Source organism: Talpa occidentalis, unplaced genomic scaffold (assembly GCF_014898055.3).
Source record: "Talpa occidentalis isolate TD23 unplaced genomic scaffold, MPIMG_talOcc4v2.1 talOcc4.12, whole genome shotgun sequence".
In the NCBI taxonomy this organism is placed as follows: Eukaryota; Metazoa; Chordata; class Mammalia; order Eulipotyphla; family Talpidae; genus Talpa; species Talpa occidentalis.
This window is the reverse complement of record NW_023601212.1, coordinates 9205401-9346806: the sequence shown is the minus strand read 5'-3', so window position 1 is coordinate 9346806 and position 141406 is coordinate 9205401. Positions and strand designations below refer to the sequence as shown.

General features: G+C 53.3%; 1 protein-coding gene and 1 long non-coding RNA gene across 2 annotated transcripts; one reads left to right on the top strand and one right to left on the bottom strand.

Moving 5' to 3' along the window:
* Positions 1 to 19514: 19514 nt before the first annotated feature.
* LOC129145455 (uncharacterized) lies at positions 19515 to 22174 on the bottom strand. The gene is made up of 3 exons (XR_008551009.1): positions 21887 to 22174; positions 19772 to 19876; positions 19515 to 19683 (listed from the first exon to the last, which is right to left on the bottom strand). It is a non-coding gene; the product is annotated as an uncharacterized LOC129145455 (long non-coding RNA).
* A 44603-nt stretch (positions 22175 to 66777) lies between these two features.
* Positions 66778 to 136425, top strand: PTPRS (protein tyrosine phosphatase receptor type S). The gene is made up of 34 exons (XM_037505142.2): positions 66778 to 66876; positions 73720 to 73910; positions 79737 to 79882; positions 80430 to 80571; positions 85668 to 85856; positions 91691 to 91801; positions 102703 to 102972; positions 105020 to 105601; positions 106697 to 106830; positions 107257 to 107401; positions 112959 to 113264; positions 114452 to 114645; positions 117023 to 117140; positions 118222 to 118830; positions 119276 to 119373; positions 119877 to 120130; positions 120742 to 120835; positions 120940 to 121155; positions 121682 to 121839; positions 122293 to 122304; positions 122531 to 122643; positions 124367 to 124414; positions 125513 to 125610; positions 125681 to 125804; positions 126335 to 126510; positions 126605 to 126724; positions 127493 to 127647; positions 127856 to 128141; positions 128326 to 128504; positions 129287 to 129413; positions 129501 to 129626; positions 131005 to 131159; positions 131327 to 131462; positions 131974 to 136425. The coding sequence occupies exons 2-34, from the start codon at positions 73820 to 73822 to the stop codon at positions 132040 to 132042; spliced, it is 5781 nt and encodes a 1926-aa protein (XP_037361039.1). The 5' UTR covers positions 66778 to 66876; positions 73720 to 73819; the 3' UTR covers positions 132043 to 136425.
* Positions 136426 to 141406: the final 4981 nt, after the last annotated feature.

Genomic DNA, 141406 nt, shown 5'->3' with positions numbered 1-141406 from the left:
GGATAGGACTCACTGGCCCTGTGGCAGTCAGTTCCTCCCAAGGAACTGATGAGGCACCTTAACTCCTCACAGACTGTTGGGTGCAGGTCACCTGCAGCTCTTGCCAAGTGAGCCTCGCTGCGTGGCCGGTTGCTTCATCAGAGTGAGCCAGTCAGTGGGCATCTTCCAGCAAGATACAAGCCACAGTCATTTATAAGTCAGCCGTGAAGGTGCCCCGCGGTTGTGCTGTGTTCTAGTCATTAGGTGGGTGAGAGGACCCGGAGGCAGAGGTCCACGGGAAGGTCATTATAAGCTGACCCCCCGCAGTGCGCGCTGAGCCTCAGTTTCCTCATCTGTAACAAAGACAGAGTCTCTACTGGGGAGGGGTCAAGGGGAAGATGCCGTGCAATGGGGCACAGAACGGTGGGTCATCTTCGACTCTTTCTCCTCCTGGAGACACAAGCGCAAAGTGTGGCCCCTCAATGGGTGGGTTCTGGTATTCTTGCCTCCACTCAGAAGTGGGGTTGGCCTGAGCAGATGGCGAGCTTCGCAAAACAGTTGCTGGCTTCCCAAACGCGGTCATTTGTCACCTGCTTGGCTCACTCCCTGGACAGTAGGCATCACTTCACGGTGGGGATGCGGTCTGAGAAATGCGTTGTTGGGGGATTTTGTCCTTGCAGGGATGAGGCATGAGGGTGGATTTAGTACGCTCGGGGGCCATGGAGATCAGCCACGGGAAACTGAGATGAAATCAAGCGCAAGGGAAAATGATGCTATCAAGAGACTCGATAATCACTAATCACGCCATGCATGAGGCTGCGGCCCATGTGAAATGCTGCCACGTCACCATGGCGAAGTCACTAGGCGATGGGAATTTCGGGGCCACCATCTCGCCGGCTGTGCATCATTGCAGAGTCATTATGCAGCACGTAACTATTGGTTTCCGGAGGCTCGGGTAGCAAAACACCATAAATTGGCCGGCTTAAGCCGCAGAACTATGTTCTGTCACATTGTGGAGGCTGCAAGTCTGAGATTTCGGTGTTGACTGGGCTGGTTCTGGGTGAAGGCTGGGGCAGGCGCGTCTGCTCCTCGGTCTCTCCTCGGCGGGTCTATGGCCATCTGCGGGTTTACGAGGTCTTCTTGCTCCGTGCCCACCTGTGTCCAGATTTCCTGCTTTTATAAGGACGCCAGTCCGTTTGGGTTAGGGACGCATCCAACCCAGTGTGGCCTCTGGACGAATTACATTAGCAGTGGCTATTTTTTTCTAAATATAAGGTTATATTCTGAGGCCTTGGGGGTTAGAACTTCAACACAGAATGGGGTGAGGAGGGAAATGAACACAGTCCACCCCATAAGACCTACAAATGAGTGTCACTATAGATCTATACCTCTATCTATACCTATGCTGGTGTGGATGTTTCTTTCTCTCTGTGTCTCTTTGTCTCTGCGTGTCTCTCTGTCTTTGTCTCACAGTCTCTGTCTCTGATTCTCTGTGTGTATGTGTCTTTCTGTCTCTCTCTCTCCATGCTCATCTCCTGCCCCAGGACTCTTGCATGTGCCGGTCCCTCTCCTTGGAAACCCCCTGGCTTTTTGCAGGGCTGGTTCCATCTCAGCTCAGATGGCACCTCCTCACTGGGCCTTTTCATTCTACCTCACGTGACCCCCTTTCTGTCATCTTCTTGCTGTTCTTCAAACATGCCAGGCATGTTTCTGCTTCTGGGCCTGGGACTGTTTCCTCTGCCTGGAACACCCTTCACTCAATGGCTCCTTCCTTCACTGTTCTTCAGGTCTCAGCTCAAGTGTCACCATATTAGCTAAAGAGTCTCCCTCCCCCATCTCTTCTGCTGTGTTTCCCCAGCAGATAGATTATATATGTTAACTGTTTCTTGTCTGCCTCTAGTCCAGACTGTCAGTCCCTCCGGGCAGGTATTGTCTGTTTTGGTACCTGCTGTGTCTCCAATTTCTAGAACAGGGCCAGGCTCACAGCACGGGGTCAGTAAGTGTTTGTGGAAGTGATGAATCAGATGACTAACCAGAAGATCTTAGAATTCCTGCCCAGGCCTCTAGCATTGTGGGAACTTTGAGTCTGCTGCTGAATCCCAGGCATCACATTTTAGAATTGTCACCAAATCTTAGAATCAGAAAATGAGGACTGTTGGGATCCTCCCACTCCAATTTCCCCCATAGCCTTCTGGCCATCCTTTACAGTTTTCTGGGTTGCCTTGATTACTCCTGTTATGGGGGCCTCACTATCACATTTGGGATTTGGATAGTTCCATGGGTGCAAACATCCTTTCTTAAGAACTGAGTCCCCATTTTTCACCTTGCCATTTTTTCTGGACTTAGGACCTCTCCTCTCCCTTCCTGCTCTCTCTTCTACCCCTCTGGGAACCTGTGGGGTGAGGAGGAAGGGATATGAGAGCAAGAATCTTGCTTTCAGAGGCTCAGCCCCTAATTCTTTAGCCTTTCTTGAGCATTTCTGACAAAGATGATAACTGAGGCTTAGCTGATAACCAAGGTGTTAGCTGGTGATTAAGGTGTTAACTGATAACGGAAGTGCTAGCTGATAGCCAGGAGGTTAACTGATAAGGGATGTGCTGGCTGATAAGCAAAGTGCTGAAGATAATAAGAGTGTTAAGTAAGAACCAAAGAGCCTCGGCTGACTATCCCTCCCTCCCTCTCTCCTGCTCTCTCCTTTCCTCTCTTCTCACCCACTTGAGTCCCTACTGTGCGCCAGAATGGGGGTGGGGTGGAGAGGTATGGGGAGAAGGGGTTCTAACAACCAATCAGATGCCATCTCTGGGTGGGGGGGGGGCACTCAGCCTAACAGCTCTGAGATCCCTGTTCTCTTGGAAACCCAGAGGCCGCAGTCTTTAAGACACCAAGGCGTACAGCTGTAATGGTGGAACAGCGGGCAGTTATTTTCCCCCAGCTCCTGCATGCTGGTGGGTTAAGTAAAACCCCGAGCCTGGCCCTGCTGGTGGCACTTCTAGGCCAGCTCTTCTCTCTCTGGCGTGGGTGGCAAGTGACTTCATCTGGCCCCAACGGCTGTCAGTCAGCCCTAGTCAGACGGGAGACAACATGGTTGCCATGGAAATGAATATGCTTCCCCCTGGGGGGGTGGTGAGCCAAGGGAGACAGAAAGTGTGTGTGGATGTGTGAATGTGGCACAAAGTGACCCAGGCCTGGTGACTCAAGTGGCAGGGGGGTGGGGTGGGAGGTGGGGGGTTAGCTCCTTCCCCTCCTCTGTTCACAAGGCATCCTCGGGACCAGAGCTTCAGCATCCAAGTTGAGAGCATGAGTCCAGAGAATGTCAAGATGGCCTCTCACTCCAGGCAACGGTCTCTGCCTCAGTTTCCTCATCCAGAGTGTGGGCTTGAGAAGATGCTCGCATTTACAAAGTGTGTGGCTTAACAGCAGGGACCTGTTTGAGAAACGTGTCCTTGGGCAATTTCTTTCTCTCTCTCTTTCTTTCTCTCTCTCTTTCTTTCTCTCTCTCTCTCTTTCTCTTTCTTTCTTTCTTTTTCTCTCTCTCTTTCTCTCTCTCTTACATTTATTTATTTATGCATGCAAGAACTGGGTTGTAGGCCAGAGGTGCAGGGGTGAGAGGATTCACCAGAGACAGAGCAGGGAACAGAACAGGCAGACTGACTGAAACACACTGCTGAGGGGAGCAGCGGGCAAGACAGGAGAGGTCTGCTGCACCATGTGCGTAGCTCCCTGGCCAGGGATTGAACTCGTGCTGCAGTGGCTGATGACAGCTTCATAGTGCTGAGCTTAACCCCTTGCGCCACCAGGGAGGCCCTCCTTGGGCAATTTCTTTGTGCAAATACCAGAGCATGATGACACAAACCTGGGCAGTACAACCCGCTACACACCTTGTGGAACCACGGTCCTATGTGTGGTCTGCCAGTAACGGGAACTGTTACATGTGTCGTGACTGTGTCCGTTCACTGAATGAACACTCATTGGATGCTTGTCATGTGCCAGGCACTGTTCTAGCTCCCCTGGGGCCTCCAGACCAGTGGGGGAGAGCCAGACAACAGCAAAAATAAATGAATTAAAGAAAAAGCATCAGAAAGTGCTGTGTGGGAAGAGAAGAAAATGAAGGCATGGGAAGGGAGGAAAGCAGGAAAGAGGACATTTAGCTATAGGGGCTGGGGAGGAGCCTGAAAGGAGACGACATTTGAACTGAGGCATCAGGGATGAGAACACACCCGTCATGGGGATGTCTTGGGGAAGGGTGTTCCAACTGGAGGGCACAGCATGTGCAAAGGTCCTGGGGCAGGACTGTGCCTGCATGTTGGAGGAAGCGTGAGGAGGCCGAGTGGTTGGAGCAGAGAGAGCCAGAAGGCGAGAGGAGAGTAAGCACAGGACAGGGATGGGAGCAAGTAGTTCAGTGTCATGTGAGTGTGGGGAGGACTTGGGCTTTTATCCCAAGGAAGGTGGGAACCCTGAAGTGCTGGGGGCAGAGGAGGGGCAGAACCTGACTCAGGGACTTACAGGCGCCCTCTGGTTGCTGTGGCGGGACTGACTGTGGGGGAGAGGGCAGGAGCAAGGGGACAGGTCCAGCTGAGCAACGACCGGGCCTGCTGGACAGAGGTGCCCCTGCCAGCTCTGTGTCTTCTGGCGTGGTTGTGCTGGAGCATGTACAGTATAGAAAATGTATTTCTATTTTATTGTGAAGCTTTTTCTATTGCTCCTTTATGAGTAGCAAGTCGTGGTTTTTTTTTTTTTTTTAATTACACATGTAGGTGGGTTATGTTGTCTATGAATTTTACTCTAGAACAGGCTGAGACTTGTATCCCTAGAGCAGACCCTGGTGTGGATCCTGGTGTTGGGCCTGGAATATGTGAATGTTTGGTAATCAGGGTTGTGGTTCATGGGTCACAGGACAGAGGTGGGAGGGAAATAGGAAGCTCTCCAGGCTCCTGGGTACTCCAACTATGCTGCAGTCTCCTGTTGCAAGGACCCAGCCATGCAGTTCTTCAGTTCTTAATTTTACAGATGAAGAAACAGAGAGGGAAAGTCATTTTTCCAGTGTGACACAGCCTGTCATGGTGAGCCTAAGATTTAATCCCTGCTTGTTTAGGTTGGTTCCAATGCCTTGAGATGACAAATGTTGGCTCTGCCTTTGCAGGATCCTCCTGCTACCCAGCTCCCAGTCCAACTCCAGCATACTTCTGACTCAAGGATGACCCTGAGTTGGTTAATGAGATCATCATATCCCTTGGCTACAGTGATTGATTCAGAGGTGGCATGTGACTCAAGAATCAGCTACTGAAACCAATAGTCACGAGGGCTTACATTTCTGCTTGAGTTATTGGTAGGAAGAGAGAAATAAGCAATCCCTTGTCACAAGAGACAAGATTTAAACCGTGCTTGGGGTCTCTGAATGGGGAGTCTAACCGTGCTTGGGGTCTCTATGAATGAGGTCTATCCAGGAAAAAAAAAACACCAAGATGACACACTGAAAGAGACAGAAACTTTCAATCCTCTCACTTCTACTCCTGGATTCAGCTATGCCTGAAGCTGGTTCAAGCCAGGACTTTGCAGTTACTTGACTCTGTTTATAGGTTTTCTTTTGTTCAAAGCTTTTTAAGCCCCATTGGTCACAACTGAAAACAGAGCCCTGGCCAATGCACCAGGTTTCATGCCTGGGAAAAGTCCGTGCCCTGTCTCCGTGCCTGTCTTTCCTTGTGTGTTGGGGAGGCGTTATCAAGGGACAGAAGGAAAGCTTGGGGATTGATATACAGTCATGAGCTGCTTAATGACAGGGATCCATTTTGAGAAATACATTGTTAGGGGATTCTGTTGTGTAAATGTCATAAAAAGTAATTATACAAACCTAGATGGGACCGCTTACGACACACCTAGGCTAAATGGTAGAGTCTATTGAGACCACAGTTGTAGATGTGATCCCCACAGAAACTTCGTTAAGTGATACAAACTGTATCATCTTGTTGTGGTGATGGTTTCATGGAAATATACATATGTGAAAACCTACAAATTGTACACAAATGCTTATTTATATGCCAAAGGTGCCTCAATAAAGGCACGTTTTAAAAATAGCATCATTTAGGTATCTGGATCTAGCCATACCTGAAGCAGATCCTTTGGACTCTTCAGACATCTAAGCCAGTAAATGTCCTTTTGTGGAAAGAATAATTATTACCATTAATTTTTATTTGTTATATGTCTTGTTAACCCTTCTCTGTCTCTCACGTCATAGTCTAGATATAAGAGGAGACCAAGAAAAGCTACATGTGATTTGATGCCTCCAAACATGTGTCTAGGAAACTGCCGTGTGTAAAAAATGCCCCAGCTCACCTGGGAAACTTCAGCAGGTGTCTTTTCTGCAGAACTTGTGAGTCTTTAATTATACAAATATGAGTCTCCAAGATGGAGAAGGAGGAGGCACCTTCCCAAACTGATCTGAGCTCAGAATCCTTTGTTTTTGGATACTTTTCAAGGGAGCAGATTCAGCTACTGTGGGGAAATGGGAATAGTAGAGCATCTGGTATCAGAGGAAACTGGGTTCAAAACCTTGCTCTTCTAGGTGACCTTGGACATGCATTTATAAAAGGGGCTGAGGCAGATGCCATCCGTGTCCCTTCTGTATTCCCTCGGTGGTTGCCAGCTCCTGTAACCCTGTTACCATGACCGCTCCGGACCCTCATGCCTGGCAGGCTGGTACAGCTGCTGGGGCCTGACTTCCCCAGGAGCTACTCTCATTTGGGGATTGATAGGTGTTGGCAGACGCATGGCCCGGCTGCCTTGCTTCTCTACTGTGTGAGGCCTCTTCTACGGTCTCCCAGAGGCTGACCGAGGGCTAAACCCCACATGCCATAATAGTCACCTGCTCACCAGCACCCCCATACTGGCTTCTTCCCTTGCCATTCTCCATCTTTCCTCCCTTCTTCTGCTTCCTGACATCACCGACTGGAATCACATCTCCTCCCAGACAGCTTCCACCGGAGCCCTTTCAGCCCGAGGCCCTCCCACTTGGGCCACATTGCTCATTTGTTTCCAGATCCTTGTTGGAAAATACCAGAAAAGGTCCTCCCTGATGGTGCAAGGGGTTAAGATACAACCTATGAAGCTGTCCGCAGCCACTGCTGCACGAGTTCAATCCCCCAGCTAGAGATCTCTCCTGTCTCGCCCGCTGCTCCCCTCAGCAGTGTACTTCCATCAATCTGCCTGTACTGTTCCCCACTCTGTCTCTGGTGAATCCTCTCACCCCCCACACCTCTGGCCTGTACCCCAGCTCTTGTGAGCATAAATAAATAAATCTTAAAAAAAAAAAAAAAGAAAACACCAGAAAAAACAGAAGACCCAATACCTTCTAGCCTGGGGAGGAGGCTCCTATGGTTGCACCATCTCCTTGTCAGTCTCCCTCTGTGCTTGGCTTGTGCTGTTCCCTCTGCTTGCAATGCCCTTCCAGCCCACCTGAACAAATGCTCACTTTGTAGGTCGGGGTCCCCTCCAACCCGGGGCCCAAACTGATTCTCAATTATTAAACAAATAACATTAACTTGCCTGCTGCCGAAAAAGTCCCTTTCCAATCCTCTTTTATTCTTTCTGCTGATGTGAGGGAGACAGTCTCCACTGGGGACTCCGGGATATTTAACCCTTTCCTACTGTTTGCTAATCCTCTGTGAGCAAAGCGAGCGCAGGCGTGGACTGCGGGTTCTGAGTCGTAAGCAGGCAGCGACACCTCCCTAGATGGAATAACCATGTTTTGTTTCCATCATGTGCATTTTGCCACCCACCTTCTATTTGTGGCAGGTGCAACCAGGCTCTCCAGGAGAGAAGCAGAGACTCTGTTTTTAAATACACTTACTTGAGAAGACATGAGTCAGTTGAAAGGCAGCTATTAAATAAGTCATGGAACAGTTGGGGCAACAACGTAGTGACAGCCATTATGGATGAAGCCTGGGAAGTGCTCACCTCTTTCAGGAAGCCCCCCCAGATTTCCCTGGTCAAGCCTGCAGGGTCTCTACTATGGCATCCTTCCCCTCGAGGGCTTTCCACGCTGGCACACGTAGGGCACATTTTCATTTAGAAGGGCAGCCAGGGCAAATGACCAGGATCTCTCTGAGTCTCAGTCTCCCTGTCTGTGACAGGAGGAGAACCCCAGGGGGCAGTGGCAGTTCTGAGATGGGGGGGAGGGTCAGGCTCCTTCATGCCAGCTGGGCTTGCCTCCTGCAGCTGCTATCGTTGCCATGGTTACCGAGCAAGCACCCCCCACACACACACACACCCGCCAGCCCCTCACCCTCAGACCAGACCCTTCCAGGGACCAGGCTCCTCGGCGTCATGGAAACGGTTTCTAGGCACCCACAGCGGGCTTCCTCATTGGCTGGTTGAGACTGCAGGCAAAGGTCACCCCCGGGGTCACCTCTAGGGGCGCGAGCAGGGTTTCTTGAATGTTCCAGAGCACATGAAGTGGGATGTCCACTGTGGAATCTTGATTTTTAACTCACTTGCCCCCGGGGCTGCTGAGAGCCTGAGAGTCACCTGGGTAGGGTGGGAACTTTAGCTACTCCCTACCTCCCCCGAACTCCCAGAACCCACCCCCACAAATATGCCTGCTCTAAGTAAACCCAATGGATTTGTTCTGCAAATGAGCCCCTGAGAGGATCCACCAGGCAGCCTCTCCCTCTTCCTCTAGAACCTTCTCTCAGCCGTGGTGTCTGCAGTCATAGGGCAGGGCTTGGGGCCTATGTTCCGGAGCAGGAGAGAACGCAGCCGGGCCTGCACTCTGGAGGAGTGAAAAATAATGGCAGAAACTAACATTTGTTGGGTAATCCCTGTGTGTTGGGCCCTGTATTAGAAATAAACACACAGTAACTCATTTAATCTTTATAACAAGGTGAAGCAGTGGGTACCATTGTCCCCATTTTGGAGATGGGGAAACTGAGGCCCAGAGAGGTCAGCTGCTTTGTTCAAATGGAATTGAACCCAGACTCTCGCTTCAATAGTTTCCACCACCAGGCCGTCCTGGGCCTCTGATGATGTGATTGAATGTGCTGAGGCGACATCTGCCATTGGAGAGCTGCCAGGGCCTAGGGCTAAGAGGGAGATAGCATGAGTGGATTGAGACCTGGGTAGCCAGACGGACACTACCACAGAGTGATCCCGGGGGTGTCAAACCCTTCCAAAATCTGCAATACGGATGGGGAAGCTCACCCAAAGAAACTGACAACCCAAGTTTAAGAAGTGAGCCCACTGCACAAACCCAGCCTCGGAACAGTCTCCTCAGGCCCTTAGCTGCCTTCCAAACTGATGCTGCAGCTGACCCCCTGACCTGTGAAAATTCTGGAAGAACACCCAGGCAGGAAGGTCTGAGAAGGAAAAGTGTTTTCAGGGCAGCAAAAGTTTTCATGGCAGCTGTTGAATATCCAGCCCTGAGTTGAGAGGTGCCCCGTGGCCCTACCATGTTGGGAAGTGCTGGATATTGGAAGAGCTAGAAACTGACACACCCTCGTGTGTCAGAGGCTCGTGGGGTCAGAGGATCCAGGGAAGGGACTTGGGGGGGTCAGGCAAAGAGGGGAGATTAGAAGAGGGTGCATTGAAGTTGGGGCTAAGAGAATGAGCAGGGTTTTGCCAGGCAAAAGAGCAGAGGGTTGTGGGCAGAGGGAATAGCCAGTGCAAAGGCCCTGGGGCAGGACAGTGAGTGGAAGACACATGTGGTAGGAGAGAGTGAGTAAGGGGGGGTGTCGGAAGAGATGGGGTCAGGGAGGACATGGAGGTTGCTACAGACTGAATATCTGTGTTCCCCACCAAAGTCATATTGAAACTTAACCCCCAGTGCCAGGGCATTTGAAGATGGGGACTTTGGAGATGACCAGGTTGGGAGAAAAAGCCCTTGTGAATGGAATTAGTTCCATATTATACAAGGTACCCCAGAGAGTTGCTTTTCTCCTTCCACCATGTGGAGACACAGCGTGAAGGTCATCATGAACCCATGGTAGGCCCTCACTGGACACCAAACCTGCTAGTGCCTTGATCTAGGACTTCCAACTTCCAGAACTGTGAGAAAGAAACGTCAGTTGTTTATAAGCCAGCCAGTCTATGGTATTCTGTTACTTTGATCCAAACAGTCTAAGACAAATAGTCCGAGCAGGAGATGCCAGGGGGGCTTCTTGGAGGAGGGGTTGAGTACAGACTTGGAGGACGAGGGGGTGGCTTCCTGGGGAGGTGTGGGAGGAAGAACATTCCAAGCAGAGGGGACAGCGTGGGCAAAGGTTCTGAGGTTGAACCATGTCTGGAAAGAAAACAAGGAGACTGATGTGGCTGGAACAGAATGAAGAGGGGAGAGAGGGAAGAGGCGAGGGATATAGCTGGGATGAACCCTAAGATGTGCTGCTGTCCTAGTCCAGATGGACTCAGGGTGTAATTTAGAGTTGAAGCTCCAGGCCTTACTGGTGGGAAGAAGTGGGGAGGAAGGGAGAGAAATCAGAGATGATAGCCAAGTTGGGGGGCCTTTCCTTTTTAGCCCAGAGAAATCATCAGGCAAGTTTTGGCCACAAACAGATGGTGAGACCAGGAGGGAGCTCAGGGCCACCCAGCCTGCAGGGGTGTCACCATGCTTCGCGTGTCCCACTTCCACCAGCTGCTGGCAGCACGCGGCCCAGATGTTCCATCCCGGGGACATCTGTGCTGGGCCGTCCCCGGCATCGAGCAGGTTCTGTCTGTGGCAGGGACGTCTGCTCCTCCTAAGCTGGGAAGGCGGCGGTGGGGCCGGGCTCAGAGGCGGCCCCTTGCGCTGGGCCAGGGGTTTATTGTCCGCTGTCACGGGGAGTAACCAGCACGGTGCTCACAATGGGGCCACCAGTCATCATCCAGGGACCCCCCTTGAAGAAAGGGAGAAGGCTGGGGGTCCCACACCAGAATCTTGCTGTTTGCAGTTTCCAGCCACAGATCTCCACCTCTAGGATGTTGCTCAACTCACTCCCCCGCCCCAGCCTCAGCCTGCTCACTCCCCTTTTTGTTCATTCTGCCAGCAAATCTGGGTAGTCATGTGTCCCTTGACAACGGGGCCATGTCCTGAGAAAGGCGTCATTAGATGGTTTCGTCATCGTGTGAGCGTCATAGTGTCATGACATCAACCTAGGCAGTCTGCCAGCGTGCACCCCACCTCCTCCTGGAACCCCCGTCATGCAGGCTGTCGGTGACCAAGAGAGTGACACGCGACTGTCCTGAGCATCTGCCGTGTGCAAGCAGCGTTCCGGGCACCAGTGAGGCAACTGATCAGAATAGGCCAATAATAAGGAAACAGCCCCTGACCTTGCGGGGTTGGGTCTAGTGCAAGAGCGGGAGTAGTCACAAATGGATGAAGAATATACAGCAGATAGTTTGTGACTATATGTCAGGGGTGGAAACAACATAACTCAGTGTGAAAGGAAGGACCAAGGAAGCTTCTTTAGCTGGGAGCAGTCAGGGAGCGGCTCCCAGTGGAGGTGATATTTGCGCTGAGAGCGGAAACAAGAAGAGGCAGCTGTGGGAAGGGGGACATACCAGACAGAGGGAAAGGTCTGTGCAAAGGTCCTGGGGCAGAACCATGCCTGGCATGGCATCAGAACAGCGAGGAGGCCCATGTGGCTGAGGCAAAGTGAGCAGAGGGGGTGAGGGCCGGGAAGTGAGCAGAAGCTGAGCTGTTGTTGGTAGTGGTTGAACGAGGAGACTCCTACAGGAATATGGATTTCATCATTCTGGGAGAGGACTCTGCACTGGCAGGAGCTGAGAGGGGCAGGTGTGTGTAGGGTCTCAGAGAGGGTAAGATATTCGCAGACACACAACATTGAAAGACACCAGCCTGGCCTTTCTCCACAGTCCCGAGATCTGGAGACCCCAGAACCCAATAGAAAATTTCCTCTAAGCAAAAAGAAAAGAAAAGGATGAAAATGCAAAAAGACCTTTGATGCCAGCCCTGTAAGGTCTCCCGCTACTGAGGGAGGCGGTGGAGGAAGAAGAGGGAGAAGAAAGCAAGGGAGAAAAGTGCAATATTTCTATTGTCCTTATCCAAATAAATTGAGATGTATTTGTGAATGTGTCAGAGAAACCTCCAGGAGCGAAACTATAAAATCACACAGCTGCTCTGAGGGCCCGTGACAGACAGCTCAGATTAATGTAGCTGTATTTTTATGGTCTGTTAACAACTGATATGGGTTTTAAATATATTATCTTCCATTGTATTGTCTGTCATTTTAAAAACTGCTCATGTCTCCTGTGTTTGCTTTTAAAAGGTTCTTATAGAACATTCTGCCGCTGAGCTCCCAGATCTTTTTTTTCCTCCTGTAGATATATCATTGTGGATCTTCTCCCCCCGAGCTAGGTTTTCCCTGGTACTGTCATGGGTAATTTACCACAGAACCTATTGGAACCCCTTGAGTTTCTTAATTCAGGGAGCATCTGCAGGAGGCCGGATTCCTATCTAGTTGGAGATGTAGGGAGCAGAGATGGAGGTGTTAAGGATGGGACTGCCAGCGCGCAGTAGGCCTTGGGTCTGTTTCCATGTCTATCAAAAGTAGCCTGACCTCCCCACACTCAGTCTGTTGACTCTGGAGACTTGTAGCAGTCAGTGGACGCGGAATAACGCTGCGTAACAAGACACGCTGAGTCTCAGTAGTGTGTAACAACAAACACTGGCTTCTTGCTAACAGCTCCCTGCCTGCTCCCTCTGGGTGAGCTCATCCGCTCCCGCCGCTGTAGCGATTCCTGCCAAGTCTAATCCCAACCCTGAACTGCTTTCTCTGCTCAGACAGGGTGGATGGTATCTGTCCCCTTAGGCCAGACTCAAATAGGACTTAGACTCTTCATTACAAACCTTCATGTCCACTTCTTGGGAAGGGCCCATCACCCACCTGGGCACCTGCTGCCCCTCCTCCCGCATCCTCACCTACATGTCAACATCTCCTGAATCTCTCTCCTCGATCCCTTCTTTTTCACCACAGACTCTGGCCCATTCAATCTACCTTAATCTTATCTCTGTACAACAGAAATCACCTCCCTCTTGGTCTCATGGCCTCTATTCTCTTCCCCTCCAATTTATTTTCTCTAGCAACTAGACTGATTATTTCTTCTTCTTCTTCTTTTTTTAAATTTCACTGATTAAGTCTCTTTCCTGTTCAACCTCTCTGCTGAATCGCCAGAGAATAAAAATCCAAGCCCTGAATCCCTAGAGGATAATGCAAGGTCCTCGATCTTGTCTCCAATGTTCATACATGCATGCACATGCATTCACACACCTGTGCAAACATGACCCCTATTAGCCCTTCCTCTCCCTAAAATTTCCCACCATAATTAGACAGTCCAGACACACTGCATCATTACCTCCCCATCCAAACACCCAGCCCTTTCCAACATCTCAACCTCTGCACATTCTGTTCCCCCTACTTAGAATGCTCTTCTAACTCACAGACTCCTGTGCGTCTTGCACAGCCCAGCCTCCATCGCCCCCTCCCAGAAGATGCACCCTGTCCTGTGCACCACTCATCAATAGCATTTGTGGCTCCCAGGAACATGACATGGATCCCACATTTGCTTGTGGTCTTCTCAGCTACATGAAGACGTCCTCCCTGGAGGCAGGGCCAGCATTTTCCTCCTCTGAGCACTGCCAGCCCCCACCTCAGGAGTGAGCGTGACTCTTAACTACACAGAACAGAGAGGATGCCGTAGCACGAGGCATTAATTACAGAGTCCAGACAATTAGAAGAGAGGCTGGTAGACTATAGAAGTGCAGGCAACCACAGAGCCATATATAACGAGGTACTAATTGTGCAGGGAAGACAATTAGGAAGGGAGTTTTTGAGTCACCAGTTCCATGTCTGGACAATTAGACATCGGGCCATATATAAAGGATGCTAATCGCTTGGTTCGGACGATTAACGGGGTGCCCAGGAAATCATAAAGCAAAATGCCACCACGCAGCCAGGCACAGAGCCAGGTGGCTCAGCCTTGGAACTGAAGTCTGGCTGCTGGGACTTGAATCTTACAGCAGGGCCATGAATAAGAGACTTCTGCAGCTGAGCCTCATTCTTGTCATCTGTAAAATGGGGATGCCCTGGCACCTGCCCCAAAGGGTTAAATCAGGTCACATGGGCACATTAACACACACCATTATCATTACAAGTGGCAACAGGGCGCCCTCTAGGGGGCACTCGTTGCTCATTGTGGGATGGTGCAAGATGCTGATTACACAGCCCAGACCATGTGAGAATGTGGCGCCTGTGCATGGACAGCACATGTGATAAGAGAAAGTAAAACGATGGACACAGAAACCAGGGGGACCTAACAAGGTGCAAACTACTCGTTGTGAGCAGTACAAAGGCCAGTGGGATATAGGACACCGTCACCTCATCCTAGCCCTTATAATCCACCCTATGTGATTTGACCTCAGTTGTGTTCCCTGGGGACTAGGGACCTAGGCACTATGGGGCAGGCAAACCTACACTTGATTCCTAGGTTTGCCACTTTGGACAGGCTGCTGAGCCTCAGTTTCCTCATCTGTAAAATGGTTTCAGTCACCATCGCTCTCTCTGTCTGGATTTTAGTCACACGCAAAGCATTTATTAACATGCCAGACACAAAGTTGAAATGTTATAAAACTGAGGTTGTTTTTTTCTCATTGTTAACATCAATGCAGTCATTTCATTTATTGGCATCACTCTCGTGATGCCAATCGTGAAACATTTCTCACAATTCTCCCATGGCTGCGTCTGGGTTCTAAGGCAGGGATAAAGGTAGGATTCAAGGGCAAGCACAGAGAGGCTTGGAGAAGTAGGGGTAAGATGTGTGGTGATGTGGGAGTGACACAGAAGTCTGGGGTCCTGGTGGGCAGCTGTGGTTGAGTCAGTGTGAGGCTGCTGAGGTCAGGTGAAAAGAGCCAGCTGTGGAGAAATCTGGGGAATGGCACTTCAGGCAGAGGGTATAGCCTGTGTAAAGGCCCTGAGGCAGGTCACACCTGCCATGTCCAAAGAGTAGTAAGGGTGTGTACCCAAAAGAAATGAAAGCAGATCCAGCTCCTGAAATCTTCATTTTGCAAAACTGAAACTCTGTCCCCATCAAACACTAACACCCAATCCCCTCCCCCAGCCTCTGGCACCCCACCCTCTTCTTTCTGTCTCTGTGGATGTGACCCTCTAGGGACCACCTGTTAGTGGAATCATGTTCGTCCTTTGGTGTCTGGCTTATTTCACTGAACATAATGTCTTTGAGGTCCATTCATGTTGAAGCAGGAGTGGTTGAGCATGAAGGTTGAGTACTACTCCGCCGTGCAGCTGGACTACATTTTGTTTTTTTCACCCATCGATGGACGCTTGCATTGTCTGCACCTTTTAGCGACTGTGAATTCTACTGCTATGGATATGGGTGCATGAACACCTGTTTGAGTTCCTGCTTTCAATTATTTTGGGGTGATACACACAAATGGAATCACTGAATCAAATGAAATGGTAATTCTAGTTTAGTTTTTGAATGTCCATCATAGTATTTTTTCATTCGTTTTTAATTTGGCTTCTGCTGTATTTTAATGCATAAACATTTCCTCTATCATATGGTCAAATTTCTCACTCTGAGCCAAGGGAGGCTAGGAAGGGCAGCGAGACCTCTTGTGTGGGCTAGTGACTGTTTAAGGACCTAGTCAGTTAAGCCTCTCTCTGACCCTAGAGAAACCCCCCAGGAGTGGAGCATGAGAGTTCCTCTCAGTGGACCCCTGAGAGGAACTGATATTAGAAAGGGTTTCTAAATCAGAAATTTAACTGAGTTATAGGAAACAAAGCAACTCGCCCCTTGAAGCTGGAAAGCAGCCATAGACAACATGCAAATGAATGGACATGGCTATGTTTTAATAAAACTTTATTTATAAAAACAGTCAGGGGGCCAGATTTGCCCACAGCTGTATTGACTGAGCCCTGCCATAGATGCTTGGGAAGCAGTTGTTCACTGGTGGGAAGGATTCCTGGAGAGGATGAGCTGCCTCTGCACTCTAAGTGGAAGTTCTCCAGGTGATTGAGGAAGGATATTCTGGGAAGAGAAAACTGTGTGCAGTCATGCTTTGCTTAATGTCCTTTCAGTCCACAATGGGTCACATATACAACAGTGGTCCCAAAAGTCTTCACCATCGAGCCTAGGTGTGTAATAAGCTATACCAGCTAGGTTTGTGTCATTACACGCTAGAAAGAGGGTGCATATCTCATGCAGTTTTCCTATGATACTAAGGTGATCAACCAGGAGCTCCCTGGTTTCAGTGCTAACACCAGGAAAGTTTTGGCGAACCAGTTAAAACACACACACACACACACACTCACACACTCACACACACACACACACACACACACACACACACCCCATCTCAAAGAGACCAAACAGCAGACTTTTCACACCCAGTAGCCCATAAGCCTGAGACCACTCGCTGAAAGGAATCATTTAGATATCACGGCAGCAGCTGGGCCAAGTGTCTTTTTTGCTGAGCACTTGTTAAAAAAATCAATAGAAATAATATCAGTAAACAAACTGCTAATCGTTGCCCCAGGAAGAGGGGGTGAGCGCAGCTGAGTCAGCAGGGATGGCACAGGGGGCCCGAGGCCTGACTTGCAACTGGCTCATGTGTGACCTCAGGAACAGGCGGGGGGAATCTCTGGGTCTCAAGGGCCACAGCGGACTGAGAGGGTCTGGTAGTTGCAGCTGACGATGGGAATTCTTTGGCGGTGGTGCTTGGGAAGGGAGGATGAGCAACTTAAGGTGGTGAAAGATGGTAGAATGTTCACATCTTTCTCTTCTGCATCCACCCAGGTCTAGCCCATCCTCTCCTGCCTGGACCAGTGCAGTCGCCTCTGACCTATTCCCCCAACTCACACCCAGCCCCCTACAGCCTGTCCTCCCTGCTGTCAGAGGGGGAACCTGTGAGCACCTGAAGCAGGTCCTGCCTCACCTCAGCCCACAGGTGAAAGCCCAACTCCTCCCCACAGCCTACAAGGTGCACAACCTGCCTGGGTCCTCTCCTTGCCTCACCTCCCCTCTCTCTCCCCTTCCCTCAGCCTGCTGCAGTCACATGCACCTCTTTGCTGTTCTTCCAATTTGTCAGGCATAGTATTGCCCCAGGACCTTTGCACAGGCTGTTCCCTGTTTGGGACAGACTTCCTCCACCTGTTCCCATGACATCTCCTCATCATTTAAGTCTCAGCTCAAATGTAACCTCAGAGAGTGCCTCCCCCACCACCCCAGCTAAACTTACATCCCCTGACCTCATCACGTTTCCCATATCACCCTGTTTCAATTCTGCCTATCACTTATTGTTTGAAATGATCATTTTTGTTTATTTGCTTACTTGAGTACCGTCTGTCCCTCTTCAGCTTACAATAGCTCCAGGGAGGTAGGACACATTGTCCCTTCTGTTCTCTGTTGGGTCTGTAATGTCTAGGACAAGGCTGGGCACACAGTAATCAAAGTTTGTCGAATGAACAAATGAGCAAACAGAGGCAGAGAAGGCAAGAATGCAGATGTTGGGCATCAAAGCACGTGTATTTAAGTCCCAGCTCTGCTATACATTGACTGTGTGAACTTGAGTCAGTAGCTTAACCTCTCTATACCTCCATTTCTTCACATGTAAAAATGGGAGTGTCTAATGAAATAATTCACACACAAAAAAAACTGCACAGTGCCAATTGCTCCTTATCCCTCACTAAATAAGAAACTAGGAATAGAAAAGACAGTGTCCCATTCATGGGACCAAATAACCTTCATCTCAGGGACCTAACTTGGTCAGCACATGCAGACTGGCACTTTCCTTTTTGATGGCAGTGTATGTTTCCATAAGATGTACATTCCATGGCTTATCTTCCCTGACCCCACCTAAGGGACACACATCACCAACTCCTCAGGGCTCTTCCGTGACTGACCTCTTTGTACACACATGAGGATGTTTCTCTGGGTTACAGTCAAGGGCTGGACTGGCGAAGGATGATTCTCTTACATCAAGCATCCTTGAGCATTAACACACACCAGTGATGGACCAGATATGTAGCAGGGGCCCCAATGCACTCCGCCCTATAGCTGGGGTTGTAGTGGGCTGTACCATCTCGGTTTGTGCACTTAATACCCTCTGATGTTAGCCCCACCACGAAATCACCTAATGATGCATTTCTCAGCATGGCCCCCACTGCTACGCCAGGCGTGACTGCACTTGATTCTGGGTACACACAGCAGCCACACTCACCAGTTTCCCTTACCCTTGTCAATCCTTGATTTCATCTGATTTCTCCTCCAGTCTGATCAAACTGAGATCTCATCTGCTTCGATTTTACATTTCCTTGGCCAGAGTGACTCCCTCCCCCCCTTGGGAGGAGGGGCATGCCCACAAGACATGGTCATTGCCACCCACAGACACAGCAGGTGTAACTAACTGCGTGCCAGCAGCAGCTTGGCAGCCCCCAGACCCTCTCAACCAGAGGGTCGGGAAGGAAGAACTGAGAGGCAAATCAACTGGGCTTGAACCCTAATCTGCCACTGCCCTCCCGGGGCCTGAGGTGGGCGATGTCCTCTCTCTGAACTGCTGGGAATGGTGCACTAACAGCATCCACATGTGTGTGCAAAGAGGTGAGTTCACGGATGAGCTCTGAGGGGTTGTTGGTCATATGAGTCCATGAACAACCTCACTCATTCATTCAAGTATCTACTGAGCACCTACTGTGTGCCAAGTCCTGTTCTAGGCCTTGGAATTTACAAACAAAATCACTGTTGAAATGGTGACAATCAGAGGAAGACACAGGCAGTAATTACTGTGGAAAATAACAAAAAGGCTATGGTTTTGCAAAGGCTCTGAAGAAAAATGAAGCAAGGTGAGTAGCGAATGATGCTGACGTGGTTTCTCCAGGTGGGGGACAGGGAAAGCTTCTCTGAGGAGGTGGGCATTTGAGCAAAGATTTAAAGAGGAGAAGGTCTCTAGGGGAAAGCATTTCAAACAGAGGGTACAGCCTGTGCAAAGGTCCTGGAGCAGGGCGGCTTGGCAGTTTGGAGGAGCAAAGAGGACACCTATGTGACCGGAACAGAGTGAGCAACAGGGAGAGAAGGAGGAGGTAAGGGCAGAGAGGGAGGACTTGAGGTTTCATGCAAAGAGATGTGAGAGTCATGGGAGGGTTCAGACGAGTGAATGAACGAGTGAGTGGATCGGGAAAGCAGAGGGCACTCTCGCTTCTGATTCACAGGTGGGAACTGAGACCCAGAGAGGCCAAGTCACCGGCCCAGGTCCAGCTAGCAAGTCACAGGCAGAGCTGGGACTTAAGTCCAGACACCTCCAACTTCTTTCGTTGCCACCCATTGCTGCTCAGCTGAGCTGACATGTCCAGGCTGTGTGCTACATGGTCAGGCACACGGCCTTGGGAGCTAGGCCATTTGGGACTCAAATCCTGCTTCTGCTCCCCATAGTTGGGTGACATTTGGACCAAAAAGACCCAGACACAGAGCTTAGCACCCCCATGCCTCAGTTTCCTTCTTTGCCCAATGAGTGAATGGCAAGGAATCGATTTCTTTTATCAGACTTTCTTGGGGGCAGGGATGGAGGCGAGGAGCCCAGAGGAGGCTGTGCTGGCCTCTAGACACGAGCCACCCGTTTTTTGTGAGCTTCTTCAATCCTCTGCACAGCAGGGCCTGTCACGTCCTCACCGTGATCCTTCTGCTCATGTCGATCTCACTGGTCCCGCTCTGCAGGGAGACAAGCAAGGTCACCGCTAGTGCCTCAGCTGGGAGGATGAAGTTAGGGAGCTGCCTCCCCTCCCCAGCCCGCCTTTACCCAGGCTTCATTTCCCCCTCTCTCTCCTTTCTTTAAAACTAAGCATTTATTGATATTGTTCATTCCGCTCTGACTTTAGAAGCAATGCCTTTTGCAGCAGAAAATCTACAGAAAAAGAGAAATAAGTTAGCTATCATCTCACCCGAGAATGCCAACACGTAAATGTGATTCTTTTTCCCCTTCTTTTCTTGATGATTATAAATATTGTAATTAATTTAATGGCAATATACATATTGAAAATGGATTCTCTGTTGTTAAACATGAGGTTGTGCCTGATGTGTGGCTATTACAGACCAGGAGTTAACACCCCTGTAGCTAGTGGGTGTTCGAATCCACACTTATGTGGGGGGGAGGCATGTGCCCCAGTGACTAATCAGAAAGCAGCCGTGGCTATGGGCTCTCGTTTTCTTTCTCTGTCCGTCTCTCCTTTTTCTTTTTAATTTTTTACGATTTTAAAACAACTTCATCAGAAATTTTGACATAAACCTCATTAATATCAGCTCCGCAATTTCACACGCAGACACACACACACACGCACACACACACACACAGAAATTGGCATGTGTCCTTTCAGCAAAAAGGGATGAGCAAGGCTTTTGATGCAGAATCTTGTGTGATGAAGCTCTTTTTTGAGTGACCCACTGATGAGGTCACCCTAATTCCAGCTTGTCTTTAGAAATACAGCGCTCGTTTATGGATTCTTGATTCTGAGAACATTTGGCCAAGATGTTCCTCTGTGACAGATAACTCATAGTCCGAGATTTTTATCTGTGCTATCAACTTCACCATCATCATTAGCTTCTGGGATCTACTCTCTCTTTGCATTCATTTTAAGGTTTTTATTGTGATGAGATTCCGTAATGATTAGAAGGCTGTTGATGGGGCCTTCTACCGACAAGTACCCAGTTCTCAGTCATCAAGATAACACCCTTACTGTTTTGATGCATTTTCTTCCAGTCTTTTTTCCATGCTTCTGAGCACATTCTTTCTACGTCTGCTCTGTTTTCCCCTTCGTTATAGATGTAATTCAATTAATTGCTGTTGTGACGGCAAGAGTCTTGTCCGTCCTTGTTGCTGCTGTGTCCCTGGTGCCTGCACCACAGTAGGGGCTCAGTAGATACATGTTGGGTGAATTCATGAGCGGTATATCAAGGCTGGTTTTATTTTTCAACCCAGCATGTTGATCTCACAGGATGTGTGTGTGTGAGCGTGTGCCTGTGGGCGTGCAATGACCCTAAAGGCCTGAGAGTGGGTGTCCCCTGGTTCAAGTGGGGATTTAAAGGGCTGCTGTCCCCACCCCCCAATGTCTCTGCCTGTCCCACTCCATTGGTGGACAACCAGGGTGTCACCAAAATCCCTCTGGAACCATCCAGTCTACCTTTCTCTGTGACAGTTGGAGAAACTGAAGCCCAGAAAGGGGAAATGTCCTGCCCAAGCAGAATCAACATCATAACGAGAGGGTCCCTTTTGTTTTTAAAGGCTGGTAACTGAGGGGTGACATTTGTCTGCAGCTTTGCAATTTGCAGTCATGTGTTTTCAATGCTTTGTCACTCACCTTCTGCCTTCCTCAGCTTGTGTCCACTCTGACTAGAAGCCCAGGCCCTGCAGCTCCATGGGATCGAGAATAACAATCTCCCTTATTTAGAGAGCCTTTATTAAGCACTTATTATGTGACCGGCATATACACTGCTCGATACACGTGATCTCTCTTAGCTGTCACTATATTGTAGTGAGGCTGGCCCTAGTATTACCAGGTCCATTTCACCGAGCAGGCCAACTGAGGCCAGAGAGGGGAAGTCATTCATCCAGGGGGTGAGAAGACAGAGAAGGCAACCAAGTAGGACACACAGCTCAGGCAAGGCTGGGAGGTGGGCCTAGTACAACACAATATGAGAAAAGCCCTGGGAGTTAACTCCACGCCTGACCCTGGACCTGGTCCTATAATCATAAAAGGGCCACAGGAAGAAGGTTTGATGAGGAGGAAATAGGGGCTTGGCTTGGTCCAGGGAGGTGGCTCGCCCGCGCAGAGAGATGGAGACTGGAGATGGGGCAGAGGGAGGGGCCAGGGAGAGGCCTGCAACCTGGCCTGGCTGGGTGGGACACTCTTTGACTCACTGTCAAAACTGCAGAAAGATGAGGGGAAGCGATGATGAGACTCCGACTTGGAAAATTAGTATCTCAGTGGTACCTGGAAGAGTCTCTGCCTTTCCCAAGCCACACACAAATTCCCCCAAGTAGGGGAATTTGAGAGTGGGGGGCAGAACCAGAAGACCAGGTGCAACAGGGTATGGGATGTTCCCACTGGAGGGGGCAAAGAGAATACAGTCCCCATGTAAGGAGGGGAAACTGAGGCCCAGAGAGGCGGGCACAGACTCTTTCACCCTCCCCCACCTGCTGCTCTTCTCCCACAGCGTCTCCCCAGACTGAATCCAGACCCCAGCCCAGTCCCCTCTCCAGCTTAGCACATAATCAGCATTCAGTCCACACACACACATGTGCACACACACACAGCGATTGACATGGAAAGAAACTGTGACCTCAGAAGCTTGTGCAGGTGACAAGCCCAAGGTCACTCCACTAGGGGTAGTTGAAGCTCAGGTCCCATAATTTTTCAACTGCAGGCAACTCTTCTCTCTCCATCTCTCTCCCTCCCTTCCTCCTTCCCTCAGAACCATTTAAACGATTACAAAGATGCTATTTTTATCTCGGGGAAAATTCAATTATAGACATTGACCTTTCGGGTTTTTTTCCAGCCTCACGTGCTGCTGGCCCAGGGTGCGAAAGGCTCCGTGAACATTCTCAGGAGAGAAACTTCCCCAAAGTCACTCGTGGGCCTAAGCGGAGAGCAGAGGTCAAGGGTGAAGGTTCAAGTCTGTGGAAAGGGAGGCAGAGCTCAGTCCTCTGGAAGAACTAGCAGGGACGGGAATTCCCTTTTTTGTTGCTATATTTCGGGGCCTGATGGGGAGAGCCTGTCCCGCGTATGGGAGTGGCCGTTTCCTGAGTTACTCCCCAGCCTCTAATTGTACTTTCATGGACAAATCTCCCAGGATCTGCTAATAGGAGGTGCTCATTCAATGGGTTGGAACTCCCCTTAAGTATTTAATTATTCAACAAACATTAAGTGTGTGTCAGATGCTGTTCAAGGTGCTGGGAGGAAATGGTGAGCGGAACAGAATGAGCAGCTCTATTTTCAAGAGTGGATGTTGTACATTAAAAAATAAGCAGGTAAAATAGACAGTAGGTCAGATGGTGGTGAGAGCTAAGGAAACGATCAAAGCAGCACAGGAGGATGAAGATTTGCAGGGAGGTAAATCTTCAACAGGGTGGGCGGAGGGTTCCTCAGTGAGAGGGTGGGTTTGAGCAGAGATTTAAGGGGGGGCACAGCACATGGAAGGTGCTGGAGAAACATGGAGGAGGCCTGTGTAACGGGAGCAGAGTGAGAGGGAACAAGGGAGGGGTGGAGGGCAGGGAGGCTACATGGGCAGGCTGTACAGGGCCAGGGAAGATGTGGGTTTTATCCTGAGGGAGGTGGGAGCCGCAGAGGACTGTAGGTAGAGGGATGGGACCCTACTCAGTGCTCACAGGTGCCCTCTGGTGGTGGACCCAGGGAGGACAGACTATGGGGCAGACAGGCGTCAGTCATCAGGCTACTGCACTGGTCCAGGCTGGTGGTGATGGACTTGGACTGAAGGTATAGAAAATGGGGGAGAAGTGAGCATTTTCTGGATAGATTGTGTGTGGGGGGAACCAATGGACTTCTCTAAAGGGGTATGGGGAGAAGAGTTGAGGGTGGTGCTTTGATCTGAGCCCCTGGAAGGGTGAGCTGCCATTAACTGAGATGGGGCGGGGAGGCGTGATGCGGAAGATGTGACTGTGGCATGTTATTGGACACCCACGTGGAGCCGTTGAGATGTCAAAGCAGTTGGATATTAGGGTCTGGAATTGTGGGGAAAGATGCCTTCTGAAGACACATCTGGTACCAATAATGGAAAAGGATTGGAGTCCTTGTGGATGGTTGAGGGTCAGGGGAGAGAGATGTGTAAGGGCTGTCCTGTGCTTGGAAACTGGGCAGAGGAGAGAGCCTGTGAGACTGAGGCCCAGCCGAGAGGACAGGGGAGCCCAGGTGGGTGCTGGCTTCCGGGGACTAAGGAGGCAGGGGTTGGAATTCCCAGGAGGAGAAGGGATGGACTAGAGGGAGGAGGGTGGAGACTGAGAAATGACCCCCCGGTGCAGACACTGGGAGGTCATCTCACCCAGTTCAAGCTCAGAACAGCGGTGGGGAGGGCTCACCACTGAGACGCTCAGGAAGTGTTTTAACTTCCGGTGCTTCAGATATTCAACTCCGGAGCAAAGTGTCAGTTGCATCACTGCCCTGCCCTCAAAGACAAGATTTAGTGATGTCATGTTTTCAGTGCATCACTGGGCTATTATTGTTTCAGTCAGGGGTGCTATCTGTCCATCTACCCACCCATCCACCCACTTACTCATTCCTCCATGCATCCACCCATGCATCTATTCATCCCTGCATCTATCTGTCCACCTACTCACACATCCACTCATCTTTGCATCTACCTATCCATTCCTCTATCCACTCATCCATGCATTGATGCATGCATGCATGCATCCATCCATGAATCAATACATGCATTCATTCATTCATTCATCCTCTATCTATCCATCCACTGTCCACTCACTTATGTATTCTTCCACCCATCCATTCTTCTACCCATCCCCTCAGTGTGCAGAGCATACTGGAGCTGCTCATCTGGGTACAAATCCCAGTTTTGCCATGGCTTACTGTGGGTAAGCTACCTTCTCTGTCTGAACCTCAATTTCCTGATCTGTACCATGAGGTTACAGTCAACCCCTCCTCAGAGTCATTGGAAATCTAAAGAGCTGTGTCTCTAAAGCGCTTTAAATGTAGTAGCGCTGAATGAGTGCCAGCTGTTATTGTTATTATTAGTGTTTTCATTATTATAGACAACCACTACCAACAGTGTGATATGTGTTCTTCAGACTTGTTTAGAAACCCATGCATTGAGATGGCTTGGGATCATAAATAGGATCTATTTAAAATCCCTTTCTCCAAGTGAAATACCTACTATAATCGTCAGGTCTCCTAACCCAGAGCTCTGCGTGTTATCTCATTAAATTTTCCCTTCAGCCCAGGGAAGGAGAGCTTTTCTGTTAGTTGTAACTCACAAAGGAGGAAAAGGGTCACTCAGTGAGAAGAAAGGCTGGATGCCAACCCAGATCAGCCTGAGTTCAGAGTCTGAGTAGGTTGACTAAGCCAGCCACCAGGAGGTGGGAGAATGGGGTCCCTCCTGGGCACCCCGGCCAAGCTCCACCCCAGCCAACAACTTCCTCTTGATGTCATGGCAACCGGCTCCTTTGAGATGCTAATTAAGGTAAATAGGAGCTGATTCCCACCCTCAACGCTCCCCTGAGAACACGGCCAGAAGGGCCTTCCCGCCCCCATCCCCAAGCGAGCAAGGTGCTGCGGGAGCACCCGGCCAGAGGGACTCGGTTTCCCCAGGTTGCGTCACTTGTTCTGAGCCGGGGCCCCTGGGGGGGATGGGAACAAGGAGGAGAAGGGGTGAGCTCACCAGCTTGGAGATTGCAGATGCCATCTGTGGGCCGGGTGCCAGGTGCTGAGCACTCTCCACGCATCATCCACTCAAAATTCAACAAATTTAATCTTAGAGATCTTTTGTTGGGATAGGTAAGGCAGTACAGGGCACGTAATCAAGAGCAATGCTTAGCGGTTCTGTTTTCAGCCCCTCAGAGGTGTTAACTCATATGTCCTCATTCCAGCTGCCCTCTGAGGGGGGCGGCACCGTCCTTGTTGAGTAGATGAGGACTCTAAGGCACAGAGAGGTTCTATGACTTGTCCAAGATCTCACAGCTAGTCAAAGGCAGAGCTGAGCTTTTAATTACCATGTTCACACATAAGGCCCTGTGTATGCGTGTTCTTCTTCCCTTCCTGCTTTTTTCTCACACATACACATGTGTACTCAAATGCCATCCTTTGCTGTCTTTGCTGCTGCTGAACAATACAGCTTCGAGATCATTTCTTATTGGTACACGGAGTTTCACTTTTTATAAGCTGCTTGGCACTTCACTCAGGGAATAAGCCACACTATTTTTCCTTTTATCATGGTGAAATACACATGGTATTGACCATTTTACCCATTTAAAAATGTACAATTCAGTGGCAGTAAGTACATTCACACGGTTGCACAAACATTACTGCTGTTTAGTTCCAGAACATTCCATCACCCCAAAAAGAGACATATCTATATTAACAGTCACCCCACCACCTCCTAATCATGAACCCACTTCTTGTCCCTATGTCTGTGCCTGTTCTGGAAGTTTCTCCTCAGTGGACTCACATCTCGTGTGGTCTTGTGTGTCTGGCTTCTCCCCCCCTAGCATCATGTGTTCAAGGTCTGTCCGAGTGGTAGTAAGTGTCGGAGATGCCCTCTTTTTTTTTTTTTTTTTTTTTTAGATTTATTTATTTATGGATACAAGAGCTGGAGTACAGGCCAGAGGTGTGGGGTGCGAGGATTCACCAGAGACAGAGTGGGGAACTGAACAGGCAGACTGACCGAAGTACACTGCTGAGGGGAGCAGCGGACGAGTCAGGAGAGGTCTGCTATGCCATGTGGGTTGCTCCCTGGCCGGCTGGAGGATTGAACTCATGCTGCAGAGGCTGCGAACAGCTTCATAGGTTGCATCTCAACCCCTTGAGCCACCAGGGAGGCCCTGCCCTCTTTTTTTTAATAAAAAAAATTTTCATATGTAAATATACATAACAAAATCCACCATCTTAGCCATTTTAAGTGCACAGCTCAGCGCACCATTCACACTGGTGTGCAACCATTGTCCCTCCCTCTCCAGAACTTTCCCATCTTCCCCAACTGGATCACTGTTTCCATCAAACACTAACCCCCTTACCGTCCCCCCAGCCCCTTGCACCTCCTGTCCCTGAGGATGTGGCTCTTCTGGGGCCCTCCTGTGAGTGGATCACACAGTGTTTGTCCTTTGTGTCTGGCTTGTTTTACTTGTCATAGCATTTTTGCAGTTCACCCATGTTGCAGAGCATGTCAGAATTCCCTTCCTCCTTGGGGGTGAATACTGTCCCACTCGTGGGTGGACACTTTGTAGGGAGCCGCTTATCTGTGCATGGACATTTGGGTTGTGTCTGTCTCTTGGCTGTTGGGAATCACGCTGCTATGAATATGCATGTACAAATTTTTGTTGAAACACTTGTTTGCAATTCTTTGGGGTATTAAATCAGACTGTTTTAACCAGTCCCCATGGATGGATATTTAGGTTGTTTCCATTTTCTTTTTGCTATTGCAGACCACACTGCAGCAAACATCCTTCCCAGCTCACTGCCTTGGGCAAGTCACTACGGGCCCTGGTGCATGTTTCCCTGCCTCTAGTGGGGGGTTGAAATTTCTTCCTACCTCATAGTATTCTGGGGGAATTAAATGTGATTAAATGTGGAAACTAATAAAGGCCTTGGAACAGGGCCCTGTGCATAGTAAGTGCTCGATTCGCTTAGTTCTCCAGGGAATTTTGGAAGTACCTTGTCCTTCTACCCTCCTCCGGAGTGTCAGTTTTTGAAACTCAGAAACCAGGAGACAACTGAGACGAACGGGCTGGGCCTGAGTCCAGCCCCTACCTGCCACCACTATGGTAGATGAGAAAGTAGAGAGAGCTGGCATTGTACAGGCAGCTGTGAAAGTCCAGGGCAGGGACATCTGGCTCAACCTAGGGGGACGGTATTAAGAACAGCTTCCTTGATGGGGTAACATCAAAGCTGAGACCTGAAGATTGAAGACTTCCAGGTAAGGGAAGAGCATTTAGGCAGAAGGAACAGCATGTGCAAAGACCAAGGATGACCTGTGTTACCACATGAAGCAAGTGGGGGAGGCTCAAGATTAACAAGGAAAGGGAGCCAGCCAGGAAGGAAACAAAAAGGAAGAGTGTGGCTCAGGGACTATTAGGGCAATGGGAAGTAGCCTGGGGGCAAAAGCAGGCACAGAAGTATCCAAGTAGGGACAGAATATAAATTGTGATTTTTTTAAAACAGCATGGAGGTTTCTCAAAATATTAAAGAGATTTGCCATATGATTCAGAATTTCCTCTCCTAGGTACCTAAGTGAAAAATTCAAAAACCCGAATTCAAGGGCTTTGTGAATGCCCATGTTCACTGCAGCGCTGTTTACAATAGCCAAGTTATGGAAACAACCTAAGTTCCCAAGGACAGATGAGTGGGTTAGGAGGATGTGGTACATATACCCAATGGAATACTACTCAGCTATAAAAAAGATGAACTCTTGCCACTTGTGACAATATGGATGGAACTGGAGAGAAAGATCATTTCATTCATATGTGAAATATAGAGAAACAAAATAGTCAGACAGCACCAAGCCAATAACAAACCAGACGTCTGGCAATAAAATTGAGGTTACCAGAGAGGGAGGGGGAGAGAGACGAGCAAAGGGCGGAGGGGGCCCAGTGGACCACGGAGGAGGACTGTGGGTGCCTTGGTGGAGGGTGTGGTGTGGCAACATACATCTAAAGAGGCGAGACCCTATGTTTCTGAATCGTATACCGTGTTGTAAACCAGTGTTACTTCAATTTAAAAAAAAAAAAGAATAGGGCTTTTGTTTTTAAATGTTCCGTCTGTTGAGGAGAGCATGGAGAATCAGGGGTGGCAGTCGAGGGGCCAGGCGAGAGCTAGGGCATCTGGAAGAAGTCTTCTCTGTTTCCTGTTCTCCAGGTCGGTTCAATCCTGTCTCATCCTGCACATTTATTGCTTTCTGGTCACCCCCTGTCCACCCATCTTCCTCACAGTTCCCCGAGGTCCTCCTAGACTGTGCCAAGTGAAAGAGGAGGGAAAGTGGGCCCAGCCACCTGCAGACACCAGGGCTGATGGTGCAATACCAGCCAAGAGCTGGGAGGCAGCCAGGCCCAGGGACCGTGCCCATCCCTGTTGGCAAGGAGCACCTTGCAGATGCATGTGGAGGGAGGTGGATGACGTCCAGGTGTGGGACCCCCTTCCCAGAGCCCCAGGCCCATCTGTCCCTGTGCCCACTTTGCAGTGTGTAGATAGTGGACACCAAAGTTCTGGGACAGAATGCAGGTGCCAGGGGCAGGCAAGGGTGTCTGCCAGGTCTGGAGAGCAAAGCTGGAACCAACCCTGGAACTAGTCTGGAGCTAAAACTAGACCTGGACCACAGTTAGGGAGGCCCGAGAGGGCCACGTCAACCACAGCAGGCCCCTCCACATGCTGGGCTTGTCACATAACCCACGCTTCATAACCCACACGAGAGCTCCACGGGAGGAGGGAGTGCCACTTGCTTTCAGGAAACAAGTAGCTCATAGTACAGGGAGGAAGTAGACCAGGCCCAAATTTGAGCCCCGGAAGCCCTGGAGGATTTTCTGGGAACAGAAGTAGCCCCTTAACCCAGGGACAGCACATACAGTACATACTGTGTTCAGGGGCCCGGCAGCCATCACAAATCAATAGCAGAACTCGTTCCCAAAAAGATGGGGCCCAGGCATCACCAATAGATTACAGTACCCCTTTTCCTGCAGAACTGGGACACAGGCTCAGAATCCTTCTCAACACAGTCCCAAAGCAGCAGCTTCCCATCAACAAGCAGGTTGTGGGATAAACATAGACTGATTCTTCTCTTTTCGGGAAGTCCTGCTTCTTCATCTTCCAGGCTGACATTTTTAAGCCCCAGAGTTCATCCCTTCTCTGTTAAAAGTCCTGTGGGTTTCTTTTCATCGCCCCAAGGATGACAGCCAAATTCTTGGCCTCGACGTTGCCCTTGATGTCCCTCGTACTCCACACCACCTCTTAGTTCTTTTGAGAGCCTTTTCCAATGCCCTGGTTAAAGTTTTCTCAACTCCAACCCTTCCTTCCTGTCGCCATGATTTTATTTCTTTGTGGCAATTAACATCTCTATTTCTCAGCTTGCCTGTCCTTTCCCTATTACGCGGGTTTATCTGCAGTGTCTGGGACCTAGAATGGGCAATTTGGGGACCTCACTCCAAATCCTGGATAAAAGAATCACAGCAAAGAATAATAACTAGTATTAAAATGTTAAATATTAAGATATTGATATTTATAATATTCATTGATATTTATTTATAATATTTATTATTTATAATATTGATTTATTGATATAATCTATGTGCCCATATTTGGCAGATGGGGCACTGAGGCACAGGGAAGGAATGCACTGTGGGTACTCAAGTGTTTTCCAGAAAGCTCCCTCTGCAGGAATAAAACCTTGTGCTGGGCCTGGTAAGACAAGACCCCTTGTAACAGGCAACAGCATTACTACTTGCCCCTGGGGCTGAGCCCCTGACCTTCCTGTCCCCTAGAAGAGCCCCAAGGACAGTCCCCTCTCCACAGCATCCCATCTCCCCTGTGACCTTCACTCCCTCTTGGCATGGATCCACAAACACGTTGGGCTTCAGCTTTGAAGCAATTATGTTCTCTTTGTGCCTGCCCTGCGCCAGTCTCTCTGGAGGGCCTGGTACTCACAGCTGTGGGTGAAGTTTGCGTGTCGAGGACAGGAAGTGTCTATCTTTATATTCTGGCATTAACGAGCCTCGAGCTTATTGAAATGGCATTTTCTTTCTCCTCCTAATAAACAAGAATGTGTGTGTGTGTGTGTTTTTTTTTTTTTTTTAGCTCTTCCGCCATCACTTGATTCTCAAGTCTGAATTGTCTGAAGGCTTAAAACACTTCTGACTACATCAACACATTTTAACATTTTCCTCTCCTGAATGAGAAAGGCAAAGGGGGGTAGGGGAAGGTGGAACATGTTGATTGTATTAACAAGAGTATGGAGTGCAAAACTAGGGAGGTGATGGTGAAAATTTCTCTGCTGGGAATCTCATGAAGAGGTGTGTTCAATTCAGAAAACTCTGATAAACTGGAGTCTAGGGAAGAAGCAAACAGGATATAATGTCATTCACGTTTCCATTCACAAGCACTTATGGAGCCCTTAAGGTGTGTCGGGCGCTGTCCAGGGTTCTGGGGCTACACACGTGGAAAAGCAGATAAAAAGTCCTGCCCTCGTGGCACACAGACTGCGTGGGAAGACAGATGTTAAGCAGTTAATTACATACAGTTAATGATTTAAATGCAATCTGTTCGAGGAGAGAGAGGGAGCTGGGAGGGCGATCTCATCTGAATTCTCAGCTACAATATAAAGGATGAAAAGCAAAGCATGCGGGAAGAGTATTCCTGGCAGAGGGAAGAGCACATGCAAAAGCCAAGAGTTAGGAAGTAGCTTGGCATGGTGAAGATAAAGGACAGAGCAGAGGGAAGCTGGCTGTGTGGGTCTTGTGGGTTCTGGTAGAGGGGCTGTGAGTGTCACTCTGGGAACCCGGGGGGGTTTGGGGAGTGTCAGATTTGGAGCACGTGAGGAATAATCAATATGGACAATAATTGAAAGGAAAAACATTTATTTGGGAAACATTTATTGACCATCTGTTTTGTGCCACTATCTGAGTTGGGCACTGGGGCTACAGGGACAACGAGTTAGGGAACATTGCTCTCTTTTTTCAGAAAAGAGGAGACTGAGGCTCAAAGAGATGATAGGACTTTTCCAGGACCCCAGAGCTGCCAAGAGGCAAGTGTGTCTGAGATTCATCTGTTCCCCAATTCTGATCCTAGGAGTGAAAGCTGATGTAGGTGGAGGAGAGAAAGGGGGCAAGAAAAGGAGGAAGGGGCATTTTTCAGAGCAATTTCCCAAGAGGAAAAGTAATGATAAAGGAGAGAAGGCAAAGAGAGAGAGAGACCAGCTGTATTAGAGGAGACATTCTAACTCAGCATTGCCCAAGACCAAGGCAGCTCCCCCATACAAGGAGTGAGGCTCCCGTTGCTGAAAGTGTGCAAAGCTGGCCTGCATCAGGGAGGGATTTCTGTTCTAGGCAACCCACTGACTCCGCAGACCCTCAACTCTCTGACAGCCTATGATGCAATGGCAGAAGGAACCTCAAACCAAGACTCAAAGGCCATCTTGGTTTGGCTCAATGTCGAAGAGCCAAATATACTGCTTTCCAGTCCCCCCTCCTTACATGGATCCAGGCTGGTTCTCAGTGTACAGGTGCGTCTCACCTAGGGCTTCGAGGTGTCACCACAAAATGTAGGGAATGATGTTTGCAGCAGAAAGTGCACTCTGGATGTCCCTAGGGAATCGGCAGTGTCTGGCACAAGCTGGGAGGAGTTGGCAGCAGCTGATGGGCCTCTGGGGGTGATGTCATCAGTATTTCCAACTCAAGCCTCTGGGGACTCGTGCTCAAGTGCTCAGGGTGGAGTGGGCACCCCCTGTCTCGGGGAGGAGGGCACTCAACCTTGTTGCACAGCACTCCGGCAGCTGCAGGAACCAGAGGGCTTAGGGGCATGGACACTGCTCCTGAGTGACACATGCTCAGTAGCCACCTGGGCCTTCATCGCCTGGGTTAGTAATACAAACGTGCCCACCCTCCGTCTCTGCATGTCACCCAGGCCTAGGGAAGACCGTAAGGGAGTCCAAAGAGTGGTCGAAGGCCACTCTCTCTCCCAAGTCTGGCCACTTCTCTAAACTGCCTCCACCCTGGTCTGATTTCCATCCGCTCCATGTGGACCAGCTCAGTCCCCTCCTCCTTACCTCCTGGCTCTCCCTTTGCCTCCATCTTCCATATAGTAGCCAGAAGGTACCAGTGAGCACCCAAATCAGGTCCTGCTCCTCCCCCGCCCACAGCCTTCCAGGCTCTAACCACTCTCAGGTAAAGCCTAAGTCCTACCCAGCCCACAGATCCCCTGCATAACCTGTCCTCACCTCTGCCTCTCTTCCCCTGCTGGCACTCTTGCTAATCCTCCAACATGCCAGCACAGTCCTGCCCCAGGACCTTTGCACATGCTGTCCTCTCTGCATGGGATATTCTTCATCCACCGTGCTTTAGGCCCTTGTTCAACCATCACAGCAAGGCCTTTTATGACCACTCTGTTTCAAATTGCACTTCTGACCCTCTCCCTGTCAGCTTCATCTTTCTCCCTAACACTTTCCACTAAAGATGTATTTATCTGATTTCATGTCTACCTCTCCTGTTAAAAAGTTAACCTGGAATCATTGCCTATTTTTCCCCCTGCTCTGTTCCCAGCGTTAAGCCAATAAGTACCAATAAGTAGGTACCCAATAAGTACCTGACAGATGCATGGATGAATTAAGGAACGATCTGAGTCATCCTTGGGGCCCCAGCCCCACCTCTGCCAACTTATGTGAATATCAGTACCTTTCTTGTCTCCCTGAGCCTCAGTTTGCTGTGCAGTAAAGTGGGCACAAATCATCATTCTTCCTCCATGGGAATGATTCTTGCCGCCTGGCTGTGTGGGCAGCTCTCAGCACACAGCCCAGCACACAGCAGGTGCTCCTCAGAAGGAAGTCTCTGTTATTCTGTGTTGATGACCTTCCTCTTCCCTTGGCCACCTGTTTCTAGCTCAGAAATGTCCCAATATTTAGATTTCTTGCTGATGCAAGGAAGTGATGATGATCACAAGGACAGTGACCATAAAATGACCATAAAATGCTGCAGCAACCTCGAGTCCCCCGGGCACAAGAAAAAGCACCCCCACACCCCAGGCCCCAAAGTGCCAGGCACCAGGAGAGGAACTCGCTGGTAATTGGGACGCGAGGCGAGTGGATTTATTTAGCACTTCCCGTTTTATCCTGTGCGACATCTCTGCTGCCAGGACTATCCCACTCGCAGCCACGTGGTCGGGTGGGAGCCAGGATGCCAGGGGGAGGGCTGAGCTCCAGCCCTGCAGGGCCATCCATGCCCACTGTGTGTCCTGGGCAAGCCTCCTCCTCTCTCTGGGGCCGGCTTTCCTTTGGAGGTGCGAAATAACACTGTAACATCTATTAAGTGCCTGCTGCATGCCAGGTTTAAGAACTGCACATGATTAAAACTAAGTAGAAGTTGCTCATGAACGTTTGTTGATTGACTTATAGTGATACACACGGTGACTAACTCAGACTGGATTGAATTGCCTTCCGATGGCTTCCAATTACTCAGTCCATTTTTGGATGAAAAGAGGGGAAGAGAGAGTGCAGCTCTGGTTTGTATATCATGGGGCTAAGAAATGTTACCTTGACTGACCCCACAGAAGGTAGGGTGATCTGTGTCTCACTACTCCCTGCACCCCTCCAGCTTAGAGTATTTTAGCTGTACCCAGGATTAACACTCTGCCCTACATCCACCTCCCTGGTGCTACAGGACTTGCCCCACCTTCTCGCAGCTATGCTGCAGCCCAATCCTCAAAACCTTCCTAGTATGTAAATGAAGTGAGTTCACCTTTTTCACACATAGGGGAGATCCCACCTGCTCGGCAAGCCCCCTCTAGTGCTTGGCTCTGTGGAATGGGTTGACGAACCCCCTACCCATCCCAGGCCCCAGCCTAGCTCTTGCTGTGAACAGGAGGCATCTGGAGGGCCTCCTTTAGCAAAGTTATTGGCAAAGACGTGGAGTGGCATGAAGTGTTGGAGGGGGTGAGCCTGGTGGTAGCACAGACTGGGGAAATATCTGGAGGCAGACCACTGGGGAGGCAAGAGTGTAGTTTCTTTGGTCAGGCTGATCTTCAATGCAATGGTGTCACCTCTCAGACCTCACTTTCCTCATTTGTAAAATGGATCATGAAGGCCTGCTTTGCCTATCTTCACTAAGTTTCAACAGGATCATTAGTCAGTCGTCAATCGGTGTCTTGGTAGTATCTGTACTGCTAGTCACTTAGCAGTTTCTTTATATTCACCTGTTTGCTTTTAGGTAATGAAACGTTCTTTTTAAAAAGAAACTTTAAGGGACCTCCCCTGGTGGCGTAGGCAGTTGAGCGCAGTGCTGTGAAGCTGTCTGCAGCCTCTGCAGCGCTGGTTTGATCCCAGACGGCAGGTGAGAATCCCACATGGCGAAGCAGACCTCTCCTATCTCACCCGTTGCTCAGCGGAGCAGGTACCACAAAGAGAGAAAGATGCCATTTAGAAGAATTGTTTCAGCAGCCCATCAATCCCACTCCTTTCATTTGGCTGGTGGTGATGGCATGGATTTATAGACATGCAATCATATGCATTTGCTCCTATTAAAATAACTGAAAAATTAGATTAAAGAGTAGAACATGATGATCAACACCCTTTGCTTATAATTTCAAGCAGATTATCCTGGAGACACTTTCCAATGGTCCATGCTACTAATCATTTTTCACAGCTGTATAATACTTCCCAGTAAGATTGTGCGTGGTTTATTCAATCTTTTCCTGAATATTGGATTCAATTATTTCTTCATACTTCCCAAAATAACTCTCTGTGATGTGGCTTCATTGACCTTCACAGAGAACCTGAGTGAGGTAGGTCCAATTATACCTTATTTCAAGGCAAAGAAATAGAGATTAACAGAAGGCACACCTGGTTTGCTCAGAGTCATACAATGCAGAGGTGGCACAACCAAATTTTAAAAAATGACAGCTTTATTGACATCTATTTCATACACCACACAATTTACTCACTTGATTTACATGATTTCGTATTTTTTTTAATATATACACAAACCCTCATCACCAACCAAATTTTAAGAATATCTCCAATCAAATTTTAAGGATATTTTCTTCATCCCAAAGAATTCATTAGCCAATCCAGGATTATTAAGATTTATGTTTTCACCCAAGAGTATTATAGTTTTAGCACTTACAGTTAGGTCCATGATCCAAGTGCATTAATCTTTTTTTTTTTAAACTTCTTTTTCTTTTTTTTTTAAGATTTATTTATTTATTTATACAAGCACTGGATACAGTCAGAAGCACGGGAGGGTGAGAGAATTCACCAGAGCTAGAGCGGGGAGCAGAGCAGGCAGAAGGACCGAAGTACACTGCTGAGGGGAGCAGCGGGCGGCAGGAGAGGTCTGCTCGCCATGTGGGACCCTCCTCCAGTGGCCGGGGAGCAGCCGGGGATCGAACCAGCGCTGCAGAGGCTGCGGGCAGCTTCACAACCCAGCGCTCAACCGCTGCGCCACCGGGGAGGCCCTCTGCATTAATCTTTATATCTGGTATGAAGTAGGCCCAACTTCATTCTTTTGCTGGTGGATATGTAGTCCTCCCAGCACCACTTACTGAGAAAAACATTCTCTTCCCCCATGGAATTGACAATATTGACAACCATGGTTATGAGAGTATGTTCTGGACTACCAATTATATTCCTTTGATTTACACATTTATTCTTGTGTCAGTACCACATTGTCTTGATGACCATAATTTTGTGCTAGTTTTTAATATTAGGAAGTGAGAATCCTCCAATTTCATTCTTTTTTAAGTTTTTTTTTGGGCTATTCTGGGTACCTTGAAAACGCCTTTGAATTTTAGGATCAACTTGTCAATTTCTGCAAAGAAGACAATTGGAATTTTGATAGGGGTTGGGGTGAATCTGTAGATCAATTTGGAAAATATTGCCATCATTCCAATAGTAAGTCTTCTGAACCATGATCTTAGGACATCTTTCCATTTATTTAGGAGTTCTTTGATTACTTTCAGCAATGTTTTATTGTTTTTATAGTATAAGTGTTGTATTTCTTTTGGTAGCTGTATATCAAAAATTTTTTTGAGGAATTGCAAATGAAATTGATTTATTCGTTTCATTTTATTTGGTCACTGCCGCTGCATAAGAAATGCAATGGATTTTAATATTGAACTTGTATTCTGCAGTATTACAGAACTTGTTCTCTAGTTTTAAAAGTCTTTTAGTGGATTCCTTAGATTTTCTTTATAAAAATGATGTCGTGGGCAAACAGAGATACTTTTAGTTCTTCCTTTGCAATCTGGGTGATTTTTATTTCATCTTCTTGCCTAATTCCCCAGTTATAACTTCCAGTACAATGCTCACTAGTAATAGTGAGAGAAGATATCCTTGTTTTGTTCTTGATCTTAGTGAGGAACATCCAGACTTTCAACATTAAGTATGTAGACACTATTTATCAGGTTACAGAAGTGCTCTTCTATACCTAGTTTGTGATGTGTTTTATCATGAAAGAATGTTTAATTTTGTCAAACGTCACAGGCAGGGTTTGCTCCATGTCTCTCTGACTTTAGAGTCCCAGCACTTACCTGATAAACCAAATCAGTGGATCCCCAAAGAGGCCCACATGAAACTCAGCAAAGATCAGGTGGCTCGCAATGGGGTGTGGCAACGCGCTGCTATTCCCCTTAGCATTGGAAGTGAACTTGGGAGGGGTGGGTGAGAGCGAGTGAGCAATGTATAATTTGAAGGAATGTGTAATGATGGTAGAATGCCTGGCATAGGGCAAAATTGCAGGGGAGATGTTTCTGCCCCATCCTGCAGGGATTTAGGGCTGGACTCTGCATACACAATCCTGAAGTTGGCATGAGCAGTCCTGTTTATATATAGTGATGGGCGGTTGATGGTTCCCTTGGAGCTGTTTCAACACAAACACAATGGAGCTAATTACCAGGTTCTGGGAGAAGCTAGGGTGGAGATTGGTCTAGCAGGGAAGAAGGAGGAAGGTGGGGATGGGGTGGGGAGAGCCCCTCCACGCCCCTGCAGAAGATGGAAATGTTTATTGACTAAACTTTTAACCTAACAATGAGTCATACCCATCCCTTGCCAGGTGGACAGACATGAAACAGATCCAGCACCCACCATGCCCCAGGCTCCGTTCTAGTGTTTTCCACATTGAGGAACTTTGAGGTTTAGCCATGCCCCCAAGGAGAACATTCCCTCCTTGGTTCTCTTCAAGCTTTGGCTTGCAGGAAGTCTTGGTTTGGTGTTATAGCATCCTTAGTACCTTTCTGGCACTTCCTGGGGCTGTCTGGAGACTGCAACAATATCAGACTAGAATGTTCTGTTCTCCTTGTGCTAACTTTTATGGTCACCTGGATAGCTACCCTTGTTTTCCCACTCACCTCTTCTTGAGTCTAAACTTGGTGTCAGGTACTTGATGTCATTCATTTCATCTGTCTAAAACCCTAGGAGAATCCAGACTATTAGCCTTCATTAACAGATGGGTAAACTGAGGCACAGCTACAGTGGGGAAGCAGAAAACAAATTGACCAAAATATAAAATCTCTTCAAATCATAATAATAACCTAGCCCTAGGATAAAAAAGAACTTTAGCAGGATGGACAAGAAGGGTATCTCAGAGACTTGATAGGTGAGGAGAATCCCACCTTAGAGAGAACAAGAGGAACAACATCTGAAGGTGATTGTAAAGTTGTACAAAGGCCCTGAGGCCTTTGCTGCTCACAAGAATCATCAGAGGTAGACATGGTTGTCTCCTTTTTGTACAGGGTGATGGCAAGGCTTAGAGTAATTCAGTGACTGGTTCAAGGATGCACCCATCAAAAGTGGCAGTACTAGGGCAACTTCATTTCACAGTTTCCAAGGGTGCAAGGCTTGAATACCTACTGTGTAGGAGAAACCATGCTGAGTGTTCATGCACAGACCATCCTGTCTGTTCTTTTAGGATGGGGCTGTATCCCTATTGCGTGGATGAGAAAACCAAGGCTAGATTGTCAATGGCTGGGTCAGGGTCAGGCAGCCAGGAAGGAGGACAAAGTAGGCTCTGCAAACCTGGCCGCTGTACTGGCCGATGGGAAACTCCGAGCTTAATTTAGGTTCCTTGTTTAATTATTCATCCTCTCCTCTCCATTCTCCTATTTATGACTTCCGCCTTCTTGTTTTGTTCCCTGGGTTAATGTCTTTTGTTTATATCTGCATCTTTGGCCTGGAGTGAATGAATCAACAATTCTGGAGGATAAAAAAAACAAACCCAAATCTAAACTTGAATCCCTTTGTAGGTCTGAGGTCCTCTCCAAATAGGTACCTTGAAGACATGAAACACTTTCAACGTGTTCAAAAAACAAGTACTGCATATGCAGTCTTGTTCGGCATCTTTGCATCCTCAGACCAGGCAGGTGCGTTATCAGAATCCATCCTTCACTGTCTATGCAAAGAGGGCCTACCTTGCCCCATTTCATGGACGGACCAGAGAGGCAAACACATTTTGTAGGTGGTAAAACCGAGGTTCACAGCCCCATATAGAAAGTCGGAGTCTGAGCTGAGGTTCTCCCGGTGGTGTGTCCTGACTCTAAGGCAGCAAGGGATGGCAATGAGGTGAGATGTCTGTAAAGTGTTTACGCTGCTGGATCTGCTCTCTCATGTGGTCAACCACACAGAGAGAGCCCCTAAGGCCCCTGGAGGCATACCCTGGCACGGCCAGAATAAAAACAGGATGATGGGATAGAGTGATGGGGTGATGGTGGCTGTGGTCAGGAGAGCTTCTTTCAGAAGGTGCAGTTTGAACAGAAATGGGAAAGACGAGAAGGAAAAGATCTCTGGGGAGACTATTCCAGGCAGAGGCAAGGGCCCTGAGTCAGGAATGAGCAGGTGGAGAAATGGAAGGCGTCAGCTTGGCTGGATCATGGAGAGGAGCTGGGGTGGTGGGAATGAACGAGGCACGACGGCCCCACAGAGAGTGCAATTTATTCCAAGGGTCCTGGGGGGCCACGGAAGAGTTTTAAGCGGTCATGACAAGCCCCACGATCTCTGTGCCAAGCGCCCTGGGGCTCCAGCTAGGGACAGTGGCCCGAGGGGTCCCCTGGGCTGCTACCACAGCCCACGTGCTCCACGAAGCCCGGCGCTCCGCGCCCCACGTGCTCCCGCGGCCCTTTAAACGCCCCCGGACCACGTGACCCCACGGCGCCGCCTCATTGGCCGGGGGGCGTGGCGACTTCGCGGCTGCGCGGTGCCGCGCGCGTGTCGGCCCGTCTCGGCCCCGCCTCCGGCCGGCGGCGGCGACGGCGGCCGGCGGAAGGGATGACGTCACCGGGTGGGGGGGCGCGCGAGCCGGCGCGAGGGGAGCGCGAGCCGCAGTGAGTGTCCTCGCGCCGCCCGCCCGGCAGCCCGGCCGGCGCGCGCACGCCGCGAGCCGCTGGCGCTCGGGCTCCGCTCGGCTTCCATGCCACGGCCAGGATGTGAAGCGGGGCGACGCCGGGGGAGCCCAGCCCAGCCGGCCGCCAGGTACGGGGACGACCGGGCGCGCGGTGCGGGAGACGGAGGCGCGCCCGGGGCGGCGCGGGCGGCGGGCGGCGGGCGGCTTTGTGCGGAGCCCGCCCGGCCATTGTGCGGAGGGCGCTCCGCTGCGGCCGCTGCGCGCCCGGCCCGGCGCCGGGGCCGCGTCCGAACAATGCCCCGGAGGGCGGCGGGCGCCGCGGGGCGGGGGGGCGGGGCGGGCGCGGCCGGGGGCTTCGCCGGCGGCGGGGGCTGGGCTGGAGGCGCCCGGAGCCGGCGCTGGACGCTGCCCAGCGCCGGCTGCAGCCCCCGGGCTGCGGGCGGGGCGGAGGAGCGCGGGGACCCGGGGTGCGGGGCGGGGGCTGGCCGGGCCGCCGGGCCGGGGTCCCCGGGCGCGTCCTGGAGGCGGGGCGCCGTGCTGGGGCGCGGGGGCTCGAGGGGGCCGGCCGGGACCGGGGCTCGGCGCGGAGCGAGGGGACCGGCCGGTGCGCCCGGCGGCTGCTGTGCCCGCCGCTCCGCGCGCCCGGCCCCTTGCTTCGGAGGCCCCCGCTCCACGCCGTCGCCTCTAACGTCCTCCTAGCCTCAAGCATCCCTCGGGGGCCGCCTCTCCTGCACCCCGGCCGTGCCCCACCCTTCTGCGGCCCGGCGCCCCCTCCAACCTCCCGGGAAGAGCGAGGCGCAGCCCCCAGCCCGAGGGACTGACCCGCGGGCGCGAGCGCGCGCCCGGCACCCCGACCTTCCCTCGGCGCAGGGGGCGCCGTGGGGATCCCCGGAGAGGGAAGCCGCCCCTGAGTCGCCAGCCCCGCGGGCTCTGCGCGCCCCGGGAGCCCCCTCGGGGGCTGGGGGAGGGGCGGTGACGTCACCCGGGGCGGAGTTGTCGAAACGGGGTTGAAAGGGGCGCGGGGGGCGTGCCCTGGGGGAACCCCCCCCGCCCCCCCCCGCCCCCCCCCCCGGCGAGTTGGAGTGCGGGCGCTCTGGGCGCGGGGTTTGGGCCAAGCTTCGGCCAAGTTCGCTGCTCCTTGCGGGAACCCCTCCCAAATTTAGAACTCCCCGCACCACTTCCCCGCTGGAGACCCTCCCCAAGTGGAGAAGCTCCCGTTCCGCAGCTCTCTGTCCAAATTCTCACATCAGGCAAACCCCCTCCCCCAACTGGATATTTTTTCAGCCACACACCCCCCCCCCAAAAAAAATCTGGAACCTCCTTCCCTGGTGACCCTTTCTCCAGATTTCAAATCCTTTAGCTGCCCCGTAAATATGCAGCTTTTGAGACTGGCCCCTCCTCTGCAGCCTTTTCTCAAATTTAGCCCCCCTCTGGGTGTCTCACCCCCCAAATTAACAAACCTCGCCAGCGCCTCGTCTCCATCTGGGATGCTACCCCTCCCCCTCCTGGGCTCAGCTGGGATTCCCCTGTCACCCCCCAGCTCAATCTGGAGAAGTCCCCATTCTGAGCACGCATCCCTTCTGCCTCTGGTCAAATCCCAGAAAAAGCGGCTTGGCCAACAAGGTTGGCGAAGGGGGTGTCTGAGATGTCCAGGCAGAGGGTTGGGACTATAAAGAGCAGGGACAAAGTCGGAGGGTCGCCGGGATGGGGACCAGCCCCCTCTGGGTCCCCTCAGCTTCCACCTGGACTTCGGCTTTTGGGTTTCTGGCCTTCGCGTCATGTCGCCGGTCACTGCTGTCCCTGGGGTGCCTGGAGTGCGGGCTCCTCTTTGTCTGGGGTGCTGTGCTTCCCCTGCCGAGCCACCTTCCCCGGGAGGAAAGAGCGAGCCATCCTGCTCCGACTCCTGTGATGCCAGCTGCAGCCGCGGGAGCTTTTATTAATGGCCGAGGGACTTGGTTGATTCTTACATTTGCATACACCCCTCCCCCCTCCCAGGGTCCCCTTCCTTTGTGGCCCCCTCCCCCCGCCAATATAGCCTGCCTTCTGTCCCTCAGCATCTCTCTTCTTCCTCTGCCAGCTGATGCTTTGGCTGCAGAAGGCAAGCAGCTGGGGCTGGGGGTGGCTACTACCCACCCCCAAACCCCAGAGCCCACCAACTTGGATTTGGGTCTCTGACTCCACCGCCCTGCTCCCCTCATTGCCCTCTGCAGGGCAGCTTGCTGCCTGCTGCCTGTCAGAGTCTATTCTTCCTCTCCAAAATGCTTTGTCCTGTCCAGTCCCTGGGGCCCCGGGGGTACCTTCGCCATGACGGTGCACTTCTGCCAGGGGCCCAGCCCCCCCCCCAGGCCCCCTGGGGGCTGCCACCCGCCTTACTCCATTGCCGTGAGAGTTGGTATAATTGGGCTCGGGCAAACAAAACGTCGCGGGAGACCCAGCCAGCCTGGTGAGCTCATGCGTTTTTTCTATTCCTGCCACCCTGGCCTATGACATCGGCGCCCCAGGGATGAGGGGGCTGGAGCGGTCGTGTCAATGGCTGTCCTGGGAGAGGTGATGGCCTGGCCCACTCCCCATCCCCGGCGGCAGGTGGGGTGGGGGGTGTTTGGGTTATTCTGGTATAGCAGGGGTGTGGCATCGCGAGCAATGCTAGGATGGGGACTGGACTGCAGGGGGATTGAGGGTCTCCTTACTCTGGCCTGGGCATGTGGTAGGTGCGGAGGGAGGGACGCTCCAAACCAGATGCCCGTCTGCTGCCTGCTCGGAAATCCTCGCCGATCAGCCATGCTTCTGGTTTTTACACCCCTTTGGACTTTCCAAGCTCCTTTCTTTTTCCCTTGCTTCCCAGGGGATCCCGGCCTTCTTTATGTGTCCGTGGGTCCCAGCTGGAGACCCCTAAGGCATTTTTCTCCCAGCACGGGTACTGTTCTGGGCTCAGGTGTCTGGAGTGGATGGGAGGAGAGACGCTCCCGACTGTTGGGGATTTAGCAGCGGCACCTGGGTGGGCACCACTGGAGCAGTCACCAGTCACATGTTTTTCCAGTGGGCTCTGAGCATGGGGGCTGTGCCCTGCCTTCCCCAGGTCCTGCCGAGGAGGCACAGGCGCCCCTGCTCTGCTCACGGCTTTCCGGAATGGGACTCGGTTTCCCTCTCGCCGTCTGCGCTGGCGCTGAACAGCATCGCACAGGTGTTGCGGGCAGCGTGCACCTCCGCTTCCAGTTCTAGTTCCTGGAACTGCTGCTTCCAGGGGCCAGGTGACGGGAGACCTGTGGCTCCTCTGGCCGCACGGCCCAGACGGTGGTCAGGGAGGCGGCCGGCGGGACCCCGGGCCTGAGGCGCGCTGCGGCATCTCCGCGTGCCCTGCGCCCCGGCTCGCCTGCCCCTGTGACTGGAGTGCAGCCGCCGCGCGTGTGTGCGTGGGGGGGAGGAAAGGGGGCGTCGAAAGAGTTCGGGATGGGGAGGAAATCCCTAAAAATAAAGATGGATATTTATAAACCCAGCGGTTTGGGGGATAATTGGCAAAGCTTAATGTTTTCAGCTCAGAGCGATCTCCCCCCCAACTGCATTAGGTTCCGCGGTGGAGTCAGGCGAGCCAGAGGCAGGTTCCTGGGAAGCACGGTGGGCTCGGTGGGTGCTTGCCGGGGTGGGGCTCCCCTTCCCAGGGGTTTGCTTCTGGAGGGCGGCAGGGGCCCGAGAGGCCGGGCCCACCTAGCCTCCCTCTGCCTCCAGGGCAGCCTCCTGCCACCCTCTGGCAGGGCATCCGTTTCTCAGAATTGGTAAGGGGAGGCTGGCCCTCTCCGCGACGCTGATATGCATTACCCTTGCGCTGTCCTTCCCCAAAGCAAAAGACGCCTGAGCTGGTGGGGTATCTGAGAGACCCCAGCTGCTCGCCAGGCAGGTGGGGACGGGAGGGGACAAGATTAATGCGTAACTACCATGCGGGTATAGGGTCTCCGTGCCAAACCCATAAGAACCCGCCGTGGGTTGGCGGAAAAGTCACACCACCGTCGGGATTGGGGAGAACGAGGTTGGTGGCCTTTTCAAATGGTTTCTAAATTTTGCCCTCGCCCACCTTGTATTGGTCTGGAACCAGGAAACTGCTGGCTTGGGGGGTAGGGAAGACAGGGTGCTGGGTCGGGGTGGAGGCTCAGGGCATAGTACCCGGTCAGAGGAGGACGGTGCAGAGACAGAGTTCCCCCCGAGATGCGCCGGAAGGCTGATACGGGGTCTCCCGCCCCCCCACCCCTGCCAGAAATTCAAGGGTATCAAGTAGAGAACTGGTTTTTAGTCCCTTCTCTCTCTTAAGAAAAGACACTTTAAAAAACCTGAACCCGACGTGCCATTTCTGTCCTGTCTCTGACTGATATTTCAGAAGGGGGGATGTGCGTGGGGAATATGAAAAATCAATTGGCTTACACTTCTGGAAAGGCGAAAATGAACGAGCGGGTGGGGTGACTCACAGACCCGGCCAGACTTTCAAGTGGCATTATTTTTGTCTCTTTTCTCCTCTATGGTGCTGCCAGGCCCACCCTCGCCCCCCCTGCCTGGCCAGCCTGGACCTGGGCATGGGTGCTATTCTGAGTTGGTTATGGGATCCCCTCTTCTGCCCCCCAGAATTCAGAAACCCTCAGAATCCTGCGGAAGCTGAGTCCATCCTGAAAATGCACCAGCTGTTTGTGAGGCGTCTCTTTGCACCCCGATGCCCCCTGGCCAGGGGCTTGCAGCTCTGGTTTGTGGGTCACAGTCCAGTAGTCCCTCCCCACCAGATGCCTTAATGGGGGGTTGGGGTGTGAATTGCAGCTTTCTTTTTCGAAGGGACAGATTTGTTGAAAACTCCCTGGGTGGCCTCTGCGGCTTTGGAGGGTTTTTTGTTCATTTGCTTGTTTTTTCAATCTTTCTGTTAGTCTTTTATAGAAAGGCCAGGAGGCTCCTGTCCTATTGGAGGAATGAAAATCCCAATTTTCCTCCTGAATTTTTCCCTCCCCTCTCCTTTTCTCTGTGACCTTGACTCTGCCCCTTAACCCCTCTGTGTAGGAACCTCCTTGCTATGCGGCTCTGTCTTCTGTGGTGCATCCTGCCCAAGCTGTGCAGCTTGCACTGGCCGGCCGACGTCTCTGTTCCACCATCTCTGAGACGAGGGCGCCGCAGCCTGCTTCATGGCAAGCTGTGCCCTGAGATGCTGGGAGGGGAGCATCCCCCGCCGGTCTCCACGTGTCCGATGCTGCCTGTGCACACCCCCACGACCCCCGGCGCCCGGACCCTCCGTCACTAGCAGCCACAGCTCTGGAGGCCCGAGAGCCTTGGCTGAGGCAGGCAGGGTGGAGGGGCTGGGAGATGCTCTATTGTTGCACTGTCACATGGGTAATTGAGTGTTGGTGGAAATTCAGGGGTTCTGGGGAAGCGAGGTCGATGCGTCTGTGTGTGTATAATTTAATGCCGCTTATAATTAACCCGGTGATCAGCAAATGAGGGGATGTCGGGGGGATAATAATAGCTGCTCCGACTTATTTGGAGTTGGCGCCCCATGCCAGGCCCTCTGCTGAGTAAGCACATTAGGAGCATCCTCGCTGCCTTTAACCTTCCCATCCCCTGGCAACACACTTGTCGTGCTCAGAGCCCCACTCCCTGGGAGGGAAACTGAGGCACAGGTAGGCGCTCACACAGCTCATCGGCGATAGAGTATGGAGTCTCGCCTGGAGCCAACAGATGCCAGAACCTGAAGCCTTCACCACTGAGGTGCACAAGAGTGCTCTGCCCAGCTGTCAAAGGAGTCTCTAGGTGACAGCTCATCGTGCTGGGGCACCTGAGTTCAAATCCCACCCGCTGGCTCTGTGTCCTGGGACAAGTTGCTCAACTTCTCTGCTTCCTTTTTCTCATGCACAGACTGGAAAGTAACATCCCCTACCTCGCAGGATTGTTGGGAGAATTAAATGAGTTAATACCTGTCAAAAGCTGCCTTGATAAGTAGCAGGACCTGTCCAGCAGGGGCTCCTCGGCAGCCCCTCTCCACTCCTGGCCCCTCCGTGGGGTCCGGCATGGGAGAGATGGCAGGATGACTCAGCCACTGCAAACTGGGGCGTTCCCCGTCACTGGCTGCCTAATCAAGGCCGCCCCACTTCTGCATCAGGACCGGGCCAGGCGCCTGGCAGGATCTGAGCCACGGGAGGCCAGGCGATGCCGGCTGGGAGGGGAATGGCTGCCTTGGGAGGCTCCAGGCATTCCTGAGACCCCCAGCCGTGGCCTCTGGCTTTGAGGATTTCTGGTGGGTCAGAGTGACTACCCAAGGTGGGGATCAGAGATGATCCAGGGCTGTGAGATCTTAGTTTTGCCTGCAGCCCCCCTCTGGGGGTGCACCCAGAAAGGGATCAGTTTATAAGCTTAGCGTGCAAAGGTTCTTTCATTTGTCAATTCAGTCATTCAATCTGCATTTGTGGAATATTGGCTTCTGGAAAACCTGAGAGCCAGATCATGGCTTCAAATTCCAGTTTTGCCGCTTACCAGCTGTGGGGACCCAGACAAGTTATGTAGCTCCTCATACCTCAGTTTCCTCATCTGTAAAATGGGTGCTTAAGCATTGCCTCATTTGCGATTGGGGTATTGTGAGGCATCTATGAAGTAATGTGTGACTAGCAGGCAGAAACAGCTGTTACATTCTGTTCTTTTTAAAGAAAAGCAAATAAAAATGAAACTCAGGGGAGTAGTAAACAGGGCAGGCTTGACCCTGTGTTCCTTGGACCCCAGTCCATTGAGGGAGAGAGTGAGTGCATACATTTTTTTAAAAAGTCAACTACAGGGCCTCCCTGGTGGCGCAAGGGGTTAAGACGCAACATATGAAGCTCTCCGCAGCCTCTGCAGCACAAGTTTGATCCCCGGCCAGGGAGCTACCCACATGGCGCAGCAGACCTCTCCTGACTCGCCCGCTGCTCCCCGCAGCAGTGTATTTCAGTCAGTCTGCCTGTTCTGCTCCCCACTCTGTCTCTGGTGAATCCTCTCACCCTCCACACCTCTGGCCTGTACCCCAGTTCTTGTATGCATAAAATAAATAAATCTTTTTTTAAAATAAATAAAAATAAATAAAAGATCAACTACAGAGTTTCCTGAAATTGAAGATCCAGTGACATCCAGCCGGTCACCTGGCTTCTGTTTTGTCTGGCGGGTCAGGGAGGGCCTTTCTGAGCCGCTGACCTTTAAGGTGAGACCGGAGGGTGAGTCGGAGTCAACCTTAGAGACAAATGAACAAGTATTGGGGACAGCAAGTACAAAACTAGGAGGGGGCACCCACCACTGTGTGGCTGGAGGTGAAGGAAGCAGAAATGGGAGGTTCCACATTCACATTGCATTGGAAACGTGCAGCGGGTTTGCTAAAAGCCCCCCAGAGCTTAGGTACAAACATCAGTGCAAACAGAGACCTGGCAGCTTGGGCAATGCCTCTTAGAGTAACTGTCAAACTGAGGCCCAGAGAGGGAGAGTAACTTGCCCGAGGGCACACAGCCATATCTGCCTACTCGCTCAGCCAGCCCTCTGGCTGTGTCTCCTGACACCAGTGAGGAAGGGGAAACAGACAGGAAGGCGCTGCTGGAATGTCATTCTCAAACCCTAGCTCTCGTCATGTCTGGGAAGGTGATGCCAATGGGTGGTGTGCACCGGCTGGTCTCACAGGCAGCCTTGAAGGATTCTGTTGCCAGATCTGCTGTTTTTTGAGAAAAAACAGAATTCTCTATGTGAAATCATTCTACTTTTCACCCTTGGAGCTTTCCTGTCCTTAAAACACTGTTGTTTGCCAGTTGTGTGACATCGACATTTCCCTGGTGGTTGAGGAGCCTCAGTTTCTGGGCCTGCAAAATGGGCATAAGTGCAGTGGGCACCTGGACAGGTTCTTCAGAGGCACTGCGTGATAAGTTACGGGAGGGTTGAGAACAGGTCCTGGGCCAGCATCCACGCTCGGTAAATGTTGCCTCTGATTGTATTAATATTGGTCATAATGATAAACTTGACTTAAATTAAATGCTGTGTAGAAGGAAGCAGACTCGTCCCAAGGGGCAGGGCTGTGAATTATTTGCTGGCTGCAAGACCCGTTCTTCACATACTTGTATTTTCCAGAACATACCTGTTTGCTCTCAGGGTCTGGGGCACTTGATTACCTGCTTTATTTGTAGTTTATTGTGATGGCTCTCAACCAGGGTGATTATGTTCCCTGAGGGGTAGTCCGGCATCACGGGGTGAGGACCAGAGATGCTGCTCAACACCCCACAGTGTCCAAGATGTCCTCCCCCCAGAATAGCCAGACCCTACGTTGATGCCAATAGTGCTGATGTTTAGAAGCCTGTGACGAGAGAAATCAGGCGGACAGGCTGTTGTCCACCTCCTCGCTCTGCAGTGTCATGTGGGGCCAGGCACTGAGATTACCCGACTTCTTGCTGCACACCTGTCCTGGCCACACTGACCAGCTAATGACCTGAAGTGGCCAATTGCCTTGACAATGGATTCTAGAAATTGCAAGTGCTTGGGCTTTCTGGTAATGGTGCTGGATCTGGAAGGTGGGGGCTGCCACATCTAGGCCTTTCCCCTGTTCAGCTGGCCCCAGGAACCCAACCCCAGGCCCCCCCGGGTAAGGGTTTTGGAGGCCTGAGCGCTTGTAGCTTGAATCCTGACACAGGGCTTCCCAGCGGTGTGAGTTGACCCCATTACTGTCTTCCCCTGAGCCTCAGTCTTCTCATCCGTGAAATGGGGACAAATCTTGCCTGCTGAGTCATTGGGGATTACAGGTATTTCACTGATGTGTGGCTGGGTGCCTGGGGTGCACAAGGAGGAGCTGAATGAGTGTGTTGTTCTGCTCCCTCGTCGTCTTGAGCTGATATTCTTGCACTGGTCGGGGAGATGAGGCGTCCCCCAGAGGGCTGCAACACAGGGGAATGCACCCAAGCAGGCACTGAGTCCCCCTATCATGGAGTCTGAGTTTTCTCTTTTCATCCTTAGCCTGGCACCGAGAGGTGGGTGTCAGCGCTTGTCCCGTCTTGATGGGAGAACTGAGGCACCCTCCACCCTTCTCTTGCTCCCAAGCCCGTTTCCCTTCCCCATGCTCATGCAGCCCCAGCCACACCCGTTTTATTTCTGCTTCTTTGCTTTATGCCTGTCGGCCCCACTCCAGAATAGGAGCTAGATGCACTAACCTGTACGTGTCTAATTGTCCCAATTAAGGAGGGAAAGTAGTGCATTGGCAGCTCCATCTGCCCTGGATGAGGCGGCTAGGGGGCCTGGTCCTAAGTGGAGATGCTGTGTGACTTCAGCCCTCATCTGCCCTCTCTGAGCCTCTGCATGTCTAAATGTCTGTGACAGAAGCAGTGACAAGTGACTGTTGAGAGCCAAGGGTCTGAGGATGGGTGTCCAAGGATTAAGTGAGCCCTGAAACAGCCTGTGAGATTTTCTGTCTCCTAGGGAGAAGGGTGGAGAAGCCAGGGCCCCGAAAAAGTGCAAAGTAGCTGGGCCAGGGAATCTTAAGACTTGACTAGCCCTGATGTTCATTTGACGTTCTGTGTGTCCAGTCAAATATATGGTGATGTAGAAGTCACCTAGAAGCCCCTCAGGAACAGGCCGGACTTTTTTTGAAGATCAGATATGGAATTTGAAGAATCTGTGTTTGAGCCTTGACTTGGCCTCATGCTTAATATAACCATCGGCCAGTGATTCCACCAGTTTTCAGTGTCCTTTTCTGTAAACTGAGGCTGAGACCATCTCTTGGGTAGTTGGAAGGATCTCTATCCAGTGCACCTGGCAAATGCTGGCATGTGGCAGGCCCCCTGTAACTGGCAACTGTCGTACAGTAGACTGATGACTGGCACCCCCAGGAGGCAAGGAGGGACTGGCATGCCTGTAGGGCTTTGGGGGCAGAGGGCTTGGGGCTGCTGAGGGCAAGATTGAGCCCATATGTTTCAAGTCATGCCTGGGTCCTCCCCACTGCAGTGCCAGAGGCAGGCTGGCAGGAGCTGGTGTCTAACCCAGGTGGGGAAACTGAGTCATACCAGTGCAGCCACACCTCTCAGCAGGTGTGGCGGCCAGCTCTGACCTCTGCGCCTATGCTGAAGTCACCCTGCAGCTGCAGTGAGGCCTCTGGACTGCCCATTGGGTGCTCTGCCTGACACCACCCTAGTTCCAGTTCCTCACCAGGACACGTGGCTTTGCCCAGCGGCCAATCCTCCTAATGACTTGATGGGTCCTCCAAGCCCATTCTCTTTTAAAACCTCAATGAGGAAAACTTTGTCTCACTCTCCTGAATAGGAACCTGGTCTGTCCTTGACATAAGGAGGCAGAACCTTAAAAATAATTGTGATGCGAGCAAAAAAAAAAAGACATTAAATCATCGTGCCGCCAGCGCTGCAGGTTCAGAGCAGGGGCCGAGGGCGGCAAGGCCGCGTTGGCACACGCTAGGGACTTCAACCGTCAGGAACCTGTAAAAACCCAGGGCCAGAGCAGTCCCCTTGCCAGCTGCGTTGGTATCCCTGAATCGACAAGAACCGTTTGGGGATCTCCTGGTCTTGGAGGGGGCCCAGGTCCCCTCCTACCTTGGGACTGGGTGCTTGGACTTTCCCTATTTGCTTCTGCGTATTCCTTCTCAGCGGCCTGGGGAGGTTATTTCTCCCTGAATTCAATTAATGAGCCTATTAAAAACTATTTATTTTCCCTGACAGTTGTTTACTGAGGAGAAGGAGATGAATTGGCCAGGCGTCCTCATCAGGCAGGCAGCAGGCGGGAAGGGGGTGCCTGCTGCCTGGTGCCTTGGGGCTTGAAAAGCACAAACCACAGGTGGGGTCTTGCCTTTGGGAGGCCCCCCCAAAACACAGAGCCCCGACTTGGGCTGCAGCCACTCTTTCCGAACTTGGCATCTCGGGAAGGTGGACTCTGGGCTGAGTGCGAGTGTCCTGGCGGCAGTCGAGAGGCTGGCCCTTGGCTTCTACCTTTGCTTTCCAGACCCACGTCTCAGGCGAGCTGGTTTTGTTACCTGAGGCCTGCCTTGATTCAACCGTATGTTTGGGGTGAACCTTCCCAGAATCCCCTCTCTACCATTGCAGTTGAGTCCGGTGACTTGTCTGGGCACGTGGCTACCTGGAGAAAAAAATCTCCCACTGTGCATTCCGCTATCTGTTTTGTATGATTCCCTTCCGACCTCTGGGATGAATGAGCAGGATTTCCTGGAAATCCTTCAAAGGGAGGGAGCACATGCTCCCTTCTCTGACACTCTGTCCCCCACCCCCAAGAATGTGGAGGTGATGGCGATCGCTCAGGGAGCCGCGTGGGCTGTGAAGCACAGGTGTCGTGGAGAAGAGGAGGTCAGAGTTGGCAGGAGTCGGAACCGTGATGGTTGTGGGGTGGGCACAATAACCTTGAATGGCCAACCTGGGAGCTTTATGTTATTTGAAGAAAGAAATTACGCCTCTCCGGTGTTCTGGCGCCTGCAGCCCACCTGGATCCTGACAGCTACAGTAGGTGAGCTTCAGGACGCGGTGCTGTCTCTTTCTTGCAGTTCTCCGTATTTGAGAGGCCTCTCCTGGCCTCCCTATTGAAGTCTACAAAATCATTAGCAAAATTATTTCCAAAATTTGTACATCCCCTGGCTCCCCATCTCACCCCCTTTCCTGTCCTGCTTTTCCTCAAAGCCCTGGTCGCCATCTCCATGTTGTCCACTCCACGCCAGGGCTCATCAGGGGGCATTCCCGCATCTCCCCTGCTGTGACCCTCTCAGCTCTGCGCAGTAGGGCTTGATGGAGGTATTTTGCGCAAACTGATCCCCATTCACTGGGGAAGAAATGAGGCTCAGGAACGCCAGCGGTCTCTCTGGCTGGTGGCAGTGCCCACAATTGCACCAAGCAGCTGGCTCCAAGTTCTCCCTCTCACCCCACCTCCACCCCCAGGCGGCCAGTTCGGGCGAGCCGGAGTCGGTCCCAGCGGCTGCTCCTGATCCTTCCTCTCGCCCCCGTGTTCTCACCTCAGCCTCCAGAAATAGCCCCTTTAAAATAGCCACGTCCTGCGTTCTGGGGCCTCTGCCTGCCCACGGACGTGACGCCGCACTGTCGGGCCGGCCTCCTTATTGCTGTGGGATTTTTAAAAATATAGCTGGTGTTAGGTATTCCCCCGCCCCCCACTCCTTTTATGCCTGAAGAAGCCCAGCCACCCACAGGGCTGCTTTCCAGTCGCAGACACTCATTTAGGCTTCCCGCGCGTGTCCCCCTGGATGCAGCCGCCGAGGCGGTGTCTGGGCCCCGGGTTTCGCGGGCGCCCCCCAGCTCACCCACTGCCTCGTTCTGGTGGGGATGCCCCGCATTTGAGCCCAGCCCCACTGCGTTTTGGCTGTGACCTTGAGCAAGTGGAGGAACTTCTCTGAGGCTCAGCTTATCGGTCTTTGAAGTGGGACTGTCTTGGGCTTGGGGAACTGAGACTTCTTTGAGCCTCTGGCTTGGGCAGGTGGTGGAATGCCGCTGGCTGGGTGTGCCCTTCTGGAAACCAGACACTGAGGGTGTGAGGCGGTGCTCACTGGGTCTCAACCGCTGTCATTCCAACTCTCAGCCCCCTGGAAACAGCCTCCATCACCTCCATGAGGAAGAATTCAGTGAGTTTAGCTCTAGCTCTGGGACTTCAGGGAGCCCCTTCTTCCCACAGGAGCTGGTTTCCTGTCCTTCAGTGGGCCACTGTCGCTAGATTGTCGGGAGGCACCTGGAGATGAAGCTGGGGTGTGGTTCCCCCCCAGGGCCCAGGACCCAGCAAACTCCATAGGAGTGATGGATATTGCCCACCACCTTTTATTCTTGTTACTTTGTTGAGACAGTATGGATTCGTGGTCAAGAACCAGATTTAGGACCAGATAGGGTTGGAGTCCAACTCTGTCCCTTCTTTGCGGTGACATCCCTGCTCGAGCCTCCGCCTCCCATCTGTACAATGGGCAGCACTGGGCTCAGAGTGGGGGTGCCACGGTGCTTGGAAATGAATACACGTGCTCCCTGAATATTTATCAGGTGTTCTGAGCACTGACTCTTCCTGAGAGTGGGGCCAGTAAGATTCATACTTCTCCTGCAGATCTGTTTGGCTTTGAGGTCCTAGCTCAGCCGCTGGATCCTTCCTCCCACCAGAGCAAGGATTAAACATGTCCAGCTGAGACCATGGGCTCTGTGGTGGCCACCCCCTGCTTCCTGCATTTGCCCAGCAGGTGTTGGGCCTCCGGATGGCTCAGACCAGGCTAGAGTCTCAGGAAAGGGGGCAGAGGGCAGAGTCCTGGGATGGCTCCAAAATGGGGACAGGAAGGGCCCAGCTGGAGGAGGCGGGGGGTGGGGGGGGTGCTTCCGTGCCAGCTCTGGAGTCTCAGTGCCTGGCTCAGCTGCAGGCCCGTACGTTCAGTTATCCCGCGAGATTCTCAGACACCTACTCTGTGTGGAACCCGGCAGGGGAGGAAGTGCATGCCTTTGTGAGGCTCACATTCTGATCAGGGAGAGACAAGGAGTGAAATAAAACATGCCTCATGTTAAGTGTTGGGAAGAGAAAACAAAGGGGAAAAGGGATTTGGGAGTGGCTGGATTAGGGCTGTCGCTTTAAATGGGCTTAGAAGAATGGCTTCATTGAGAAGGTGACAGTTTGAGTAAAGCCCTGATGGAGGCAAGTGAGGGACTCGAGTGGGTAGATATGTGTGTGTGGGGGAGTGTTCTGGGCAGAGGGAATGCCAGTGCAAAGGCCCTGGGACAAGGCATTGCTCGATGTGTTGGAGGAATAGCACGGAGGCTCAAGAGGGTAGAGCAGAGTGAGTAAGGGGAGAGGGAGGAGATGAGATCAGGGGGCTTAGGGGGGTTGTGCAGGACTTTGTGGACCATAGGGAGGACTGGACTTTTCTCCCTGAACGAAGCGGGAGCCTTGGAGGACTGTGGGCAGAGGAGGGGCAGGATCTGACTCTGGTGCCCACAGGCAGCCTCTGGTGACTGCTGCTGGGAGACTTACCTGTGGGGGGATGAGGAAAGGATCCGGGGAACCAGGGCTGAGGGGACTACACTGGTCCAGGCTGGTGAGTTGGTGGGCCCTGTGGACCACATGGAGGCAGAGGAGCTGGGGAGAAGGGTGCATATTTGGCTGGAGTTTTGCAGTGCTTCCTGTGAGTATAATCTTCACAGCAGTTCTATGACAGAAGGAGAAATGTGAATACCCATTTTGTGGATGTGGAGACTGAGGCCTGGAAAAGTCAAGTCTCATGCCCAGCATCACACAGCTGGATGTTGCACAGTGGTAGGATGACTGGACAGACCAAGCCACTTACTGGCCATCACTTCCTAGTTTATAGATTGACCTTAAGCATGGATCGGTTTGCATGAGTTTTATTTCTCTTGGTCCAGGTATTGGCCCATTTCAGGAAAATAGATTGTAAGGGCTATTAGCGGGAAAAGCCGGGGACACTAATTTTGTCCTCACCTCTCACATAACTTTGTGGTCACTGCCTAACCTCTCTGACTTCTCACTTCCCAGGAAATTGCAGTCTAATGTTTTTATCCCAGTAATATTTCGTGGGTGCCTGCTGTGTGCCAGGCAGTTTTAGGCACAGTGGTTATTCCTGCCTTGATCTGTGAACACCCCCAAGTGTCAGTCAACAAACCATAGTATTTGGACCATACTAAGGTGAGTGGGAATCCCAGCATGGTCACTACCAGCCAAGGATCTGTCACTGGCCACTCAGAAGGACATTCTGAGACTGCTCCCTGAGAAGGCGCTAGGTCCCAGGGGCACAGAGAGCAGTGCCATGTTCTACCCCCCAAGTCAGTAGCTCTGGGTGAAAAGCAATTCAAAAGAGCTGGACTCAGAACACAAAGGTATTTTAGGAAAATTTGAACTGTAGATTTTGCTTACACTTTCCATGTGTGTATGTAGCTCAGGAGAGAAAGGTGATCAAAATCTACATCCAGGGAGGGCTCAAAAAGATCTTTCAGCGGGCCTCCCCGGTGGCGCAGCGGTTGAGCGCTGGGTTGCGAAGCTGCCCGGGCCTCTGCGGCGCCGGTTAAATCCCCGGCTGCTCCCCGGCCACCGGAGGAGGGTCCCACATGGCGCGCAGACCTCTCCTGCCGCCCGCTGCTCCCCTCAGCAGTGTGCTTCAGTCCTTCTGCCTGCTCTGCTACCCACTCTGGCTCTGGTGAATTCTCTCACCCTCCCGCGCTTCTGACTGTACCCAGTGCTTGTATAAATAAATAAACAAATAAATAAAATAAATCTTTAAAAAACAAAAAACGTTTTAAAAAAAAAAAGATCTTTTAGGGCCTCCCCAGTGGCGCAGCAGGTTGAGCACCGTGCTATGAAGCTGTCTGCAGCCTCTGCAGTGCTGCTTTGATCCCTGGCCAGCCAGGGAGAAACCCACATGGTGTGGCAGACCTCTCCTGTCTCACCCCCTGCTCCCCTCAGCAGTGTCTTCGGTCTCTCTGCCTGTTCTGCTCCCCATTCTGTCTCTGGTGAATTCTCTCACCTTCCCGTGCCTCTGACTGTACCCCAGTTCTTGTATAAATAAAAAAAAATCTTTCAGTAACTATCAAATGGTGATTCTGTGTGATGAGAAGTTGTGTCCGTTTAATTGGCAGCATTTAGTCTTCTATTGATACATAAAATAATGACGCATCCTAGTGGAATATGGGAGTTGTGAGTTTTGGATCTGGGATGGGGGAGGGAAAGAGGATGGGATGCTCCAGGGGTTAGTGATGCAAGGGGAGGTCAGGGCAGGCTTCCTGGAGGAGGTGGCAACTGATCTAAGATGTGGATGGAGGCTGAGTAGGAATTAACGGAGTAGACAGGAAATGAAGGGTGTTCTGCGTTTGTACTGAAATCTACCAGTTTCAGGCATGGTGCAATCTAGGGACACAAACACTGGGAACCTTTAACGGGTGAAGAAAAGCAGACCCAGATTGCTTAAAGTGCTTGCCTAAGCCACATAGCTGGAAGGAGGGTCAGACACAATCCAAACTCAGGTTGCCCTGAATCTAAAAAAACCTCGGGAAGGCTGTCCCAGGCCGGGAGGTAATGAGTCCATTTCACAGATGGCAAAACTGAGGTTCATGGAAGGAAAGTGATTTGGTTAAGTTCACACAGTGAAGAGCAGTGCCTGGAACTGAATTTCCATTAGGCCCTGGTGTGGTCTTGGGCCCCACACCATATGCTTCTCTGTAAATGTAAGTTGAATGATGGGTTGGTTCAGCTGAAGCAGAGGGAGCAGGTTTGCCAGGGACCACATTGACCTTGGGCCACACTCTCTCATCCCACCAAGAAGCACCCTTCACACCCCCTCATGCTGCCCACCCCGATGGTTGTGACACTCCCCTTGGTCTTGATGAACACATCATGGGTGACAGGTGGGGAGGTCCCTGCCGACCCTGGAGCTGTGCCAGTGGCCTCTGGCCAGGCCTGCCCATCTCTGTCACAGGAGGAAATGAGACTGGCAGCCAATTGTTCTCCTCTGAGCCAGCTGCCTCGCTCCCCAACGCCCAATTTCCTACGTGTTCGCATTGATTGTTCCAGCCCTCGCCCCGGCTCCGCAGCGAGCATTGTCTGACCGACCGCTCAATAGCGCCTGCCGTCTCCACCTGGCCACAGCCCTGGCTCTGCTCATTTTGCTGACCTTGGCCCTCTCCATGGCACGCACTGGGCACCTACTGTGTGCCAGACTCTGGGCTTGGCTACCAGCAGGCTTTGTCAGCACATCCTGGGCCAGGTGGCCAGCACTGATGGCCCCCCTCTGCCACCTCCAAGCTGTGTGATCTTGAGGAAGCGGCCTGACCTCTCGGACTCAGTTTTCTTATCTATAAAATAGAATTAGGTGAGGTGTGTCCAGCACGCAAGACAGTCTAAGATGTTAGCAATTGTCATTATCACTATTAGTATTTCAGCAGTGGCAGGTAAAGGCCTGTTTTCCTGTCCCCTTCTCCACAAGCCCTGTGCTCATTGCTCCCCATGGTCTTTCGCTAGCCATGTGGGTTCACACAGAGCTGTCACCTCCTTTTTCAGGACTGTGTACTGTGCCGTTGGTGTGTCCTCCTGATAGATAAGGACGGCTATCCATCCCTCTCTCCCATGTGATAGGGTTCAGTGTGTGCTTGCTCACGCATCAGCGTGAGGTCCTTTTTAGCATTTGCTGGGTTGCACTGAACCAGGTGGAGGTAGAGGGATGGCAAGACAGTAGATTATGGAAAGATTTTTTGCAAGAGCCAGTGGGATTGGCCAAGTAGTGTGTGTAGAGGAATCCAGGATGACTCCAACACTTCTGGCCTGAGCATCTGCTGGGACAGAGGTGCAGGTGCGGAGATCCACATGTTACTGGAAACCCACCAAGGTTCCCAGAGGCCCAAGGGGCTGTTTCTCCCTGGGGGCAGTTGGGTGGACCTCCTGGAGCTGGTGGCTCCCAAGTTGGCCCCCAGTTGGCATCCCATGCCACAAGCAAGCCAGTGGACATGGACAAGGCACAGTCACCGCTCAACCTGATGTTGGAAGCGCTTAGAGCAGTGTCCAGCTATACATTTGGGATTGAATGGGATTGGGTTGGGGCTTTGCCAGCTCTGAATTCCACATGGGATCCGGGGGTAGAAATTTGAGATTCACTGGGGATTTGGAGGGAGTCTGGTTTGCAGGCCAGGAAGCTGAAGTCCAAAGAGGTTGAGGCACCTGCCCCAGGCCACATGGCATGTCACAGAGGTGCAGCCCTGCTTGTGGGCCCACGTGTCCTCACCACCTGGCTTCTCTCCCCTCTCCTCTGTGTGTCTTCCACCCCCAGGGTTGCCAGCTTTATTTCTTGGTGGTTTCCAGGGTCCCCTTGGCTCCAGTGTGGCACTCCCCTCCCACCTCCATGTGCTCTGGGCCCAGGGCCTGGTGCCAGTCAGGCTCGTGGGCTGGGGGTCTGGTGAGCACCTCTGCCTTGCGCCAGGGTTCCCCGCCCCTGCCCCGCCCCTCCCCCATACTCCCGCTAATGATGGAAAAGGAACAGGAGGGAGTGAGCAAAATTATATACACACGAACATATAAAAATTAGTTTAGGCTCTGGGCCAAGAACCACTTGCGCTTGGCCGGGCATTGTGGGTAATTCATCGCCCATTACCATAAAAGCCAGAGCCCGGCTGACAGGCGGCTGCAGGGCTTTTGTTTAAGATTCTGATGAATATATAATCTCACTCCCCGCCCCGCAGCCCGCAGCCTCGGGACCCCCGCCCAACCAGCTCTGCGGAGCTTGGCCCCCCAGGATGGATGTTCAAAGCCTCCTGCCCAAGGGGTTGGCAGCTCTCGCCCGCTCAGGAGCCAGGGATGCCCCATGTCCGTCGGTCAGGCTGGCTTGGCCCTCGGTGCCCACTTTCATCTCCAGTGATTCCAGGTCTGGGCTCAATTCCCTCCGTCCTTCATTCATCCACTCAACACACATTTATTGGGCTCCAGTTGTTTGCTTGGCCCTACACAGTGGGGGGCCTCTGCCCTTTCGGAGTCTTGGGGCTGATGGATGAGTAGATGGGCTTATATCCATATTTAAAGATTCCCTCTCTCTTGCCCAGAAGAAGCAAATTAAAACAAGCTACCATTCCGTGCCCATCTGCTTGGCAAAAATGCCTCTAAAGCTTGGTAATCACTGGAGTGGCAACGGCGGGGAACCAGGCCCTCCAGGCACCACTGGTAGAAGAATAAATAAGCATTGTCACTTTGTAACATCTTTTTATTTTTAATTTATTTTTCTGGCCAGATAACACATACACGTGGGACACAATTGAGGACATAACAGAAGAATGTACAGTGCAGAGTCTGCCACCCCCAGATCTTCCACCCCTCTCCTTCCCTGAAATAGCCACCAGCTCCTTCTAGAATAGGGGTTAGTAGACTTCTCTTGTACTAGATAGAACATTTTTTTTTAAGCTGTGTGGACTGAATGGCCTCTGTCAATGCCATTCAACTCCACGTTGTAGCTTGCAAGCAACGAGGAAAAGAATGAATGGACGTGACCTTGTATCAATAAAGCTTTATTTACTCAAAGCTGGCAGGCAGGATTTGGCCCGTGGGCTATAGTTTGTCACACTTACACTGTCCAGTAGAACTTTTGTCTAATGATAGAAATTTCTCCACCTGTACTTTCTGATAAAGCAGCCACCAGCCGTTCGTGAGCACTTGAAGTGCTGAAGTGTGGCTGGTGCAACTAAGGAATTGAATTTCTAATTTTATTCCAGTTTGTTCCATTTCAATGTAAATAGCTGTGTGCTGCAGGCTACTGTTTTAGACAATGCGATTATCTAGAGATTGTGAATAGCTGTAGTGGGTAGATTTACATTCTTTTGTTGAACCAAATGGTAGCATCTCTTCCAAACTTTTCTGTGCCTTGGTGAGGGTTTTTTGCATGTAAACATACAGTATCTTGAAAGTGATTTTATAACTGTATATCTGACGTCCCCATTCCTTGTCACAGCTGTGATATTAATCTCATGAAGCTGAGATAGAGTGGAATATAGCTGGCGCTTGAACACCATGGAGGCTAGAGATGCTAACCCCCATGCTGTCAAAAGTTGAATATAGGATTTGACTCTCCCAAAACTTTAAGGTTATGCTTTCATATCTGGGGGTGGGAGGGATTGGTTTCAGGATCTCCTCCGATACTCAAATCCAAAGATGCTCCAGTCCCTCATAGTTGACCCCCTGAATCAGTGAGAGCTGCATCCTCGGATTCGGCTAATCAACTCACATCCAAGGTTGGTTGAATCCCTGAGTAGAGAACCTGCAGATAGAAAACTCTCTGAGTGTAAGTTCACTTGCACCCTTCAAACCCGTATTGTTGAGGGTCAACTGTGCTAATCTTCTGTGTCGTCATTTATTTGGCCAGCCTTCCATTGATGGGTATGTAGGTTGATTCAAGTCTTTTGCTGTGAGGACTTCTCTTCATGTGTCATTTCATGAAAATGTGCATGTTGGATAAATCCCTAGAGGTGGTGGTAGCAGTCCCAAAGGGAAGGCACTGCTGTTCCAACTCCCAGCTGCCTACCTCTTAGCAGAAGGAGGGGAGGCATCGGAGGGGAAGGGAGGGGGCGTTTGCACGTGCTGTGTGCAAACTCTCCTGACCCCCACCTGCATCACTCTCCCAGGAAGCCTGGGAGGTCCTCTACCGTGTTCCCTGCTGTCTGCAGAGCTCAGGACAGCACCTGGCACAGGGTGGAGGATGAGGTTTCAGCAGTGACCGGCCCAGGGTCCCATCAGCCCCTGCCTTGGGGACCTGGCTGGCTTGTGCTTCAGTTTCCCTGATCTTCAAAGACCTGGAACCCACAAAAGTCAGCGCCAGGCACCAGTAGCCAGTTCCCCGCTGCACAGGTTGGGGAGCTAACATGCAGTGAGTAGCAAGGACTCGCTCAGGACCACGCAGCTCCATGGGCACAGAGCTAGAAAGAGAACCTGGGCCTCCTGACTCCTCTGGGATGTCATTTCTAAATTGGGAGGCCCATCCCTGGGTGAGGCTGTTTTAGGGTAACCCTTGGAGGTGGCATTTGGCAGCACAGACTAGCAGTGACTCCACTTTCAGTTCTGATCGTGGAGAAAGGTTCAGTCAAGTGCAAGGTGATATTTAACCCCAATGCCTGCCAGTCACTTTATAACCAAATCCCACCAGGCTATTGACTTTAGCTACAGTGTCCAGGGAAAATGGAAGACCTTAGTACATATTTTCATTGAAACAATTTTTCTGGTGACTTGCAAGGCCCGGCTTGAGCCCAGCGTTATAAAGTTAGTTTCTAAGGCAAATCAGTTTAAAGAAAAGCATGAGTCAATGGAATGAAAGAGTCAGCGAGGGCTACTGGGATGCTGTGAGCAAGGAGGGGAGGACTTAGGGGCCATGCCATGGACGTCCCTGCTAGGGATCTGGCGGGTGCAGAGGTGTGTTGCAGAGAGGACGCAGCCAGATCCATTAAAGCAGCCACAGGCTCAAGGGGGGAGAGGGTGGGCCTGGGAGGGCCTTCCACCTCCTGTTCTGGCTGATTCGGTGCCTTAATGCCAGGCTGCAAGTGGCGCCTGCTGTGGCACGACAGCTTTTGGCAAACTTCTGCCTGGAGCCTGGAGTATCAGCCCAGGGAGGGTGCCCCTGGTGGGTAAGCCTTGTAGGTCTCTGCCATGTGGCCTTTGCTCTCTGTGTCTCCCTTTCTTCCTTTGGGAAGACAGTAAGTTTAGGGAACTCAAGAGCCTATCAGGTAAGAGCCAGCGGGAGAACTGCAGCTCTGGTTGGTGCCCGCCAGCCACTGCTCTGCCCCTCAGATCAGCCCCTCCAGGCTTTGCAAAGCCTCTTAGCCATTCATGCATTCATTTAGAAGTCATTTGTTGAGCGCCTGTGCCAGGTCCTGGGGCCCACAGTGACCAGAACCCACCCAGCTCTGCCCTCCTGGCTCCCAGTTTCCAGCAGAGCCATTCACAGAACTTTCTTCTTTCCCCCCAGAACTTCTGTGATGATAGAAATGAGCTCTCTGTCCCCATGCCATGGCCATGAGCCACACTGGAAGCATCACTAGTGTGACTAGTTAAAGCTTAAATTTTTATTAAATGTTATTTTAATTTAACTAGTCTCATGTGACTGGTTCCCATATTGGGTGGTGCAGAGCTAGGCAGTAAAGATAACAATACGGGCCAAAAAGGAAAGAGTTACAGTGGCTTACTGAGGGGACATGCGCTAAGAAATTCACCTTTAGTGATTTTGTTGTTGTGCGAAGGTCATAGAGTGCAGTTACACAATCCTGAATAGTGGTGCCCACTACACTGTGTAGTACAGCTTGTTGGAGACCCCAGTACACATGTGCTCCCATATTGCCGCAAATGTTGCAAATTAGAGGAAGGTTTGATAAAGGATGATGGAGGTGCTACCTGAGCGGTCAGCCAATGACTGAGGGAGGCGTGAATAGTGAGGATATAGCCATGAAAATGTGGGGGAAGGTGTCCAGGCAGAGAGAGCAGCCAGTGCAAAGGTCCTGGGGCAGGACTGTGCTTGCCATATTGGAAGAGCCCCCAATGGCTGGAGTAGAGTGGGGCGGGGGAGACGAAGGAGGTGAGGGCAGGTAGAGAACAGGGCAGGTTGTACAAGGCCCTCTGGGACAGCGGGGGAGGCTTGGAATTTGACCCTGAGGGAGGTAGGAGCCCTGGAGGGCTGTGGGTGTAGAAGGGGGTCAGGCCTTGATTTAGGTGCTTTACTGGGGAGGACAGATGGGGGTGAGGGTGGGATTGGGAAGCCAGGGCAGAGGGGACCGTACAGGTCTAGGTGGGCAATGATGGGGACTACACGGGGTAGGTAGATCTCGTGGGTAAAGATAAATAAATTCATGAGAAATTAAATTTGAGAGCAATTCCAGACCAGCAGCCTGTGGGTGTGAGAGGAGAAAAGTTAGGCTGGTTATCAGATTTTAATGAGTCCCTGTTAGGATGGAACTGCCATCAACTGACAAAGGGAGGGCTTAGGAGGAACAGGTTTGCTGGATCCAGCCACACCTGACGGTGTCATGATTTATCTGGAAGGAGAGGAAGTATCTGGGCTTGAGAGAACTGACAGGTGAAGAAGGCAGAAGAGCTGGGGCATGCCTGCGGTGGGCAGTGTGCCTGCTGCGGTGTGGCTGGCAGGCAGACACGGCGCCAGGGCCAGGGTGTGAGCAGATGAGGCACACTCCCAACTTGTAGGCACAGGCTCAGTGCCCCAGGTCACAAATGCCAGCTAGGTGGGGAGGGGCCCTGCGGGCACAGGCAACCTAGGGGTGGGGAGCCCAGAGAATGGAGAAGCCGCCCAGCCAGTTTCTCTCTCACTCTGAAAACCAGGGGTGTGGAATTTGGTAGTTACCCAGAAATGAAATTTCCAGAGATTTTGACCCCAAATGTGAGGAAGGTGGGACATGGGAGAGTAGTAATGGGGTCCTGCCCAGGTGTGTCCAAGATGAAGTTTTTTCTGAGGGCTCTCTATCAAGGCACGTTTTAAAAGCTTGCAGTCCCAGGGGGACACTGTTCGCTTGCAAGCTGTTTGGAGGAAAGGATGGGGCCCCACTTAATCTGCGGGCTTCCCTTTCAGTGTTGTTTTTAATGGAGAACAGTGGAAGTCCATTAAGTTCTCTGGGCTGGATACTGGCAAGTGGTGGTCTCCTTTAAAGAAGGAAAAGTACCCTTTTGCGCACATAGAGTGAAGACTAAAAGGAAGCGGTGGGCCCCGGGACCTTTGGTACTTGTTGTTCCTTCTGCCTGCAACTCTGTTCCCGGAGGTGTTCGCGTGTCTGATTTGCTCTCATCTCCGTCCTCGGAGGCCCCTCCACATGCCCCCGGCTTCTACAGTCTCATTTCTAGTATATTTCATTTCCTTTTTTGGCATCTCACAGCACTGTTAACAGTGTTTGTCTCCCTGGGTGTCCACTCCAACTTATGTCTGCCCCACGAGAGCACAGGGAGCCGGCCCTGTCATGCTCACCACCAAGTCCCCGGCAGCCCAGCACACAGTAGGTGCTCAGTAAGTGTTTGTGGAAAGAGTGAATGAAAATGACCACATGCTAAGAGTTTCTCTTCAGGAGAGGAGTGGATTATGGGCAATTTTTATTTTCTTCTTTTTGCTGATTTTTCCTAATTTTCTGCTGCACGTGCCTATTTTATAATTAGAAGAAAAGTTATTTTGAAAAAAATTACCCCCAAAGTCCCAGCTGTGAAGCTGACGTGATCTATCCCATGTTCCTCCCCAAGGGCAGCTGCCTCCTGTGTACTGAGCACATATCACATGAACATTTGGGGGCTCCTGGGGTCAGCTCCTACAGGCACTGGGTGCGCAAAGCAGTCTGGGAGGACTTCCTGGAGGTGGCAGCTGTAACCTTCAAGGTGCTTAGGTCAAAAACCCTATAGTCATCCCTTTAACTTATGCCTCCAAACTGTCCTTTTGAAAATTCTGTTAACTTTGCCTTCACAATCTTTCCAGAATGTGCCTCTTTTCCCTGCTGCTCCACCTAAACCAGTGCAGTTGCTTCTGCCATAGTTCCTGGTCTTTACTCTTGGCCTTACACAGACTGTCGTATCCGCACAGCTAGAGGGTACCTGTAAATACCCGAGCCGCATCCTCTCCTTTCTCTCCCTACAGCTCCCCAGGGCTTCCACCTTCCTCCTGGTAAAAGTCCAAGTCCCCACAAGACCCCGCAGGATCTGCCTCTGTCTCTCCCCTGCTCTCCCCATCTCCCTCTCTCCCCCTCCCTCATTCTAGCCAGGAAGAGGCTTTCTCACTGTCTGTCTAATATGCCAGGCATGTCCTGCCCCAGGATCTTTGTATGTGCTGTTCCTGATGCCTGAATTGCTCCTTTGAAACATCCACACTTTAATATCTTAGCTCAAGTGTCACCTCCTCACTTCCTGGCCCTCGCCTATTTAATATGACATCCTACCCAGGAGGACCTCCCCCCACGTTGTTCATCTTGAGAGCCTTTATCACCAGCTGATCCTTGGTGTGCAGTGAGTTCCCACTTGACATCAATAGATTCTTGGAAATTGCAACTGTAAGTGAAAAAAATGTATAAAACAAAAATTCAGCAAGCCCTCAAATAACATCCTTTCTTTCAACATAGATTGGATATTATTTTGTTCTCATCACTATTATAATAAAATGATGTTGAATGAAACTTTATTGGAGGACCTGCTGTATTTTATTTGTTCCCACTGGAGTAGGAGCAGAGATCTTTGTCAGTTTTATGGTGACCTCTCTATGCCCTGCAGTCAGGCTTGGCACACAGTAGGAACTCAACAAATGTTTGTTTTAGAAAAGGGTAGCTAACAACCCCTGCTTTGTCATGAAGGTGCTGCATATTTGGCCTCTGGGGGAGAGCAGTGTTGGAGGGGGCTCTTCTGGGTGAGGGTCTGGCTATTTATTAGATATTTGCTGAAAACCTACTGTGTGCCATGCTTGTCCTGACCAATACCTAGCCCTGCCCGCCAAGGTCACACAGTCTAGTAGAGAGGTGCTCCCTGGGCCAGGCAATTAGCGTATGAGATGATCAGAGCCATTATGGAGCACCTTGTGGCTGTGCATAAGGGGCCTCCCAGCCGGAGATGCAAGAGATCTGCCCCAGATCTCTCTCCCCCGCTGAAGGGTCACCACCATCACATGGAGACAGGAGGCCCTCTCCAGGGACATATGGACAAGAGGCCCAGGGAAGGGGCAACAGGTCCTCAGCTATTATCCTCTGGCTCCTAGGTGACACAGACAGGCACTTCAGCCCTGGGTGTCCTGACCAGGTGGCTTCTTGTAGGGTGCCTGGTTTATATTACAGATGGAGAAACTGAGGCACAGAGTGTAAGGTCACATGGGTTATGTCTGGATTCAAACCCAGGTCTGCATGATCCCTCTGCCTGTCTGCAGATGCGTGCAGAGCACCCAGTACCTTCCTCTAGCAGTGTGTCCTGCTGAGCTCGGGGAGGTTATGCTGTTGATTAGAGAATACCTCCTGTGTCCCACTTCTGTGAGGCACCTACTGTGTGCCTCCCACGTATGAGACTCATGTTGGGGGGAGGAGATGTCAGACCATTCTGTGTTGGACAGTGCCTACTGTGTGCACCTGGCAGAAGGGCCAAGTGAAGAATCTACATCTAGATATTCACCAAGCACCTACAGTGCGTCCAGTGCGTGGGAGACTCCAGCCCAGGCCTCCCCAGTGCCAGGGGACCTGGGGTTATACCTTCCATTGTTCAGGGGGGAGGGAACTGGGCCACATGATGTGAAAGGTACAGATCAGCCACTGAGGAGGTGCTGAGTGCTGGGGAGGTAGGAGGTGCACCCTGTAGGGCAGCCATAGCAGTGCATGGATGGGCCACCATGGGAAATGAGTTATCTGAACCTGATCAGGGACCCTTCTGGGTTTCCACAGCTGCCGTGTCTCCCTCTCCCCCATCAAAGCCCTGCAACCTACTGGGTGCCCTTCTCTCTCGGCACTGCTTGGGGAGGGCTGTAAATTCTAGGGATTCCTTATCATTTTCGGACTCTTGGCCTGCTGTGGTCTTGTGGGTAGCAACTCGCGGCTGGACCCGAACCTTGGTTAGAATCCCTGCCTTCCTGTGCTTCAGGGAATCATTTCATTCCTCCGCTTTCCCCCGGAGCTGGTGGGTGACCATCTGCAGAAGCGCTCCTATGTGCTGGCTCAATAAATGACGGCCATGGGATTCATCCTGAGCGCTAATGGTGGAACGAGAGGCGTTCTTGCCGAGCATGGGAGCAGATGCGGGGAGCGGGCCCCTCCTGCCGAGGCCTGTGGGTCTCCCTCCGGGTTCTGCCCCTCCCTGATCGCTTCCCCAAGCTCCCAGGACCCCCTGAGCCTCCATCTTCCCCAGTCGCCTGTGGAGTTTTCAAACCCGCAACGGGCAGCCCCTCAGCTGGGATTGGCTGCCGGGGTGGGGCCGCCCCCACTTCTCCACCCTCTTCCTCCTCCCTGCCCCTCCCCGGGATCGGGTGTCTCGGGCCTGGCACGGTGGCCCCATCTGTTTCCAATCTGGCCCTGCGCTCTCCACCCCCTGCTCTGGCTTGTGGTCAGGATAGGGGCCTTTGCCACGGTGTCCCCCATTCATCGCCCGGACCCCAGCGAACTCCCAGGGGAGGGAGGCCCCTTTGTCGCGCCCCTCCCCCATCTCTGGGTCTCTGGGTGCAGGGGGCGCGGCCATTGCCACCTGCCCCGACTGGGAGGGGGTCTTTCGGCCCCTTCTGCGACCCCCCGTATTCGGGAGTGTTTGGGGAGCCCTCTGCTGCTCTGCAGCATCCACCCCTTCATCCGTTACCATGGCCACAGTCTGCGCTTGGAAGGGAAGAGGGAGCAGGGTAGGGCCTCGTTCGGGGCGCAGACTTCCAAGGGGGGAGGGTCACGCCCCTTAGGGATCTGCCCCATTTGTGCATGTGGAAGGGGCACAGCCCCTCCGAAGCCTCCCCACCCCCTGCATCCCCAAGGACGCTGCCCGCCCCCCAGATGGGGCTCCCCACGGGCTTCCCCCGCCCCACTTCCGGCCGGGGCCCCGCCCCCGCCCCGCCCCCGGCCGCCCCGGGTCGAGCTGCTGGGCCGGGCCGCTCCCGAGCCCTCGCTTTCCCGCTGCGCCGGGACGGCGCTTCCCAGCAGGAGCTGCGCTGGACCCGCCGGTCTCCCACCCGGTCTCCAAGCCGCGGGGTGAGTGCGCCCCGATCCCCTTCCAGCCCGAGTCCCAGGCCGCCCTGGGCTTTGCCCCCCTCTGTGCCCCTTCTCACTGTTCCTGGGAGGGGGACCCTTGCGGTTTCCCCCCACCCCCCGCCCCACGCGGACGCCCCAGCTGCCCTCCAGGGGCAGCTCAGATCGCCGCTGCCTTGGGCTCCCGCCGTCCGAGCAGGCTGGCTGCTGGCACTTTGGAAAACTCCAGACCGTTATGCTCCGAGGGGTCCCCTCCCCCGCCTGGCCCCCAGCCGACCTCCCCCTCTCGGAGGCGGAGCCAGGCTCGGGCTGCTTCTGCTGCCCCTCCTGGATGCGCTGATGGGGGCTCCGGCGTTCTGGCACCTTCCCCGGGCCCAGCCGCAGACCAGGCGAGGCGGCAGAACCATGGGTGGTGGGTGGAGTGGAGATAGGCGGCTTGGATCCCTGCCTTGATCCACCCCCAAACTCACGGAAAGTTTCCCTTTTTCCATTTGTCCCTGTGTTCCTGGGACCCGTGGACTCAGGTTGATGTGGCTCCTGGGGTCTTTAATAAACTGGGTGGGTTGGGACAAGAATATCTGCACCCGCTTTCCACTTCACGTTCCTGCCCCTCAGCTCCATGCCTTTGCAGCCCCATTGTCATCCAAGGAACCCGTGCCTCAGCACCCCTATTATTGCCTGGGGTCTTGCTTCCCAGAATTCCTTTCTAGAGTCCTGGGTGACACCAGAGGGACTTTATGCCAACTCCCAGAGGACACCCCCCTCTAAGCCATGCCTGCCCCTTCTTGGACCTCATCTCCAGCCCTTAAGCGTTGAACAGATTCCCAGAACAGATGTAAGCTGCTGTTGGAGTCTGCCTGTGGCCACCCCCTTTGCCTGTGGTGTCCCCCGCTGACCTTAGTTTCCCCCTCTGAAGTAGATGTGACCACAAGAAGGATGTGGGCAAAGTGCCGAGTGGGGTCAGGCATGCAGTAGGTATCCAGTATATGCACATTCCTGGGGTGGGGGAAAGGCCCATCATGGGAGCAGAGGGTGCTAGGGAGCTCAGAGGGTCATCCGAGAGGACTTCCTGAGGAAGTGACAGCCCAGCAGAGTCCTTTGATTGAGAGCTGAAGTTTGATGGGGAAAGAGGGAAAGTGCTGAATGGAAGGAGCACTGTGTACTGCGATCCCAGGCAAGCCAGAGGGCAAAGAGTCGGGGCTCAGACAGGATACGTGTGACTCTAGGGGTGCAACACAATGCAGCCAGCAGTTCCGGAGGCTGAAGTTACGCGTCTGGATTTTAATGGACATTAATGGGAACCATGAAAGGTTTTTATTTTGGCGGCGGGGCGGCGGGGGGGGGGGGGGGGGCAGAGTTGGACATAGCCACGCCCAGCCCCAGGATGGGAGGCCACAGCTGGGCTGTGGAAGGGACCCCGGGGTGAAGGGAACAGTTCCGAGGGGATCAGGAACAACCTGGCGTGGGGGAAACGTGGCTGCAGCTTGAAGGATGAGCTGACAACTGGGCCTGTAGGGGAGAGAGGTACCTGGTAAGGGGGCCTGTGTTAAGAAAGCCTTGGAGCACTGGCACAGAACAGTGCACGTGGGAACTGCGGGAACCTGTGGGAAGAGGCAGCAGGAGGGCCCAGGGTCAGAATGCGGAGCAGGGGAGCTGGGAGCGATGGTAGGTGTGACTCGAGCTGGGGTGCAACCCAAATCTGGGCAATACAGATTCCTCCATGAAGCTGACCTAGGGCACAAGCTGGCAGGGCCAAGTCTGGAGCCTGGAAACCAAGGAGTGTGAACTCTGGGCTGTATTGAAAACTATTTTCTGACCTTGAACCCCAGCCCAGCCCCTCCACAGTGAAGAATAGCACTTCCTCTCCAGGCCTCAGTTTCCTCATCTGTCGAACAGAAGGAAACACAAGAGGGTCATCAGTGGGCATTACTCATTCCTCACTGGCCCGAGACTGGCTCTCCATCCACCCCACCTGTCCATTCCTGGCCTTAGGGACCTTTGGGAACAGCACCCAGTAGAGATTGGTAGTCAATTAAAAGCAACTCCCTGCCCCAGTCCAAGCACGTTCCGGGAAAGATGGCAGGGCCAGCCCCACCCGGCCCTGCCCTAGCCCATTTCCTGGTGGAGGGACCTCAAGGCCCCAGGAGGGAGAGGGGATTAGCCAGAGCCACTGCGCTCACCAGTGACCAGGGCTTGAGCTCAGACCCTGCTTGACACTTGGGGACACAGTAATCCAAGGAAACTAGATCTGGGGTTCTGCCCTCCAGAAGCTCTGAGGCTGTGAAAATGGGGTTCAAAGCAGCAGTATAGTCTGGGCCCAGAAGGAAGGCAGTGGGGCAGGAGAGGTGTGTGTGAGGTTGTACCGTTGGGAGCCTTGTCCTAAGCCCAACCAACCAGTGAAGTCAACCTTACCTTCCCCTGCCCTGGGGCCATGAAACGCCCCTGAGGGTCGATGAGCCTCTAGACCCCCCTCCCAGGACAGGACCGACCCTGAGTCAGGGGACAGGGAGCGACACCCCTGCCTACTTAATCAAAGGACCCTGCCTCGTGCTGGTGACACAGAGCCTGTTTGCTGCCCAGTCCTGGCTCATAATCACCCCTTTATGCTCTCTGCACCGCGTGGGTACACAAGGCTGGTTCCAAGATCACGTGCCCCCCTCCTGGCGCCCAGCTGGAATGGGTGGCCACTTGCTCCTCATCAGCACTGCCTAAGAACCCTCAGAGACCACCCAGCAGGGTGTACTGGGGCCCAGGGAGGGTCATTCTCTTTCTTGAGATCACACAGTGACCCAGGAAGGACATAGCCATGTGATTTAGCATGAGCTCTGGACCCTGCAAGGGGCCTTGGGAAGTCCCCCTCCTCGGTGAGTCTCAGTTTCCTCATTTGTGAAAGACGGGTGCTTCCCTGTGGTGGACTACCAAGAGGTATGGAGGAAGCCCTTGGCAGGTGGCTGAGCAGGGTGGGCAGGGAGCCTCCCTGGGCCTGGGCTCCAGGTCTGGAGCTGCTTCCCTCTGCCCTTCCTCCCCCATGCCTGTCTCATCTGCTGCCCAAGTTATTTCCCGCAACTCCCCTAAGTGACTGTTCCCTTCTTAATGGCCACACCTTAGGCAGCCCTCATGCACCTGCCTGAGTTTCCCCATCTTGACAGTAATAGGGCTGATGGGCTGGTGATCGGGCTGCTTTACTGCTAGAGGGGCAGAGAGGAGGCTTGACCTGATGCCACATCTTTCTCTGTACCAGTCTCTCCCCCTCTCCCTCCCGGGACCTCTAGGCATTTCTTCTTGCCCTTCCTCATGCCGTTCCTGGTGCAGAGATACCTCCCCGCCTTCCCTTCACTCTTTCATTCTCAGCCAAATAATAACATGTCTGGAAACAGATATCCAGGCAGCAGGCTCCGCGCATGCAAAGGCAGGGGGGCAGGACTGGGCCTGGCGTATTGGAAGAACGGTGACAGGCTGACTGAGGAATGGAAAGAGGAAGAAAATGAAGGCAGAGAAGGGAGGAGCACCGTGGGGAGGACGTGGGCTTGCCCCCCAGGGAGGTGGTAGCCCTGGAGGGCTGTGGGCAGGGACTGGGCAGGACCTGACTGGGGGGCTCACAAGCACCCTCTCATGGCTGCTTTGGGGAGAACGGATGGCGGGGGGCAAGGGCGGGAGGTAACAGCATTCGTCCAGGTGAGCAAAGGTGGGGCTGGACCAGGTAGAGGCCAATTCAGTATGTATTTTGAAGGCAGAGCTGACAGGACTTGTTTGCATTCTCTCCTGACTCCTTGCAGGAACCACCCCCACGGTGTTTTCCAGGAGTGGGGGGTGGCAGGAAGGTCACGGACTTTGCAGGGTCCAACCTCTGTCATAGGAAGGATGGGGCCTAAAACTCGCTAGAACGGACCTTCCATGGTAATGTCTCACGGTATCTGACTCTCCTCTCCTGGGTGAGTCTATCCTGTGCCTCCCACCCCCATTAGCTGCCCCCTTATCCAGGCCTCAGTGCCCCCATTGCTTTGCCCCATCCCGACCAGCTGCAGCGGGGGGCTTGGGAAAGTTGGTAGCTTGTGGCGAGGCCCGCTGTACCTGAACCAGCCCTGTCCTGCCCAGACACTGGGAGGTGTGGGAAGGAAGCAGGGGTGCTTAGAAGAGAGCTGGCCCTGGCTTGCTTGGGACACGTTGAGTGGGGGAGGCAGCTGTGGCCAGGGACCTCCTGGGCACAGGCAGCCCCTGGCCACGTAAGCCAGTATTCTAGGCCAGGAGACTCAGGCTGGAGCAGGGAGTCACCCCCTGGGGTTCCTGGTAGAGTGGTACGTCTGAGTTTGACTCCCTCTGGGCTGTCACCCCACTGTGCTACCTCAGTTTCCCCACAAGCTCTCTGAGGGTCTGCCTAGTTGATCCAAGAGGTTTGGGTCACGGCCTGTCTTCCCAAATGTGGCCAAGCAGATGTCCGCCTGGGTGGGGCCAGCTGCTGTGGTCGCCCTGGCCCCGGCTGGCCAGGGGCTGTTTTTCCCAGCTGGCGTCTGCCTTCCTCAGTGGCTACTTTTGCTCTGAAGGAGCCTGTGGTGGGGGCCAGAGTAAGGAGCTTTACTCCAGGCTCCCTGGTCCCTGACTGCTTGTGTGTCTGTTGTCTGATGGCGTGTGTCTGTCTGCAAGTGCAGACAGTGCACAGGGCGGGGGTTCTGACTGCAGGTTGTGTGTATTGTCTGGCATGTGCAAGAGTGTGTGACTGACTGCCTGGCCTTTCTCCCTTGCCTGGGCTCTGCCATCCTCGCTCCTGTGCAGACATCGAGTCTGTGGTCGGAGTGTGCATTACCTGGGCCCTGTGGACCCGGAGCTCAGCTGTGTGCTGTGCTGCCTGGCCGGCCTCTAGACATGGGTCTTGCCTGGCTGTGCACCTGTGGGCTTTGTGTGAACCTGCGGGCGTGTCTTGTCTGAGTGCAGTCGTGGTTTGACTGTGTAAGTATATTGTCTGCTCTGTCACGACCCTCTGTGTGTACAGTCACGCGTCCCTTAGTGACTGGGACGAGTTCAGAGAAGTGTGTCATCCAGGGGTGTGTCACTGTGCAGGTGTTACAGAGTGTAACCTTGCCTGGGTTCTGACTGTGCAGGTTGTGTGTATTGGCCATCTAATGGCCAGCCGCCTGCACACCTACCCTTCACACACCCAGCCTCTTGCACACCCAGCCTCCGTGGCACAGCCTCTGCAGGCCCACGTTGATTAAAACGCATGACTGAATATTTCTATTGACTCTGTCCGTGTGTCTGAGGTCAGCTGTTGTGCATGTGCTCTGACTGTGTGCAAGTTGTATTTGTCTGACTGCGCGTGGGCCGATCTCCGTCGCTTGACTGTGTGAGTACACACACAGTGATGGTGTCTGGTGTCCGTTTGTCTGTGGTGTGTCTGGGTCTGTCTATGGTGTGGCTGTGGCCTGTGTGCCAGTCTCCTTCTCTGTGCCTGGTCTGACTGTGTGCATGTTAAGCTCCCCCGCCACCCCCCGCCCCGTCCAGGCTCCTGCCCTTCACTGGGGCCATGACCTGGCCCCACCAACCTAGCCTTGCCCTGGGGCCGGGCTGGGCGAGGTGACCACAGCTGGGTATTTTGGGAGGCACAATCACAGGGGCTGTCTCGTCATTATGTGGCACCAGTCCCTGTGGTCACGGCTGGACCCGCCCCGGGGCGCAGCCTGGGGTGGGTGCAGGGCTGACCCTTTCTCACCCTGGGCCTCTCTCAGTCCCTTCCTGGCCCTCTGTCCTGGTCCTGGACGAAGTGGCAATTGAGGGGGGGACTGGCCCGGAGTTTGGTCCCTGTAATGAGGGACCCTTCTGCCTCGGAAGAGCTTAGATTCTTGTGGGGAAGCAGACGCTGAATGATTAGCGTTATGTTAATTTGCAAACTGGGATAGACACCGTGGAGGACCGCCTTAGGCTTTTCTGAGATTGTGGGTGTGGAGTGGGGCTTGGGGGCTTCACCTTCAAGGGGCAGCGAGGGCTTCCTGAGGAAGTGACCGTGGAGCTGAGACCTGGCATGTGGCCGTGGGGCTCAGCCGTGCCAGTAGAGGGCACTGCCAGGACACAGCCTTGGAGGGAGGACTCCCTCAGCCTGCATGGCTGCACCTCGAGTCTCAGAGAGGAGCACCTGCTGTCGTGGCTTCTCTGGAGGTGACAGGGGCTGTGGGAGATGTTAAAGCAGGCCCAGGGATGGGGTGCGGGGCTGGGGGGATCTAACTGGTAGCCAAATGGGACTGGATTTAGGGATTGTTGGCAGTGTCATCTGGACAAGTATTGGCCATAAGGGGAGAAATTGGTACTCAGAGCACCCCTGGAGCTGGTACGCAACCCCAGTGTGGGACTTGGGTGCCAGGGTTCTCACAGTCCACGTGTACTGCTCCCTCAGGACCCCACAAGCCAGACACTTATTTCCCATGGTTCTGGAGGGTGAGGTCCAGGATCAAGGCCTGGGCAGGGTCGGTGTGTGATGAGGGCGCTCTTCCTGTTCACAGACGCCCTGCTGTGTCTTCACGGGGCCACAGGGCTGAGGGCGCTCTGGGGTCCCTTCTATTTAGGACACAAATCCCATTGGTGAGAGCCTCACCCTGCCCTCACGATGTTACATGAATCAACATGAATTTTGGGGAGACACGAATATTCTGTCTGTAGCAGGGACTCGACACTTCCTTCCCATCACATCACCTCCCCTGTTGTCCTGTCACCCTGTCTCCCCTGAACCCGTTGTCCTCTTGCCTTCTCTCCCCTAAGCCCATGACTCTCCACCCCCAACTCTCTGCCCTCTCTGCTTCCCCGCTTCCCCCCTTCCCTAGCTGCTCCTCTCCCCATCACAGCCCTCTGTTGTCTCTGCAGACGCTGCCCGTCTGACGCTCTGCCTGAGGCCTGTCTGTGAGGGACCGGGGGGCCACCCCCCTCCAGGGAGGAGGCCAGAGGCTGCAGGTTCCCGCCAAGCATGGCGCCTGCCTGGGGCCCTGGTGTGGCGTCTGTGGTTGGTCCCGTGGGCTTCCTCGTGGTCCTGCTGGTCGGAGGCTGCGCGGCAGAAGGTAAGAACTGGTGCGGGGTGTAGGGCGTCTGAGTGCCCATTTACGGGTATGTGTGCTGGGGCCTCCCCAGGGCTCTTGATTTTGCCAACCAGAGCCTCTGTGCGCCATGAGTGAGGTCGAGGAAGCATTTACAGTGCATCAGGTCCTGAGGGATTCCCGGTAAATAACAGTGATGGCATTAATAAAACAGTAACAGTAAGGATGGTGATGATGTCTGTCTCCCCAGCCAACTCTGCCTTGGCACAGACTTTATGTTTCACCCTCCTTCAGCCGCACAAAAACCTACCCCATTTCCTGCCACATTTTTCAATGAGGGTAACAGGCTTAGAGGGGACAGGGTCTTAATTTAAATAGCTAGGAATTAGCCAGAGTTCACCATTACTTAGTTGGCAGACAGACCTTCCCAAGGGAAGCTTCTTGGGAGATAGGACATTGAAGCTAGGGCTTTATGGGTGTGTAGGAGTTTGGTGATGGACAAACTAGTGGAAAGTGCTAGAGGTAAGGAGAGATTGGTGTATGGTTTAAGGAGGAAGAAGACTGCATTTCTGGCACTAACATGTTGAGAATGAGGGTCAGGCCTGACCCTAACACCAAGACACCCCTTCCTCCCCATACACACCAAGAGGCCTAAATAAGATACCACTCAGGCCCATGGGGACCCAGAGTAAAGCCCTCAGAGCAAGAAATTGGGATGCTCAGGCAGGGTTTGAATCCTAGCTCTGCTGACAACCTGCTGGGTTGAGCTAGGCTGGAGACTCAACATCTCAGCTGATTGAATGAGACTCATCCCATTTTTCATGTCCCAGTGCTCTTGTGACAAGAACATGTAATCGGCCCTTGCATACCGCTTAGCACATAATAGGCCTACAATCTTGAATTACCACAGGCAAAATAATGACTGCTGCCAGGTGAGAATATCATTCACGTAACACACCTGACATACCTGAATCATCCATTTTTTCTTGGTTTTTAGTAAATGCCTAACGCATTCAGATCAACCACCACAACCTGATGATGTAGCTGATTGGTGCTACCATCTTCCCCTTTGTATAGATGGGGAAACTAAGGCACAGTAAGCTTATGTCATAGCCAGGAGGTGGCTAGGTTGAGATTTGAACAGAGGCCAGGTTCCTGACCACTGTGTCACACCACCTCCAGGCCAGCAGCCAGGCATGACTGGGTCCTGTCACCCCCAGGCCTGTGTCTTCCTGGACTTGGTTCCCACAGTGGGAATGGTGGGCCAAAGGTACTCAGCATCCTCACTTTTTCATTCATTTATTAGCACAAGTCTGTCTCTCCCCTTTGGCACAGCTGACATCGGGGACCAGGTCCTTCTCTGTGGGAGACCTGCCTGGGCACTGGGGTGCTGAGCAGCATCCATGGTCCCACCTGCTCGGTGCCAGGAGCGCCGCCAGTTGTGACAACCACAGGTGTCCCCAGGCAAAAATGGCTCAGCCCAGATGAGAACCTCTGATTTACCTTCACTGGCTGAATAAATAATTTATTTTACTACTTTGACATCTTGCTCCTATGATAATTGCCAGTCTGGGTATGATGAAGCCAGGATTTCCCCCATTTACAGGTGTTGGAGAAACTAAAGCTACACAGTAGCCATTGTGATGAGGGAGTGTTGATCATGGAGTCTGGAGACTGCCCTGGTGTGGGTTCAAATTCTGGCTTTGTTGAGTAACCACAGGTAGATCTGTAGATCTGTGTCCTCTTTTACCCAGTGGGTTTTTAGTAAGAACCTACTGTATGCCAGGCACTGGTTTATGCACCTAGAACAAAACAAACATTCCACTGGCAATGGAGCTAGGCTGATAATTTAGTGTGTTGGATGTGAACATGCCAGGGAGCAAGATGAGTAGGAGGGGAGATACAGGTGGGAGGGGAGCGCTAGGGGCTGCATTATAAATGGACAGGAGGAAGTCAGGTAAAGTTGCAACAAGGAGGTGGCATCTGAACAGAGACCTAAAGATATCTGGGGGAAACATGTTCCAAGCAGAGAGCACAGCACATGCAAAGGTCCTGAGGCAGGACTATGCCTGGCATGTTGGAAGAACAGTGAGGAGGCCTGTGTGACTATAGCAGTGAGTGAGGGGAGGGGAGGGGGCAGGTTTTACAAGGCCTTGTGGGCACTGGGAGCTCTTGGGCTTTTTATCTGTAGGGATGTGGGTGGAGGAGGAGGCATGGGTCCTGGCTTGGGTGCTCACAGGTACCCTCTGGTGGCTGCTATAGGAAGGACAGACTGATGGGGTTGGGGGGGACCAGAGCAGAGGGGACCAGGCTTGTCCCAGTGGACAGAGAGGGGTGTGACTCAGGATATCAGCACTTGGTATATAGTGGGAGCCTGTTTAGTGGGTGCTCCCTCCATGAGTTCTGTACTGACTTTGTTACTTTGGGGCTGGAAGTGAACCCAGCTCTCCATCTGCATGGGTAGAATTTTGACCCTGTTGGTGGGTCTGTCTAGCAGAAACTGTCGTCTGGAGGGAATCTGGGGAGCCAAGGCACTGTGATATGCACTGCCAGGTTCAAGGAGTGGCCCAGGTCCTCAGGGAGTCATTTGGGGCGGGGAGTGTCCAGCCTCAGCAAGCCCAGCAGGCGCCTGAAAACCTAACCAGCACCAAAAGGAGCAATTTCTGCTCCAGAAATGTTCTCTTATCCTTTGGGGCCTTCCCAGGATGCTGTGGGGCCGACCCAGGCGGGGTTGGAGGGAATGGGTGGGTGGGTCTCTGGCTTTGGCAACAGATTCTTCTCTGCAGAATCTGAAATGGAAAAAGAGAAATTGGGCCAAGCCCTTCCGGCCTTCAAGCTGGTGGTTGGCATCGCCACTCTGAACCTCCAAGTCTCTTTATATAAGATACAGGGATACTTGGGGTGCTCTCCGTTAGTGAAGACCTACAACCTTATTTACTGAGCCGGCTGCTTGCAGAGCTTGGAATCCCAGCTGTGCGCATCATGAGCCGGCTGACCTGGTCTGCTCACGGCCCCTTCCCAGCTTGTTGCTGCTCTGAGGCATGGACGTGAGGCTGTGCAGAGTCTCACCAGCCCCAGCACAAAGCATTTGCTTGTTACATGCTCCGGCCATACCCCAATGTGTCTGTCTTGTACTGGAGGCCCCTCGGCAAGAGGAGAGGGAGAGGCAAGTGAGAGAACCTGAGTGGCCACAAGGAATTTTCTGATGGGGGATGCAGCAGGCACAACAACCTTCTGGAGGGGTTGGATCTCAGAACTGCTTGGAGATAGGCTGAGAAGGCGTCTGCCTTGCAGATGGGAGCCCAGGGTCAAGTGGGCAGCTTCATCAGGGCATCAGGCCAAAACGCCATTTTCTCAAAGGTCATCAGACATCAAAGGAGCAGTTATGTGGGGTCCCAGCGGTTACGCCCCGTGCCCACCTTGTGAGTGATGGGGCAGTTACTTCAGCCAAGCATGATCAGGACAGTGGTGAGAGGTGCCAAGGCAGTGGTGGGAACAGAGGGTCTTCTGGCCCTGCCTGCAGTAATCTGAGGCTACTCCCCAGGCAAGACACTGGTCCAGCTGAGGTTGGAGCTGCCAGATGAGGGAAGGAAAAGGGAAGTCCAGGAGGAAGGAAAAACACAGGCTCCCGCTGTGTCTCAATCCTGGATTGGCGGTTGCTTGGGGTGTGTCCCCCACTAGCTGGATGCCTTCTGCTATCCACAGCCAGCTCTGCCCTTCCTTCCAGCTCCTCCTGAGGGAAGATTTTCCCAGAAGTAAGGTTCCTGACCCAGCCACAGTGACTTTCCCTTGGGACCTTGGCTGGAGACGCAGATGGCCTGGGTCACCACTTCTGAGGCTCTGAAGAGGGCCGGCCCCGGCATCAGAGCCAGAGAGCAGGGCTTAGCCCAGAGCCCAACATGAAGCAAAGCATCTAAATCAGGCTGCAGGCCAGGAGTTGATAGTAGCACAAAATATGGACTTGGAGATGGAGAGTCGGGCTTAAAATTCCAGTGTTGTCGCTTCTGAACTGTGTTACTTCATGCAAGGTTGTTAATCTTCCTGAATCTGTACAATCCCACCTGTATAATGGGATCAGTAGTCACAGGATACACTAGGGCTGAGTAAGGCCCCACATACCTACATAGAGTGGCTTTATTGATTTTCATGAGAGATGGTCATATCACTGGGAGTAGATCCTTGTATGGGAGGTGACACCAGTCAGGCAACTAGATGAGGACTCTTTCATTCAAAGCCCAGCCTGCCGTAGGTGGGAGAAACAGACCTGTGGGTACACAGACTTGGAACCTGAGGCCTTCAGCTTCTCAGAGCTTCCAAGCTGCCAGAGCTTTCCAGGTCAACCTGCACTAACCTTGGAGGCTCAGAGGCCCAGGGTTCCCCAAGCTTGAGTTGTTCACGTCAGATACCAAACTTTTACTTAATATTTTCTTTAATCAGCTCACCTTTTTGTCACTTTAATTTTAACTTATCTTTAAATACAGTCATGCATTGATGAGGCATGCATTAATGATGAGGATCCATTCTAAGAAATGCATGATTAAGTGAATTTGTCATCAGGTTAACGTCACGGAGTGTAATGACACAAACCTAGATGGTACATCCCATGACATACCTAGACTTGATGGTGGAGCCTATGAGGACCCCTGGCATGTATGTGGTGCCTCATTGACCAAAACATTGTTCAGTGATGCATGACTTGTTCACTTAAAAGGTGTCCTGCTTCCTTTTTACAGCTATGTAGTATTCCACCTGGTATATTCATTTAATCGATCTCTTATTATTGGGTAGGCAGTTTGTTTCCTGAGGGACCTTGTAAGTATGTTACAACCTTTGAGTCTGTTGGTTTAAAAAAAAAAAAAAAAAGCCTCAGAAGTAACTGAATTCATTTTCTGGGATACATTGTAGCATTACAGTGAATGGAAACCCAATATCCCTTTGGGTGATTCAAAGGTTACTGTGTAAAGTCAATAAATAGAAAACAATGGTGATAAATTCACTGGATATTGTAGTCTGCCTCAGGTGTTCGGACACAGCTCCCATTAGAGATGTTCTTGGAGAGATGGAATACACCAGATCATGGGCACGAGCTGCCCCAGTTCAAACCCCAGCATGCAGCCACTGACTAGCTTGCCCATGAAGGCGTGCCTTGCCTGTTCTGTGCCTTAGTTTTCTCAAGAGTGAAATAGGGCCACGATGGTCTTGCCCCTCACCGCTTTTGGAACCATTTGATGTTCCTGCCTGTACCCCTCTCCCCCGGCATACTCTAGGCACTCAGTAAGCACTTGCCCTAGTGGTTGTTGCTCCATAGGCTTTGGAAAACCTGATCACCCTTTCCGAGCATCTGAGTCCAGCTTGGCCCTCTTGTCTGGACACCTCGTGTGGGCAAAGATGCTAGAGCCCTGGGTCAAAATGCTGGCTCTGACCTTAGTTCTCTACTTTTCCTGCTTGGTGCCTCAGTTTCCCCAGATGTCCCACCAGCAAATTAAGCCAGGCTCTCTGTGACCACATTTCCTCCAGGGTTTGGCTGACCAAACACTGAACTTGGGGGCCTAAGACTGGAGGGTCTCCTCTTCCTCCATGGCCTGTGGCACTGGGTCTTTGTGGGTCTGCCTGTGCGAGGTTGTGTCCACATGTGAGCGTGCGTGGCTGCTGTATGCAGCAGTGGGGGTGGGGAAGGCTTCGATGGTGGCTTTTTTCTGCCTTCCCCCTTCTCTGCCCAGCTCTTTGATTGGGCCCACATGGTATCTCAGCTCAGGTTAGGGGGTAGAGGGCTTGTTTGCAGAGCCCCAAGCAGTCCTGGCCATGAACCTGGGCTCACCAGAGCCCCTTCTTTTTCTGCTCCATCCTCAGAGCCCCCCAGGTTCATTAAAGAGCCCAAGGACCAGATTGGAGTATCAGGGGGTGTCGCATCCTTTGTGTGCCAGGCTGCGGGTGATCCCAAGCCTCGGGTGACCTGGAACAAGAAGGGCAAGAAGGTCAACTCGCAGCGCTTTGAGGTGAGTCGGTACCAAGGGAGGTAGCCTAGGGCCAACACCCCTCACCCCACCCTCAAGGTGGGGCCGTGCAGCTCAGTCGTAGAAGATAGAACTAACACATGCCCCAGATGCAGCCCAGGCGGCCAACACGGGGAAGCCTGACTGGCAGCTTCTCCCACCCCTCCCTGCCACGTGGCCCCACCTGCCTGTCCAGGTAGGACCCACCTAGGCTCTCTTGCTCTGCCTCCTCATGCCCCGTGGCGTGAGGCCAGGCCCTGCCTCTTCAGTCTTCTCACTCAGACATGGTCACACACACCACTGCCGGGATTCACACCTCCGTGCCTGTGCATGTGATCACGCTCGCCCCTTTCCACCTCCCGCGTGCCTTCACACGCCCGCCACGCACACGGACGTCTGCCGCACCCACACACACAGCGCCCTTTCACTTGCCCGTCCCCAGGCCATTTTCTGCCTCCAGTGCCTTCACGCTGGGCACCCACACGCATGCAGAAGAGCTCTTCTCCCGGTCACCCAGGCCCGGGCTCACCCTGCTCTTTCTCTGCTGCAGACCATCGAGTTTGACGAGAGCGCGGGAGCCGTGCTGAGGATCCAGCCACTGCGGACACCTCGCGATGAGAACGTGTACGAGTGTGTGGCCCAGAACTCTGTCGGAGAGATCACCGTCCACGCCAAGCTCACTGTCCTCCGAGGTACTGGGCATCCTGGGGTGGGCGCCAGAGAGGTCGGGCTCTGGGTTTTGGGGACAAACGCCGAAGGGATCTGAGAAAACCTCGCTTTTGGATTTTCTCCTTGGGGGCCGCTCTTTCTCTTCTCCGGCCTGTAACACCGCTGGGGCCCAGAGCCTTGGCTGGAAGGGCTTTATCGAGCCTTGGCAGGAGAAAGTAGCATTAAGGGAATAGAGTTTCCTCGTTTGTCATCTCGGTCATGCTCTTGCAAGTTTACCCGAGACTTGTAAGATCCAACTCGCACTGGCTCAAGTAAGAAAGAGAATTGGTCTGTGCACAAGTCACGCATTGTTTAATGATGAGGGTCCGTCCTGAGAACGGCATCGCCAGGCGCTGGGTGGACATCAGGGTGGAAGGACACGCTGGACGGTGGCCGCGGCTCTGAGCTAGCCCATGGGAACCGCCGCCGCCCGGCAGGTTCGCCATGGCCGGAACGCAGCCAAGCGGCGGGACTGCAGGGAAGGTGTCCGTGGAGCAGCTCGCTCTAGGTTCACCCGGATCCAGGAGCTCGTGGGATGGTCGCAGGACTCACTCTCCTCTGGGTTTGTTTGCTTCCATATCAACTATATGCTCAGTGAGCTCCCCCCACCCCCATCAGCTCCGGACTCCTGGCCCCCACCCAAAAGAGAGGCCCGCGAGCCACAGGACTGCTGTTCGCTGGCCCAGTGTAGGCATCCCTGAGCTGGCATCAGGACAGGGGGGCACATACTCTGACTGTCAGAGTCCTCCCTGGAGTCAGGGGTGGGTCAGCCCATGTAGATGGGGTTAGTCAGAGGCTCGTCCACCAAAGGAACAGAGGAACAGATGTTGGGCAGGCAGAAACATCTGCCCTCCACATCTCCATGTGTTCACGTGGAGCCTTTGGGAACTCTGCCGGGCTGCCTGCTGGCCTCATTCAGGGGGGCTGGCTGCTGCAGGAAGTGGCTGAATACGGCCATGTGACTCCTAGCTGCCTTCTCCATCATATGCCGGTTTAGCCCAGGGGCCAGCAACTTGAATTCAAGTGCCGGTGCTACCACTCTGTAGCTGTGTGGCTTTGAGCAAGTTAAGGAACCTCTCTGAGCTGTGGTTTCCTCATCTCCAAAGTGAGATGATGACAGTGCTCACCCCAAGGGGGTCGCTGCGTGAACCAAGTAGGGGATGAGCGCAGTGCCCTGCAGGGCTGTGCTGTGGTTGGTCAGTTATTGCTGTGATTGTCATTGTGGTTACTTTGGTTTGAAGAAGATGGCTTCCCCTAGTCCTGCTGTGCTTCTCCAAGTGGTGGGTTCTGCCTGTTGCCGGGGGTGGGCCTGTTGCTCTGGCCCTCTCTTATCTGAATATGGGCCACAGCCAGCCATTAGCTAGAGTGTGGCCCGACATGTGACTCCTGAATGAGGGCAGTGGAGCCGTGGCCAAGCTTAGAGCCCTGGGGGCGGGGCACTCTGGCCTAGACCCCGGTGTGCAGTCTGCTCGGAGCCCCTTGCTCAGAATGCTTTGCCGTGACCGTCTGAAAATCTTAGTGTTTTAACGAGGGCCCATAGTTTCATTTTGCATCAGCCCCAGCTGAAGGGTTGGGGCGGGGGCTAACAAAGGGAGGAGCAGGAGAAGTCCATGCACCCCGGGCCGCCCCACCTCTTCCCAGCAGATATTTTTGCTCTGACCTTTTCCGGGCACAGACAGAACAGCCTGCCTCCTATTGCCCTGTGCCAGCCTCCATTGTGAGCACTCAGAGAGTTAAAAGGACAAGCTGTGACTCTGTTAACAGCCCAGTCGCGGGAGTCTGGAAAAGACGGATCTCTGCTCCCTGCCCCCCGAACACGGCTCCCGGCTTCTCTCTGTTCTCAGGCGCCCCAGAGGGCCAGGGTGCTTGGGCTAGGCGCCTAATCCCAGGTGTTCGCCTTTTTCCCCAGTGGAGCCCCAGGGCCCCCCCAGCCCCAGGCCCTGAGCCCCAGGGACCCTGAGCCCCAGGGACCCCGGCTGCGCTGGAAGGCCTGGGCTGCCCACAGCTCCCAGCGCTCCCGCCCCCCTTCCTCCCCCACCATCTGATTGTGGTCCTTGCTCACGCCTCCCTTGCTGTTGTTTTAATTAAACTCTGAGGAATCGGGCACAATGTGGTACACGATGAACATTTTTGTTTAATTAGGAGCTCTCGGTAATGTCAGGCGGCCACCACCTCCCCCCGCACCTGCGCGCCTGCTCCCCACCCTGGCTGGCTGCCGCCCACACACACTCATGGGGCTCCCGGGGCTGTGTACACACAGGAAGTGCTCACGTGTGGGCACGTGGTGGCGCAGGTACGTGTGTGATGACCACGCACATGCGTACATGCCACACACATGGCACCCTGTGTGTGAACTGCACACGCCTTGCACACCTGCATGGTGCACACAGACACATGCATGTCGGATGTGGGGATACAGGGGTGCTGGCAGACAACCCAGGCTCAGTGCACACAGCCAGCCTCGAACACCAAGAATTGAACCCTGGTTGTGTTCACCTCCGTTAACCCATCAGAGCTGCTTAGGTCATCCAGGCCTCAGACCCAAGAACAAATGGGGCTCAAACCACCTCAGGTGGGGTCTAGCCACGCCCCACCCCTGAAGACCCCAGCGTGTCCAATCCATTTTGAGGGCTGTGCATCCAGCACCCCCAGACACCCAGGCTTGTCCTCAAACCCCAGCCTTGCTGTGTCCTAACTGCGGCCACTGTCTGAGCCATAGTACCCCTCTGTGAACAGGCCCTACCTCGGAGGAGGTATCTACACAGCACCTGGTGCTCAGGAAGCATGGAGGCCACAGCGCCCTTGTTCCCCCAGAGACCCGGAGTGGTGCTGCCTCCACCTGCCTCTCCCTTGCTCCGCCCGCACCTCCTGCCCACAGCTGATGCCTGGGGTCAGTTCCCTTGCAAGCCTCCATCCCATCCTTGACACCCTCCCTCTTCTGCCCAGTGCCACGGCATGGGTGTCACTTCCTTTTTACACAAATTCCTTGTCCACACTGGGAGGCAGCAAACTCTCTGTGAAACACCTGAAAATAAATACCTTCAACTGCGGGACAGGCGGCCCTGTGGTGACTTCTGAGCTGCGCTGCCAAGGCAGGAAAGCCCCCGTCGCTGGCCAGGAAGTGCACGGGCATGGGCAAGTGCCAGTAAAACTTAAACAAAAGCTGGCTGAGGGCCAGATTGGTTCAGAAGTGGTGCCCGTCAGCAACCTAGAATCTCTGGTGTGCATCATGTTCACTCTGGAACCTGTCCCCTGGACACAGTATCCTGGGCTCTGCTCCGAGGCTTTGTGTGAGAGGATCCCTCCTGCCTGTGTCTGACGAGTCCCTGTTGACAGGGGGCCTAGACCACCTCCAGCCTTCGCCGACTCCGGGCACCTCCGTGCTCCTCTGGTGCATGGGCTTAGGATGCTAAGCTGAGGGCCAGGATTGGGTGGGTGGCACCCAATCACCCCTCCAGGCCCGGATGGGATGTCAGCAGGCATGTCAGCATCCCCGCCAACCTCAGTCACCCCAGCCCCTGGGTGCTCACGTCCGGCCCTTGTCCGTCAGGGGTGGGCCCGTGCCGGGGCTGCTGTAACATGCATCTCTGGCGGAGGGGCTTAGCAGCACTTACTGCTTCACAGTGCTGGAGACTGGGAGTGCAGCATCGAGGGCTGAGTGCTCTGAGGGAAGGGAGGACCCTTGGCGTGTGGACGGCCACCTTCTCCCCGTGTCCTCAGTTGTCCACCTGAGCCCGTCTGTGTCCTGACCCTCTAGATGGACAATAGTTTTGTTGGCTCAGGGCCCATCTTATGACCTCATTTAACTTGAATCACCTCTTTAGCGTCCCGTCTCCAAGCACACTTGCCTTCTGAGGCCCTGGGAGTTAAGCCTTCAGCACAGGAGCCTGAGGGCAGGTGTGCATTGCATTGGAGACAGGGTCGGGGGAGGTGTTAGTGGCCATCTTAACACACTCTGTTCCCAGCCCCCTGCCTCCCATGTGGGGCACCCTTTGTGCACGAAAGACCAGACCAGAAATGAGGGGCATTGGGAGTTAGAGCCAAAGAAACCTGGAATTGGGTGCAGGGAGAAGAGAAGGTGGAGGCCCCCTGTACTGCCCCCCCACCCCGGCTCCAGCTCCAGCTAAATTAGCCCACAGAGCCTGCAGTCTGCCTCTGCTCAGCCTAGGACCATCTTCTTGCCCATCACACGGGGAGCAGGGCTTCCCAAGGAGGTACATTTTCTCCTCCTGGTGTCCCCCTACACCTCCCTTTACCACTGAGTGACGTGCAGACTCTGGATGTTAAATGGGAAACCTGGAGGGGTGGCACCTCTCCATAGGGGAGGGGGTTGAACTAAGTCATTCTCATTTATAAAGTGCCTACTGTGTGCCAGGCCCTGCCCTGGGGGTGGGGATATGGTGACCACATACCTTCATCATGGTAAGTGGAGTTCGATCCTCAGACATTCTGGATGTCAGCTGCCTAAGGCAGCATAGACGAGGAGGTGCAGAGGGGCAGGGAACCCCAGCCCTGGAGTCTTCCCCGGGGGGAGATTGATAACCGAGCAGCAAAGAGGCCAGCTTGGCAGGATGGGCGTGTGACAGAGGGAGGGTGGTGGGCAGGGCTGCGGTGGCTGGGAGGCTGAGTTCCTCCTGAAGTGGTGGGGCCGCAAGAAGGCTGCAGCTGGGAGAGTGTGGTTCACTTCTGTTCTGGAAAGTCCCCTCTGGCTACTGTCTGTGGCCCTGGCATCGCTGCCTTCAGGCTGGTCACACTCTGGAGGCATCCTGGGCACTGTGGGTATGAGCAGCTTCCCTGGCTCACACTTACTCAATGCCCCAAGCACCCTGCATCCCTGTGGTGGATAACCCAAAATGTCCCCAGATTTCACCCAGTGTCCCCTGGGCAGCAGAGTTGCCCCAAGGTGAAAAGCCTTGGTATGGGCTGATGTTCTCACGTGAGAGTCACCCCCACCCATGGACAGGGGAAGAAACAGCCTCGGGATGTCCAGGGCAAAGGCTGTGGTCCCCGAGCCACATCCTGCAGGGGTGGCCCTGCCATAACTGCATCTCTCCCCCGTTTTTCCTGTCTCCTTCCTCAGAGGACCAGCTGCCCCCCGGCTTCCCCAACATTGACATGGGCCCCCAGCTGAAGGTGGTAGAGCGGACCCGGACGGCTACTATGCTCTGCGCTGCCAGTGGCAACCCTGACCCCGAAATCACCTGGTTCAAGGACTTCCTACCTGTGGACCCCAGTGCCAGCAACGGGCGTATCAAGCAGCTGCGATCAGGTGAGCGCAGGTGACCAGCAGGCTGTGGGAGCCACAGAAGGTGGTCGTGGGAGGACATCACCTCTGACCGTGGAGGGAACTGGTGTTGAGAGGGAGTTCAACATTGAACCCCTGAGGGTAATAGGACATGGAAAGGCAGGACAATGAGGGGGCGGTGGAGTGCTGTGGGAGGAGAGCTCCTTGGTGCTTGGGTAGGGACATAATAGATGCACAATAATGGAGAACTCCAGTGCGTCACAGGCACAGAGTGTCTCCAGTACCCAGGCAGTGGAGTCCTGAGGCGCACAGTTGTGGGTGATATGGAAACCATAAGCTGTTGGGTCTCTGCGGTGCCCCAGCAGAAGGGCAGAGGTGATAGGGAGCCATGGAGGGTGCTAGGGGGAGTCCATCTTCCGCTCCTAACCATTAGGTATATAACAGGACATTGGCAGTTAAGATAACGGGGAGCCATGGAAGGGGGCAGAGGCAGAGTGTCTTCCATGCTGAAGCGTTGGGCATGTCCAGCAAGGAGATAATGGGGTCCAGACAGGTAGCAGAGGGAAGTGGCATAAGGCAACAAGAGAACATTCCCAGTGGATGTCTCCAGTGGAGATAGTGGGCCACAGACAGGTAAGGTAACAGGGAGCCATCGAGAGCTGCAGGGAGAGAGTGCCGCCAAGGCCGTCGCCCTGAGTATGTAATGGGGCACGGACAAGCAGACTGGCAGCCCAGGCTGAGCTCCGGGGACCTCGGAACACAGCTCGAGGCCTTGTCCACTCTGGGGATGGGTGAATTCCATAGTTGTGTCTCAGCATAGCACCCGCGAGCCCTTCTGTGAACTCCTCTGTCTAGGGGACTGTGTGTGTCATGTCACTTGTCCCACTGCTTCATGGCGTGTCTGCATGCACGTGTCTGGGCTCACTGTTGTGGCCTGCTTCGTGGGTGGGCACACACAGGCTGTCCGTCGGCACAAACAGGTTTGCCTGCCCTCCCAGAACAGAGCTGTGCACGTGCACCCTGGCCCCGCAGCATCCACGTTACAGGCCTCCCTTCATACACGTACGCAGGCAGCGCCCCCATGTGCAGGCACGTGTGATACCCGCAGGTCCTCGTGCGTGCGATGGGCACTAGGGCCGTCCCTGGTGTGCTCACGTGCATTTCAGTCTGTTGCAAGTACACACGGGGACATGCTTCTATCCTGTCTCCCCTCTCAGACTGGCCCTGAGCCTCCCTTGGAGGCCCGGCTGCCGTCCTCTGTCTCCCTCCCTCACTGCCCAGCTGTTGTCTGAGGACCCAGCCACCCCGCCTCTGCTTTCTGTTCTTCCATCCAAGACCCAGACCCTGCGTAGTGCAGAGGTGGAGCCCAGAATTTCTTCCCTGGAGAAAGACCATCTCACCGGGGAGAGAAAGAACCTTCTCTACCCAAAGATATTTGCAGTGTGGGGCCTTCCACCGTAAGAACGGTGGCCACACTGGGCATCTGGTTGCTCCCTGCTATTATAGTACCTGCAGGGTGAAGTGGTTAAGGGCCCAGCCACAGGCCCCAACTCCTGGGGCTCAGACTGTGCCCTGCAGCAATACATCCTCTTGGGACCTTGGTGTCCCCATAAAAGGTGCCTTATCCCTCGCATTATGCCGACAGAATACCTGGCACAAGTCAGTGCTCGATGAACATAAGCCGCGTTATTAATCACCATAAACCTGATTGTTATTCTGACTTCCCCACCTCAGTGAGGATCCAGGCTTCTGAGTAACCACCCATTAATGTTCCTCTTCTCTTTTCTTGTCCTCCGTTGTAAACGTTCAGAAACCTTTGGTAAGTCTAATTTCTTCACCACGTCAACAACTAACGTCCCCTTTGTGCCCCTGTCCTCTCCCCTCAGACTAACAGCCACCGTGACAGTAACTGTGACCCACTCCACGTGGCATGTTTACTAACGCCTTCCTGCCCCCCTCACCCCCACCCCTGCCCCAATGGTCCTCCAGCTCTCCTCAGCCGGGCACCAGGGGGCTGCAGAGAGAGGAGCCCGAAGGGAAAAGAGGAAAAAACCGCAGGACCATCAGAGTTAGATCAGACCCCAGAATGGGGGTGAGGGAAAATCAGAGGAATCTGGGGACCCATGGAGCTTTCTATATAACAGTGCCTCGTCCCATTCTTGGCCTTGACCCTGTTTAGAAAATGATGAAATCAGAAGTTTAAGTGCTAGATCTGGGGTGAGAGGGTAGTTTCCAGGTGGGCTGGTACTGGGCACTTCTTATCCTCTTTACCCAGCATCCAGCCTGGATCCCCTGAAACCACTTGGCTGGACTAATTCTTACTAAAGTGAGAGTGATTGCAATTGGCCCTTGATAGTTACTTATTTTCCTTGGAGTGGAAAGCAGAAACACCCTTAGGATCCAAGAGGGACATCCCCTCTGCCACCAATATAGCAATCATAGGCTGCTGGGCCATCATTTGAAGTCCATTTCTTCGACCTTTATCACCCCGATAAAGTGTAGTAGAACAACCCAAAGCAGGGGCTGACCTAGATTCCCACTGACCCAGATTTTAGCTCTCCTGAGTGCAACCTTAGGCAAATTCCCATTTCCTCCTGTGCAAAGAGGAGAAAATGACCTTGTCACTTGAGAATTTTGCAATAGATTATACAAGGGCCCCCAAAAGTTCAGAATAGAGGGTCTCCAGTCAGGGCCGGGGGTGCTGGAGAGCTGTGTCCAAGGCCCACCTCTGCCTCTGGCTCATGATACAACAATTCTCTGGCACCTTCTGGGACTCAGTTTGCCTGTCTGTAAAATGAGCCATGCAGAGGGAGCTATGTTTTCTCCTCCTTGGAGCCTTCTACATCCTGGCCTGAGGCATGAGGTATGAAGCTCCAACCCTGGGTGTTGCCTGTCTCCTGACTCTTCCTTCCCCCAGCGCCCCGACACCAAGACAGTCCTTTCCTCTTTTCCTTTTGGAAGTTTAAGAGGCTTCAGTGTCCTCCCTCTGCCTGGATCCCCTTTCTCTGCCCTTCCCTGTCCCCCTTACTTGGCCTGTCTGTAACATCTGCCCTTTGCTTTATTAATGCCCAGCCCTAGGGCACTAACCCCTCCCCCTGTGTCTAACAAGATCCCTCAGACCCCACCACTCCTTGTCCCTCCTAAGAAGGAAAGACAAAGCAGAGGTCATGGCCCTCCCTCAGTCCAGAAGGAAGGCAGCCAGCAGGGCCAGGCAGGCCCCAGACCTCCCCAGGGCATAGCAGCTCCCAGGGGCCTGTGGACTCAGCCCCTTCCTTCCCTAGGAGACGCCTCCTCTGTTGGGAAGCCCTTCTAATTGGCAAGCCCTCATGTCCCACCCTGTTCCTTGGAGCCTTGCTGGTTCTCCTCAGCAGGGACCAGGGCTGGCTTAGCCCCCCTGGGGGCAGAGGGAACAGGCCTGGCTTGGACCTCCCCGGGGCCCCCGGCCCCCCAGGACTGCCTTCTGAAATTCACCTGATTCTCTCTGCTTCCCTTACAGAAAGCACTCCGATCCGAGGTAAGAGGCTCTTTCCTCACTCACCCACCCACTCACGCTCTCTCTCACTGCCCACCCAGTTCCCCAGACTCCAGAGGGGACTGCCCCCTGCACCCCCTCCACGTGTCTCCTTGCCACCCTACCCGATGTTGGTCCAGTCTGTGTCTGTGTTGCTGTCTGTGGCTGGGGGGGCCAAGTGTGGCCGCAGTGGCTCCTCAGGACACCTGCTTACAGGAAGAGGGGAGCTTACAGGAAGGGGCCACCTTCCCATGCCCACCCCCCGGAGTGCCAGACCCGGGGTTCTGACCCCCCTCTGGCTGCAGCTATTGTCCATCTCTAACCTTGGTTTTCCCAGCTGTAAAATGAGGGTGCAGAGGAACCCTTTGGCTCTACAGCTCTTTTTTTTTTTTTTTAATGGAGTAGGGTGTCTAGCCTGAGGGAACAGTCAGGCAGTCTCACAGGCCAGCCCTCCGGTGCTGCCCAGAGACTAGACTACAAATAGTCTGATGTGTGGGAGCCCTAGGAAAAGTCAATGTCTGGTTGTGACTTTGCTGTGAAACACTGTGTGACCGAAGGCAGGCTCCTTGCCATCTCTGGGGCCACAATGATGCCTGCCTGTCTGCCCTCCCCAGAGCCTGATTTTTCAGTCTGTGACTTCATGTCACTTCTGTGGGATAACCTTGAATAAAGCAGGGCGGACGGTTCTGCTTGAGAGCTTGGACTGGATTGTTGGACTCCTGGTGCCAGAATCTCCGATTAAAGCCTGTGACTCAAACACAGTAGGAGAGACTCACTCATTTTTACTTACTCGTGGTCAGCAAGCCCTGGGTCCCAGCCTCCGAGTCAAACATACATGGAGATGTTCGCTCAGTTTCATTTACTTACACAAATGAGGACTTCAACCCAGGCCTTTGATTTCAAACATATTTGTAGAAACCTTTGCCTCGTTTTTATTTATTCATGGGCACTCAAGGATTTTATTGAGTCCTATGATTTCAGACATACTTACGGATGTTCCGTCAGCTTCATTTCCTTATGAAAGTGAGGATTTGTTTCAGGACTGTGGTTTCGGGAGTCTATAGGATAACTGGGTTGATTTCTGTTTATTCATTGGCACTGTAGCATTTGCCCCAGACTGGGCTTTCAGATATTCTTGGGATGGGTCATTCATTTTTATATGTTCATTGGGAGTGAAATCTTTAACCTGGGATTTCAAACATACTAAGGGGAAATCAGCTCTATTTTCATTTGCTTATGGTCACCACGACCTCTGGTTTGGTCCTGTGATTTTAAATATACTTGAGGAAATGGGCCTCTCTCAATTTTCATTCACTCATAATCAACAAATCCTGTGATCCTGGTTGTGATTTCAAACATACTTGAAGCATTTTAACTTCAACTTTATTTGTGGGTCTGCAATGTTTTCATTGCAACCTCGGATTTTAAACACTTTTGAAAAGTTTCCTCGTTAACCTGCGAGCCCCTTCGACTTGAGTCTAGGACCATAATTTCAAAAACACTTGACAAAGTTCACTCAGTTATTCATGAGCACCAGGATCCTGAATCCAGGACTGTGGTTTTAAAACAGGTGGGTAAATAAATTCAGACTGACTTACTGAGGTGACTTAAATAAATCCTTGGGGAAATTCAGCTTCCTCATGTAGTTTCAGGTATAGAAGGCTTCTTTCACGCCTTTGATTCAAACATGCTAAATGTTATAAGTTTCAATGTCCTGTACCTCAGGTAAAGGATGATACCCCAGGTGTCAGGGGATGTACCCCAGCCCTGAAGTTTAAATTCTCTTGACAAAATACCACCCTGTCTCCATTTACTTGTGGGCACTGTAGGCTTTGATATCTGTCATTCCAAACACACTGAGGAACCCAGACTCACGTTGGTTTACAGATGCACAGAGGTTGAAACCAACAAGCAGCTGGCCAGTTCCCTGAACTTGCACATTATTTGCGATGACCCCTTAGGTCCCGGGGTCTCTTGAACCCACTTTCCCTCTTTCCTGGAGAGCATCATGGGACCCTTTACAAATACACCTCCCCCGTGCACTCCCCCATCTTTGTGGTTCAACGTGGCTGTCATTTATGCAGCGCCCACGGGTGGGCGGCTGCTTGTACAGTGACATGAAGGATTTGTCGGGGAGTCCTGTGTGTCCAGGCCAGGACGAGGCTAGGCTCAGGGCTGGGGGACAATGAGCCAGGGTAACCCCTGGGGTTTCTAGGCTAACTAAACTCTTCCATCTGCCTCGTGGCCCGGCCAGAGCAAGAGACAGGCTGGACTGGACTCCGGGACAGCCTTCCCGTTCTTCCCCCGCCTGCCCTGACTGCTCGAGCCTTCTGCCCTCTCTCCACAGGGGCCCTCCAGATTGAGAGCAGTGAAGAGACCGACCAGGGCAAATACGAATGTGTGGCCACTAACAGCGCTGGCGTGCGCTACTCCTCACCCGCCAACCTCTACGTGCGAGGTAGGGAACGCCGCATCCAGGTCAAAGGCAGGGACCTGCCCCATCCCGTTCCCCCTACCTCGGGCTTACAGCCTCCGGGCTCCCCTGTCCCCTGCACACCCGAGCCAGAAGATCCCCCGCCTGGATGCAGTGGGGACCGTAGGCAAGGAAGTGTGTCCCTCTCTGGACCTCAGTTTCCTTGCCTGTAAAATGGGGGTAGCTTAAACCCACTCCCACCCCGTGCCTGGTGATGGACGCCCCATGGGTTTTAGGATGTGGGTGGGGGGGGACAGGAGGGACTGTGGCAGGGTCGGGGAGGGGGTCAGTCTTGGGCCTACAGGGCAGGGGGAGCCTGCAGGCCTCTGCCCCACCCCGCCCGCCCACCCAACTGCCCATCCAAGTCGGCTTCTGTGCTGTGTGTTGTGCCGTGCCCCCTGTTCCGTGCTCGCTTCGCTTTTCCGAACTCCGTGGCCTCGTAGCTCCCCGCTTTACCACCCCTCCCCACAGCCCCTCTATCTGAGAGTTGGGGAGGGGTCTTTGAGGCATCCCCTCCTCCAAACCGGCCCACACCCTCAGCTGTCCCCTAGCCTGGTGCTATCTGTCTCATCCTAGTTACCCTCTGGAAAGGTCTGATTTAGGCCAAGGGAAGATGGGGCCACTGCGAGGCACACCCCAGGGGCCCGGCACTGCCCCTCCCAGGCTGAGGCAGGCACGGCACCCAGCAAGACGCGTCACTCTTGGAAGCAGGAGGTCCTTCTCCCGTGCCCACCCCACCCAGAAAGCCCTGGAAGTGTCTACACATACTTCCTTCTGGGTCCCTCCCAGGGGAGCAGCAGGGAGGCTCCCTTTGCCCCCGATGCCTCTGTAGACCCCTCCACTTATCCTCATGTTAACTCTCTTGGATCCTTTTGGAAATGATAGTCTGCCTCCCCCTCCTCCTCGGCTCCCCCATGCCCACCTCCCACCTTCTGATTTGACTCTGGTAGAAACAGCTTCCACCAGGGAACCAGGGGGCCCGCCCCCGCTGTCCGAACCCCAGGGCTGCTCGGTCAGCTCCGTGTAATTGACTCGACTCTCCCCTCTCTGAGCTGCAGTTCTCCCCATTCGAAATGCCAAGCCCCTGCCTTCCCCACCTCAGAGGCCGGAGGGTTCCTCTTTGACCTGCAGACCCTCAGCCCCTGGGCCCTCGGCCCTCCTCCCAGTAAAGGCCCCAACCCCGAAGCAGTTCCTTAGTTCTGCACTTGAAGTTTTGCATCTTGTCTCTGAGGAGGAAGCTGCATGGAGGGAGGGGATGGGACCGCGGGGGTGTGGGCGGGCAGGGGCATACCTCCCACCCGCTGCCACAGCACCTCTGGTGAGTTCCAGCGCGCTCATGAATTCTGACTGACTGGTCTTCGTCTAACCTGCTTATTTCTTTGCAAACACCTGGGATGGGGGTTTGTAATTCTGGCAGAACTCAGAGACAGAGCGGACAGCAGGCATGGGGCAGGGTGGGGGCGGGCGCTCAAGAGAGAGGGTGCAACCAGGGCGGGGGGCTTCTGTGTCCTCAGCCCCCAGAGGTGGGGTCCCCGGCTTGAACCTCCTTCCTGTTGGGGAGTCCGGCCTCCCAACCTTTGCCTGGGTCTCAGATGCTCCAAAATTAAATTTAAAAAGAAACGTTCAAAGGCGAATATAGATCTTGTATGTCAAGGAAAGAGAAAAGGTTGTTGCTGTTCTTTTTTATTTTTTAATTTTAATTTTTTTTGGTTTAATGAGAAAAAAAAACAACAAACTATTGCAGCTTTTAGCCTTGGGAAGTCCTCTTTTTACTCTCTGTATCTCCCCTATTTTTTCTCTTCTCCCCATGTCATTGTGTTCTGCATCAAACCCCCTTTACATCCCTCAGAGCTTCGAGAAGGTTGGTGTGTTTTTTTCTTTTTTACTTTCTTTACCCACATTTTTACATTCTGAAAGTGACACGCACACACACAAAACTCACACAGACACACAGACACACACACACACAGAAAATAATAATTAAAAAAAAGTAAATGGAATGTGAATAACTGGCACAAAACAAACAAAACAAAACAAAAAACCGCCAAGCGAGAGCAAAAACCCAGAAAGACACGAAAATCTCAGCCGCGCCCAGCCCGGCCTAGGGCCGGCCGCACACATGCGATGCTTGCATTGTGGTCGCCTCTCTATGCATCCGTTGGTAATGTTGTTGCTAAGTTTTTTGCACTCCTCGTCGTCATGGTAACTTGGGCCTGATGCATGTTGGGAGAATGTAAAAATTTCTCTGCATGCCACTCTTGTCGGTTTGGTTTGGTGAATTCCCAACACCTTCTGTTGGAGTGTTTCTTGTCTTCCGTTCCGTTTTTCTCCTTTGGTTTACTTCTTTTTCTTTCTTTTATTTATGAATTTCTTTTCTTGGTTTTGTTTCATTTTGGGGGGGAAAAAACCGATCGGTTCGTTTTTTTTTCCCCCCTCCCATCCCCTTCCTCAACCCCTTTCTCCCTCAAAGCGTTTCGTCTTTGGTTCTGTATCGTGTTTCCGTGCTACTTGGTTTTGGTTTCTTGGGCTGAGCTGTTTTGTGGTTGTTCTCCAAACGCATTGTGATTTAAAAGCCAGTGTTCCTGTCCCAACTACCATCCAAGGAGGGCGGAAGGGGTCCCACAGCTGGGATGCTGGGGCAGAAAGTGACCACATGGGGTCTCAGGAGGGGCATAGGCAGGCGGTGGGAGGTCGGAGCCTGGTGAGGTGTGTGGGGAGAGCAGCCCATTTGCCTGCCCTTACTGCTTAAGCCCCTTACTATCCTGGGGAACGACCATGTTGGAAGGGAGCTTAAGCACACATGTTCCCGTCCTTCTGCCTTAGCGTGAGGCCAACGCCTGCCCTCCCAAACTACACCCATTTGAAGCATTTGAAGCACAGCTGAATGGGCACCTAATATTTTGAGTTCTTGCTCGATAGAACAACACATCCACATGTGGGAAGTGATCACCTTTAAATGGACCATCCACCCCAAATGGTGCATGCTTGGCACATGAACCATGTTCAAAATGGCAGCTGGCGTGATAACTTTATGCTTCTTGGCTGGGCACAAATAAAGAACTGCCTGTCAGAAAATAGGGCATGACTGATTTTGGAAGACATACTTAGCCAGCTATCCTGTGTTTGAGTGCTATGCCTCTGCCTCCCAGGTGATATTGGCTGCTCCTCCCACCTTCTCTCAGACTTCAGGCCCAGTCACAGGTGTCATTTGTTCAGCAGTGCAGCCTGGTCACTTTCTGAGTCCCTGAGCATCAGAACTGTGGAATTCTGGAGAAAACCCAGGGGAACTTTGGACACAGCCTCTCCCCCTCTCTCTGCCTCCTTAACCTTCCCTCTACCCCTCTCCCTTCCTCTCTCTCTCTCTCTCTCTCTCTCTTTCGTTCGCTCTTTCTCTCTCTCTTTCAGCTCTTTCTCTCTGTGTCTCTCTCTCTTGTAAATCTTCAGGGATGCACACTTCCACCTTCTCCCTCCCTGAAGAAAGGCAAGCTTTGACAGTCCTGTTCTACCCCCGTCCCCCAGTAAAATATTCATTTAGATTTCTAGCCCCCAGCTCCCTACCCAACACAGATGATAACTGAAGGCATAGGCCAGCCTGTTTGGGATCACCGTTCCCCCTTCTCTCGCCCTTGCTCCTCTAAACTCTCCAATATTAAGTCCAGGGCCAAGTTGGCTAGTGGACTTCAGGTGCAATAAGAGGGAGTTAATTTCTCCTATCTCTTTTTTTAATCTAGTAGGGGAACTGCCAGACAGATTCTCAGGAATCCCCAAAAGATAAAAGGAGAGGGGTCCCCCCACTCCTACACCAAAGTTGGGGCCAAGTGAATTGGAACTGAGGGGTAGTTGAGGCCTCTGAAGATCATGTGGACTTTTTGGGCAGCGTAGCCTAGAGGTGAGAGTACAGACTCTGGGCTCAGCACATGTGCATTCAAATCCTGCCTCTACCCCCTACTTAGCTTTGTGACTTCAGTCTAGTAACTTGATTCATTTGATCTCTTGGAGACTCCATTCCCTCCTTTGAATAATATAGACCATCAACATGCCTAGCTCACAAGTTAGGAGGGAGGATTCCATTGAGCAAATTAATACTAGCCAAGTGCCCTGTGTAGTAGATGGCACATAAGAAAATACAGTGGCATTGTTGTAAAAGTGAGAAATAAAGAGTCTGAGCAAAGGCTTCGGGAAGTCATCTACTTTTGGGGGGAACCATCATTTCCTGTATGTTTTCATGTACTTCACATGTCCATAGTTTGAATAAGATGGCTTATGGGAAACTGCTTTGAAAAGAATCATAGGCCAGAAATTAATTCATTTGCTCAGATCTCTTTTTTTGCTAGTGCATTTCTGAGCCCACCCATGATCTCATTTCCTCCTCGCTCCAACCCCATCCCCATGAGATCTGTGACCTCCCCAGAGCCGTATCTCTTACTTTACCTCCCGTTACTCCTACAGGAAGAGCCATGGCCACATAGCCAGGAGAGGGCAAAAAAGACCCAGCTTGGGTGGTAGGCCATGCTTAAAAATATGGACCAACCCAGCAGAAGGGATAGGCCACCTGGCATGTTGTGCCCTAAAAACTACAATTGTTTGCATTGTAGTCTGAGCAGCAATGTTGCAGTTCATAGTTGCAAGGAATCCCCACCCTTCACAACCCAAGTCTTCATTTCACAGTTTCCAGCTTCTGCTGATGCTGGATGGTTCAGAGGATGGACTATTCAGATTTGCCTTTTCTAAAATTGATTTGCGATCCATAGGACCAAAGTCAAAACCATGCCCTTTTTTTAATGTAACTGGCAGCTCTGTTCCCAGACCTCCCCTGGGGAATATGCAGCTCAGGCTTTTGACAAGGGTGGGAAGTTAACCAGATTTCATGCTCTTTGGCTGTTAATTTTCTTTTTTGTCTCTTTAAAATTATAAACCTTTAAGGTGTGGGTTAGTGAATAAAGATATTCTCTTTACCATTTACTTCCACAGCATAGCATTATTGAACCACAATGCACATGACCCAGTTAAATGGTGTACCAACTCTCCAATGTCCCTAAGATGTACAGAGAAAATTTGGGGCAAGGAAGAGACTTAGGGAAGAACTTTCCACCTTCACAAAATTTCAGATATCTTCAGAGTTCTGGAAGATACCAGATGGGACTAGATAATTTAGTGCCCAGTCTCGAATGCTAGGTAAAGAAATCGGTACTTCATGCCCTAGGCCAGTGGGAGGTCTAGATTGCCCCCCAATTTCCAGATCTTCTTCAGAACCCTTTATTGTTCTATAGGCCTTTTAGATCAGTCTGTAGCATGAAATTGTATGGGACAAGTTGTTCTTAAAATTAAATTCCTGGTACCCAAGCTATATAATTGGTGGGTGTGACTTCCTGTCCCCTCAAAATAAGAGTAGGTTTAGATATTGGGTTTTAAGCCCCCTTCACCTCCTGTACTTTCAGAAAGGTTTCCATTGGGGCGTGTTGGCAATTTCCCCAGTTCCTACTCATTGAACTTGGCCATGCCAACCCCTCCATGCCCATTCCCGAGGCCCCTGACTTGACCCTGGGGGTAGTCAGTTGCACATCAGGACCCAGCCTTTCTCCTCATCCCACCTTCATCCCAAGGGGAGAGGGGGCTCCGGGGGTGGAGAAGCAGACTTCCCTCTACTTGGGCATGGTGGGGGGCTGGGAAGGGGATGTTCTGCAGGAACACTGAGCTCTAGACACCTCTCGCCTGCTGCCTGCCTCACACCCCTTTGCATTGCTCTTTCCTCTGTTCTGGGGGGGTGGGTGTGGAGAATATTAGATTACACCTTGTCATCTGGAAAGCCCCACATCTCCAGTAGCCACAGTGAGGAGGCCAAAGTGAGTCAGTCAATTGGCAAGATGTCATCCCATTTTCTACTAGAACCCCCCCAAAAGTGTGGGGGGGGGCAGAGAACAAAAACAATATACGCTGAAAATGTCAACTACTTGCCAAAGACCACTGGTCAGCCCATGGGCCAAGGGTCCAGCCAGGTCCCTCCAGGCCGTGCACGCTCTCCTGATGGCGGAGGGAGCTGGTGGTGGGAGGAGGGCGGCAGGATGGTGGAGAGGGAAGAAGGAAAGGAAGATGCACAAGAGAGGCTGCAGGGTGTTACCCACCCTCCCTGGGCCACAGGCTGGGCAAAGGAGGAGATGAGAAATGGGCTCTGGAATTAGGCCCTGACCCCTCCCTTCCCCCCGACAGGTGTAATCTAAGCTTAAGTAAACCCGTGGAGGCTGTAGAACTTCTTGGCATCTCCCCCCCTACACACACACCCTCTCCATCTGCATCCTCATTTTGGAGTCTAGAGGAGGCTCTGGCAACTTCTCTGATTCCAAAATGCCCAGCAGAGTCGTCCCCCTTCCCCCCAGCTGCGGCTTGCTGAATTGTGGAGATGTCTGACACTGTCGAGTTCCCTACCTAGTGCTTCAACCAGATCACCTCACTTTTGAGTTCCCCCCTCACTCCTTCCCACCCCCTTCTCCCTTGAACCCTACTCCCCTTTTTGGTTTTTGAGTTTCTGCTTCTTCCTGCCTGGGGGAGGGATTGTCTCCCAGTTGCTTTGACGGTTTTTGAGTTGTTTTTCCATGTGAATCGGGGTTTGAAGCCACCCACCCCCCCCCAACCTGCCACCCCCACTGCCCACCCTCCTGACCCCTCACCCACGTGGGTTCCCCCGCTGGGACCCCCCGGCTACTCGGTGACGAGAAGAGCTGGAAACCAGAGCCAGCTGGAGCATGCTGAGGACCAAGCTGGTGTGGTCCCCTTATAACCCGCCTGGACCCTCCATTCAGGTCGGTAATTGGGGGCGGGGGTTCCACGGGGCCACTCTGTCCCGTGGGCTCCGCACCCACCTTACTTTCTAACCTGTACCTCAAGCTTGCAGCCGGGGTGGAAAGACGAGTGGGTGGGTGTCAGCACCAAACTGGGCAGAACACAGCGTCAAGCCACCCCCCATTGCCAGCCGGGAGGATGCCTAGAGGTCTCGGACCCCTGGAGGGTCTGAGCCACCTAGTGCCAACTGGGCACACTCCTCCCCAAATTCGTGGCAAACCAGCCCTCTTCCTACAGCACACCCTCAGAAGCAAATGAGGGGGGTGAGAACACAAGTGGGCAAAGTTTCTTAGGTGTCAGCCTTTACAGTTTATTGGCAGATCCGTTTAACTGATGGCTGCCGGCCATGCTGGAAATTGTGAGCACTAAAATTACTGTTGTTGATAAATGCCCTCCCACATTAACTGACTTATAATTAACAACCCTGCACAGCAAGTCTTTTACATATTTAAGATGTATGCCTTGTCTCTACTTCTGGAAAAAGTTAGAGGTACCTTCTAAATTAGGATGCCTCCTAAGGGGAGATATTTTAAGATAAGATCAGATGTGGACACATTCTTTTGGGTGAGATGTTGAGCTTTGCGAAGGAATAAATTGGGCTCACATTTAACCTTTAAATCCTAAAGTCTGCTCTTACTTCCTTTGCTGTTCCAACAGTCCCTTCAATATCAGCCTTTTACCGATGGCTTCTGGACAATTATTATGATGGCTGCTGGATATTATTTAACTGGTGCTTGCTGGTGATTGGGTACTTTTGCCCTCTTTGGTGTCCCCAGAGGATAAGGACTCACAAGTTGGAAAGAGCCAGATGCCAAGAAGGGACACCTGGCTGTCATTCTGGCCACTTAATGTGGTGAGCGAAGACTCACTTTATCTGAGAGGCAGGAACCAGGCAGGCTGACTTGGAGCTCTCGTCCTGCCACTTGCTTCCTTCGTGACGGCCAGCTAGCCCTGTCCCCTCCCCGAGCCTCTAGCCCTCATCCACAAAATGGATTTCAGGACATTTGCCTCTCAAAATTGTTGGGAGGGATAAAGCAAGATGGAGAGTCAATAGAAATTCTTACTGTATCCTTTTCTTTTCTTTTTAATTCATTCCCAAAACCCCTTAAGGTAGAGAATCTAATTGATCTTCCCAGCACTCCGAAAGGCCGACAGAGTCGTCGTCAGCCCCTTGTCTGGGTTGAGCATCTACCATGCGCCGGGCACTGCCCCACCCAGTCAGCTTAATGGCTTCTCGGCTGTCATCCTGTTGCCTCCATTTCACAGATGAGGAAACTGAGGCCCTAGGAGGATGAGGGACATTCCCAAGGCCACAGGGCCCACTCAGCTCCCTCACCTCTGCCTGAGGAGGTTTTGGGGGGACTCTGAGACCTCGGGGAGCTTGTCTCGGTGTGTGATGGAGTTTGCGGACCTCCGTTTGATGAGGGCTAAGCAAGGGTCTTCCTGAGCAGTGGGCCAAGAGGGCTGTCAGTGGGGGAGGGGGTTGGTTTGCTCCGAAGCATCTCTCTCGGAGAGGATCTCATCTCTGCAGCTGCCTCCAGCCGATGCTCCAGGGTGCTGGCTGGGGAGGCCAGACCCTGTGTTCTGCCTGGGGGGCGGGGGCACCTTCTTGGGGAAGCCACAGCCCTCCTCCTTTCAGACCCCGATTTTCAGCCCCACACCCATTCCATGGTTTTTTTTCTTCTTGCTTTTGGGTGTTTGGTTTTTATTTCAGAGGGTCTTTAATTTGTCTTTTTGGATCTTTTTTTTTTTCCGCTTTGTTTTTTCATTTGTTTCTCCTGGTTTTGTTTTGGACGTCGATGCTGATTTCTGTCCTTGATTAATTAGATCCCCCACGCTCATCCCCCAGCTCATCCCCCATCGTGTTCTGTTTCCATGACAACGCAGCGTCGGCATCCCACTCGGGCCTCGCTGTGGATGCCGGCGGCTGGCCTGGACTGTGTCCACTGGCTGGCCGGACCCCATTCTCCCCCAACTCCCCCCACCCTCCACCCAGCCCTGCCAGAAAGCCGCCCCCCATCTCAGTGCCCCATCCTGCCCCTCACTCCCCAGTCTGTCTGCATGGCCCCTCTGTCTTCCTCCTGTCCCCCCACTGCACCCCTAGCCCCTCCCCTCAAACAGTACCCTCCACTCCCACCATCCTGTCTCCAGCGTGACTCTGGACTTTTCGCGGGGCTTCCTTTTCCGAAGGGCTGCCAACTTCTTCACCCTCCCTCCCACCCCCACGGAGCTCCCCCTTCTCTTTGCCTCCAGCTGGGATTCAGGGAGCAGAGGTTGGGATTCTTAGTTCAGAAGCAAGACCGGAATAGAGGGAGTCAGCTGCCTCCCCATCTCTCCTGAAGCTCTCTCTGTAGAGCAGGCCAGACCCCCCCGCAACCACCCTCTCGGGTTTGGCTTGCTCCCCCAGTGCCATGTGAAAGTTAGCCAAGCTGGGCATGCTGGAAGTCCCTGTCTAGCCCTTCTGAGCCTTGTGAGCCCCCAATCTGTCATCTCTATGGTTGGAGATAAGACTCCTCCTTGCCCCCCCCACAGCTGGGGGCCCCCCACCTGGCTTCTTATGTCTGGAGACCTCAGCCAGGGACAGCCTCTTTCTGGCTAGAAGGACTTACTACGCTAACCCTAGTCCTTCCCACTGTACATCTGTGGTAAAGAAGTGCCCTTTGGAATGGAAGTTCAGATGCATGTTAGCATCCACCCTTGGCCCTCCACCCCGAAACCCATTCAACTTCCGAAAATGGAGCCCCCGAAACGCATCCTGCTGCCTTCGTGGTCTGTGAGACGGGACAGAAGGCTGCATCCGCTTCCCTGCTAAGAAACGCACAGAACATGTCCCTGTTTATCAACGTTCCAGTCCATTCCCTTGTTTATTATTATTATTATTATTATTATTATTATTAATATTCTATTTATTAGCCTGCCAGGGCTGTGATGTGACAATGTGACATGTTGCATTGGGTCACATTTGCTAGAATTAATATGCAGCATTGAAGTGGGCCCCCTCCCCTCTTTCTCTTTCTCTGTCCCTCTCTCTGTTCCTCTGGCCCTGATTCTCTCTCTCTCTCTCTCTCTCTCTCTCTCTCTCTCTCTCTGTCTCTCTCTCTCTCTCTCTCAGCTCATCTGTCTCTCCTCTCTGGCACCCACATGAGCGCCGCCCTAAAGGCCCTGAGATCCAGGTCTCATCTGTGCACTAGCCCCTCTCTGTCCCTCCTGGCTCTTGCTCTCTCCTCTATGTCTCTCTCTTTCTCTGTCTCTCTCTCTCTCAACCAACCTATTTTGCATGCTGTTTGTGATCCTGAGAGCTGCATCTATCAATGGAAACTTGTCAGAACTGACAGAAGCTTTTAGAAGGGTTTCTATACCCAAAAACCACAAAAATTTCATTAGAGTTTCTCATCTTTTCCTTGAGGGCCCTGGGGAAAGTGGGCGGGGCCCTGGGTCCCCAAGGGGATGGGTGGGGGGCCCAGGTGTTGGCCCCCTCTGCCTCTCAGTCCCAGCGCTGCCATGGCCTGTCCTTTCCCCATCTGACTGTCCCCCAGCCCCCCGACACTCGCGGCCAGAACCTTCCGAAGCTCCCCACCTGGGAGTGCGGGTGGAGGGGCTGCCTTCCGAAGCCATGTCTGTCAGCAAAGATGAGAAACGGCTGATAAATTTTTGTGTTCATATCTGTGCTGTGACCAGCCACTCTGGTCGCTGAAACCCTGTTGCTATGGAATAATGCTTCATGTCTCTTTTATTATATATCGATATATCTCTCTATATATTGTTTGTGAAGTACCTTCTTTTGAAGTTATGGTTTCTTTGTGTTGGAATTTGTTTTGTTTTGTTTTGTTTTAATTTGTTTTTTGTTTTTTTCATTTGGAAGAAAAAAATTTCAACTGGGGGGGAGGCAGCAGCCCTGTTTATATTTAAATTGTTTTCCACTTTTTTTTCCTTTTTTTCTTTCTTTCCTTCTTTCTTTCTTCTTGCTTTTCTTTCCTTTCTCCCACATTCCGTCTCCCTCCCACCCCGTGCATCTCCCTCTGCCTGCCGCTGCCGCCGCCCCCCCCCAGTCCGCCGCGTGGCCCCTCGATTCTCCATCTTACCCATGAGCCACGAGATCATGCCAGGTGGCAACGTGAACATCACCTGCGTGGCCGTGGGCTCGCCCATGCCATACGTCAAGTGGATGCAGGGGGCGGAGGACCTGACACCGGAAGATGATATGCCCGTGGGTCGGAATGTGCTGGAACTCACGGATGTCAAGGATTCTGCCAATTACACATGCGTGGCCATGTCCAGCCTGGGTGTCATCGAGGCTGTGGCCCAGATCACAGTGAAATGTAAGCAGGGCGCTGGGAGGTCAGCGGTTTCTGACCCCCAGATGGGAGGTACAAGTGGAAAATTTCTGAGTTACCAGTTTGGCTTCAGTCTTTCATGGACATTAAGGGGATCGTGGTTCTTTGGACAAATATTTAACACTTATAAATGATTCTGGTCCTGACCCCATGGGATGAGACACAGACCCAACTCTTTTGAGCTCACAGTCCAGAGAAGGAAATTTCTGCATAGCCATCCCCATGGGGTTGAGTTACAGGCTGCTGGGGCCACATAGTGTCATTCTGGCCCCCACCATAAAATTACCACTTTCTGGGCATGCTCAGTCAGGGAAAGACTACACATTGAACAAAAATGAACCAGAGAAGACAGGGTGCCATTCTCAGAAAAGGAAGCAATCTGTGCAAAAACTCAGGATTGACACTGGGGGTTTTGGGGGCTGGAACAGAGGACTGCAGATTCTCCTGCTGTCTCAAATTTATGGTGAAACTCAGAAGGTGCCCAAAATAATTTTCAAGCATGACGACACTGGCCAAGAAACACCACCCTCGGGCTAAATCCAGTCCTTCATTTATTTTTATAAATAAAGTTTTATTGACACAGACCCATTCGTTCATGCCTGCCTGTGGCAGCTTTTGGGCTACAAGGGCTGAGCTGAGTAGTTTCAACCAGGATTGCCCTATCCTGCAGAATCGAAAACCATTACACCTGGCCCTTTGCCAGAGCTCTGCCCTAGCTAGGGCCACAGATGATGTCGGCATTAGCTGGCTTTTTGGTTATTCTGCTAAGGGGTTACACTCTGGTGAATGCTTCCTTGGCCTGTGACGTGGACCCAGACTACTCAACTGTGCTTCCACCAGCTAGTGAGAGGCACAAACCTAAGGTCGTACCTGTGCTGCTGGCCATGAGTCAGAGGTCACCACAGCCCCTTCCTCAGATTCAGTCAGTTGCAGAGTTGTTTCTAGAACTCAGAAAACCCATTTACTTGTAGGTCACAAGTTTATTACAAGGGATACCAAAGAATATGAATCAAAGCCAAATGAAGGAACACACGGGGTGGAGGGCCCAAACAGAGGAGCTTCTGTCCTCGTGGAGTTTGGGGTCTGGCACAGTGTCGCTGTCTCCCCAACCTGGACACTCTCCAGATTTCCTCCTTTTGGACTTCTGTGGAGGCTTCATTACTTTGGCACGACAGATTCTCTCATTGGCCACTGATAGCTGGTTCAGTCTCCAGCAGGTCTGGGGGTCGTGGGGACTGAAGGAACAAACGTTCCAACCTCTAGCCACACAGTTCTCCAGGCAACCAGCCCCAACCTTAGGTGCTTCCAGAGTCACCTTATTCACATAAGAACAGACTCCTGTATGAGGGCCTTGGGAGCCCTGTGTCAGGCTCTGTGGACAAAGAGCAAATCTTTATGATTGAGATAAATCTGCACACATACGTGCATGTACTTTTTGGTCATCTGAACGACCAATATATGTTTCTTATAAGTCATAATATCCCAGCAACTACAGACAAACCTTGGTCCCTGCCAGTAGGGAAAACAAAGTGATGACCCTGGGTAGTCTGGGGCGGCCAGGGTGGCGTGGGAGGCATGACAAGTGAGCTTCAGCAGCAGCAGCAGCTACATGGCTCCCTGGGGATGGAGAGTCCCAGGTACAGGGAACGGGAACTGTGAAGTGGCAACAGACAGATAAGCAAAGTGAACTGTAGACCAGGGGCCACCAGTGTCTCTCCCCAAAGTAAATATTTTTCTTCTATAGCAAACTAGTTTGTTAAAAGGAAAAGGTGGTGCTAGTGGCCATTTAGTCTCTGCCGCCGCCACTCAGCTGCCCATTATAGTGGCCAAGCCACTGTGGGTAGGACATCCACACAGCAGGTTTCAATAAAACTTTATTTACAAAAACACATGCCGGTCCTGGGTCTACAGTCTGCTGACCCTTGCTTTAGATGGTGACGTAGGCTCCAGAGGGCCCTTTGTAGCTGACAGTCACAGCCCTGAGGGTCTGCAGCTGGTGTGCCCCTGACATGTGTCCGTCCTCCACCCACAGCTCTCCCCAAGGCTCCTGGGACGCCCGTGGTGACGGAGAACACAGCCACCAGCATCACCATCACATGGGACTCGGGCAACCCAGATCCCGTGTCCTACTACGTCATCGAATACAAATCCAAGAGTCAGGATGGGCCATATCAGATCAAAGAGGACATCACCACCACGCGCTACAGCATCGGAGGCCTGAGCCCCAACTCCGAGTATGAGATCTGGGTGTCTGCCGTCAACTCCATCGGACAGGGTCCCCCAAGTGAGTCAGTGGTCACCCGCACAGGCGAGCAGGCACCAGCAAGCGCCCCAAGGAATGTGCAGGCCCGCATGCTGAGCGCGACCACCATGATCATCCAGTGGGAGGAGCCTGTGGAGCCCAACGGCCTGATCCGGGGGTACCGGATCTATTACACCATGGAGCCCGAGCACCCCGTGGGCAACTGGCAGAAGCACAACGTGGACGACAGCCTGCTGACCACCGTGGGCAGCCTGCTAGAGGACGAGACCTACACCGTGCGCGTGCTGGCCTTCACTTCTGTGGGTGATGGCCCCCTTTCTGACCCCATCCAGGTCAAGACGCAGCAGGGAGGTGAGGCTGTGGGAGGTGTGACTCCGTGGGGGTCAGGGCTGCCTGTGATGGAAGGAAGTGGTGGTGCTGGATCTCCCAGCAGGCAGCGGGCCCCACTGGAAGCCGCAAAGCCATTCTTTGTCCCACACCGTGCTTTACAATGCAGCCATGTGCTGCTTAACAGCTTTTTGGTCAGTGACAGGCCACAAAGACAACAGTGGCCCCAGTGGGCTGTGCCATCTAGGTCTGTCATTACAATTACGACATTCTCACAGCGACGCAGTCGCCTAACGATGTCTCGGAATTTGTCTCTGTTGTTAAGCGACAAATGACTATTTTCGGGCTACCATTTAAAATCAAAGTCCCAGAAAACCCGAATTCTGCTTCCTTTGGGAAATCTGATTTTACAAACCACCCGACATCCAGATAGGTCCCAGCAGCTGCATCTAAAACGAGGGGCACTGTTTCTGCTTCCCCCTCTTCTCACTTGGCTGCACTGTTGGTATCTGAGTTTGAGAACCCCTGTTTGCTGCTCCCATTGGAGAGATCCATGCTGGCTGTTCTGAAGTAATTAATGCAAAGTGCGTCTACCCAAAGGCCCTGGACTGCTGGCCGGCTCCAGTTGAAGGCCTATGGATGGAAGTGGGGAGCATTTAGGTGCATGGGGTCCCAAGCAGTTGCTGAGCCTTTTTTTGGGCTCAGGGCTCCATAACCTCAAATCCAGAAAGACTCGGGCAGCTGCACAAGCACAGGGGCTGGAGCTCTGCTGCTGCAGAGGGGTGCAGTGTAGAGAGCCACGTTTCAAAATATCCCTACCAATTTAGAGAAATCAGTTCAGTTTAATTGGGAGGAGGGAGAAGGTGCTGGGGTGAATAGCAAAGGGAATTTTTTAATGTTTCTACTGGCAGAGAGAGGAGGTGGAGGGGGGGATTGAGATGGACAACTAACAAGGATGATACCGGGTTCCCAGAAAGATAAGAGAACAGTGGGCAAATATTCTGGAAGCTTCCAGAGCTGAATAATCTTCCTTCAGGTGCTCTTTTGGGGGTGGGCACCCTAAGCAGATGGACTCCCCCATCCTCCCCTTTCATTTCTGTTCCTCTGTCCCACCCCCAGTGCCTGGCCAGCCCATGAACTTCCGGGCAGAGGCCAAGTCGGAGACCAGCATCGGGCTCTCATGGAGCCCCCCAAGGCAAGAAAGCATCATCAAGTATGAGCTCCTGTTCCGGGAAGGCGACCTTGGCAGAGAGGTACCCAGGGGGTGGGGGGCAGGGTGGGGCTGGGAGGCTGCTCTCACCTGTTCTTTGTTTCTCTGGCGTGGCTCCCCGATTCTGTACCTGAATGCCTTTGCCCCTATTTATTGCTAATTTCTCCACCTCCTTTCTGTTTCTCCATCTCTCCATGTCTTTCTCTCCCTTCCCTCTGCCCCACTTATTTCTCTCTTTGCTTTCCCGGGTTTCACTTTCTCTCCGTTTCTGTAATTCACTGACACTTCCTCACGTGTGTCTCTTTCTCTCTGTATCTCTTTCTGTCTCTTCTGTGCCTCTGCCTCTGTATCTCTCTGCCTCTGCCTATCCCTCTGTCTCTGTCTCTTTGTCTTTGTTGCAATCTCGCTGTCTCTCTCTCTCCTCTCTTTCTGTCTCTCTGTGTCTGTCTCTGCCCCTGTCCACACCCAGGTGGGAAGGACCTTCGAGCCGGCCACGAGCTTCGTGGTGGACGACCTCAAGCCCAACACGGAATACGCCTTCCGCCTGGCCGCGCGCTCCCCGCAGGGCCTGGGCGCCTTCACCTCGGTGGTGCGGCAGCGCACGCTGCAGTCCAGTAGGTGTCTCTCGGACCCCACCCTTCTCTGCGGGGGGGACCCTCGGCCCAGCGCAGCAGCCCTGGCTAACTGGGGAGCCCGCCACGGGTGGGGGGCACCCTGGCCCGTTCCGGCCTGGCCCCTCGACTTCAGACATGACCACCTGCGCTGCAGGGGGGGGCTCGCCCCAGGCTTCCCACAGTCTCCTGTGTCTGTTTCCCTGGGGCTGGGGACAAGATGTGGCTGGTTTGCCCCTGTTGGGGAGTAGCAGACCACATCTTCTCTCCCCTTTCTCTCCCAGATTTGGGGCTAATTGAACAGTCACACTGTGCCCTTCCCACACGCATTTGAGGGGTACACGAGGCTGTCACAACTCATACCCCATTGTGCCCAGAGAGCAAAGGGCACGGAGATGAACTCACTTCCTGGAAGGGCAGGTGGCGGTGGCCCTTCTGCCCCAGGACCAGGACCTCCATTGCCAGGGCAGGGGTGGGGGGCAGGGGAGTCAAAGTCAAAGGTTTGTGGGGTACAGGCCTCAATACAGGCTTTTAAATTCCTGGAGTTCTTCGCTGTGCCCGCCCGGCCTCCCTGTCACAAACAAGTCACCTTCGGGCCAGGACTGCAGCAGGCTCAGGGCTGCACGGCGCCCACCGGCCCCGAGCTGCTCCCTGCCTGCGCTGAGCACAGGGCCGAGGCAGGGCCCTTCTCCTGCGTCTCCTGCCTCCCTTCCCTCCTCTGCTCCCTCCTCTTCCCTCAGCCTAGCCCGGCTTGGCCTCTGCCGCCGTGGCCTCTGCTGCCGTGGCTCTCCTCCCCCCTTCTCAGTCAGTCACGCCGTGGCCATCCCAGGCCTCGTTCCGGAAGCAGCCTCGGTGTGTGCGCACGCAGGGGTTCACGGGTCAGTCAAGGGTGATGTCGGCTCGGGCCAGGGCATCTCAGCCAGCGGAATCAGGGGCCTCGGAGACCAGTTCCCCCACCACCCCAGCCCCCACCCCTTCTTCCCGCTGCCACTTGCCGAGCCGAGCCAAGCGCGCCCCAGCTCAGCGGCGCCTGGGTGTTTGTGCGTGAGGTGGAGATCAGTGAGGGTGTCCTGTGGCTTGGGCGGCCACGTGACAGGCCGGCACAGGTGCCGTGAAGGTGAGTACTTGCTGGTCTCAAGCAGGTTCACAAAAACGGCCCACCCTGCGTGCCCCCAGGCTCCTTCCCCACCACCCCGCTGCCCCCGCAGCTCCGGGCGACACCAGTAGTCCAGAGCCCGGTTTGGGCCTTGAAACCCTCTACCCAGAAAAGGGGAGTTGGAACCATGCACCCCACACATGCACTGCCCCCCCCACCACCACCACCAACTCCCTCCCAGAATCTCACGCAGGTTGGGCTGGATTGTGAAGGAGGCGGCCTCTGCGGTCGTCTAGAACGCGGCTTTGGCCCAGCCAAACGAACCTCCGGGGCGGCCCAGGACAGGGAGTGGGGGAGAAGGGACTCCCCCCTTCTTGCCCCCAGACGGGTGGGGCCCAAGAAAGCTGCAGCCAAGTCTCAGGGCCAGGCGTCTCCCCCAGGGGCTGCGGGCTTCTTAGGCTCAACTCAAGGGTAGGTGGAGGCCAGACCACTCAGCCGTGGGTCTCCCCAGACACCGTCCCACCTCCCCGCCTCGTCGGCACCAGCCCGGAACTGCAGCGTGCCCACTGAGGGCCTGCTCACACCCGGAGACCCACCCAGAGCTCGGTCTGGCCTTGTAGCTCGGCGTTCCGCCATTCCCTCCCTCGTAAGAAAGTCTTATAAGTTAGCAGTTGAAGAGTGGAAGGTAGGTAACAGACTGGGAGTTTTCTGGAAGGCGTCTTTCTTTCTTTTATTATGGTTTTTCTCATCATCATCACCATCACCGTTGTTTCTTATTTTATTATGGTTTTGGTTTTGTTTTTCCTCCCCCTTTCGCAGCAAATCCATTCCTTCTGGCACATTCCCCAATTGGTCTTTCTGTTCCTGCCTGACTCCCCCAGGCACTTTTGGTTGGGGTGGCTGGTCAAGAAATGGGGAGCGTAGGTGTGTAGTCCCAGAGAAAGGATCGCTGGTGTTTCTCTTTAAGAGAGACTGAACAGCCATTCTTGTTGGAGTAGTCTTTGGACTCTGAGGTCTCCGGTAGCCTGATGTTTCTGAGGCCGGGGCTCTGGTTCACCCTTGGGTCCCAGACCCTTGCTCAGGTTGCGCGCATATTCAGTAGTCTACAAACACGCGCTCGGTGAAGAGGGCTGCCGTGGTGGTGAGAGGCTCCGTGCCCTCTAGTCTCAGGCAGACCAGCAACCTCTCTGGGCCCCCTTCTAGGCGAGGAATCAGGGCAGTACAGAGTGTGTGGTTTGAGCTGGTCTCAACTGGCCTGCTCCCACAGGGGCACGGGTTGAGCTCTGAACTCCCAGGCTCAAGCCGAGATGCCCATGGACAATAGCTGAGCCGGCATGCAGATCCTGGTTCTGCCCACTCCCAACACACACCTCAGCCCAAGCCCTTGGCCAGGCAAATTGTCATTTCTGGACCTCAGTTTCCTCATCTATAAGATGAGAGGTGATGGGTGGGGACAGGCACCCCGTTGGTTCATGACTAACGCTAGAAAGCCCATCAAACTGGCTTCCCTGCTTTCAGTTTGGAGGGGTACCTGAGGCTGTCACAACTCGTTAATAATGTGTAACAAGGGGTGTGGGGGACAGGGGTGATAGTTTTGTCTACCTAGGGGTGTTGTGAGAAATCACTGGGACCCATTTTCAGCCCATAAAGGACTTAATAGAATGTGAGATTTATTCTCAGCATAGTCTGTGCGGCTTAATGGTGTTTCAGTCAAAGAGGGACCGCGTATTCGCTGGGGGCCCAGCAGGCTGCAGCACCTAGCCTTGGTGTAGGGTAGACTCCTCTAGGCATCCGCCATTCGCTACTCTGTGATGTTTGCACAATGATGGAATTGCCTAATGACGCATTTCCCAGAAAGGATCCCCGATGTGAAGCAGTGTGACTGCAATGCCCTTAGCACAGGGCCTGGCACATAGTAGGTGCTCAATACACAGAGACTAGTGCTATTACTTCGTAGAGCCCTAACATGCATAGCAGGTACGTAGTATGTGGGAACTCCCACTGTTATTCAACAACACCCTCAGCGCACTGCCTGGCACACAGTAGGTGTTCTATAAGTGCAGCTGTTGTGTTACTCTAAACCTGGATTGGCATGGTGTTAGCCTCTTGATGAATAGACTTTCTTAGTAGTGTGTCATAAATTTACCCTGTGCCAAGTGCACAGGAGGTACCCCAAGCATGGGGCTGCATTCCGTGTCTGCATAGCCTCTGGCCCAGTGCTGGGCACACAAAAAGTGCTCCGTAAATGGCACTTTCCTTACAAAGTTGGAAAGTTACTAGAGCTGGGTGCTTAGTAGGTGCTCGTGTGGGAACCACTGTCAGTCTGACAGGGCCTATCATGGTTGGAGGTACACAGTTTTTGCTTGAAACATGGAGTTATTATCTGCAAAGTCCTTTGGACCATGTGTACGAAAGTCAGTATTTGATTAAGACTGTGATCATTCTTGGGGCCCTTAGTACAGTTGTGCATTGCTTGATCAAGTTCCAGTCCCCAAGGGCCCACGTCCATGACAGCGGTCTCTACCACACAGCCTAGGCATGCTCTTGGCTGCACTGTCCAAATCTGTGTCATTGCTCAATGACTCCCAATGAAAGCAACCAGCAGTGCATTTCTCAGCAGCTGCCCTCTTTGCAAAGTGACAAGTGACTATATAGAAGCAGAGTGGGTGCTTTAGAAGGGAAACAATGAAAGTTGTACAAGGCCCTTAGTGCAGGGCCTAGCCCATAGTAGTTGCTTAACATATAGGAACTATTCCTGTTTCCTCATTAAAGCCTTTGGCACAGTGACTGCTTGTTATGTGCCTGGCATAAGTCCTTGGCACAGTGCCTGCCGGTATGCAGTAGGTGCTACATAATGGCAACTGCCGTTTGGATCTTCAGGTGGCTGTGAGGATGGCCAGCCCAGAGCAGGTGCTCAATACATAAAATTTGCCATCACCCTGCATTAGGCTTGGTGTGGTGCGTGCCAAGGGCCCTCTCAGAAGAGCTACAGTCGACGAAGACCTGGGCACCAGGTCTATGGGGCCCAGTCGAGCACTAGCACAGCAGAGGCCAGAGCACAGCACCTTCACCTCTGCAGTCAGGCATCATATACGAGGTTTCAGTCAACAAGAGTCCCATGTATGACAGTGGTCCCAACAGGCTGCACTGTGTGCCTAGGGGTGCAGCAGGCCCTCTCTCTAGGTCTGTTATTATACTCTGATGTTTGCACAACGAAATCACCTAACTTTGAATTTCCCAGGACATGTCCCCATCATTAAGTCATTTGTGACTATATAAAAGCCTTTGGCTTACTAACTGGCACATAATAGGTGCTCAGGACATAGGCGTTATTTTCTCTAAAAGTGAGGCCAGGAGGGTAGTCTTGCTTGAAAGTAACCCATTGGGGTGGCTTTCTGGGATCCCTAGTAGAACAGGTATTCTGTAAATATGTGATTTTAACATTAATCTGTGATATTCTAGCACTGCGCCTAGCACACAGTAGGTGCTACCAGTAAGTGCTGTTCCCTGGCACAGAATTGGTGTTCAGCAATTAAATGCAGTTGCCATCACCCTAGGAAGCTCTTAGTGCCGTGACCCCCACACAGTAGGTGCCCAATAAGAGGAACTCTACTTAAAGACACTCTGTTGCTCTATAAAAGGCACTGGCACAGCCCCTAGCACACAGTAGGTGTTGGAGAAATAAGTACATTAGCCTGTTGTTCCATTCCTAGTGCTGTGCTTGGCACATAGTTGGTATCCAGTTAGTGGAGCTGGCACTGACATTGCCTGGCACACAATAGGTGCTTGGCAGATAAATGCATTTACCACTACTCTGTGACACTCTTAGCACCATGCCCACCACATAGTAGGTGCCCCATAAGTGGGACTTTTGTTATCACATGGTACAATAACTAGACACAATAGGTATTCAGTAAATAAGTGCATTGTACTTTCCTTTTATCCTTGGTGCTGTGCCTGACACACAGTAGGGTCCCAAAAAAATGAAACTTTTATTGCTAGTTCTCTAGCACAGTGTCTAGTACACAGTAGGTGTTCAATAAATAACAACATTTACTGTTTTTCTCTGAAGCCCTTGGTACTGTGCCTAACACATAGTAGGTGCCCAATGAATGGAACTTTCATTGCTGTTCCATTTGGCACAGTGCCTGCCACACATCATATGTACACTCCACGGGGATTGTGCCTGTCCACTACCGAAGACCTACTGTGTGCTAGGTTGGTGCAGCCCTACAGGACAAGCACAGAATTCTTGGCCAGCCCTCCCATCCCCCATCCTTACCTGCCCACCCATCTCACCTTTGGTTGACACCTGCTTCTTTTGGGTTCGATTTCTCTTTGGTTTGGTTCTGTTTTGTTTGTTATCATCTTCTTTTTTATTTTCTCTTTCCCATCTTTTGTTTCCCCACCCTCTCCCTGCCCATCCCGCCTCCCTTCCCCACCCCCACGTTCTCCCCCCAATAGAACCGTCAGCCCCCCCTCAAGACGTTAAATGTGTCAGCACTCGTTCCACGGCCATTTTGGTAAGTTGGCGCCCACCGCCGCCGGAAACGCACAACGGGGCCCTGGTGAGCTATAGCGTCCGCTACCGACCGCTGGGCTCAGAGGACCCGCAACCCAAGGAGGTGAACGGCATCCCCCCGACCACCACTCAGATCCTGCTGGAGGCGCTGGACAAGTGGACGGAGTACCGCATCACGACTGTCGCTCACACAGAGGTGGGGCCAGGGCCCGAGAGCTCGCCCGTGGTCGTCCGCACCGACGAGGACGGTGAGCACCAGCCCCGCCCGGGCCCCGAAGGCCCCAGCCTGCCCCGGCCTGGGAACCTTATCTGGAAAACTGGGCTGGCTGGAGGTCAAAGGTAGACGCCACGGGCATGAGAGGGAGACGTGAAGCAAGCAGCCTCTCGGAGAAGCCCCAGGCTCCTTGGTCCGTAACTCTCCGTGTAGACCCAGGCAGCCTCTCTCCCTGAGCCTTGTGCCTGCAGAGTTAAGCGGGCAGCCCCGTGTTTGGCCCATTGGTGGAAACCATGGCAGTGGAGTGTGAGAAACAGCAAGCGGCACATGCAACCTAATTAGGGTCCCTTGACCCCAGAGACCTGGCTGTTAGGCATGGGCCTTGCAGCTCCCTGGCTGGGCCAACCTGTCTGCAAAGCAGGTAGACTGAGGCAGGCTGAGGCTATGTAACAACTGTCTCTCTGGATTAGAGACTTGATTTATAGTATTGGCCCGTTTCTGTGGTGTAAATATTGCCCCGAGGCTGAAAGTCTTAAGCTGCAAAGTGTGGGGGCTGGAGGCTGGAGTCTCGTGGGGGAAGCCAGGGGCACAGAGAAGTGGAGCAGATAGCCTCCCCAGTAAATGTCAACCTCTTGCTGTCAGGAAGCTTGTTTGCTATTTTGAGCCACTGGAAGGTTTGGTTGACAGTCCCTGATTAAGCATGGGGAAGAGCATCTGTGCCAGATCTTGGGGGGCGGGGGTGCGTTGGTGGGGAGACAGCTCCAACCTTGGGATTCTGAGGCTCCCCAGTGCATAGTGGGCTGGCCGGCTACTGGGGTAACAGTAGCATGTATGTGCCCTGCCTGGGTTCAAATCCTGGCCTTGCCTTTTACTAATCCAGTGATCATGGAATCAGCTCTCTACGGGGCCTCAGTTTCCCCGTTTGTAAAATGAACATGAGCGCCCCTACTTGGAAGGGATCCTGTGAGGATGAAGACAGTGTGGGTAAAGCTCCGAGCGCAGAGCTCGCGTGGCTCACTCACGCCCTGTGGCTCTGGCCGGGTGGTTTAGGCTCTTGGGGGGGGCCTCAGTTCTGCCCATCTGTAAGTGGGGGCACACCATCAGGGCCAGTTAACCAGCAGCCACTTGGCACCCTGGCATCGGGCAGTGGTGCTGCCCGGGGCAGGGCCGGGCACCCCAGTAACAGCCCCACCCGCCCCTCCCCTCCCCTCCCCCCGCCAGTGCCCAGCGCGCCTCCGCGGAAGGTGGAAGCGGAGGCGCTCAACGCCACGGCCATCCGCGTGCTGTGGCGCTCGCCCGCGCCCGGCCGGCAGCATGGCCAGATCCGCGGCTACCAGGTCCACTACGTGCGCATGGAGGGCGCGGAGGCCCGAGGGCCGCCCCGCATTAAGGACATCATGCTGGCCGATGCCCAGGTAGGCCGGGCTGCGTGGGGGGGCTGAGGGCGGGCCCAGGGCCGGGGCTGCCCCCATGCTCTGCCCTCTGGCCGCTTCTGTCTCTCTGGCCACCTCTGCTCACCTCCTCCTCTCTCCCCTGCCGCCGCCTCCCGCGCTCAGTGGGAGATGGATGACATGGCCGAATATGTAAGTAGCGCCCCACCGGCCTCTGCCGTGCTCTTATGTTCTTCTCGCGGGCTGTGCTGTGCTGTGACTGTCCCCCCACCCGCACGCCCCCTGTGAAAGGGTCTCCTCCCTTGGACCCTGGACATGCCCAGGGTGACCTCTGGGAACTTGTAACCTCAGTTTTTGCATCAGGCAAATAGGCACAGAAGGGGTAGCACCAGCTGGGGTCCCCAGAGGGGTGACGCAGACACAAGGCAGATGTCTGGACACGGTCTTAGTCTCTCTGGATGACCCCTAGATAGTTGCTTCTTCCCAGCCCCCGCCCCACATATGTGCCAGCCTTGTATCCCCACCATCCGCTCCCCCTGCAGTCTTAATCTCCACAGCTTTGCTCTGGCTCTGCCCGCAGCCTCTGTGCTGTCCACCCTGCAGTCGCCCCGTTGCACCCAGGCCCAGCAGAGAGATCAGAACTGGGTTGTTTTCCAAACAACCAAAATTACTACCCTGATCTAGAAAGTTCTCTCTGGCCAAAGTATAAGCTTCCTTCTAACTCTCAAGAGATGAGAGGGGTCAGTGGCCAGGGAGGGAGGAGGCTGTGGTGCCGCAGTTCCTCAGAGGAGCTTCAAGCTCCCTCAGAGCTTTCCTGAGTCAGGGGCAGAATTACTGTGAGGCTTTGGGCAAGCTGCTGCCTCTCTCTGGGCTGTCTCCGTTCTTCACATACAAGCCACCGGCCTTCTAAGACCCTTCATCTCCTGGTTTGTGTGTCCTACAGTGTCCAGATGCTGAACAGACGTCAGCTCACCCACTCCCCTCCGACCCTGCCCCTTCTCCACCCTGAGAGTAGGAGTAAAGTTCCCACCAGCTTAGCCCCACCCACCCATCTGGACCCAGGGGTGACTGAATGTGAGGTTCAGGGGCAGGAGACCCTCTGTTCACGCATCTCTGCCCCCGCCATGTGCTCTTGATCCAGGGCCACTCCAGCTCCCAGGCATGCCAGACCATGTTTGTGGGGGTGCATGCACTGTGCGTGGGAACACGGGCACACGTGTGGCTCTGTGAGGGTGTGTGCGGTTGTGTGTGCAGATCAGGTGCTCTGTCATTCACTGAACAAGCAGTTGTGTACCAAGTGCCTGCTGTGTGCTGGATCCTGTGCCAGGTGGTTGTGGGCATGCAATGACCAACACAGACCTGAGCCTGCTCTCCCAGGGGTCTCAGTCCAGGGGGGGACAGAGGTGTTAATTGGAACAAGATGCAAATAATCATCAGTTATAGCTCTGGTGGGGGTGGGATGTAGACACGGTGTAAATGTTTAATAATCTGCTCTCTGCTGGCTGGGAGAGGGCCGTCCTGATTTATATGCTTGCTCATTCCCATGGTGTAAATAATGCTACCATGTCAATTTCAAGCTGTCTTCTAGAGGAAATACGTTCTGACTAGATGTATGTACTCCTATCATACAGAACCAAGACAGAAAAACTCCCAGAACTTAGATAGTAGTAAATGTAGTGAAATTATTAGGAAGAGGTATGTTTTCCAATCACCTATGGTTTTTAATACTATTTCTTTGATTATAAGTTTATATAATTTATAATAATGTCTTTAACAACTGGCTTGAAAAATTCCTGAGTTTAACTGTCAACTCTTGGCAGCTGGTTTAGGGAATCTCCAGCACACTCCTAGGTATGGTAGAGGCACCGGGTACAGCACATGCTAAGGTCCTGGGGCAGGACTGTCTGGCATGTGAGAACAGTGAGGAGGCCTGTGTAACTGAAGCACAATGAGCCAGAGGGGAGGGAGGGAAGAGGTGAGGGCAGGTAGGAGACAGAGTTCATATGGTGCCTTGTGGCACAGGGAGGAGGACTTGGGCTTTTACCTGGAGGGCAGTGGCAGCCCCGGAGGACTGTGGACAGAGGAGAGGTGAGCCCTGGCTTGAATGCTCACAGGTGTCCTGTTATGGAAAAGACAGACCGTGGCAGGCACAGGTGGGAGCCAGGGCACCAGGGCGGAAGCGACCGCGCTGGTCCAGGCGGGGAGTTGACCGGATGTCAGGCTGTGTGTGCCCATCTCAGCATGGACGTGCTGCGTGTCAGGGTCTGTGCATGAACTCGGGTGCACATCTACCTGAGGACCAGACCCCACGTCTGCCTTGCTTAAACCCAGCACGTGGAGGAGGGTGGGCCGGGCTGGTCGCAGCCCGGGTAGCATCCCTGACCCCTGTGCCTGCCCACAGGAGATGGTCATCACAAACCTGCAGCCTGAGACTGCCTACTCCGTCACGGTAGCCGCCTACACCATGAAAGGCGATGGCGCTCGCAGCAAACCCAAGGTGGTAGTGACCAAGGGAGCAGGTATGAGACCCTGCCCCCTGGTTCCTTTGCCCTCAGTGTCCCCTCAGAGTTCTTGAGCCCGTGTGAGGAGAGCGTGCTCCTGGTGGAGGCATCAGTGAGAGCAGAGGTGTAGGCGCTGTTCATGGGGCATTCAGGACCCAGCATGACCCAGCACCCCCCACCTTTATTTTCCCTGCCAACTTAGCTCCAGCCAGTGGAGACAGTTAACAGTCCCCTTGCCCTCTGCCCTTCACCCTTCTATTCCTACTACCCGAATGCTGTTCCCCAAGCTGGCTCTCCTTCCCATACTTTAAGTCTTTGCTTACTCTGTACCTCCTCCAGGAAGACTTCCCCACCCACCCTTATCTCAGAGTCTTGGTCAGGCTCCCTGTTTAGACACCCCATGTTTCTTCCCCCATCACAGCTTTTAATCACTCCAGGTGTGTCCTTCTGCCTAATCTGTATATCCCAGTGTCCAGCGCCCATGCCTCCTCCTCCAAAAAGTCCCCGGTGATTTCTCCCTTCTCTTTCATCAGAACTGGGCTTGCTAAGCAGAACATGCTGTGATAGCTCATAGCATAGTCTGTTGAAGGTCCTGCAGTGGAAGAGCCTGGTTTCATTTGTAAAGCTCAGCTGTCACCCATCTTTATCTGATCCAGGACCTCTCATAGCACGCTCATTACTTCCCAGACAGTGAGGCAGGAGCAGAGTTTGAACATTCCTTTGTCCCATGGTAGTTAATCAGGTGCCAGCAGAGAGCAAGGGGCAAATGAACAAGACAAAAGATGAATGATCATTAACTCAAGGTGGAGATGAATAGATGAGGGCTTGCGGTGACATGTGGGTGTTTTCTTTTGTTGGCTTCCATTGAGTACCCAGCTCCTCAGCCAGCACGGTTCCACCTCAGGGCCTTTGCACTGGCTATTCCCTCTTATCTTGAAGACTATTCCCCCCGAGATCTCCCTGCAGCTCTCTCCCTTCCCTCTTTCAAGGCTTTGCTTCTAAATGAGGCCTTCCCAAGACCCACTTTTAAAACTTACAACCCCGTTTCTTACTCCTGGGCTGACAGGTGTAGCCTGATACCTGCCTCCTGTCCCTACAGTGCTGGGCCGCCCCACCCTGTCGGTGCAGCAGACCCCCGAGGGCAGCCTGCTGGCACGCTGGGAGCCCCCAGCTGGCACGGCAGAGGACCAGGTGCTGGGCTACCGCCTGCAGTTTGGCCGCGAGGACTCGTCCCCCCTGGCCACACTGGAGTTCCCGCCCACCGAGGACCACTACACAGCTCTGGGCGTGCACAAGGGGGCCACGTATGTGTTCCGGCTGGCAGCCCGCAGCCGAGGCGGTCTGGGCGAGGAGGCGGCCGAGGCCCTGAGCATACCCGAGGACACTCCCCGTGGCCACCCGCAGATCCTGGAGGCAGCGGGCAACGCCTCGGCCGGCACTGTCCTGCTCCGCTGGCTGCCACCTGTGCCCGCTGAGCGCAACGGGGCCATTGTCAAGTACACGGTGGCTGTGCGAGAGGCCGGTGCCCTGGGCCCCGCCCGAGAGACCGAGCTGCCGGCCGCGGCCGAGCAGGGCGCCGAGAACGTGCTAACACTGCAGGGCCTCAAGCCCGACACAGCCTATGACCTCCAAGTGCGGGCCCACACGCGCCGGGGCCCTGGCCCCTACAGCCCCCCCGTCCGCTACCGGACGTTCCTGCGGGACCAAGGTAGGCGCGCGGCGACCCCCGCACCAGAGAAGGACCGGGCCCCGCGCCCACCCCCACCCCAGCCCCTCCCCTCTCCCCTGCCCAGGTAAGTGGTCACTTTTCTGCTTCCTCGTGGATGCTCAAGGCGAAGTCCGGACCCCGAGGCTCCGGCGTTGGCAAAGGTGGGACGTGCCGAGGTGGCACCGCCGCCCCCACCGCTGCCCCCACCCCACCCCCTCCTCCCTCCTCCGCCTTCTCTCTGCAGCCGCGCCGTCTCCACAGCAGGGACTTGGGACAGGGCCAGGCAGGGCCGGGCCAGGGCCAGGCAGGAAGGCCAAGGGCACAGGCACAGCGGACGACAGGGAGCGCCTGGGCCGCCCCACCCCTCCCCTGGCACCCGCCCCCCGACCCCGGCACTCACAGGCCCTCTCTTCTGCTCTCTCCCGTTGGGCGCTGCTCGGCACAGTCTCCCCCAAGAACTTCAAGGTGAAAATGATCATGAAGACGTCAGTCCTGCTCAGCTGGGAGTTCCCCGACAACTACAACTCGCCCACACCCTACAAGGTAGGGGCACCTGGCGGGCAGGTGTCGGGAGTCAGGGCTCGGCGGGGGTTAGGGCTCAGTCAGGATTTGGTCTGGGGTTGGAGTTCAGCTGGGCTGAGGATTGAGTGGGACTGAGTTCAGCTGAGGTTGAGGCTCCATCTAGGAATAGGATTCAGTCAGCATTGAGGTGGCTGGGAGTGAGGTTCTGTCTGGGTCAAGATTTAACGCAGGACCAGGCCTCAGTCGGGGATAAGGACTTAGTCCCAGTTGGGCTTAACCTGAGTCAGGGATCAGCTGGGACTGAGGTTCACTGTGGGATCAGGGCTCAGCGGTTAGACTTGGGGCTCAGCTGGAATTAAGGCTTGGTCTATGGTCAGTAGCTAACCTGGCATTGAGGCTCAGTGAGGGATTACGGTTCACTGGGGTCGGGGCTGAATCTGGAATTGATGCTCAGTCAAGGTTGGGGGCTCAGCCTGGGGACGGGGCTCTGTCCAGGCCTCCACTGAGCCAGCACTGGCCCACAGATCCAGTACAACGGGCTCACACTGGACGTGGACGGCCGGACCACCAAAAGGCTCATCACGCACCTTAAGCCCAACACCTTCTATAACTTTGTGCTGACCAGCCGCGGCAGCAGCCTGGGCGGCCTCCAGCAAACCGTCACCGCCTGGACTGCCTTCAACCTGCTCAGCGCCAAGCCCAGCGTGGCCCCCAAGCCCGACTCCGACGGCTTCATCATGGTGTATCTGCCCGACGGCCAGAGCCCAGTGCCCGTCCAGTACGCTCACACCCCCTCAGGAGTCCTCACACCCCTGGCAGCCAGCTGTGTAACAAAGCAGTCACCTGTCCCCTCTGACTCAGCTTCTGCCTGTAAAACTGGATCACGTCTGCCCCAGTTCACGTGGTGGCCCTGAAGTGCTTCCCGTGGGCACTGTCAGTAAACGTGGCCTTGGGTCTGCTCCCCAGCACTCCCCGATGCTCCTTGGCTGGTTCTGGCTTTCCAGAGCTGGACACGGACTTGTAACCCCCTGGCCGTGAAAGGCACCAGGGTCAAGATTTTTCAGTGGGAATAGGAGGTCTCTGCCTCAAAAGAGAGAAAAATTAAGGCTAAAGGAATGTGTGGGCATAGAAGTTGGGGCTTTAATGAATTTTTAGTAGTTCAAAAAATATCATTTCCTGGGTAGGTTTTCCAGGCAAAAGGTACAGAATAATCAGCCCTGGAAGCCTGAATTAGGAATTGTAGTTGTATATGACCAAGGCAGTAGAGAATAGACCTACTGTATGAGCAGAAGGAAGATTTCGAGAGAGCTCCCCCATTTACCCCAAAGAGCATCTTTCAGGCCTCCCTATCTGTAGACGGCCCCGCTCTGATTCTTTGTCTCCCAACAGGAACTATTTCATTGTGATGGTGCCACTGCGCAAGTCTCGCGGAGGCCAGTTCCTGACCCCGCTGGGCAGCCCAGAGGACATGGATCTGGAGGAGGTGAGGGTCTGAAGCCCAGCCTGCCAGGCTCAATTATGTTTCAGCTTTAATGAGCTTGGTTGCTCCCAGCAGACTCTGAGCCACGCACACCTCTGTTCCCACAGCTCATCCAGGACATCTCACGACTTCAGAGGCGTAGCCTGCGGCACTCTCGCCAGCTAGAGGTGCCTCGGCCATACATTGCAGCTCGCTTCTCGATACTGCCATCCACCTTCCATCCTGGTGACCAGAAGCAGTATGGTGGCTTTGACAACCGGGGCCTGGAGCCTGGCCACCGATATGTTCTCTTTGTCCTTGCTGTGCTGCAAAAGAGCGAGCCTGTAAGTCCCGAATGAAATCTGCCCAAATCTAGCCACACCCTGTGAGACGGACCCCTAAGTGAGACGGACCCCTAAGTGGCCTCAGCCCCCAGGGCCCTTGACCTCAAAATTAGGCATAGATCATCCCAGCCTTTGTGGTCAGGGCCAGGCAGAAGGGAGGACTTGAGGTTGGGGGAATTCCAAGTTGAAGATTTGTGAGTGAGAACTCTAGATTGGGGCTTCAAGGGATGTATAGGAGTCCAGAAGGAAAAAGTAGCCCAAGATTTACTTGTGCAAAGATCTTATGCAAAGATCTGGAGGTGCAAAATGAACAAAAAGAACTTCAGAGTGACTGAAGCAGAGGGGAGAATGGGGAGACTGAAGATTGGCAAAGGCCAAGCCCTGCAGGCCACCAGAGCAGGGCTCTTGGGAGCCATAGTTGGGTTTAGAGCAGGGACGAGCCAGCAGGGACGAGGAAGGCCCATCTGACTCCCATGAGGAGGATGAACACTGATGGAGGCCTGATCTCCATACCCCTCTTTCACAGACATTTGCAGCCAGCCCCTTCTCAGACCCCTTCCAACTGGATAACCCAGACCCCCAGCCCATCGTGGACGGCGAGGAAGGGCTCATCTGGGTGATCGGCCCCGTGCTGGCTGTGGTCTTCATCATCTGCATCGTGATTGCCATCTTGCTCTACAAGAAGTGAGCCCTCTGTGCCCACCACCTGATGGGAGGGAGGGCTTCTTGGAAAAGGGTCTGGAAAGGGCCAGGAGGATGGGAAGGTGATCTAGGAGGAGGAGGAGGTCACGGAAGCCCCCGTGACATAGATAGGGAGATGCTCGCAAGGTTAAACCACTGAGCAGATTCCCGCCCCAGGCTCGTAGCTGGAACCAGGGCAGTGATTTGACTAGTCTACTCAGCAAGATTTGGGGTGTCAACTGCCTCTTCCAGCTTCATGAAGACAGTAATGGCCTCAGCTCAGGAAGAGGGCTGAGACACGCCTCCTTGTATTTGGGGGGCCAAAGAGGAAGTATTAACCCCATTTTCAGAGGACACCAAGGCTCTAGAGCTTAAGAAAGCCACCCACAGCCCCAGAGCACACCCTCACCTGTCTTCTTTCCCCCCCTTCTCTCTTGGGTCTGCTTTTGGGAGCAGTAAACCTGACAGGTAAGAGCTGGCCCTGCCCTTGGAGAACCTAAGGCAGGAGACTGGGGCAGGGGTGGTGTGCCCGTGGGTGGGGGCACCTGGCCACACCTGCATGTGCACACACACATATGCATGCTCCTGCGAACCCCATTCTTGCAGACCCGGCCCCTCCCCCTGCAGAGTACCCGCCCACGGTGCCAGGTGCCTTTGGCACAAGCACACATGGGTTCTGTTCACTTGCACACAGTAAACGCAAAGATTCGGAGCCCCGCACCAAATGCCTGCTGAACAACGCCGACCTCGCCCCTCACCACCCCAAGGACCCCGTGGAGATGAGACGCATTAACTTCCAGACACCGGGTATGTGCTCACCCCAGGTGCCAGGACACACCTGTGCAGCAGGTGGTCTGGGGAAGAGGAAGCTGCCGCTTTGATGGACACTCGCCTGTCCCCGCTGAACTGCTTGGTACAGTCACGTTCCTGGTGCCCTGTTGCGCGTCACTTAACGGCGTCTGAGAAATGCCGGTGCGTCGGTAGGCGGTGACATCTTTGCGCAGACGTCGTCGCGTGTGATGGCGCAAGCCTGGGTGCTCCCGCCCACGGCACACCTGGCTGTGGGGCAACCTGGGGGACCACACGTAGGAGGGGTCCACACTGCCTGAGGCGTGGCTTAGTGACCGCTCTGGGGCTGGCATGTGGCTCCCAGCCAGTGGGCTGCCAGGAAGTTACTTTCTTAGGCAGTCGCACTCCTCTTTGGGGGCTTAAGGACGCGTCTACACAGGCCCCTGACTTCTGGTAAGAACCGTGCCAGTGTCCACACCTCTGGTCTGAGGGTCACTCAGTGGTGGGTGCTGGGGCTGCCCTTGGTTTTTCTACACCCTCCTGGGATGAGTGCCCAGTGATGCTCAGAAACTCTGCCCCCGTCTCTGGCACCCCCCACTCCGTGGCCACAGTGGAGGCCATGGTGGAAGAACTGGGTCGGCGGCTTGTCCTCAGTCATCTCCATGTGCAGACGCCTGGCCCCGCCCCATCTCATGGCCTCGTACCAGCTGCTTCCAGCCCAGCAAGGAATTTTTTTCTCATGTGACGAGCAACTGCGGTTCTCAGGAGCCCCTGTTGCCTGCGTCTCCCCTCTGCCTGCACACGAGCCTGCACTTCCCACACTGACTTTGTTTCCCACAAAACACAGATTTGAAACATCTGTATTGACTGGTGGCTGCAGTCCCCATGAGGGCATGTGCGTGGCCTCACGTGCTGTGCCTAGTGGCTCCTCTCTTCCCTGCAGCCGGGCTGGCTACGTCAGCTCTACCCTGTTCGCGGGAGCATTTTATTTTTTTTTTTTTTTTTTTTTTTTTTTTTAAATAGAGGCATGTTTTATTTATTTATTTGTTTGTTTGTTTGTTTATACATGCACTGGGTACAGTCAGAAGCGCGGGAGGGTGAGAGAATTCACCAGAGCCAGAGCAGGGAGCAGAGCAGGCAGAAGGACCGAAGTACACTGCTGAGGGGAGCAGCGGGCGGCAGGAGAGATCTGCGCGCCATGCGGGACCCTCCTCCGGTGGCCGGGGAGCAGCCGGGGATCGAACCGGCGCCGCAGAGGCTGCGGGCAGCTTCGCAACCCAGCGCTCAACCGCTGTCGCGGGAGCATTTTAAACATGAGTTCTGTTAACTAACAGCAGCTGTCTTATGGCCAAGCCGGTGGCCTGGGCCCACCTGCCCTTCCCCTGCCCCCAAATTTCTCCCTATACTTCCTGCTTCCTTCTCCAAAACCCCCCCTGTGGACCCCAACAGGAAAGCTGAGACCAGGTTAGTCTGGGAGGACATGTTGACACAAGAGCCTAATACTTGGGGGGCTTCCCAAAGACACAGCTGAGGCCAGGACTGGCCAATGTCCAGTCAGAGGGACACAGCAGCTGCTGTCGGTTCCGGCTTGTGGCCTGGGCAGCCATTTTCAACCCGCGATATTTAAGTCACGCTGCCCTTTGCGTCTGTCAGCCTGCCTTGTGCGTGCACCCAGAGAGGGGTGGGGGAGGCACCCCCCACCCGCGTGTTTTCATTTATTTATTGTTTGCTGTTTCTGCAGATTCAGGCCTCAGCAGCCCCCTCAGGGAGCCGGGGTTTCACTTTGAAAGTTAGTTCCTGTGTCTCTGTTCTCGGCTTCCTTTTCGCCCCCTGTTTGTTTTCATCTTTGGTTTCTCCATCCTGCCTCCTATCTCTGTCCACGCTTCCACTCCCAGCCAGTCTCTGCCCGCCTGTCCTGCCCTGGCTTCATTGATTGGGGGGGTCCAGTCCGTTGGGCCCTTGGGGCTGGTTGTGACTGTGTGTATGTGTGGGGGGCACAGGGACAGGCAAGACACAGATGTAGGAACAGGAGCCCACTTGGGTGATGAGCAGGAGGCTGATCAGTCAAGCGGACATCAGCCTCAGGCCCCACAGATGGGGCTCTTGGGGAGCAGCTGGGGTGGTGGGGGGCTCAGAACAAGAGCTGTTTACCAGCCCACTGGCAGTCGCTTAGTGGTTTCACACTAGGCCTTCCTTGCTGGCCTAGCTCAGCATAGCTGTGCAGCGAGTTTGGTGCTGGCCCAGAAGAGGAGAGGGAGGAGCAGGATCTGGCAGGTCCAGGTATGGGGTGAAAGAGCCAGGCCCACCCCACATCCCCCAGAGCCCACTAGGAGCTCCAGAGATAAAGGGAGTCCTATGCCCAATGAGGAAATGACCCCTTGCAGTCAGGACCTCACCGCACCAACTCCTGCCCAAGGCAGTTGCAAGATGAATGGGGCCTCGCCCAGCACGCATGTCCCATGTGCCTCCCCCGCCCCTCGGCGCTCCCTGCCCCTAACAGGGCAGGAAGGGGGTCAGTCTCCCAACCCCGCCTGGGGACGGTATTTCCGGAGGTCCAGCCAGCTGCATCTGCTTCTTCATTTCTGTGTCACTCGCCTGCTGCTCGCCCTGAGGCACTAGGAGCTTCGAGTCTGGGGCCACCTGGGTTGGGTAGACACTGTGAACCAGGGGAGTTGGGCTCGGCCGAGAGCGGCAGCCTCTAATGTCCCACCTTTAGGCCCGCAGGTCCCGGGCCACCCCAAGCTCCCCCTTCCGCTGAGCCCGCCCCTGCCACCCCCTTCTAACGCAGCTCGTCCATCGCAGACTCACACCGTAGAGCACCCCACCCGCGCCCCGGCCCGGCCGGCTCCTGCGTGACCGGCCCCGCGTGGGTCTGCTCTTCCCACAGGCATGCTCAGCCACCCGCCCATCCCCATCTCGGACATGGCAGAGCACACCGAGCGCCTCAAGGCCAACGACAGCCTCAAGCTCTCCCAGGAGTACGAGGTGAGCTGCGCCCCTCCCTCCTGGGCCTACTTACCCACCCTGACACCTCTGACCACCCTCTTCCCTGCAGTCCATTGACCCAGGCCAGCAGTTCACGTGGGAACACTCCAACCTGGAAGTGAACAAGCCCAAGAACCGCTACGCCAATGTCATCGCCTACGACCACTCCCGCGTCATCCTCCAGCCCATCGAAGGTAGCACCGGGGCCCCAGACCCCCTCATTCCACCTCCTCTCGGCCACAGGTCATGCCAGCCTGGACACCTGGGGGCAGATAGGAAAACTGAGCCCAGCTTCAGTCACAGGCCTGGTCCAAGGCTAGCCAGAGACCTCTGGGAGTGTTCAGAGGTGCATTTAACTGCTGGCTGCTGTCCATACGCACCTCTGCCTTCCCTCCACAGCAGCGGTTCTCAGGGTAACTCCACCACCCAGGGACACTTTGTGACACCCGGGGACACTTACTTGTCCCAACCTCATGGGGAGGGGGTGCTAGTGGCATCTGGAGAATGGAGGCCACGGATGAGACTCAACTCCTACATTGTTCACATCGGCCCCCGCCAGGGCTCTGACCCCAAGTGGCAGTGACGCTGAGGTAGAGAAACCAGGAGCTACGAGCCCCACGAGCTTGGGCACACTCTGGGAATAGGCTGGGACAGTTCTGGGTCAGCCAGCTGGAAGCAGCCTGGCGAGCCCCTCCTTGACTCCTGGCCTCTCACCCCGCCTTAGGCATCGTGGGTAGTGATTACATCAACGCCAATTACGTGGACGGCTACCGGCGGCAGAACGCGTATATTGCCACGCAGGGGCCCCTGCCCGAGACCTTTGGCGACTTCTGGCGGATGGTGTGGGAGCAGCGCTCTGCCACCATCGTCATGATGACGCGGCTGGAGGAGAAGTCACGGGTGAGCCTCGGCCCCAGCCCCGGCCCTGCAGGCGCTGGCCCCTGCTCCCGCCGGCCCTGGCCCACGCTCACCTCCCTTCTCTCGCCCGCAACAGATCAAGTGTGATCAGTACTGGCCCAGCAGGGGCACCGAGACCTACGGCTTCATCCAGGTCACGCTGCTGGACACCATCGAACTGGCCACGTTCTGTGTGCGGACGTTTTCTCTGCACAAGGTAGGGCCCAGGCCAGGGAGAGGGGCCTGGGGCGGGGGAGGAAAATAGAGGATCCCAGCTTCTGCCCAGGAGCTCCCGATGGGGGAAGGAGAAAGGCAAGCCTGTTGACCCAGGCCGACCACCTTCTAGGATCACACACTTGGTAGGCAAAGAAACTGGGGCTTAGCAGGAGGAGAAAACCAGCAGAGCCCAACTTTGCAGTGAATGTTGTCCCTGAGCAGCGACTGCTCCTCCAGTCTTTCCTGCTCCCTGGACCTCTGGCACCGCCCGCCTTGGGCCTGTGCTGGGTTCCCTGCAGGGTCTCAGCCTGGAAAGCCAACATAGGGAGGTGGGAGTCCTGGCGGGGAGGGGAAGGGCAGGACCTGACTCAGGTGCCCTCTGGTGGCCTCTGCAGGGAGAATGGACAGGGAGGTGTGGGTTAGGGCGGGAGGCGCTAGGAAGAGAGGGACTGGGAGGCATCGTGGGGCCGGGATAGACTTTGAAGGCAGAGCTGACTGTATTGGCTGAAGGCTGGGAGGGGAGGGAAGTCAAAGGGTGATTCCTGAGTTTCACCAGAGCTTCTGGGAGATTGGAGCTGCCATCAACTAGGATGGAGAGAGTGGTTCAGGGAAAAAGTCAGGGCAGGGTTGGGGCCTCAAACCCCCACGTCAAAACATCCCCCCCTTGTCCAGAGGACATCTAAGTGGGGTGCTCCAGGAGCACGGTGGTCTGGAGGCGTGAGTCTGGGTGATGGGCTGTGGTGACAGGCTCTGTCCTCATGCCCCCCAGAACGGCTCCAGTGAGAAACGCGAAGTCCGCCAGTTTCAGTTCACAGCATGGCCGGACCATGGGGTGCCCGAGTACCCAACACCATTTCTGGCTTTCCTGCGGAGAGTCAAGACCTGCAACCCCCCAGATGCAGGCCCCATTGTGGTCCACTGCAGGTACACGGGTCCCCGACCTCTGCGCCTCACCCACCTCCCGTTCCCGGAGACTGCCTTGCCCAGCCCTGGCCCCCCTCTGCCACCCCAGCTCTCCATGCCCCATTCTACCCTAGCACCCCTGGCCCTATCTGCTCCCTCCGCACCCGACCCTGCCTGTCCTGCCCGCCCCCTACCTGAGCCGCCCCTGACCGCCGCACCCACCCCACAGCGCGGGCGTGGGCCGCACAGGCTGCTTCATCGTCATCGACGCCATGCTCGAGCGGATCAAGCCAGAGAAGACGGTGGACGTGTACGGCCACGTGACGCTCATGCGGTCCCAGCGCAACTACATGGTGCAGACTGAGGACCAGTACAGCTTCATCCACGAGGCCCTGCTGGAGGCCGTGGGCTGCGGCAACACCGAGGTGCCGGCCCGCAGCCTCTACGCCTACATCCAGAAACTGGCCCAGGTGGAGCCCGGCGAGCACGTCACCGGCATGGAGCTTGAGTTCAAGGTAAGTGGGCGTGGATGCCTCGGTGGGGTCTCAAGGGAGCCCCTCTGGGGCGTGTCACACCGCCCTCCCCTCCCATACCTCCCACGTCGGCACTGGCACGGGAAGCCCTCCCTGTCCCTGGAGAAAGCAGACCCCCTCCTTCGCTGGAAGGCCTCCTGACGTGGACCCCTCCTCATCCCCACAGCGGCTGGCCAACTCCAAAGCCCACACGTCCCGCTTCATCAGTGCCAATCTGCCTTGTAACAAGTTCAAGAACCGCTTGGTGAACATCATGCCCTACGAGAGCACGCGGGTCTGCCTGCAGCCCATCCGGGGCGTGGAGGGCTCTGACTACATCAACGCCAGCTTCATTGATGGCTACAGGTACCTCACAGCGGTCACTGTAGGACTCTGGCCTTTGCCCAGTGATGCTGGAGCACCAGAGGGTCCCCTCCTGCCCACAAGGGACTTCCCAAGTCTGGGAGACAAAGCTAGATGGACGAGGCCAGCTCCCGGCAGTCTCTGGAAGTGAAGGTTTTCAGATGTGCATTTAACTGATGGCTCCATTACATGGTTCCTTCTGCCCTCTGCATCACTGTTTCTTAATCTGGGCATATCTCCCACCCAGGGAGCATTTGGCAAGTGTAGAAGTGGGGTAGGACTGGCCTCCAGCGAGTGGGGCCGGGGTGCTGCTCAGCAACCTACAGTGCATAAAACAGCCCTCGTCACGAAACACTGTCCACTGCAGGCATCAGCAGTGCTGGGCTGAGAATCCCTGACCGAGGGGAAGGTGTTGCAGGCAGAAGGTACCACCAGGCGCGAGGGAGGACTAGGCCTGTGCAAACGACTGGAAGTCGTTTCCTGACACTTGCGCAGGGCGGAGGAGGAAGGCAGAGAAGAGCAGGGAAGGTTTTGCAACTTTCTCACGGAGATTGAATGTAGCTTGTGGCCGATGGCGCTGCCATGCGGAAAGTGAGATTACTGGGGGGCTGAGTCAGTGGCGGGGTGAGGTGCACCAGACGGCAGCTCCCAAGAGGGCAGGGGCGTGGCAGTCATGGCTGCTGAGGAGTCCTGCTTTGGTGCACCGAGTGGCATCACGCCCAAGCCAGACATGGGCTGGGGCCTCCTGCTGCCCACCGCCCTGGCTCACACACCCCACCCCACAGGCAGCAAAAGGCCTACATTGCCACACAAGGGCCTCTGGCAGAAACCACGGAGGACTTCTGGCGTATGCTGTGGGAGAACAATTCGACCATCGTGGTGATGCTGACCAAGCTGCGGGAGATGGGCCGGGTGAGCCAGGCACCCTGTGGGTGGGCAGGGCAGGGTAGGGCAGAACTCAGGCGAGCTGACCACCCACCACTGCCCTTTCCTCAACAGGAAAAATGTCACCAGTACTGGCCAGCTGAGCGTTCCGCCCGCTACCAGTACTTCGTGGTGGACCCGATGGCGGAATACAACATGCCTCAGTACATCCTGCGGGAGTTCAAGGTCACAGATGCCCGGGTAAGTGTGGAGATTGGCGAACGGGTTCACCAGTGGACCCTAGTGATCTGCAGAAGGGTCCTCGGGTTGGTGGCAGAAGCAAACGCCCCGGGGTGGGAAGCACTGGGATTTGGAAGGAAGAAGAGCAAGCCCACCCACCGTCCCCACCGACAGTGAGGGGAAGAGCAGGTGTCTCCATCAGATGATGAGCAACAACACTCACCAGGGAATGTGACCCGGGGGCCCCTTAAAAGGGAATGTCTTGCAACAACCTGCGGACACTGGTGCCAGAGCGTGCTGGGGCGCGGTGATGGCGCTGGTGGCAGGCGCCGGAAGTGTGGAGCAGGAGGCGGGGAGAGGCATCACTGGAAGGAGAGATGAGAATGGAGGATGGATGGGGGGGGACTGGCTGGTGGAGACCAGAGGATGGCGGTTTCGGGTGGTGGGAGAATGGGCGGGTATTATGATAACTGATGAAGACTGACCGTGGAAGGTGACCCTGCTGGCTGCAGGATCTAAGTGGTGGAAGGGGGGTTTGGAGAATGCAGAGGCAAGAATATTGAATGTCGGTGGCATCTCTGGTGGCACAGGGGTTAAAGTCTCAGTGCCATCAAGCTATCGGCGGCCACTGCAGATCCCCGGCCAGGGAGCTGACCCATGTGGCGCAGCACACCTCTCCTGTCTCGCCCGCTGCTCCCCTCAGCAGCATATTTCAGTCAGTCTGCCTGTTCTGCTCCCCACTCTGTCTCTGGTGAATCCTCTCACCGCCCCACCTACCTCTGGCCTACACCCAAGTTCTTGTATGCATAAATAAATCTTTTAAGATTTTTTATTTATTTATACAAGAGCTGGTCATAATGCTTCAGTGGTGTGAGATGGCACCTTTAGCTTGGGGGACTGTAGAATTAGTGGAAGATAGTACCGTTGGGTGGTGTTGGATGGCAGGAAGATAGAAACTTTAGCATGGAACGAATGTATATTACAGGATGGAGAATGATGGTCGAACTTGGCACTACAGGTCAGTAGATGGTGACCTTTTTCAGCAATGGGTGGAAGATGAGACTGGAGAAGGGCCATTTTGACCAGCAGGGGATGGAGAAAATCAGTGGCAATGACGGAACAGTAAAGAAGATAGCCAGGCAGTGGTCAGTGGTCATAGTGCTATCGATGGTGCAAGATTCAGGCGATGGGACCAGAGAAAGGAAATTCTAGGTGTCTGTCAGGGTTAGACACACACTTTGATGGAGAGAATGTGACTGGGAAAAGGCAGAGGATGCAGAATGTCAGCGGAAGATGGTGCCTTTAGATGGTGGAGAGAAGTGTTACTAGTGATGGGGCCGGGGGGACAGTCATGACCGCTGCTGACATCACTCGAGACCTTTTCTCACTCTGTATTTAGGATGGTCAGTCCCGGACTGTCCGGCAGTTCCAGTTCACAGACTGGCCAGAACAGGGTGTGCCAAAGTCAGGGGAGGGCTTCATTGACTTCATTGGCCAAGTCCACAAGACCAAGGAGCAATTCGGCCAGGATGGCCCCATCTCTGTCCACTGCAGGTGAGTTGCACCCCCCACCTCCCAGACCCCAGCTCACCACCTGGCTGGGGAAACTGAGGCCTCAGCTGCAAGCTTTGGGCGGTCCACTTGGGCCATCTCCTGGGGAGCTAGGCAGTGAATGGGGGCCTCTGAGCGCCACCCCTGAATGGCTGTGCTCACCCCCGCAGTGCCGGTGTGGGCAGGACGGGAGTCTTCATCACGCTCAGCATCGTGCTGGAGCGCATGCGGTACGAAGGCGTGGTGGACATCTTCCAGACGGTGAAGATGCTACGGACCCAGAGGCCAGCCATGGTGCAGACGGAGGTGAGGACGGGCGGGAGGAGTGGCTGCCCCTCGCCCCTGCCGCCCTGCTCTCCCTGGGGTATGGGGAGGAAGGGGACCGGTCGGCCCTTTGGACACAGGAACAGACTGAAATCCAGACCCAAGATGTGTCGCTTGGTGTGCGCAGAGGTGGGGCCATCCCTGCCCCAAAGCCCCAGCCTTTACGGCTCAGCCAGGACACTGCCTGGGCCACAGACCTTGAGGTCCTGCTGCTCCCAGATGGGGAAAGCAAGGCCGAGAGCAGGGAGGGGCTTCCCTGTGCTCACCTTCATACGGGCACTTTAACAGTGTCCCCCGAGGGCTAGCCACTGCCTAGACTCGGCCTCAGGGCAAGATTTCAGGTGGGGGTGACTGAGCAGTTGTCTTTAGCAATAAGTAGGGCCTGCAGGCAGGGGGAGGGGTGGCGTTCAGGCGCAGACCCAGCCCCGTGAGGTGTGCAGCCTGAGCCTAGGGAGCAGGAGGGCACTGACAAGCTCTGTTCCCTCCCGCACAGGACGAGTACCAGTTCTGCTACCAGGCAGCGCTGGAGTACCTCGGAAGTTTCGACCACTATGCAACCTAAAGCCATGGTTCCCTGGGTCCAACCACCGGCCCCTGTTGCCTCCGCTCGCGCTGGGTGAGCCCACAGAGGCCTGGACTCCCCCGGCCCCAGGCAGGAGGAGGTGGCGGCCACGGCGGCAGCAGCAGCAGCAGCAGCATTTCTGCACGGTCTCCGGGAACGAGGCAGCCCCTCAAGCCCCCCATGCGGCCCCCAGCAATCCCCCTGGCACCAGCTGCCGCCTTCAAATACTTGGCACATTCCTCATTTCCTTCCGATTCCAAAACAGATTCCGGGGTGGGGGTGGGGGGTGGTGAACAAACAGGGCTTCTCCCCAGAACCAGAGGATGGGGGTGCAGGCCTTGGATTTGACCCCTGGTCCTCCCCCCCGGGAGTCGTGCTGCCCTGAAGCCTGGGGGTGCCAGGCTGGGGGCAGAGTTCAGCTTTCTTTTGGAACTCAGTGTAACTGTATCCAGTGACATTTCCTTTTTTTAAATAGTGTATTTTTTTCTTTTCTTTTTTTTTTTTTAAGAAGAAACAAAACAGAAAAAAAGACTTGCCAGTCAATGAATTTAAAAACTTTGCTTATTATTCCTATTCTGTTACAGACTATTTTTTCACCGTAGCAAGTGTTCCTGTGTGACGGCGCGTCCTCGTGGGCCCTCCCTGCCCGCGCGCGCTCTTTTCCCACCATCGGAAGGTGTGCCTTGCTCAAGAGTAGGAAGTCCCTTTGCTCCTCGTTTCTTCTCTTCCCTTTCTGGCTTTTGTTTTTTGATTAACTTCTCAGACATATCACGAACAGCTCTGAGGGCAGGGCAGCGGGCAGCTCGGGCCCACCAGCGCGGGATTTGAACCCTCCGAGGCGGGCACTGCCACAAGAAGATGGCAGCGACCCCCTCACTGCCTGAGCCCCCTGCCTCCCGCCCCCAAGGAGGACTGAACAAAACGGGGAGGTCCCCACTACTCCCGGGGGGGGCAGTAGAGGCCACATGCTGCCCTGGATCAGGGACCCACCCCCTGGGACTACGGGGCAGTTCTGGGACAAAAACAGAAGGACGGGACCCCTCAGCCCCGAGCAAGTGAGTTTTTCTCTTTGTACGAGAGCGGATCTGCCGCTGCTTCCGACACTGTTGATTCGAGTGGAAGCAGCCGGCGGTTTCCCACCTCTGTGTATGTAGATATATCGACTTTGTATTAAAGGAAGATCGTCCGACCCCGGCCGGTGGTGGCGTCTTTGCTGTGCCCCGCCCACCCCATCTCGTTTCTGGGGCAGGCAGGGACCTAAACAATTATCCTCTCTCCTTGGACCAGTGAGCTGGGAGGCCCCCGAGGTGGTATTGCCTGTCCAAGGTCACGCGGCATCTGAGGGGCCGTGCTGGGGACCCAAACCCACACCTGGTCCTGCAAAAGCTGCTTCGTGTTCTAGTCCATACGATGGCCCCTGAGCAGCGCCCCTGGGCCAGCCATCCGAGGCAGGCGTCAGCAGCCTGATTTACAAGTGAAGGAACCGGTTCAGAGAGGGGCAGCCACCACCCCAAAGTCACAGAAGGTGCTTGAAGTGGAGCTGGGGTTCACGCCCGGGTTAGGTATACCCGCTGCCCCCAGACACCACGGTGTGCTGTGCTCCCAAAGCAGAGCTTCCCATACGGGGAAACAGCGGCTTGGGAACACTGTTCCCCAAGTTCTAGGCCACTCAATGAGTTGACTTCTGAGCTACAGGCAGACTCCCCCAGTGAATGGAGGGTGAGCCGTTCTGTGTCTACACCCTCACCTGAGTCCCTCCTCTGGCATAGGTGCCTGAGGTGGCAGGAAAGGGGAGAGGAGGGGGCCCAATTTAGGGAAAAGTGGGCTCTCCCCTTTTAGAAACTATCAGATCCAATAGTCAAAAATTAATTATATGTGATTTTATATAGATAGGGTATTAGCCATAAATGGTGTGACTACTACCATTAATAAACTTAGTCAAGTTTATCAAACCCTGTGCCCCCTACCACCCCCCCAAATTCTCAAACACCTGTGAAAGTTTATCAAGATCCACATTTATAAGAATCAGCAGTGAGGAGCCTCCCAAATGCCAAGAAACAAATACTAGATAATCTGAGCTTCACCCCAAGAGGTAGATTCTACAATTAAAATTAACCTCTTCTGAAAAGGTCTTTAGTGCGAGATGGTGAAACATCTCTAAGGCATGGATTAAAGATGGACTCAATGTAGATATTGTAGTTTTTTTATCAATCACCATTTCAAATGTTACATTACATAATGAAACCCGTGGGATGCAGCCAGAGGCATGCCCAGAAGAGCATGGGTAGCCCTGAGTACACTGATTAAGAAAATAAATTCTGGAAATAAGTGAACTTTAAAAATGAATCAAGCTTTCAATCCAAATAACTAGAAATAGAATAGATGCAAATGAAGATTAAGGTGGGAATTAATTCCAATTGGGCATTAAAGGTTTTTTACCCTAAATCAAAAACTTGGAAAACACCAAAAATTAGATCATCTTAGGCAAGCACAATCAATTAAAATGAAAGTAGAGAGCGCGCCAGCAAATTGGGGAGGACATTTTACAGATTGAGGATTTTTCTTTCAAGTATAAAGTGAGAATTGGGGAGACTAGCGGGAGATGGGGAGCCGTGGCAGAGCTAGCTTAGGACAGTTTCTCACTGTCCCTTGTGAGATCATGGGCAACGCAGACTCTGAAGAGAGAGGAAGCGTGTAGAGGACTAACTACATTCGTAGTTACTGTGCTGAATTCGGGACATGGGGTGGGGGGAGGAACCCCCTTCTTAGTGACAGATTATGGGACAAAATGAACAGAAAAGTCAGCCTCTAATCAAGCCTATTCATCCCGGGCTTTAGCAACAGGCTGCTATGCCCGGAGAAATCTTACTCAAGCCTCAGCCCAGCAGTCAAGGTCTGCTTGAAAGCATTTCCTAGTCCCCTTCTCTGGTCTTCCAACCCTATCGAGGCTGAAGTTTCTGAATACGGTCTCTTTTTCACCCTTGCTGCAAACTAGACAAAGAACCTTCAGGAATAATAAGTGAATGAGGTGGTCAGGACTGATTGGGGGTAGAAGGTGGCAGGCTGGGATTTACATGAAGACTTCCTAGAAGGAATTACCTCAGCTGACCACAGACACGACCCCTGGACACCATGTGTCATCCCCACTGACCGAGCATTTACTTGTTTGGCTCACGCGCATTTAAATCTTCTGATAGCGCAGAGATAGATGGGAAAACAGTCCAAAGAGTCAGGTATTTTGTTCAAGATCGCAAATGGTAAGTGATGGAACTGGGCATGGCCCCAGGTCTGCCCACTTCCCACGGCCAGAGTGAGGGAGTTCAAGGCTCTGTGAGCCTCACCTGCCATGAATCAGTGCCAGTCACAGCAGCCACAGGCTGGGGGACAGCCCAGTGTAGAGCCCCACTTCCATCATGCACCCCAGTCAAGGGCCAAAGCATCTTAATGCTCTGGAAATTGCAAATACCCTCGATGCTACTTTGTCCCTAGAAACAATGGTTTAAAAGAGTTTCAAACAAACAAAAAAATCACCAGTGAGGAGAAATGGGCAGAACCACAATGTTGTAGAGAGAGAATCTACTTGGACAGCAAGCCCAAACCAATGAAATAGTGATAATCTTGGGGAGGTGAATAATACAATGGCAAACGTGATTAAATAAATATGTAAATATATGTATCCAGTAAAGAATGTACGTGTTGTCCCAACACTCAGCCGTTACAAAAATGGACCATGTGTTAAAGCACAACAGAAAACAACTTTTTGACTTCACTCACTAGCCACAATAAAATTATAAATCAGTGACATACTTGAAATCCATAGAGTTGGAAATGCTAAAACATGCATTAAAGATAAATCACACATAGATATAAAATGTTTAGAACTGAATGAGGACACCACAAATGAAAACCTGTGGGTTACAACAACCAAAAAATGTATGCAGAACTCTAATTAACGTCTTATGTAGTTATGAGGGTAAGGAGCGCACTGAAAATAAGCAGCCAAAGAAGTAATCTGAGGAAAATATGTAGCCTTATATAAATTTATGAGGAAACAAAATGAAGTAGCTCAACCATCAACCAAAAAAACCAATAAACCAAGGGAAAACATTAGGAAAATCAGAAAGTAACGCAATAGAAAACTATAAGTAATAAAAAACGGATATTTGGGAATACCCATAAAAAAGCCAAACTATGCTAAGAAGACAGAGACATAAATAACACTTGGGATGAGAGAGGAACCAATGACTCTTACAGAGGAACTATTTTAATGGATAAGCATATACTATGTAATATAACTTTATACTAAAAGATGTCCAAAATGATAAAATAGAAAAAAAAAATCTAAGAATAAATGTCAAAATCAAGCCAACTCATTAAAAAGTGAATGATCTTATTGAAATGGTGGTGAAAGACCTATTCCTCATACAAGATACCCTCTCTGATAGTTTTTCAAGAGAACTTTGCCAAATCTTCAAGGACAAGATGATTTGCATCTTTTATAAATTGGGTCCACTTGCAGGGGAAGGAGATAGCACTCTTCTAAGAGGAAAAAAGTAAGTACATCCCACTATGTGCCTAGATGCTAAAAATGCCAAGAAAACAAACACCACCAATGAACAGCTAGCTTCTCGTTACAGAAATAGCGTGTTCTGACTCAACAGAGGAAATGTTATAGCAAAGATGGTTCAACTTTTGAAAATCTACTGACATTAGAGTGAGAACAAATTGCTACATTGGAGAACTGGTTGACAATGTAAGTTGAAGATGTGTATAACCACTTGGCTCTAGTTCCATTCCTAGATCCGCATCTCACAGATACTTGAAGATATACAACAAGAGTGCTCATACTGGGATTATTTGTGAAAAAAACAAAAACATTACCTAAGGTACAGTAATACTGTATACAAAAATTTTTAACTGGGGCCAATTTTTTAATTTGATTAATTAGAACCAACTTAAAATATTCACCAACAAGACAATGCAGAAAGAAGTGCGATGTAGTCATACAACAGAGCACAACACAGCAATTATTATGAAGCAAGTAGAAGTATGCACCACCACATCAATAAATCTCAAATACACTGAGCAAAACAAGCAGCCCCTGGAAGAAAAGTTGGTGTAATTCCATTGTGGAATTATAAAACATAAAGCAAATATATTAGTTAGAGATAAATACTTAAGCAGCAAATATATATAAATGCATCTATATGGCAATATTATCCAAACTACAGATTCAGTGCAATCCCTATCAAACTCCCAGCAATCTAGTTGCAGTGTCGAATTCAGTCCTACAATTCATAAGAATTTTTTTTTAAAGATTTATTTATGCGTTAAAGAACTGGGTACAGACCAGAGGTACGGGGGATGAGAGGATTCACCAGAGACAGAGTGGGGAACAGAACAGGCAGACTGACTGACTGAAATGCACTGCTGAGGGGAGCAGCGGGCGAGACAGGAGAGGTCTGCTGTGCCATGTGGGTAGGTCCCTGGCTGGGGATCAAACTCGTGCTGCAGTGGCTGCGGATAGCTTCATAGGTTGCGTCTTAACCTCTTGCACCACCAGGGTGGCCCCCCTGTGAATTTTTTTTTTTTTAATAGAGGCATGTTTTATTTATTTATTTGTTTGTTTGTTTATACAAGCACTGGGCACAGTCAAGCGCGGGAGGGTGAGAGAATTCACCAGAGCCAGAGCAGGGAGCTGAGCAGGCAGAGGGACCGAAGTACACTGCTGAGGGGAGCAGCGGGCGGCCGGGGAGGTCTGCGTGCCATGCGGGACCCTCCTCCGGTGGCCGGGGAGCAGCCGGGGATCGAACCAGCGCCGCAGAGGCCGCGGGCAGCTTCGCAACCCAGCGCTCAACCGCTGCACCACCGGGGAGGCCCCCCTCCCCTGTGAATTTTTAAGGAACTTAGTCAAAACAATTTTGAAGAGGGACAATAAAGTTGGAAGACTAACAATTCCAGACTTCAACACTTACTACAAAACTTACTACAAAGTTACAGAAAATAAAACACTGTGATACTAACATAAATATGGACATAGAGATCAATAGAATAGAATTGAAATTCCAGAAATAAACCTGTATGTCTGATTCTTGGCAAGGGTGCCAAGACCAAGGAGAAAAAAATAGTCTCTTCAACAAGCTGGGACAATTGGATAGTCACGTGCAAAGGATGAAACTGAACCCCTACCTCAACCAATATATGAAAATAAACTCAAGGTAGATTGAAGACAGGCCTCCCTGGTGGCGCAAGAGGTTAAGCACCACACTATGAAGCAGTCGCAGCCTCTGCAGCACGAGTTCAATCCCCGGCCAGCCAGGGAGCAACCCACATGGCGCGCAGACCTCTCCTGTTTCGCCCACTGCTCCCCTCAGCAGTTTGCTTCGGTCAGTCTGCCTGTTCTGTTCCCCACTCTGTCTCTGGTGAGTCCTCTCACCCCCCGCATCTCTGGCCTGTGCCCCAGCTCTTGTATGCATAAAGAAATCTTTAAAAAAAAAAAAAAAGTAGATCGAAGACCTAAATGTAAGAGCGACGACTATGACACGCTTAGAAAAACTCATCTATTAGCACATTCAGGGCAACTGCTCCCTCTGGGCATGGGGATAGGAAATACACTCGGCTAAGGGTACACAAGGCAATAAAACTAGGTGTGCAGTGTTTGACTTTCTAAGTGGGTGTTAAATATGGGGCACCCATGACATATCATTTTTATCTGGAATAATAAATTTATCAATGGAAAGAAGCATCTCCTTCAATTATTTGGTTAATCAAAATAACTTCCATCCCTTGATATTGCTGAAACTTGAGGACAGCCGTTCGCAAATATTCTAGGCTTTGCAGACCAGAAGGTCTCTGTTGCAATCAATTGTGTCCTGAATGACACAGACACTGAGGAGGAAATGCATAGTCGGGTGCTTTCATCCTTGTGAGGCCACAGACTGGATCCTAGCTGGTCGAGCCCGCTGCACCCCCAGAGGAGGGCGTGCCTCCAGCTGGACCCGTATCACGTGCGCACCCCTCAGTGGATGCAGCATCACACGTGACTCTCGTTTGAGAGAAGGGATACTTTTTAAGTCATTTTTTTAAATCACCAAGACATGCACCAGGATCACCGGGCACACGTGGGCCGTGCAACACACGTTTAAGGAAGGGCGGGAGGGGAGGAGGGAAATGAGCAGGTGAAAAAGATAAATGGAGCAAGATACTCACATGGTGTCTCAGTAGCCATCTTCTAGTGGAGACCGTGGCCAAAGGCCCCTAAATCCAAGTGGTGGCGCTCCGTGTCCCCAGGAAGAGGCCTGCAGGCATCCTGCCTCCTGCAAGCGGGCACAGAGGCACGCGCTGCTGCTGGGGTGTCCTGCCCAGAAGCGGCAGGAAGGGGCACAGGGCAGGTTCTCTATGACGCAAGCAGAACGGGTCATGGAGGAGTCCTGGAGCCCTCGGGGGCTTTTCAGGCTTTACAGGGATCTACCAGGCACACGGCAGGCAGGGGTGCTGGGGGGCCGGGAGGCTGGCAGGCCTGCCAACCCCCAGCAAGTCTTCACTCTGTCTAAGCTCTCCGGCCTTCTCTCAGGTTCTCTCTGCTTCTCTTGTGGTTCTGCTTCTCGTGGTTCTCTCTGCTGGCGTCCCCGTGACGCCGCCCTTTTAAGCGCAGCGTGGGCCCAGGTGTACCCCCTTACGCATGCCCACACCCTGCTCCAGGTGCCCGCCATCCGGCATGCATTCAGGACGGCAGATCCGTCATCAGTCCTAATGGCGGGAGGGCAGAAAAGCCTGACGCTTTTTCCCTGACCATGCAGCCCCCCAGTTCCGTGCACTCGAGCTCATCACAGGTGAACATGAGTGAAACTGAAATGGAGGGACTGGCTATAAAATAACTGACCGATGCCCCTGAACTATCAAGACTATCAAAGACAAAGGATGAGAATAAGCAAGAAAAGGTTTAGGAAACACAACAAAATGCAGCCTGGGATTCTTTTTTTTTTTTAATTATTTATTTATTTTTAAACAATATTTGCTTCCCCCCACCCCCTCAGGTGGAGTCCCCATAGAGTTTCCTTCCCCAAGGCACCTGTGCACCATCACCTCAGTCCCCTGTGCTCCTCCCTCCCTCCCTCTGACCCTCTCCCGCCTCCTCCCCTGCAGGATGTCCCTGGTTTATAATTGTCTGGTTTTTGCTTTGTTGTGTTTTGTACTGTGATTATTTTTTTTACACTCATGTCTTATTTGGTTCCCCTATATTCCTGTTTTAAGTGAAACCATCTGATAATTTTCTTTTTCCTTCTGGCTTATTTCATTGCGCATAATTCCTTTTAGCTCCCTCCACGTTGCTGCGAATGACATGAGATTATCTTTTTTGATTGCTGAATAACATTCCATTGTGTATAAATACACTACATCTTCCTGATCCAGTCATCTATTTTTGGGCATTTGGGTTGTTTCCAGGTTTTCCCTATTGTAAATAGTGCTGCAATAAACATAGGTGTACAGGTTCTTTTGAATCAGTGTTTTTGTGTCCTTTGGGTAGATCCCTAGGAGTGGAATTGCCGGGTCGGATGGTAGCTCCATTTTTAGTAGACTGAGGAACTTCCAGACAGCAACCCGGGCTTCTTAATTGGATTCGGAACCAGCAAAAGGACACGAGATGCAAAACTGCTTTGATTTGAATAAGGTCTGCAGATTAGTTACTAAGCTTGTAGCACTGTTAATTTCCTGGTTTCAGGAAAGACACGGTGGTTATGTAAGATGCTGGCATTAATGCAGGAGCTGGGTAGGGAATACATGGGAACTCTCTGGACAAGGTCAGCAAATTCTCTGTGGATCTAAACTTCTCCCCAAATAAAGAGTTATCGTTTTGGGCTTCCCTGGTGGTGCAAGGGGTTAAGATGCAACCTATGAAGCTATCTGCAGCCTCTGCAGCACGAGTTCGATCCCTGGCCAGGGAGCTACCCACATGGTGCAGCAGACCTCTCCTGGCTCACCCACTGCTCCCCTCAGCAGTGTATTTCAGTCAGTCTGCCTGTTCTGCTCCCCACTCTGTCTTTGGTGAATCCATTCACCATCCACACCTCTGGCCTGTACCCCAGTTCTTGTGTGCAAAAATAAATAAATCTTTAAAAAAAAAAAGAGTTATCATTTTGAAAGTTACCAGCTACTTGCAATTCAACAATAACTGTAAACAGGAAAGATATTAGATCATAATGGTTTATGAGCGGTTGGGGGCCAGGGAGAATGGGGAGTTATTGTTTTAATAGGCATAGAGTTCAGATTGACAAAGGGTCAAAAGTTATGGGGATGGGACCTCCCTGATGGCACAGGGGTTAAAGGCAGTGCTATCAAGATGTTGCCAGCCACTACAGCATCA

Bases quoted from the DNA above. Each gene is read 5' to 3' on its own strand.
- PTPRS (XM_037505142.2), top strand. From the start codon at position 73,820: ATGGCGCCTGCCTGGGGCCCTGGTGTGGCGTCTGTGGTTGGTCCCGTG. The intron at 79,883-80,429 runs GTGAGTCGGTAC...TCTCTGCTGCAG, and splicing joins TCAACTCGCAGCGCTTTGAG to ACCATCGAGTTTGACGAGAG. The intron at 128,142-128,325 runs GTAAGTGGGCGT...TCATCCCCACAG, and splicing joins GCATGGAGCTTGAGTTCAAG to CGGCTGGCCAACTCCAAAGC.